The sequence below is a fragment of the Littorina saxatilis genome, linkage group LG4, assembly GCF_037325665.1.
Source record: "Littorina saxatilis isolate snail1 linkage group LG4, US_GU_Lsax_2.0, whole genome shotgun sequence".
Lineage (NCBI taxonomy): Eukaryota > Metazoa > Mollusca > Gastropoda > Littorinimorpha > Littorinidae > Littorina > Littorina saxatilis.
Window position 1 is genome coordinate 10,410,291 of NC_090248.1, and position 114,869 is coordinate 10,525,159.

At 41.3% G+C, this 114,869-nt stretch overlaps 4 protein-coding genes across 4 annotated transcripts in view; 2 read left to right on the forward strand and 2 right to left on the reverse strand.

Moving 5' to 3' along the window:
* The first annotated feature begins 19,618 nt into the window (after positions 1 to 19,618).
* Positions 19,619 to 66,521, forward strand: LOC138964233 (phospholipid-transporting ATPase ABCA3-like). Its single transcript, XM_070336128.1, has 27 exons — positions 19,619 to 20,066; positions 24,167 to 24,391; positions 25,288 to 25,526; positions 32,524 to 32,761; positions 34,960 to 35,133; positions 36,091 to 36,272; positions 37,770 to 37,898; positions 39,370 to 39,490; positions 40,014 to 40,168; positions 44,008 to 44,163; positions 45,346 to 45,556; positions 45,822 to 46,071; positions 48,898 to 49,118; positions 52,518 to 52,776; positions 53,332 to 53,461; positions 53,583 to 53,829; positions 54,666 to 54,856; positions 55,893 to 56,091; positions 58,021 to 58,192; positions 58,342 to 58,360; positions 59,935 to 59,950; positions 60,238 to 60,522; positions 60,782 to 61,023; positions 61,559 to 61,746; positions 63,929 to 64,099; positions 64,562 to 64,817; positions 66,248 to 66,521. Exons 1-27 carry the CDS (start codon positions 19,715 to 19,717, stop codon positions 66,455 to 66,457), a joined length of 5,238 nt encoding a protein of 1,745 aa, XP_070192229.1. The 5' UTR covers positions 19,619 to 19,714; the 3' UTR covers positions 66,458 to 66,521.
* A 3,561-nt stretch (positions 66,522 to 70,082) lies between these two features.
* On the reverse strand, positions 70,083 to 94,042 carry LOC138963944 (uncharacterized). Its single transcript, XM_070335800.1, has 5 exons — positions 93,977 to 94,042; positions 91,812 to 91,928; positions 89,346 to 89,391; positions 88,173 to 88,284; positions 70,083 to 71,793 (listed from the first exon to the last, which is right to left on the reverse strand). The coding sequence occupies exons 2-5, from the start codon at positions 91,870 to 91,872 to the stop codon at positions 71,707 to 71,709; spliced, it is 306 nt and encodes a 101-aa protein (XP_070191901.1). The 5' UTR covers positions 91,873 to 91,928; positions 93,977 to 94,042; the 3' UTR covers positions 70,083 to 71,706.
* A 3,542-nt stretch (positions 94,043 to 97,584) lies between these two features.
* Positions 97,585 to 114,869, reverse strand: part of LOC138963942 (uncharacterized) — a 180,010-nt gene continuing 162,725 nt past the window's right edge. Inside the window, exon 5 of the mRNA XM_070335798.1 lies at positions 97,585 to 97,745. Within this exon, the coding sequence (XP_070191899.1) occupies positions 97,671 to 97,745 (75 nt within the window). The 3' untranslated portion in view covers positions 97,585 to 97,670. The remainder of the gene's footprint in view (positions 97,746 to 114,869) is intronic.
* On the forward strand, positions 100,863 to 114,441 carry LOC138963937 (uncharacterized). The gene is made up of 8 exons (XM_070335795.1): positions 100,863 to 101,172; positions 101,700 to 101,739; positions 104,162 to 104,278; positions 105,014 to 105,145; positions 108,062 to 108,203; positions 108,451 to 108,588; positions 109,072 to 109,217; positions 114,319 to 114,441. The coding sequence occupies exons 3-6, from the start codon at positions 104,170 to 104,172 to the stop codon at positions 108,479 to 108,481; spliced, it is 414 nt and encodes a 137-aa protein (XP_070191896.1). The 5' UTR covers positions 100,863 to 101,172; positions 101,700 to 101,739; positions 104,162 to 104,169; the 3' UTR covers positions 108,482 to 108,588; positions 109,072 to 109,217; positions 114,319 to 114,441.

Sequence of the window (114,869 nt, forward strand, 5' to 3'; positions counted from 1 at the left end):
TCCAGGTTTGATGCATGAAATTCTCAGGAAAAGAAACGGATCGGACAGAGTGAATCTGCCGACAGAGACAGATGCACGCAAACATCTTCCAAGGCATTCAACTTTCTGAAGATTCTGTACACGTTGAGTGTTCTGAATGCACCTATTCAAAACTTGAGTGGTTCAAATGTATCAAAGAAACATTACGATTTATTACAAACAACTTTGCAATAATCGGGGTTTTTTGTTCTTGTTTTCGTCTGCTCCGTGTAAGACTTTTCTTCTTTTTCCAGCTGAAGAGTCCAGACATGGGACGATACTCTTTCGAATTATTGCAACAGTTGTTTTCCCTCCCATCTAAACGCATAGGCCAAGACGCGTTGTCGGTTTCGTTATCGTAAGCGGAACGCGTATAATTCATAGATTATCTTTAAGTTAACCACTACCACTACCACTGTGCACTTAATCTCTCTATTATCTTCAACACAGAGTAGGTTAGTCGAGATTGAAGTATTAACAACTGTTTCGGTATAAAGTTGCTTAGTCGAGTTCATGACATAGTAACATAAGAAAGGGTTAGCCGAGACTTGCGTGTTTTACAACTGCTTCTGTATAGAATTGGTTAGTCGAGACTGGTGATTTCATGACATGTTCAACGTCAAGTGGATTAGTCGACATTTACTTATTAAACAACTGCTTCTGTAAATAATTGTTTAATCGAGACTGATGTGTTCATTAAATCTTCAACATAGAGCGGGTTAGTCGAATCTGAAGTATTTACAACTGCGTACTGTGCAGAGTTATTTAGCCGAGACTGATACATTCATGCAATCATCAACATAGAGTCGGTTAGTTAAGGCGGAAGTATTAACAACTGCTTCTGTAAACGTGTGTTAGTCGAGACTGATGTATTCATGACATCCACAAGTGACATCTTAATATTCAACAAGGGGTGGGTTAGTCGAGACTGATTCATTCATGAAATCTTCAACATAGAGTGGGTTAGTCGAGACTGATTCATTCATGACATCTTCAATATAGAGTGGGTTAGTCGAGACTAAAGTATTTACAACTGCTTCTGTATGCGTTCATTACATCCTATGTATATAAAGAGTGGGGGTAACTCGAGATCTACACTGATATTCCAATAACTGCTTCTGAACAATGTAGATTCGTCTAAACTGATGTATTGATTACTGGTTTTACTTAAGGATATTTCAATGACTACTCTGACAAAGGAAAAACTTTTTTTTTTTAATTGATTGAGTCAATCTGGTGCGTGAGTTCACTGCGAGGAAAAGTGATCACATTTCACTCTCACAAAAACTACAACAATAAAGAAACAAGAGGCGCCGACGGAAACTTCACAAAACCGCTTCCATTTCCTTGTTGAGTTTCAACCCGACATTGTACGAACGGTAAACGCCTGTGAAGAAGACAGATTAATGCATTTTATTCCACTCTGCCTGAGAAAATAGAGTAAGTTAATTACGACACACTTTCACAAAACAATTGTTCTGAAAGTAAGATTATACCCAGTGCTGGGCGTGATCTTGCAGTCAACAATCTACACACACTTTTGTACACAGTGTCGCGAGCGTATTCCACAAGCTCATAAATTGTGCCTCTGTTCAGTGCAAGGTATTTCCCACATCTGTTTTGCAACCTGTCCAAAACTAAAACAGTCCGAGATTGTAAGCTCTAGCTTGAAATTCTTCCTTTATCTACAAACGGTGGCCTGACATCAAAACATTCAACATCCGAGTTCAAGACGCCATCTTGAAGTCAGTCTGGTCAGAAAAAGCCTCTGCAGTTTTCTTTTGTATGTGGAAATGCAGTGAAGGCGTAGAAACCCGCTCCGTCCGTTATCAGATTCAACAGCCAGTTTGTAACTATTGATTGGCTGCAAATCGTGACAAGGGGTGCGTTGCCTAGGCAGAACGCCACAGAACGTTTGCAAACGTTTTCTAGGCAACGCATAGTTTTGTTGTGGCGCTCGCGAACGCTCGCGAACGTTTGCAAGCGCTCGGTACGAGAGAGAGAGAGAGCGAGAGAGAGAGAGCAGAGAGAGAGAGAGAGAGAGAGAGAGAGAGAGCGCGCACACGGGCTATTTACTCCTAAACCTTCACCTTTAATCAACCTTGATTGACTGACAAGAAGACCACAACACGTTTTCACGGAATCGACAAGAAATCCAACTGTCAAATCTGACCACCAAAAAAAAAAAGGAAAGGCCCTGCTTCTCCACGTGGGGTACGAAACTCAAATACACACACCGTGGCACACACACACACACACACACACACACACACACACACACACACACACACACACACACACACACACACACACACACAGATTACCTGAGGGCCAATGCATAGCATCACCCCAAACATGTACTCATGGACTGCAGCTGAGCTGTCAGCGATTGGACTCGTCTACTTTGGTCAGTGTGGGTTGTGAGGGCTGTCTCAATTAAATAGCGTTGTTCGCACGATCGCCCCCACTATGCATGAATTGACTCGGCCGTCAGCGAAGAGACGAGTCCATTTAGTTGAAAGTAGGTAGAGAGGGTAGAATTGAAAACAGTTCGCCGCGAACATAGCGGTGCCTACAACATGAAAACTTTTTCTCTCTTCGCGAACAGGGCGTCCGCTCTAGGCAACGCACCCCAGGACGGCCGTGTCAAACAAACAAATGAACAAACGAACGAACGGCCATTATGTCAATCCATTATGAATATCCTGTCATTATCACCACTCCCCCTTCTTGTTCCATAGCCCCTTGTCGCGTTACACTTCTAAAACCTCGGATGAATAAAAAACGCTCGCGCTGGACCCGAATACTCTTCAGACATTCACACACACACACACACACTCTCTCTCCCTCACTCCTTCTCTCTCTCCCTCTCTCTCTCACACACACACACACACACACACAGAGACACACACACACACACACACACACACACACACTCACACACACACACACACACACACACACACACACACACACACACTACCACATCTCCATTCTAAAACACGTCACGTTCCAAATCAAAAGACGACATTCTATTTTCCTACGTCACTATTCTTGGTTTACGGTACCATTCGGCGGCTTTGCTACGAGTATGGCATAGTCTTGGTTTGCCGAGACCTTGCACCGTTCTATCAGACTGCCTGGCTGGCTGTTGCACCGCGAATTCCTCCCACCGCCAAGTCGTTTTTTTGTGGTTTATTTCACATTTAGGTCCCAGTTAACATTATGAAGTTTTAATACGATCAATCGGACCTATTATCAAGTTAGTGTATCAACTTTTGAACGAACTGCGCCCAGTAGTTTCCCAGCAATAAGCTGTTAAGTCGAGACACACACACAGACACACAGACAGACAATTAAAGTCTGCTGGACCCTTGCACTAGCGTACTCGGGGATAATCTTCTCATCTGAAGTTTTCAACTTTTTAACTCCCACTTGAACTTTTAACCCCTTCCATTGGTAATTGAAAACAGCTCGACTTTATCTTCTGGAAAGCCAACTGCACGAGAACAAAGAAGAACATTATAAAGAAAGGGATCAATACGCGAGTTTATGGATTTACGGTTACACCTTCCAGTATGGGCGTGATTAATATAACATTTAAGTAGACGTGCAATGCCAAGGCACTGCATGCCCCCAGCGAAGGACAAATCTCTCTCTCTCTCTCTCTCTCTCTCTCTCTCTCTCTCTCTCTCTCTCTCTCTCAGTTTCTCTCGCTCTCCCCCATCTCTCGCATTCCCTCTCTCTCCCTCCCCCTCTCTCTCCACCCCCTCCCCCTCTCTTGTTTTCACAAAAGCGTTATACTCACCAGTTCCGACGTAGAGGGAGGAGGTTCGTGAGCTACGCCAGGATAACGACGAACTGCGCGCCGTTAATTCCAAAACGGAGGAACGACTCTCTGAGATGGAGAGGAAAGCTGACGACCTAGAGAATCGATCAAATCGCAACAACTTCATTCTCTACGGCCTAGAGAGGAATGAGGGTGAAACAAGCGAAGACTGTGAAGGTATTCTGCAGGACCTTATCACTGACAAGCTGGAGATGGCAGGTGACATAGTGTTTGACAGGGTCCATCGTCTTAACGGTAAGGCCGACTCCCCTTTGATTGCCCGCTGTGCTTCCTACAAGGTCGACAAGTTGCAGATTTTGAGAGCAAAGCGGAAACTGCATGGGAGTCAGATTTCCATTGGAGATGACTTTTCTCGTCGGGTCAGAGAGATCAGGCGTAATCTTGTGCCTCGTCTGAAGCAAGCCAGAGATGAGCAGAAGAAAGCTACTCTCACTTTTGACCATCTGTATATCGAAGGGAAGAAGTTCACATTTGACTTACAAAAGAACACGGTTATTGAAATGAGATAGGAATTCGGCCGCTCCAATGTTGGGGAGAGACCCAAATCAGTTATTTCTAGTGACAGTATTGTGTCCGAGAAGGAAATTTTGAGAGTGGACGAAAAAAGAAAGACACCGGTGTTATCTGTAGTTTTGGACAACGCGGTGAGCAGGATGTCGGTAAAATGTGACTGTGAAAGCAGTGCGAGTGTGAGTGACACAGTGGGTCAGGGGTCAGATAGGAATCCTAATCTGATAGCAAACCTAGAAATGCGTGTTGTGAATGAAAAAGATAAATTCGAGCACGCCAATGTTAGTAGCTGTAAAGTCACTCGAATTGTGAATAAGCCCTTTTCTTTTTTTTACAGTGGAATGTTAACGGCTTGTACTCCAAATTAACTGACACAGAATTTGTAAATTATGCAGGGAGTTTCGATTTTGTTTGCCTTGTAGAAACGTTTATGGATGAATTCACGTCAATGTTTTTGATGGTTATTCACTTTTTGTTAAACCAGCAGTGAAGTTTACCAAGCAGGGCCGAAGGTCAGGCGGTGTATTGTGCCTAATAAGAAATGAGTTTGCTCCCTTTGTGCGTAAACTTGATGTTGAATGTTCTAACTTCATTGTTTTTGTCCTTGATAAAAGCCTGGGCGGGGATGTAGCTCAGTCGGTAGCGCGCTGGATTTGTATCCAGTTGGCCGCTGTCAGCGTGAGTTCGTCCCCACGTTCGGCGAGAGATTTATTTCTCAGAGTCAACTTTGTGTGCAGACTCTCCTCGGTGTCCGAACACCCCCGTGTGTACACGTAAGCACAAGACCAAGTGCGCACGAAACAGATCCTGTAATCCATGTCAGAGTTCGGTGGGTTATATAAACACGAAAATACCCAGCATGCTTCCTCCGAAAGCGGCGTATGCCTGCCTAAATGGCGGGGTAAAAAACGGTCATACACGTAAAATTCCACTCGTGCAAAAAACACGAGTGTACGTGGGAGTTTCAGCCCACGAACGCAGAAGAAGAAGAAGAAGATAAAAGCCTCTTTGGAATTTCTAAGGATATTTTGTATGTGTGTGCTTATGTTCCGCCCGAGGGCTCGCCGTATTACTCGTGTTTTGATCTGGATAATGGTGTTTCTCTACTAGAAGAATGTTTGACAGTGTTTGTTGGCAGAAGGGGATGTTTATGTCGTGTTGTCGGGTGACCTGAATAGCAGAACAGCCAATAGGTCCCAGCCTGTATTACAAGATCATGATGTTTTTGATTTATTGCACAAAAGTCAGTCAGTTTGCGGGAATCGAAAATCACAAGATCGGACATTGAATAGTTATGGTAAATATTTTTTAAATTATATGCACTGCACTTGGACTGTGTATTCTTAATGGTGTGTGTAATGGAGATTGCAGGGCTGTTTTACCTACATGTCAGAGAGGGGGAGTAGTGTTAATGATTATTTTTTGCTGTCTTATGATTTATTTGCAATTACTCTGTCTTCGAGCGAACTGTTGGTGGCTGGCCGGATTGAGTCAGATTATATGCCAGTTGAATTTCATGTTACGTTCCCATGTGATAATGTTTATCATGATATGCGTGAGAATGCAGACTGCTTTATTGAGAAGTATGTTTGGGATATCAAGAAGGCAGAAACGTATGTGAATTTGATGTGTGCAGATGATATGTGTGCAAGGTTAGAGTCTGCCCAAAATATGATTGAATCTGATATGAATGGAGCTTTGGAATTATTTAACACTTGTGTTAAGGAAAGTGCTGACTGCATGAAGAAAAGAATGTATTTGAAGTCAAATAATCAATCGGATGATTGGTTCGATCAAGAGTGTAGAATAACCCGAAAAAATGTGTGGAGGTTGTTAAGCAGATGTAATCAGCCTGAAGACATTCACGCTCGCAATGTTTCCTGTTTAGCCAGACGGGAATATAAAAACATGTTAGAAAGAAAGAAAAGATTGTATAATGATTTGACATTACAAAAACTTATTGAATATGTTAATGATCAACAAGAATAATTGTGGAATATAATGCATAAATTATCCTCAAAACGAAAACAAATAAAGAACAACATACATACCAGTTGATACCTGGTTTCAGCATTTCAAAGTATTATTGGAAAAAGATGTAATTGAGGCTGAAGAAATTGAATATGAAGACGATGAAGGTATTTTGAATCGTCCTATTTTAAAAGAAGAAGTGTTGATTGCAATGAGAAAGTTAAAACCTCAAAAGTCTGCTGGGCCTGATGGAATAATAGGAGAACTTTGAAAACAGTTTTTTCTCCAGGGATTGACTTTTTGGTACACTTGTTTAATTTTTTGTTTTCCAAGGGTGTATTTCCAGAAAGTTGGACAGAGTCCATTGTTATCCCTTTGTTTAAGAAAGGCGATGTGAATGATCCAAATAATTATCGTGGAATTTCGGTGTGTAATGTTAGTAGCAAGGTCTATAGTACTGTGATTAATAACAGGTTGCAAGAATGGATTGAATGTAATAACAGTACGGGTAAATATCAAGCTGGTTTAAAAAAAAAAGAATCATTCCACTATTGATCATATGTTTACACTGTTGGCCTTTGAATCGTAAGCTGTATGTTGCCTTTATAGATTTTGAGAAGGCGTTTGATTCCATCAACAGAGCTTTGCTCTGGCCAATTCTGTTAAAAATGGTATAAAAGGGAAACTCTTTAGGTGTGTGAAGAGTATGTATGATAATGTAAAAACAAAAGTGAGATGTGGAGTTTACAGATTATATTAATTGTACATTTGGTGTTAAACAGGGCGATGTATGTAGCCCAGCTTTATTTTGTCTCTTTATTAATGAGTTAGCACTTGAGATAATTGAGAATGGAAGACATGGTGCCACATTTACTGATGATTATTTGGAATTGTTTATTCTTTTGTTTGCTGATGATTTATTGTTGTTATCAGAGACTGTTGTGGGTCTACAAACTCAGTTAAATAATTTACGCAGGGCAGTGTCCTCTCTTCATTTAAAGGTAAACATGAGTAAAAGTAACATTATTGTGTTTAGGAAAGGTAGATATTTGAGTGCAAGGGAAAGATGGACATATTATGGGGTTGATATTTTACCTGTTGTAAACGTGTATAAATATTTAGGAATATTGTTTTCAACTCGACTCAGTTTCACTGCTGCCTGTAGCGATCTCTCAAGCCGGGCCAACAATGTTGTGATGTGTATTATACAAAGATTATCTGTGCTTAATAATAATAGTTTGAATGTTTTTTTGAAGTTGTTTGATTCCCAAGTACAACCAATAGTACAGTATGGTGCTGAGATATGGGGACTGGATAAAGCTGCTCTGCAGTGTGAAAAAGTCTATTTATTTGCATTGAAGAAGTTCTTAGGAGTTCGTATGCGAACACCTAATGACCTGGTATATGGCGAGACAAACAGATATCCGATATATTTGAATTCTATTTTAAGATGCGTTAGCTACTGGATGAAATTGTTAAAGATGGAGGCGCACAGACTTCCTCGTAAATCATATAATATGTTGTATAAAATGGATGAGAGTGGTAAAAAGAACTGGGCCTCAAGTGTCCGTTGTAAATTGTATGAGTACGGTTTTGGTTTTGTGTGGTTGAATCAGGGCGTTGTTAATGAAAAAGAGTTTTTGCGTGTTTTTAGGGAAAGGTTGGTCGATTGCAGAAGGCAAGAGTGGGATTATCATATACAAAATAGTGATAGATTTGCTGTTTATCGGACATTTTGTACTGTACATGACATTAAACCCTACCTTTTGTTGAATGTGGATAGACATCTAAAGTTTATTATGACTAGGTCTCGATTCGGTATTTCAGAAATAAATGTGCATGCTAACCGATATAAACAGCATAATGCCGATCAGTTGATGTGTCCCCTATGTAAAGTAAAGCAAGAAGATGAAGTCCATTTTGTTTTGTGTTGTCCATACTTAAACAGATTAAGAGAAAAGTTTATCCCATTTAAATATTATAAAAACCCAAACACTTTTAGACTCAAAATAAGAAAAGATATCGGTGATGAGTTGATTCTTTACTGAAAACAAAAAACAAACATGACGTTTCGGATCATAGATCCTTCGACAGATCAAAAAAAAGTGAAACAAAAAAAAATTGATTCTTCAGTCACCATTACATTCTACTTTTAGACTCAGCTTGCTCCTGGCTTCACCTCAAGAAACTGTTGTTAGAAATGTATCCCTGTATTTGTATAAAGCCTTTAAATTAAGAGATGTTGTAACCTCTTAGTTAAATACCGTGTAATGTATGTTTTAATCTGTAGTGTTGTGCGATTATTATGTTGTACCTTTTTTGCACCTGATGAGTTAAATTATTTGCAACGTTAACCATTTGTTCACACTCCTTCATAAGGGGCTATGACCTATTGAATAAATTGTCTGCGTCTGCGTCTCTCTCTCTCTCTCTCTCTCTCTCTCTCTCTCTCTCTCTCTCTCTCTCTCTCTCTCTCTCTCTCTCTCTCTCTCTCTCTCTCTCTCTCTCTCTCTCTCTCTCTCTCTCTCACACACAAACATATACACACACTCATACACGCAAATACACACCGATACACACACACACACACACACACACACACACACACACACACACACACACACACACACACACACACAAACACACACACACACACACACGCAAACGCACGCACACAAACACCTACATACAACTTATTCGCGCCGATTGTTGCAAGTGATGTTTCGTCATTATCAAATTGTCGTAAAATATGAACCAGATAAAGTGCATAAAAAAAGGAAGACAGATTCGTGGAGGATAGTGCATATTATTTAATCGTGTTCTTGTTTTACCTTTTCATTAACTGTGTTATACAGGGTAGGGGTAAAAGCGAGTCGTGATTGCAGGCGAACATGTCATTTCGACAGGCTACAAAATTCGTAAAAATGCATACTTTTCAACCAGGTAAAGACAGTTGTGGAGGAAATTCATCTCTTAACATGATCATTTAAATTAAATTATTCGCCAAAGCGTAACATAATTACACAAATTAACATAAATCACTTAGACGGTGTTAAAAAGGGTTGTTTGTGAAAAGCTCCTTCAGGCGAACATGTCACTTCGGCACGCTACAACATTCGTACAAATGCATATTTTTCAACCAAGTAAAGACAAATGTGGAGGAAATTCATTTCTCAACATGATCATTTCATTAGAATTATTCGCCAAAGCGTTACATTATCGCAGTTTGGGACAACGATCTTCAAAGTGACAGTGGGCGTCTATTTCTGCACTGCGAAGTGGACCTGCACATCTGGGACTTTGTTTGTTCGTTTGTCTGTTTATTTATTTTTACGAATGTTGTAGCGTGCCGAAGTGACATGTTCGCCTGTAGGAGCTTTTCACAAACAACCCTTTTTAACACCGTCTAAGGGATTTATGTTCATTTGTGTAATTATGTGTAATTATGTTACGCTTTGGTGAATAATTCAATTTAAATGATCATGTTAAGAGATGAATTTCCTCCACAACTGTCTTTACCTGGTTGAAAAGTATGCATTTTTACGAATTTTGTAGCCTGTCGAAATGACATGTTCGCCTGCAATCACGACTCGCTTCACAAGAACACGATTAAATAATATGCACTAATCGCACAGCCAGTAAAATATCCTCCACGAATCTGTCTTCCTTTTTTATGTACCTTATCTGGTTCATGTTTTACGAAAATTTCAAAATGACAAAAAATCACTTGCAACAGAGGGCGCTAATGGGTTGCGTTTCTTTCGCCCAGTACTGTACACACACACACACACACACACACACACACACACACACACACACACACACAAACACACACACGCACGCACGCACGCACGCACGCACACACATACACACGCACACGCACACACACACTGACACACACACACACACACACACACACACACACGTCTCATCCTTGCATATCCATCTCTCTGGCAAACAGTTTGCCATAAACCAAAGCCTATCCAAACATCAGAAAGGCTGTGAAAAGGAAGGGAACTGGTAGATAGGGATGATTATCTAGATCCACCCTGCGACTGAGTCAGAGTACTAGTACTGACGCTGGCTGCACTCACCTGAGAGAAAGAAAGGGGGTGAGGGCAGACAAAGACAGAGAGAGAGAGAGAGAGAGAGAGAGAGAGAGAGAGAGAGAGAGAGAGAGAGAGAGAGAGAGAGAGAGAGAGAGAGAGAAATTGGGTGAGCATAATAATTGTTTAGTGGTGCTGGAATGTATTGTATCCCAAGCCAGGAAATAGTCGCGGTGTATTGTACATAATTATGGCTGTGATCAGGTCGTAAGTCTCGTGTCTATTGTACGTCAGCCCGAGCTCATCTCGGAGCATCTCGGCTTGCCGCAGCGGTCTTGTCGGGGTGCCAGGACTTTCCGTCATGTCAGTCAGGACCAGCACCACGTCGGGAACGCCCGGTCTGTTGCCTCGGTCTGCCCTCAGTACCTCTGTGCGTGCCACCTCAAGATCCCCGTACGTGTTAGTGCCTCTTACGAGAAATGGACACTATTTCATTTTATTGACTTTATTATGCCAATGCTGGAAAACTCGGGTCGCTTCCTTCCAGTGGACAGCTAGGAGCAACAAGAGTCCCGCTGCCCAGGCGTATGCGTGTTTAGGTGTAATCAGCGGTAGCAGGCTAATTGCCCCTTGGACAATTGCCCCGCAACAACTGCCCCCCCGGAGATAATTGTTTCGAACATTGTTTGGGTATGACGTCACAGGTCCAAGACCTCACCTTCCCTGAAGAATGCGATTGTTTGACGCTATGACCAGTTACGTACGTCATACACACTTATTGATGACATTTATTTATTGAGCCCATTTTTGAACTGAAAAAATGTCCTTGAAAATACAAAAATGTCTGACCGAAACGCTGCTGTTTGATACCCGGGCCACACCCATGCTGGGAACGAAATGGCTAAAGAGAACTTGCATTAGAAAAAAAGACATACAACGTACGTCAACGACTTGTTTACTGAAGTAATTACTGGCTGTGGCATACAGGTTCTGGTGCAGAATGAGAAAATCTTGTCACAATTAATAGCCAACAGTTAGAAACTGATTACGCCTTATTTTGTTCCCATACAATTCGCTGCAGGGCACGAACTATAATGTAACAAAATCCGGTGTATTGGGTCCACGAACTGATTAGCCTATTGAAGCACACACCGACTGAGTTGTTTTTGGTGTACAAACCTGGTCACGATTTGCAGCCAATGAGTAGTTAATATAGAAACTGGCTGTTTGATCTGATAACGGATGGAGCTGGTAAGCCTGCACTGCATTTTCACATAAAAAGAAATTGCAGATGCTCTTTCTTACCAGACTGTCATTCAAGATGGCGTCTTGAACTTGGCCGCTCCTGTTAAATGTTTTGATGTCAGGCCACCGTTTGTTGATGAAGGAAGAACTTCAAACTAGAGCTTTCAATCTCGGACTGTTTTAGTTTTGGACAGTTTGCAAAATGCAAAACGGATGTGGGAAATACCTTGCACTGAACAGAGGCACGATTTATGAACTTGTGGGATTAGCTCGTGACACTGTGAACAACAGTGTGTGTAGATTGATGACTGCAAGATCACGCCCGGCACTGTGAACAATAGTGTGTGTAGAGTGATGACTGCAAGATCACGCCCGGCACTGTGAACAATAGTGTGTGTAGATTGATGACTGCAATATCACGCCCGGCACTGGGTATAATCTTACAGTCAGAACAATTGTTTTGCGAAGGTGTGTCGTAACGTACTCTATTTTCTCAGGCATAGTGGGAAAAAATGCATTAATCAGTCTTCTTTTCATGCGTTCACCGTTGATAAAAAATAGTTTTACCCGATTCGATTTAGTGCGCTTGTGTTGGCAACCATACAATTTCACGCCTCTACCTCCTTTTTTTGTTAATCAAAATGTCCTGTTTTGTTGTCCATAATACATGGGACCAGAGAGACATCCGGATTCAAACACGACAAGGAAATTAAAGCGATGTTGTGACGTGTCCAAGGGCGCCGCCTTTGTCTCCTTTGTGTTGTTGTTTTTACGCCGCCGTGCGTGAGTTCACTGCGAAGTAAAATTATCACATTTCACCCCCACAAAAACCACGCCGTTGGAACGGCTGCACTAGGCAAACGCCAGGTCCCCGGCTGCGTGCCATTGCGACCCTAAATCCAAGATGAGTTTTCCCCCAAAATCAGATCTAGCGTCTTTCACAGTCCTTATTTGTCTAAACTAAGTGCTCGAGGCAAAGCGTACGTATTCATTTAAACTTAACTCTACCCATTTTCTTTAGTTTGGGAGTCCTCCACGTGTTTTAGGTTAGTTTTCTTTCCAGTTTGTTGCGCATTCAGTGCAAATTGTCAGTTTGAGACGTAATTAAGAAAAACATCTACGTCAAAAAGTACTTTAAAGAACGGCAGTTTAATCATGTATACAACTCTCCTGTGTTCACTTTCAAGTGAATAACTATCGTTCTGATATCATTTTAAAGTGAAGCTAAAGAAACCTGGTATCGGCACTGCTGTGGATCTCCTATGATCTCAAGGTATCAAGGCACGGGTCATAGCCCTTTGCCGCGACAAGTTTGCCGATACCGGCACTTGTCTTGTCTAGACAGTGACGTCATTCATAGATGACGCCAATCATAAATGACGTTTGTCAAGGGAACTTATGCTTTCAAGTGTTGCTGCTTCCAGTGACAGGAAGGTATAGAGATTGATCATTGTATACACAAGTGACAGGAAGGTATAGAGATTGATCATTGTATACACAAATTACACAAACGTCATCTTGTGAGGGACCAAAAAATATTGAAACTCTCGGATGGTTTTTTTGTGTGGTATCAACCTCCTCCTACGGTCTCGGTTGATACCACAAAAAAAATCATCCTCGAGTTTCAATATTTTTCGGTCCCTCACTCGATGACGTTGTGTAATCTCTATGTATTATTCATTCATATATATACCGAATTTTAGCTCTGGAAGTTCATTGGTTTGAACGCAAGTCATAAATTCATGAATACAATCAGAAATTCGCCGGCTGCGAGCCTGTGTTCTCGTTGGTGACCCGCCAGGGTTTATAAAACAAATACCTTCAAGCCGATTGATTCAGTTTAGATGGCTTTAGAGTGGTGACCTCTTGCACATGTTTTTGGAGTGACCACAATAGTCCAGGCATCTTAGCCACTTTAGTGAAGGGAACGTTGAAGTGACAATGACTAGGTTTAAAATGTCCCTTATCAGAAAGTTCAACCTCAGTCCTTTGATGTTTATTAAACACATTTTCATATAAAGTTGGCGCTTCATATGGAAAAGTGGCTTTGAAATTGACCCTAATCCTTCTTTGGGCTCTGTAAATGTCGTTTGGGGCTATGGTTGTAAAACGGTATCTACTGGTCACCCCAATGTATAAACTGAAAACTCTTTCTGCACCAGAACACGCAGAAAGGATTGTATCTGCCTGATGTCTGATGCTTTTCAAAATCCCCAACCACTAACACCTTCAAAACGGACATTAACTGACACTGTTGTTTTTCCCTATATAATCCTTACTATTTTTCCGAGACGTCGTCCTGTTGTGTATTTAGCTTGCCACAACCTCATACATGGTCCTAAAAGTTAAAGTTGAAGAAAATACTAAAGATAAATGAACAAGCTGACGCAATGTCATTCGCACCGTGGAACATACTAAAGTCTGGTTCCAAATAGGCTCAATTTCCTTCTATTTCTTTGTATTTCTGCCTCGTAGGGGTAGGGGTGTTCAAACCAAAGGCACCTTTAAACCAAAATTCAAATCACACATCTTACAATACTAAGACACTCAGCAGTGAAAGGGTGTCTGCTGGTAAAATATTCCAAACAATCCTAAAAGTACTTCACTACTAAACGTGATTTTAAAAAGAGCCGTTATTTTTCCCTCTATAATCAGTATTGTGTTTTCTGCGAACATGTAGTCTATTTAGATGGTTGTCATGTGCACATGAGTTGCTAAAGCGTTTTCAGTTGGGCATATGTCGAAAAGCAAAGAATTAGCCCTTTGAAAACCATCAGAACTGTCACACAAAAATAACATTTACCTATCTCACCAACTGACCAAACATAGGGCTTTTCCTTATGTATTATGTATTGTCGTGTTTTTTGTAGCATACTTGTGAAAACAGCCACCACTGTTGTAAATGATACTTTAAAGAGCATTATTTCATTTTTACAGTTGAAGGACAACCTGGACTGCCGTATATTACAGCTGTTTTACAATCAGCCAAAATTTTCTTGACAAACGTATGTTAAGAACAACTCCCATAGTGAAATTGAAGGAAAACAAAGTGAAAATCCCCCTGCCATAGAGGAGCTAAAGAATCAACAATAAACGACTGCATGGATAGCTTGATGCACGAATGCATTGCGGACATGTTTGTCTCCAACCAAGAGAAAGTTCCAAAAAATCCCTTTTGTGCTTCTTATTATACAGTGACGTCAAAGACAGCCTTTTCTGCTGTTCATACATTCAGGGGTTATGGTTACACTAAACGACGTAGTTGTAGCCATACTGCCATCCAGATTTATTTTTTCCTTGCGAGCAGTCACAGGGTGTTTGTGCTGTCTGCCAACCGTTAGATGACCCCGCCCAAGTCTGTTAAGGGACCGTTTGACCGTTATAGAACGCGTCTTTTTGATTTTTTGGCACAGTTGGAAACGGTTGATTTTTATCCCTACCATTGTTTCCAAACATTATATAGGAATGTTTTGTGAACAACGGATAATAGCCGCTACTCGCATGTGTAGCAAAAGTGAGCGTACATACTCACCCTGGTCGTCCAGCCGTTGTCCGTTGCCCGTCTTTATCTGTCTGTACTGAACATTACCTTTGGATTTTTCTCGAACGCTATGAAGTGAAGAAACACCAAATGTTGCAAAATGTTGTATGACCCCAAGAGCTCAAAAAAGATACTTGAGAACCTTGACCTTACCTTAAGGTCAAGGTCACAGGGAGAATGAATGTGGTCTAAAAACTGCAAAATTTCACATTGTGCCAGTTTTCTGGAAAACAAATTAAAAACAGCGGGCTTAGTTTTGTATGGTATACAAGAAAAAGAAAGCCTTATCTTCTGATACCATTTTGGTTGACCTCGCTTCAATGTCAAGGTCAGAGGAGCCCTTCAAAGTTGAATTGTAGACATATTTTGATGTGAGCTTGCCCCTTTAACTTTACTATGGACGATATCTCTTACAAACTTAAACACTGAGTGGGGCGTTTGTTAGAATTTCATAGTGAGCCACATCTGGTCACATATCGTTAGGGTCAAGGTCACATTGACCCCTATGAAAAATGTGACCAAGCCGGGTAAAGAAATCCATGTGTCTTGGTAAAAAATCTTAACAAAGCAAAGCCCATGTGACTCTCATGCTTGACCTTTGTCTTAAAGTGACCTTGACCTTCAGGTGACCTTGAAGGTGAAGGTCTAACAACTGAAGCTGGCAAGGACATTGTACACTATTAGAACTGGTTTACAGATTTTTCCTACCAAATTACACATGACCTTTGGCCAAGGTCAAGATCATCAAAGGTCACACATCACAAGGCTATCAATTCAAGACATAGGAAGCATAAACATACTTATTGGCACTTTCTACAAAGAGACATTGTCACTTTTAGTGATTCAATTGCCCGTTTCAGTCACATTTCATAAGGGGAAAAGTGACCTTGACCTTGATGATATGTGACTAAATGTGGCTCAATATCAGTATATAACATGTGCCCCACACAATTATGAAGTTTGAAAGATTTTTTTCATAGTTCAGGGTCAAGGTCACTTCAAAACATGTATACAATTCAACTTTGAAGGACTCCTGTGACCTTGACATTGAAGCGAGGTCAACCAAAATGGTATCAGAAGATAAGGCTTTCTTTTTCTTGTATACCATACAAAACTAAGCCCGCTGTTTTTAATTTGTTTTCCAGAAAACTGGCACAATGTGAAATTTTGCAGTTTTTAGACCACATTCATTCTCCCTGTGACCTTGACCTTAAGGTAAGGTCAAGGTTCTCAAGTATCTTTTTTGAGCTCTTGGGGTCATACAACATTTTGCAACATTTGGTGTTTCTTCACTTCATAGCGTTCGAGAAAAATCCAAAGGTAATGATTTGTACAGACAGATGAAGACGGGCAACGGACAACGGCTGTACGACCAGGGTGAGTATGTACGCTCACTTTTGCTACACATGCGAGTAGCGGCTATTATCCGTTGTTCACAAAACATTCCTATATAATGTTTGGAAACAATGGTAGGGATAAAAATCAACCGTTTCCAAATGTGCTAAAAAATCAAAAAGACGCGTTCTATAACGGTCAAACGGTCCCTTAACAGACTTGGGCGGGGTCGTCTGACGGTTGGCAGACAGCACAAACACCCTGTGACTGCTCGCAAGGAAAAAATAAATCTGGATGGCAGTATGGCTACAACTACGTCGTTTAGTGTAACCATAACCCCTGAATGTATGAACAGCAGAAAAGGCTGTCTTTGACGTCACTGTATAATACGAAGCACAAAAGGGATTTTTTGGAACTTTCTCTTGGTTGGAGACAAACATGTCCGCAATGCATTCGTGCATCAAGCTATCCATGCAGTCGTTTATTGTTGATTCTTTAGCTCCTCTATGGCAGGGGGATTTTCACTTTGTTTTCCTTCAATTTCACTATGGGAGTTGTTCTTAACATACGTTTGTTAAGAAAATTTTGGCTGATTGTAAAACAGCTGTAATATACGGCAGTCCAGGTTGTCCTTCAACTGTAAAAATGAAATAATGCTCTTTAAAGTATCATTTACAACAGTGGTGGCTGTTTTCACAAGTATGCTACAAAAAACACGACAATACATAATACATAAGGAAAAGCCCTATGTTTGGTCAGTTGGTGAGATAGGTAAATGTTATTTTTGTGTGACAGTTCTGATGGTTTTCAAAGGGCTAATTCTTTGCTTTTCGACATATGCCCAACTGAAAACGCTTTAGCAACTCATGTGCACATGACAACCATCTAAATAGACTACATGTTCGCAGAAAACACAATACTGATTATAGAGGGAAAAATAACGGCTCTTTTTAAAAGCACGTTTAGTAGTGAAGTACTTTTAGGATTGTTTGGAATTTTTTACCAGCAGACACCCTTTCACTGCTGAGTGTCTTAGTATTGTAAGATGTGTGATTTGAATTTTGTTTTAAAGGTGCCTTTGGTTTGAACACCCCTACCCCTACGAGGCAGAAATACAAAGAAATAGAAGGAAATTGAGCCTATTTGGAACCAGACTTTAGTATGTTCCCATGGGGGGATTCACGGTGCGAATGACACTGCGTCAGCTTGTTCATTTATCTTTAGTATTTTCTTCAACTTTAACTTTTAGGACCATGTATGAGGTTGTGGCAAGCTAAATACACAACAGGACGACGTCTCGGAAAAATAGTAAGGATTATATAGGGAAAAACAACAGTGTCAGTTAATGTCCGTTTTGAAGGTGTTAGTGGTTGGGGATTTTGAAAAGCATCAGACATCAGGCAGATACAATCCTTTCTGCGTGTTCTGGTGCAGAAAGAGTTTTCAGTTTATACATTGGGGTGACCAGTAGATACCGTTTTACAACCATAGCCCCAAACGACATTTACAGAGCCCAAAGAAGGATTAGGGTCAATTTCAAAGCCACTTTTCCATATGAAGCGCCAACTTTATATGAAAATGTGTTTAATAAACATCAAAGGACTGAGGTTGAACTTTCTGATAAGGGACATTTTAAACCTAGTCATTGTCACTTCAACGTTGTTCTCTAATATGCTTGGACTAGAAAGGACGATGAAGGGGGTAATCTACTCAAAGTGGACAAATAGGCGAGTGTAAAGAGTACAATTGCAGAACAATGAGAAAGAGTAAGCCAAACCAAGTGTTGGCATACACAGCAAATCGATGTTTCAGCGCGCAGAAAAATAACTTGCAACTGACTGTCACTCCAAAAACATGTGCAAGAGGTCACCCCCCCCCCCCCCTGAAGCCATCTAAACTGAGTCAATCTACTTGAAAAGTTTTTTGTGTAAACACTAGTGCGTCGCCGACAAGAACACTGGCTCGCAGCCGACGAATTTCTGATTGTATACATGAATTTATGACTTGCGTTCAGACCAATTAAAGGCACAGTAAGCCTCCCGTAAACCACCAGAGCTCCTTGGGCCTCTACATACAGTGCAAGCATACTTCCATTTGAACGCTCACCGAACGGGAACATCCTGGCTGCTTTCTGTCGAGAGTGAGACATTTTCAAAGAATTTATGTTCGTGGACTATCCGAACGGACAATCAGGCGCCTCGTTATTGGTGCTAGACCTAACTTAAAATCTAATAATAAACTGACAGCTTGTTACACAAACATTCTTAAATCATAAAATAATTCTGTTTTCAACGGGAGGCTGACTGTACCTTTAACGTCCAGAGCTAAAACTCGGTAAATGAATAATAGATGATTTGACCTGTCGTTTGCCTAGTGCAGCCGTTCCTACGGCGTGGTTTTTGTTAAATGAAATGTAATCATTTTACCTCGCAGTAAACTCACGCACTAGGTTGACTTAATCGATTTTTTTTAAATAAGCTTTTCTTGTCGGAACAGTCATTGGCATACCATCTTAGTGTCTTACAGCCAGCAGTCAATACATCCGTTTCGACGAATCATCTTTGTTAAGAAGAAGTTGTTGGTGTACTTCAGTCTAGAGTAACACCCACTCTCTGCGAGGACGTTATGAACGCATACGCTGTTGTAAATTCCTTAGTCTCGACTAGCCCACCCTATGTTGAAGAATGAACGAATCAGTCTCGGCTATACAATTCTTTACAGAAGCAGTTAATACGTAACTGAGTATCGACTAAGCAACTCGAACTCTATTATGAAGATTACATGAACGCATCAGTCTCGACTAACGAACTCTGCACAGAAGCTGTTGTAAAATAAATAAGTCTTGACGTTGAAGAACACCAGTCTCAACTAACCAATTCGCACAGAAGGAGTTGTTAAATAAGTGAGTCTCGACTAACCCACTCTATGTTGTAGATGTCATGAACTCATCGATCTTGACTAACCAACTCTATGTATACAGAAACAGTTATTAAAACTTCAGTCTCCCCACTCTACGTTGAAGATGTTATGAACACATCAGTCTCGGCTAACCAACTCTGTACAGAAACAGTCGTAATATACTTTAGTCTTGACTAACCCACTCCGTGTTGAAGATGTTATAAACCCATCAGTCTCAACTTACCAAGTGTGTGTGCAATACATTTTACACGTCTCGGCGCATCTCCATTAGGCAACACAATGGCTGCCTTTTTGGGACAAGTGAAACTTCTGCTGTGGAAAAACTTTCTGCTTCAGCGGCGGAAGAAATGCGTGTCTGTGTTCGAAATCTTCTTCCCGGTGTTTTTCGCCGTGATTTTCATGTTAATCCGGCTTCGGATCGAACCACAATTCCACCACGACCAGCTGTCCTACCCACCAGAGGATACTTTTGAGATGCAAAATGGGTTCACAACGCCAACAAATGATTTCCCAGTTGATTTGATGACATGTGAGCTAGGTTTTGCCCCCAACCATTCCAGTCTCTTCGTTGTAATGACTAAAGTGGCCAGGCGTATCCACCCGTATGACAAAGCGTGTGGCAACATAACAGGTTGGTATAGCGACCATGAATACCACCACTTTCTTTGTTATCAGTTCTTCATTATGTTTTCATTGTATTGTGTATTTCCTTTTTCTGCGTCGTTGTTATACGACTTACAATTACCATGTGAACACAAAATAACATGAGCATATGCCTTCCAAACACAGGAGAAGAGTCACTGGTTGCATATTACAGTGTTCTATACTACCCGTCATAAAAAAAAAAACTAGGCAGATTCGTATGAGGGCAGATCTTTCTGATGAGGCTGTTGATTGCAAAACCAATTATGTGACCGAAAAGGCCATTCATTTCCTATAGCGCAACCTTATTCAGAAAACGTATTGAGTTTACATGATGTCGTGTCTATACAGTGGAACCTACAATACAGACACCCCCCAAAATCAAATTCTCATAATCAAAGTGCCTGCGTTAAAATCGACAAAAAATCCGAACAACTGTTACTAAACGTGTTCTGCATGTCATTAGACAGAACAATCCAATCTCCACCCAAAACAGTCAGTTTTGTTCACATATTTTGTCTAACATAGACGCTATGGCATGTTGAACGGTGTTGGTGTCAATCCTCTCAGAAGGCATGCAAGGCAGTTTTTGAAGTCATAATTATTTGCGGGAAATGAGACAAAAACCGGTACATTTCAGTAACTCCTGAACGCATTGCCTTCAAACTTTACATGATCTGTGCTAACACCTGTCGTAAACTACACATGGAATCTTAAATCATTGGAGATATCAGTTCTGCTGTTATGCGACATGCCAGAAAGTGTTTTGAAAATAAAGATGTACCTTGTCCGACTGAACAGAAACAAATAAAAATAAGCAGGCATTAAGAAAAATGAAAGCTTCAAATTGCACTGAAATGTAATACATTTTTATCTGTGGCTGTTCACAGTGCACAATAATTCTTGGAAAATGCTCTTGCAAGACTGACAATCAGCATGGTAGCAGTGAGCTTTGCAAGGCGCAGGCCGTCATTTTTGCTCATCGCTCTACACTAATCGTCATAAAAAACTAAACACATACATATTTAGCTGTAGAACTTTGTGATGCAGCCAGTTAATTTAAGATCCAAAACAGGGTCACTGTTGCTTATTTTGATTTTTTTGGTATTTTAGTGTCTGGAAATTTGTTTTTGCGAATTTGATTGTGGCGGGTGTCCTATGTCTTCGGTACACAGCATAAGCACTAATTGATGAAACATAAAACTCTTTGTTTCAAACGGTAGGGGAATAAGTTACCTTTCTGGCAATATACTTGGTTTTACTATAACTGGCCGCATCACACAGTTATACAGCTCATTGTATGTGTTTAGTTTTTTATGACGATTAGTGCAGAAGAGTCACCTTAAAAAATACTTTCGCGTTGAAATCATCACATCACCCATGTCTGATAAAATATGTACATGGAATTTGAGTGTGTGGCGCATCTGTTATTGTTCTTGACGATTACAACAAATTATGTTTTTCCACGAGTCAGCAAAGACCTACCGTCAAGTTAGAACTCTTTCTGTCGAGTCAAATAACAGCAGAACCAATGTCTAAAATGACAAAAAATTGTGTATGTAATTTACGACATGTGTTAGCACGAACCACCGTAAGTATTAAGGCAATGCGTCGAGGAGTTATGTACCGTTCTTTGTCTCAGGAAGCTTAAATATTTTAATGTCAATCAAAGTGTTATGGAACTTGTGTATCGCAGTTTGATTGAAAGCATACTGACTTTTAACATTGTGACATGGTATGGTACCACAAATGTTAAAAACAAAGCTAAACTCCACCGCATTGTTGCGACGGCTAGCAAGCTTGTTGGGCAACCCCAACGACAGCTGACCAGTCTCTACGAAGCTGCCATTAAGCGGAAAGCTCTCAAAATTGTCCGTGATCCGATCCATCCTCTCAACCCCTGTTTCGAAATTCTCCCTTCAGGTAAACGTTATAAGGTCCCTTTCGCACGCAAAAACCAGTTTAAAAAGTCATTCCTGCCTTCTGCAGTCACCATTTTAAATTCTTCTCGCATCACGTAGAGGCTGGTCGGCTGGGAAAAAACAAACAATGTGTACATGTGAAGGTGTGGGAAATATTTGTAATGTGATTACTCGGCTGTGAAACCCAACTCCTGTGATATGAGAGGGTAAATTTACATAGTGCAATATCATATTTGATTGTATCCCTTTTATGTTTTATGTTTTATGTGTGTCGTCCTGTATAATCGTTTACAGGCAGACAGGGTGTGCCGAAGAAAAATTTCCATTTTTATGTAATATTTTAATGGACAATAAAGTGCTGTTATTGTTATTGTTATTGTTATTGTTATACCCACTAAAAACGGCCTCAAAAACCGCCTTTTACGGCTACTCAGAGAAATGACACCTACACCATTCAGCACGCCCTAGTATCATTGTTAGATAAGATATGAACAAAACTGCCTGTTTTTGGATGCAAAATACATTGCTCTTCCTACTGACATGCAGAACATGTTTTGTTTAACAAGTTCTGATTTTTGGTCAATTTTAACGCGGGAACCTTGATTTTGCGAATTTAATGTTGGGTGGGGTCTGTGTTGTAGATCGCACTGTATAGACACTACGTAATGCAATCTGTTTTCTGAATAAGGTAGGGGAAGGAATGGCCTTTTTGGTCATATGATTAGTTTTACAATCAACAACCTCATCAGAAAGATCTGCCATCACACGCATCTTCCTATAATGGAAGGGCGCTGGTTCTGAGCAACGCTTATTTCTCGAGATAGGTGTGACCAGATGACGTCATTTATACTTTCGTTATCGGAGATCTTTCGTATTTCAATCAGTGTCATTTCCCAGTTCTGTGTTCTGCGGTCGTTTAGACTGACTTGACAAGTTGAGAAAACCAATGACACTCTATTCAGTTTTGCGAAGCAATTGAATATGAAAAGAAAAGAAAGCGTGGAGGAGTATGTTTGGGTCCTGCAAGACTTTATGATCAACGATTTCTCCCTTGGAAGTAAATGAAGATGTCTGCTTTTCGTCTGCTTTGAAGGTAGGGAGATTTTACAGCGCACACGGTGAATTGCAAGTCGTATTGGACAAGAATGTTGTTATTCTTCTTTCTTCGAACTACCATATATTTGTTCTTGGCCATATTTTCGACCTGTGCATCGTTATATTATGAGAAAAACATGCTTGAACGCAAATTCGCAAAGTAATTTTGATCATTTGCTCCGGAACTGCAACGTCGATTTGCCAAAACAAAAAATTCTGGCTCAACATGCGGGAACATGCTGGTAGTGTCATATTTTTTAAACGGGTGTGGAAGAACTGCTCATAATTAACATAGCACTCCGGTCCTGTTCTTTGTTTCGTCACACCCAAAACCGTTATTTGTTTTGGGCGACGCAGCATTACTAGTTTTTTTTTTATGACGGGTAGTATAGCTGAGCGAACGTGTAGCCAAGACGTGTACGCGTACGTGTAGATAATGACGTCCCCCTTACAGGTCTCGGAGAATTGTTCTAGATGATGCTTGACCGTAACTCACTTTTCTCCAATGTTCACAATGCAGTCATCCATAGTCCTACACGTTGTTTTGCTCCCTGCAAGACGTGTAGATCTTGGCACACGCGTGACATAAAAATAAGATTTGATGAGTCCTATACTCGTACGCGTTACCGTACACGTGCTGACAAGTTCCACATCTAGATCTGTCTAATATATACAAACAAGCGCAAGGGTGATAACGGGTTTATAATCTAGACATACGAAAACATTACTATATTGTTGTTGTTGCTGTTGTCCGTCGGGTCTTTAAAAACATTACTATATTGTTATTGTTGCTGTTGTCCGTCGGGTTTTTATGGGTTGTGGGTGAGTGACATTTACTTGCAAAACCTCGTACAATTATTGGAGTGGCCAATCACTAGCGAGGGGTCTGCCGGTAACACGTGGAAACACGCACGTGTTTCCTTCACACCCCTCGCTCGTGATTGACCTATCCAATAGTTGCACGAGGTTTTGCACAACCCATTCAAACCCGACGGAATGATTTCCAAAAACCGTCTATAAAGGGCCAAGAATCAATTGATTAAACCTCCTTTGTGCATTTCATGACCCCCAGAACTAAAACCATTCGCAACCGAGGCGGACCTCAAGGCGTACCACAAGATCAACTCTGAGAAAATGAAGATGGCGGTAGTGTTCAGAGGAAGCAACCCCATTCAGGTGAGCTTGAGCCCCGACCTTCACCTTGTCATCCGTCTGGACAGCGAGTACAACGATCAATGGAACACACGGGGCATTCTGCCCGACTTTCAGATGGGGCCAAGGTTACAGTTAGATCCTGGTGAGAAGTGTTTTCTTTCTGGGGGGTTTTCAGTCAAGGATGACAGTGTTGCTGTTTGCTCCTCAGTTGGAGGTGAATAGTCAAATCCTGAAAATAATGATGTCGGGTTTGTATGGATTGTGAACGAGTGAACACCCTTGCTTCTAGTGAGTCTAGCAATGCCCACGTGTTTCCTGTCCACAAAACTGACAAAGGAAACAAACTTGCATCGGGCTCGAATAGCATTAACTGCTGAAGAAACAATCCAAAAACGAAACAAAGAGTTTCTCTGTGCACTTTAAAGGCCGTTGGGTCGATATATTTGTGAATGTATTGTTTTGTCAATAACAAACGTTCAGACAACCTACCTTTCTTCTTTTTTGATGCTGAAGAGACAATACGAATAAACACCATCCAACCAATCCTTTCCACGTGTGTCCGACACACCCACTCAGTAGTGACTGGCCTTTAATGTCACGTGGTAAAGGTACATTTTCCCTCGTGTCATATGTATATAACATCAACAGTTATAAAAGAAACAATTGAAAGTCAGCAGAGACTTTCTTATGAGATTTGTTAAAATCTTTTAGCAGAGCAAAAGAGAGAGCGCCAAGATATCAGAAGTTGTAAACAAAAAATAAAACAATTGAAAGTCAGCAGATACTTTCTTCTGAGATTTGTCAAAATCTCTTTGCAGAGCAAAAGAGAGAGAGAAAAGAGTGTCCCTTCACAGGTGCCAGATCTATTCTACTACATTTTGTTTTGACTTTGAAAGGTACATATGTACATGTTATATATATAAATTAAAAAATTCAAGAAAAAGACAAGCCAAACAAAGAAGTTCAGGTGGCCGCCCAATGTATATATCTATGCGTTCACTTATCTCATTCATCTATCTCATGTTCACCTCCACGCAGATTACCGGGAAGTGGTCAAGCTCCAGATGCTGGTGGGCAGCGCTGTGGTGGAGGAATGGAGCGGTCAGAACGTGAGCGTGAGGTGGCAGACCAACCGTATGCCCTATCCCCCTTACGTCGAGGACGGCATGGCAACATTATTGATGGAGATAATGCCAGCCTTCATTATGCTGTCCTTTATACTGCCCGTCATCCAATACACCAAGGGAATCGTGCACGAGAAGGAGCAAAAACTTAAGGTGAATATGATATAGAGAATACTACTTGGCTTGGAGAGAAAACTTAAGGTGAATATGATATAGAGAATACTACTTGGCTTGGAGAGAAAACTTAAGGTGAATATGATATAGAGAATACTACTTGGCTTGGAGAGAAAACTTAAGGTGAATATGATATAGAGAATACTACTTGGCTTGGAGAGAAAACTTAAGGGGAATATGATATAGAGAATACTACTTGGCTTGGAGAGAAAACTTAAGGTGAATATGATATAGAGAATACTACTTGGCTTGGAGAGAAAACTTAAGGTGAATATGATATAGAGAATACTACTTGGCTTGGAGAGAAAACTTAAGGTGAATATGATATAGAGAATACTACTTGGCTTGGAGAGAAAACTTAAGGTGAATATGATATAGAGAATACTACTTGGCTTGGAGAGAAAACTTAAGGTGAATATGATAAAGAGAATACTACTTGGCTTGGAAAGAAAACTTAAGGTGAATATGATATAGAGAATACTACTTGGCTTGGAGAGAAAACTTAAGGTGAATATGATATAGAGAATACTACTTGGCTTGGAGAGAAAACTTAAGGTGAATATGATATAGAGAATACTACTTGGCTTGGAGAGAAAACTTAAGGTGAATATGATATAGAGAATACTACTTGGCTTGGAGAGAAAACTTAAGGTGAATATGATATAGAGAATACTACTTGGCTTGGAGAGAAAACTTAAGGTGAATATGATATAGAGAATACTACTTGGCTTGGAAAGAAAACTTAAGGTGAATATGATATAGAGAATACTACTTGGCTTGGAGAGAAAACTTAAGGTGAATATGATATAGAGAATACTACTTGGCTTGGAGAGAAAACTTAAGGTGAATATGATATAGAGAATACTACTTGGCTTGGAGAGAAAACTTAAGGTGAATATGATATAGAGAATACTACTTGGCTTGGAAAGAAAACTTAAGGTGAATATGATATAGAGAATACTACTTGGCTTGGAGAGAAAACTTAAGGTGAATATGATATAGAGAATACTACTTGGCTTGGAGAGAAAACTTAAGGTGAATATGATATAGAGAATACTACTTGGCTTGGAGAGAAAACTTAAGGTGAATATGATATAGAGAATACTACTTGGCTTGGAGAGAAAACTTAAGGTGAATATGATATAGAGAATACTACTTGGCTTGGAGAGAAAACTTAAGGTGAATATGATATAGAGAATACTACTTGGCTTGGAAGAAAACTTAAGGTGAATATGATATAGAGAATACTACTTGGCTTGGAGAGAAAACTTAAGGTGAATATGATATAGAGAATACTACTTGGCTTGGAGAGAAAACTTAAGGTGAATATGATATAGAGAATACTACTTGGCTTGGAGAGAAAACTTAAGGTGAATATGATATAGAGAATACTACTTGGCTTGGAGAGAAAACTAAAGGTGAATATGATATAGAGAATACTACTTGGCTTGGAGAGAAAACTAAAGGTGAATATGATATAGAGAATACTACTTGGCTTGGAGAGAAAACTTAAGGTGAATATGATATAGAGAATACTACTTGGCTTGGAAAGAAAACTTAAGGTGAATATGATATAGAGAATACTACTTGGCTTGGAGAGAAAACTTAAGGTGAATATGATATAGAGAATACTACTTGGCTTGGAGAGAAAACTTAAGGTGAATATGATATAGAGAATACTACTTGGCTTGGAGAGAAAACTTAAGGTGAATATGATATAGAGAATACTACTTGGCTTGGAAAGAAAACTTAAGGTGAATATGATATAGAGAATACTACTTGGCTTGGAGAGAAAACTTAAGGTGAATATGATATAGAGAATACTACTTGGCTTGGAGAGAAAACTTAAGGTGAATATGATATAGAGAATACTACTTGGCTTGGAGAGAAAACTTAAGGTGAATATGATATAGAGAATACTACTTGGCTTGGAGAGAAAACTTAAGGTGAATATGATATAGAGAATACTACTTGGCTTGGAGAGAAAACTTAAGGTGAATATGATATAGAGAATACTACTTGGCTTGGAAAGAAAACTTAAGGTGAATATGATATAGAGAATACTACTTGGCTTGGAGAGAAAACTTAAGGTGAATATGATATAGAGAATACTACTTGGCTTGGAGAGAAAACTTAAGGTGAATATGATATAGAGAATACTACTTGGCTTGGAGAGAAAACTTAAGGTGAATATGATATAGAGAATACTACTTGGCTTGGAGAGAAAACTTAAGGTGAATATGATATAGAGAATACTACTTGGCTTGGAGAGAAAACTTAAGGTGAATATGATATAGAGAATACTACTTGGCTTGGAAAGAAAACTTAAGGTGAATATGATATAGAGAATACTACTTGGCTTGGAGAGAAAACTTAAGGTGAATATGATATAGAGAATACTACTTGGCTTGGAGAGAAAACTTAAGGTGAATATGATATAGAGAATACTACTTGGCTTGGAGAGAAAACTTAAGGTGAATATGATATAGAGAATACTACTTGGCTTGGAGAGAAAATTTAAGGTGAATATGATATAGAGAATACTACTTGGCTTGGAGAGAAAAATTAAGGTGAATATGATATAGAGAATACTACTTGGCTTGGAGAGAAAACTTAAGGTGAATATGATATAGAGAATACTACTTGGCTTGGAGAGAAAACTTAAGGTGAATATGATATAGAGAATACTACTTGGCTTGGAGAGAAAACTTAAGGTGATTATGATAATTATAGAGAATACTACTTGGCTTGGAGAGAACACTTAAGATGAATATGATAATTATAGAAAATACTACTTGGCTTGGAGAGAAAACTTAAGGTGAATATGATATAGAGAATACTCCTTGGCTTGGAGAGAAAACGTAAGGTGAATATGATATAGAGAATACTACTTGGCTTGGAGAGAAAACTTAAGGTGAATATGATATAGAGAATACTACTTGGCTTGGAGAGAAAACTTAAGGTGAATATGATATAGAGAATACTACTTGGCTTGGAAAGAAAACTTAAGGTGAATATGATATAGAGAATACTACTTGGCTTGGAGAGAAAACTTAAGGTGAATATGATATAGAGAATACTACTTGGCTTGGAGAGAAAACTTAAGGTGAATATGATATAGAGAATACTACTTGGCTTGGAGAGAAAACTTAAGGTGAATATGATATAGAGAATACTACTTGGCTTGGAGAGAAAACTTAAGGTGAATATGATATAGAGAATACTACTTGGCTTGGAGAGAAAACTTAAGGTGAATATGATATAGAGAATACTACTTGGCTTGGAAAGAAAACTTAAGGTGAATATGATATAGAGAATACTACTTGGCTTGGAGAGAAAACTTAAGGTGAATATGATATAGAGAATACTACTTGGCTTGGAGAGAAAACTAAAGGTGAATATGATATAGAGAATACTACTTGGCTTGGAGAGAAAACTAAAGGTGAATATGATATAGAGAATACTACTTGGCTTGGAGAGAAAATTTAAGGTGAATATGATATAGAGAATACTACTTGGCTTGGAGAGAAAAATTAAGGTGAATATGATATAGAGAATACTACTTGGCTTGGAGAGAAAACTTAAAGTGAATATGATATAGAGAATACTACTTGGCTTGGAGAGAAAACTTAAGGTGAATATGATATAGAGAATACTACTTGGCTTGGAGAGAAAACTTAAGGTGATTATGATAATTATAGAGAATACTACTTGGCTTGGAGAGAACACTTAAGATGAATATGATAATTATAGAAAATACTACTTGGCTTGGAGAGAAAACTTAAGGTGAATATGATATAGAGAATACTCCTTGGCTTGGAGAGAAAACGTAAGGTGAATATGATATAGAGAATACTACTTGGCTTGGAGAGAAAACTTAAGGTGAATATGATAATTATAGAGAATACTACTTGGCTTGGAGAGAAAACTTAAGGTGAATATGATAATTATAGAGAATACTACTTGGCTTGGAGAGAAAACTTAAGGTGAATATGATATAGAGAATACTACTTGGCTTGGAGAGAAAACTTAAGGTGAATATGATATAGAGAATACTACTTGGCTTGGAGAGAAAACTTAAGGTGAATATGATATAGAGAATACTACTTGGCTTGGAGAGAAAACTTAAGGTGAATATGATAATTATAGAGAATACTACTTGGCTGGAGAGAAAACTTAAGGTGAATAGGATAATTATAGAGAATACTACTTGGCTTGGAGAGAAAACTTAAGGTGAATATGATATAGAGAATACTACTTGGCTTGGAGAGAAAACTTAAGGTGAATATGATATAGAGAATACTACTTGGCTTGGAGAGAAAACTTAAGGTGAATATGATATAGAGATGATATAGAGAATACTACTTGGCTTGCTATGTCATGTCAGATAAATTACACGAGGTGTTTTAACAAAAAAATTAAATGCGAGCAAAAGCGAGCGATTCCGGCCTTCATCCTGTTGTCTTTCATCCAATACACAAAGGGCAAGGTGAATAATAAATTGAGAATACTACATGGCTTGCTGTGTCATATTAAATTTACAAGACCTGTGTTTGTTCAATATTGAAATGCGAGCGAAAGCGAGCGATTCGATTCACCAAAGGCATCGTGCATGAGAAGGAGAGAAAACTTAAGGTGAATATGATATAGAGTATACTACTTGGCTTGGAGAGAAAACTTAAGGTGAATATGATATAGAGTATACTACTTGGCTTGGAGAGAAAACTTAAGGTGAATATGATATAGAGTATACTACTTGGCTTGTTACGTATATTATATCCAATTTACATGAGCTTGTTTTTGGTAAATATTGAAATCCGAGCGAAAGCGAGCGATTCGGTACACTGGGGCATCGTGTACAAAAAGGAGAGAAAACTAAAGGTGAATATGATATAGAGAATACTACTTGGCTTGGAGAGAAAACTAAAGGTGAATATGATATAGAGAATACTACTTGGCTTGGAGAGAAAACTAAAGGTGAATATGATATAGAGAATACTACTTGGCTTGTTACGTTATATTATGTCCAATTTACATGATCTTGTTTTTGGTAAATATTGAAATCCGAACGAAAGCGAGCGATTCGGTACACTAGGGCATCGTGTACAAAAAGGAGAGAAAACTAAAGGTGAATATGATATAGAGAATACTACTTGGCTTGTTACGTTATATCAGATTTACACGAGGTGTATTTAAAAAATATTGAAATGCGAGCAAAGGTGAGTGATTCGCTACACCACGAGAAGGAGATAAAACTTAATGTGAATATGATATAAAGTATCCTACATGGCTTGCTGTGTCATGTCAGATTTACACGAGGTGTTTTAAAACAATATTGAAATGCGAGCATAAGTGAGTGATTCCTGTTGGAACCCTATTCCTTCGCCCTGTTGTCCTGCATCCAATACACCAAGGGCAGCGTGTACAAGACCGAGCGAAAACTCAAGGTGAATCATTATGGCCTGGGTTAATTTCATGCATCCAGTGATTTGTTTTGTAATAACTTTAAGGTGAAATCATTATGGCCTTAATCCACAAAAACAAATACACTGCCAACGTTCCACAATTTAGATTTAAAAAAACAAGAAAGATGGCCTAGATTAATTTAATGCATTCGGTGATTTTGTTTTATAACAGATCTAGTCTGTACAAATGATAGACATTGAAAGACTTATCTCCCGGTGTGAGTTGTGCAGCCAAAAACCCTGTTTATTTGAAATGTACACTTGTTGCTCCAATAGGATATAAAGTTGATTTCTCCTTTTGACCAAATTATGACAATATTTCACAGATCGAGACAGTCAGTGTTTCTCCGAGACCGCGACAGTGGTCGAGCTGAACAATGACTGTTTGTGTTGTGTTTTTGTTTTGTTTTGTTTTTTCCTTCTTCTTCCTCTTCTTTTTCTTCTCTCTCATCTCTTCTCTGCCTCTTTGTTTTCTCTCTTTCTCTTTTTCTTCTCTCTTTTCTTTATGTATTTATTTTTTTATTTGTTTTATTCTCTTTTTGCTTGTCCCGACGCTTGTTCCTTCTCCCAGAATGCTCCCACGCCGCCCTGTCCCGGCACTCACTGCAACATCCACCCCTGAACTTCGTTCCACCGCCAGACTTTGTCGAATCAATGAGCCCCCAGTGTTGGTCAGACACCTGGGCACCCTCACTAATTTTACAGACACTCCAGGGAAGGATGTCAGGCCGCTGCGACAGGCTACCCTCGGAAGATGACACTGCACTGCTGCTGAGTCACTTCGACGGTGTTCAGTATTGGTCCTGTTCCTGGCAAGGGACACAGGCACCGCTACCTACTAAGCCCTCTACTTAGGACACTGACTGTTAAGTCGCGGAGCCAGACTGAGTGAGCGTCTCCTCAGAGAGCAGACCGCCACTGCGTCCTTCCGTCGACCCCCCTGGAGCAGGCTTGCAGCGGGATGGCTGGAACAGGAACACCGGGACCAAGGTCACCATGAGAGCCCTGAGCAGGAAGGGTCACAAGAATCGAGACAAGTTTTCATTCGTGAAGTGATCTGTGTGATCCCAGCCTTCCCATTGGAACTTTAGCACTTCCACTCTGGGTAGGAGCCGACCGAAGCTCGACCGAAGCTCGAAAAACCCACGCTCCCCTTATGGGATTCGAACCAGTCCGATGCGCTAACCACTGCGCCACGGGGGCCGGTGTGATGTGTTGTGTTGTGTTGTGTTGGGTTGTGTTGTGTTGTGTTGTGTAGTGTAGTTCATGCTCATTTTACAACAGTGAGTTAAACAAGAATGCCCTATTTCTGCACTTTAGTACTGAAGCGCTTACAAAAAACCCAAAGTGTTGCAGCGAGCAATATCTGGGAAAAACAGAAGTTTGAAAATTAACGTTTGTGAGATAAACGATTTTCATGTAACTGAGCAGTACACTTTAACGTTGTCGGAGGTTTATTTTCGCGCTTACAAAGACAAATAGATTGGTCTTTTCTGATTTGCTATGTACAGGAGTCCATGAAGCTGATGGGACTGCTGCCTTCAGCGCACTGGGCGGCCTGGTTCTTCACCTGCATGATCTTCATGGTCATCACCATGGCAATCTACACGGTCTTTCTGGGGGTGTCTTTCAGTGACAACGGTCCTGCCATAGGAAACAGCGACATCACACTGTTCTTCGTGTTCATGCTTGTCTATGCCGTTGCCATCGTTACCTACTGTTTCATGATGAGCTCCGTGATCCAAAAAGGTCGGTGGATGGGTAGAAAGTTAAAGACCAACATCGCGGCCTCGACAGATTTAGCTCTGTTTTCTCGAGCCTGTAATACGTGTACATCCGGTGTCTAAATTTATTTCTGAGGTCTTCTACTACTACTAATAATAATCAGGGTATTTATAGGGTGCAAATCTTAAAATAGTTCTAAGCGCCTTACAATCTTAAATATAATAATCTTAATAGCAGCAACAATACACAACATAAGCGCCTTAAATCAATCATAAATACAGTAATCTTAGTATAACAGCAACAATATAGCTCAGTTGGTAGCGCGCTGGATTTGTATTCAGTTGGCCGCTGTCAGCGTGAGTTCGATCCCAGGTTCGGCGGAAATTTATTTCACAGAGTCAACTTTGTGTGCAGACTCTCTTCGGTGTCCGAACCTCCCCCCGTGTACACTACATTGGGTGTGCACGTTAAAGATCCCACGATTGACAAAAGGGTCTTTCCTGGCAAAATTGGTTAGGCACAGTTAATAATTGTCTACCTATACCCGTGTGACTTGGAATAATAGGCCGTGAAAGGTAAATATGCGCCGAAATGGCTGCAATCTACTGGCCGTATAAAATTTCATCTCACACGGCATCACTGCAGAGCGCCTAGAACTGTACCCACGGAATATGCGCGATATAAGACTCATTGATTGATTGATTGATTGATTGAACAATACACATTAAAAACAAATAAACTTTAAATAAATGGAAACACAATCACGTACACACCCCCCGCGGGTTAGGGGGAGTCCCATATTGGTTGGGACTAGAAAGAATTTACCCGATGCTACCCAGCATGTCGATCGTAAGAGGCGACTAACGGTTCTGTTTCTTCTCTTCTTTTGTCTTATTTCTGCCTTACCAGTCCTTTCACCTATATTTCCTTCCAAGAAAACTCTCCCTACTATTCCCTGCAGTTTTCCAATTCTTTTCTTGTTGTCTTATTTCTACCTGACTGGATCCATCACCTTTATTTCACTTACCAAAAGTCTTCTTTTCCACATCCTTATTTCTCTGCACCCCGCATGTCGTATGAGGCGACTAACGGATTCTGTTTCTCCTTTTACCCTTGTTAAGTGGTTCTTGTATAGAATATAGTCAATGTTTGTAAAGATTTTAGTCAAGCAGTATGTAAGAAATGTTTAGTCCTTTGTACTGGAAACTTGCATTCTCCCAGTAAGGTCATATATTGTACTACGTTGCAAGCCCCTGGAGCAATTTTTTGATTAGTGCTTTTGTGAACAAGAAACACTTAACAAGTGGCTCTATCCCATCTCCCCCCCCCCCCCTTTCCCCTATCCCATCTCCCCCCTTTCCCTCGTCGCGATATAACCTTCGTGGTTGAAAACGACGTTAAACACCAAATAAAGAAAGAAAATCACGTACACAATACACAATTTAAATGAATCGATCGTTATCAAATGCAGTCTCAGATGTTCGCTACACATAATGATGGGACACTTTTCTACTACTATAGCAAGGCTTGGTCTTCTGGAGACGAATGTTCGGCTTTAAAACTCTGTTTCTGTTGTCTAAGCCTTGCTCACCGTGGCTTTTGCCGACAACAGGTACATTGGAGAGAAACACGCACAATTTCACATAAAAGACAAACACAACCTAACAAACATATTGATCTATAAATGTACGAGTAAACATTCGTGCAAGAGTTCAGGATAGCGCAAATGTGGTGTATTGTTGCCTCTCTTGCGTTAAAAGTATTTCCATCTATCATTCATTGATACAATCCAAAACAAGTTTTAATTGTTGTTTTAATTCAACAAGTTATAATAAGCTGATGGTGGTGATCCTAACGTACTTGCACATGACAATTTCTTCTGGCGAGATGTTAACGCATATATGTCTATTTGAGCCCGAATTCGACTTCGCGAAGACTTTTTAGCTAACATTCAGGGCCAAACCTTTTTGCAGCCAGCTGCGTAAAGTAGACTTTGCAAAGCACAAAGTACAGTGAATGTAACGTTTTGTTTTGCAATAAATTAAACGTTCCAATAACCTACCATTCTTGTTTTTGTGTTCTGAATGTTGGTACTTTAGCAGTCTATATGTTTTGGGGTTTTCCCCCATAATTTGAGATACCAATTCATTTGAGACGTTAAAGCAAGAAACCAAGCAACCAAATAATTATGTTATCTCTCTTATCCCCCCCCCCCCCCCCAGCCAACATCGCTGCGGTGGTGGGCGGTCTGGTGTACTTCGGGCTGTACATTCCCTACATCTTCCTCAACCAACACTACGAGACCACGACGTACAGCGAAAAGATGGCCGTAGGACTGCTCTTCAACTCCGCCATGGCTCTGGGTATGAAGGTCATCGGACTCTACGTCGGAACCGGTGAGTATATATAACGCTTCTGTGAAAACAAGAGAGGGGGGGTAGAGAGAGAGGAGGAGGGAGAGAGAGAGAATGCGAGAGATGGGGGAGAGAGAGAGAAACCGAGAGAGAGAGGGAGAGAGAGAGAGAGAGGGAGGGAGGGAGGGAGGGAGGGAGGGAGGGAGAGAGAGAGAGAGAGAGGGGGGAGAGAGAGAGAGAGAGAGAGAGAGAGAGAGAGAGAGAGAGAGACTGGGCTTAATCTTCAACCCATCCATGGCTCTAGGGATGAAGGTCATCGGTCTCTACGTCGGTACTGGTGAGTAACATTTCTGTGTAGGATGAGGTGTTTTGTTAAGAATAATGTTACTAGTGTATTCGAATGTTAATACTGTTGTAGTGTTTTGTCTGTCTTTTTGTTATATGCTTCACTACTGTAACTTCTCAAGTTGAATTCGATTTGATTTGACGGGCGCTGTGGCGGGGTGTTATTAGACGTCGGCCTCTTAATCGAAAGGTCGAGGGTTCGAATCCCGGCCGCGGCCGCCTGGTGGGTTAAGTGTGGAGATTTTTCCGATCTCCCAGGTCAATTTATGTGCAGACCTGCTAGTGGCTTATCCCCTTTCGTGTGAATACGCAAGCACAAGAACAAGTGCGCACGGAAAAGATCCTGTAATCCATGTCAGAGTTCGGTGGGTTATAGAAACACAAAAATACCCAACATGCTTCCTCCGAAAGCGGCGTATGGCTGCCTAAATGGCGGGGTAAAAACGGTCATACACGTAAAATTCCACTCGTGCAAAAACACGAGTGTACGTGGGAGTTTCAGCCCACGAATGCAGAAGAAGAAGAAGAAGAAGAAGAAGAAGATTTGAATGATTTAGATTCTTTTCTCCCGAATTTTTGCTCTTCAGAAAAGTATCATGTATTGGAATTATGGCTATGACCGATTCATTTTCTTGTCGAATAACGTACTTCCAGGCGAGGGAATCAGTTGGAGCAAAATAGCAGAACCCGCTATTCCTGACGACAACTTTAGCTTCCAGGATGTCCTGATTATGCTGTTGGTAGACTCGGCTATCCACCTTACTGTCACGTGGTACCTGGACAACGTCTGGCCCGGCGAATTTGGTGTACCCAAACCATTTTATTTTCCCTTTACGGTAAGCCAAGAAAACAAAACACTTAATGAGATACGTGCCTCCAATTTAACAAAACATGTATTGCGTCAAAAGCGAAGTGTCATGAGCAGTGCAACATAAGAACACTACATTTCCCTCTCCCCAACCTGTTTCTGTTCAAATAGGCAACACCGACATTCTTTTCTCACCATCAGCTAGAAACCTTGGATTCACCCTTTCATCTGACATGACCCTTAACAAACATATATCTTTAGTCTGTAGAGCAGCTTATTTTGAGCTTCGTAAGATCAGCACCATTCGCCACACACTCTCCTCTCAAACAACTAACACTCTTGTCTGTGCCTTTGTTCTTTCTAAACTTGACTACTGCAACTCTCTTCTCTCTGGCTGTCCTCTGTACCTCCTGCATAAACTACAAAAAGTCCAAAACTTGGCAGCACGCCTCATTCTCAAAGCACGAAAACGAGATCACGCAACACCACTTCTTCACACACTGCACTGGTTACCTATTCAAGCCCGCATTGACTACAAACTGTCTACCCTCTGCTTTAACTTCTTTTCTGGTTCGTCTCCTGCTTACTTCTCTGAACTCCTCACCGTCTATTCTCCAGCAAGACAACTCCGTGCCTCTTCTGACTGTCGCATCCTTACCATTCCACACACCAAAACCAAAACATACGGACAACGCACTTTTACTTTCTGCGCACCCACACAATGGAATTCTCTCCCCTTTCACATCCGCCACTCTCAGTCACCCCAAGCATTCAAACGAGCACCTCTTCAGGAAATACAACCCCTGATTTTGTTTTCTCAGTCCATCAGTAGGCTACATGTAGTGTTATTTGTTGTTTTAGTGATTTTTCACCACCTATTTTATTCATGTTTTTATTACTTAGTTAGTGGAAGAATCTTTTGTAATGTATGTTTGAAGGTGTATGCTTTTAATTAAGCGTTGTTGACTATGAATGTAGATGTAAATGCTTGTATAACTGTGTTTTAATTTTAGTGTTATTTGTTGTTTTAGTGATTTTTCACTACCTATTTTATTCATGTTTTTATTATTTAGTTAGTGGAAGAATCTTTTGTAATGTATCTTTGATGGTGTATGCTTTTAATTAAGCGTTGTTGACTATGAATGTAGATGTAAATGCTTGTATAACTGTGTTTTAATTTTAAATGTGTCAAGCGCAAAGAGCATAATTGTAAAGTTATGATGTTGCGCTATATAAATGCTCATTTATTATTATTATTATTATTATATGGTTCCTGTCGGACCAGCTTGAGACGACCTCATGTGCATGATATGCTAACGTGGGAGTGTTTGGGTTTTGTATGTCATGGGTGGTCTCTTTCACCTATGTAGGATAACAAGAAGTGTGTATATCCGCTTTGAAGTCTCAGGGAATGTTTCGTTTTGTCAATGAGTGAACGTTCCAATAAATGAAACCTAATAGCCGCTTTATACTTAAAGGCGGCTAAATAACCTTCCTTGGTTTTTCATTCTGTATTTATCAACAGAAAAGCTACTGGTGCGGACTGACGCCTCAATACAAGAACACCGGCCTTGCTCTCAATACAGACGACGAGCACTTTGAAAGTGAGCCCCAGGGACTGAAGGCTGGCATCAGTGTAGACAAGCTGAGAAAGGTAGGTTCTCTTCGCTTTTCTGTATCTCTATTTTTTAAACTTTCTGAGCTTGTTTTTAATCCAAACATATCATATCTATATGTTTATGGAATCAGGAACTGACAAAAAATAAGATGAAATTGTTTTAAAATCGATTTCGGAAAGTTAATTTTAAATCATAATTTTCATATTTTTTACTTTCAGAGCTTGTTTTTAATCCGAATATAACATATTTATATGTGTTTGGAATCAAACAATGACGAAGAATAAGATGAAATTGTTTTTGGATCGTTTAATAAAATAATAAAAAAATTTAATTACTATTTTCTGATTTTCAATGACCAAACTCATTAATTAATGTCTAAGCCTACACAGCAAAAATGCAGTACCAAAGTCCGGCCTTCGTCGAAGATTGCTTGGCCAAAATTTCAATCAATTTAATTGAAATATGAGGGTGTGACAGTGCCGCCTCAACTTTTACAAAAAAACAGATATGACGTCATCAAAGACATTAATCAAAAAAAGGAAAAAATATCTGGGGATATCATTCCCAGCAACTCTCATGTAAAGTTTCATGAAAATCGGTTAGTGGGGTTTACTCTGAATCGCTATACACACACATACACACACACACACACACACACACGCATGCACACACACATACACCTAAAGTGTGGATGGTTACCTAAGAGGCGGCACTGGGTGTAGTGCCTTTCTAGTGCACTTGCACTACAACAGCACTGGGTGCAGTACTCGCTCCGGCATCGGAGAATTTTGCACTAAAAAATGCACAAAATTTGACCTATTTCGTCGCCTATAGAGGACGGAAAGAATGTCATTTTGAACATTGTTATGACATTCTTTCCGTCAAAAAAGTCAATTTAACGGTGTCAATTTAACCATAAGGCAACCATCCACACGTGTGGACGGAAAGAATGTCATTTTGAACATTGTTATGACATTCTTTCCGTCAAAAAAGTCAATTTAACGGTGTTAAATGAAGCGACCATCCACACAATTAGGTTGCCATCCAGAGTTTAGGTTGCCATCCACGTGTGGATGGTTGCCTTATGGTGATTTAGGCAACCAAACCTGTGGAAACATGGGTACACACACACACACACACACACACACACACACACACACACACAGACACACACCCACACAGACACACACACGCACGACCCTCGTTTCGATTCCCCATCGATGTTAAAACATTTAGTCAAAACTTGACTAAATGTAAAAAAGAAAGAAAGAAAGAAAGGAAAAAAGAAGAACGAAAGAAAGAGGATAGGAAGCGAGAACGAAAGAAATTGAGACAGACAGGCAGACAGGCAGACAGACCGACAAACATGCTGGCAAGTAGGCAGGCAGACAGACAGATAGAAAGACAGAAGAAGAAATAAATAATTGGCTACATACGCTCGTATAACATATTACAAGAACCCAATAAAAGATATAATATCAGTCAACCTGTCATGTGTCACATTAGGAGTTTGGGAAGAACAAGGTGGCCGTCAACAACGTGTCCCTGAAGATGTACGAAGGGCAGATAACTGTCTTGTTGGGACACAACGGTGCAGGGAAGACAACCACCATGTTCATGCTCACAGGTATACACTTCTACTTTTTCAGCGTTCGTGGGTTGAAACTCCCACGTGCAGTTTTTGTGTATTTTTGTTTGTTTATTTGTTTGTCTGTTTTTGATTTTCGATTCAAATCACTAATGGAGTTATAATGAGAGATTGCCAATAGCTGCACCATGTATCTTGCTCTAAGATATATAATTATTTTGAACTGCTTTTTACTGTGTTATTTGTTGTTTTAGTGATTTTTCACTACCTATTTTATTCATGTTTTTATTATTTAGTTAGTGGAAGAATCTTTTGTAATGTATCTTTGATGGTGTATGCTTTTAATTAAGCGTTGTTGACTATGAATGTAGATGTAAATGCTTGTATAACTGTGTTTTAATTTTAAATGTGTCAAGCGCAAAGAGCATAATTGTAAAGTTATGATGTTGCGCTATATAAATGCTCATTTATTATTATTATTATTATTATTATTATTATTATTATTATTATAAAACAATTATTGTTCATAGAAATTAAATCTTTGACATTTTGAAATTTCAAGGATTCCTTCCACCCTCGTCCGGCACGGCAATCATCAACGGTCTTGACATTCGCAGCGACATGGACACCATTCGACATGACCTTGGCCTTTGTCCTCAACACAACATTCTCTTCGATGCAATGACCGTTGAAGAGCACCTGGACTTCTTCGCAAGGGTCAGCACATGTTTTTTCTTCTTTTTCTTTGGTACTGTCATAACACCTGTTCCTTGTCTGGTGTGCTCTCACACCGCCCCGTCCCAGCATCCACTGCTCCATCCACCTGTGAATTTGGGTCAGCACATAGCTGCATATGATTTTGATCTCTTCGTACTCAACAGTTTTACAAGGTTCAGAGGACGTAAGAAAACAAAACACGTTTCTCTTCACTTTTCCAGCGTGCTCTTGACTTCTTCTCTGTTTGTTTTGCTTGTTTATTTTCTTCGCAGTGCAGAACACGGTCCAGATGTAATAAAGCAATTATCCTACATACGTGTGAAATACCACTCATGTCATAACACTATCGTTCACTCCACAGTTCTTGTGAAGAGGTCGTGTCTGACAGGGACCTGATTTTACACTGCCCGTGATGCCGAGTCACCAAGACAAACGTCATTCTGGGAAGAATTTTAAGAACGTACACGTCACGATATGCTTTCTAGAGTGAAGACGTTTTGCTTTGAGGTCAAAGATTACAAGAGGCTTTCGAAGAGATACAGGTTCCATTTGAAGCGTCTTCAATTCGACTGAGGGACGTTTGCAGCAAAAGACATGCAAGCACAGTATGCAGGATAAACAGAATACTACATGATTCGTTGTCTTTTTCAAATATTGAAAAGCTCGCTTTCGCTCGCAGTTTAATATTTAAGAACACCACTCGTGTAAAACTGGTATCACATAGGAAGCCATGTAATATTCTTTATATCCATCATGAAAAGATACTATATCCCATGACCTCCCTTCTTTGTCTCTGTTACTTCAGTATGGGTATATATATATGTTGTATTTTTATAGCTCAATAAATACATCATGGACTCCAAAAAATATATGATAGTGCAGATTCCGATTTGGGCAAAGGACTACTTTCCTCCCGACCTTTGACCTCGCGCCGAACAATGTGACACATTTGTATGAAGTTCTAAAATCGTATTGCACGGCTCAGAAAACCATATCAGTTGCACGCAAAAATGAATCTCAGAACTGATCTGATGTATGAGATGCAATAAGCAAAAGTTTCTTTCATTATGAAAGCAATGCAGGTCGAAAAAAACGAACATTCAACTTACAAGATAACCAGATGCTAGCGAACCAAAACAAAAACACGAGTACCCTCCCCTTGCATCGTTAGCAGACGACTTTTGAGAATCTGTCGGTAGTGTGTTTTGGTGTGCGCCTTCAGCTATCAAACATCGGCTGTTTCACGTGTTTTGCGAGCAAGTCTACTCTTTTGCCTGGCTCTGCAGTAAGTCCACATATTTTTCCGTAATCCAGTCATATTCCTTCAAAATGCAATCAATCGGCGGTGACAGACGTGTCGGTCGCGTTTTCCTCACACCATACCAGTTTAAGTTCATCCATGCAAACACACTCGCAAAACAGTTTATCACGTAGATACATTTCAAATAGGGAGCAAATGGTTAAATCTAAACCTACATATTTGTTCCCTAAAATTTGCTTCTCTGTCAATAAGCCTAATTACACACGTTCGAGAAAAACAACGTGGAACCGATTCTGAATCGAGTAAGCCAAATGGGTCCCAAACCCGTTTCGCCCGTTCTGCCGACCTGAAACGCAAAACAAAAGAATTGTGCGCTTCAACTAAATTAATTTCTATTCGACTTCATTACTTTCTTGCAACTTATGAACCTTTACTTAAAGCTTTTAAATGGTCTGAAAGTAGTGTTACCGCGTACTTATCGATGCACTCATTCGTTTTATTTTTTCAGCGACGGTCACTTAGTTTAAGGTTGCAAAAGGGCTAAGTCTCGCTGGCAACAGTTTTACCCTGCACAGATCGCAACAGTGCCGCTAGTAGTCTACACTTTGTGTTTGATGGTAGAATGGGATATACAGATTACAACACTCGTGGTTTTTTATATGGCTTGTATTTCAGTCAAGACCCAGCGGGAATATCAATCGAGAGCCACTCGCCAGAGGCTCGTGTCTCCCGATGATATTCATCCGCTGGGTCTTGACTGAAATACAAGCCATATAAAAAACCACTCGTGTTGTAACCTATACGTCCATCACGTGCCGTCGTTCCTTACTCGTCATTAATTTACCATCATGAAGAAGTCATCGACAGGCTGCCGATGAAGAATTTACCAAAACTGGTTTCTTTTGTGTTTTTTACATTTGGTCACATTTTGACTTTATGTTTTAACATAGACGGGGAATCGGAACGAGGGTCATGGTGTGTGTGTGTGTGTGTGTGTGTGTGTGTGTGTGTGTGTGTGTGTGTGTGTGTGTGTAAAGTGATTCTAAGAAAACTACTGGACCAATCTTCATGAAACTTCGCATGAGAGTTTCTGGGTATGATATCCTTAGACCTGGTTATAATTTTTTGAATAGATGTCTTTGATGACGTCACATCCGGATTTTTTTCTGAAATTGAGGCGGCACTGCCATGCCCTAATTTTCCAACCAAATAGAATGAAATTTTGGTAAAGCAATGTTCGACGAAGTTCGGATTATGGTATTGCATTTCAGCGCGAAATCGTAAAAATTAAGTAATTAGTTTGCTCATTTAAAGTTGTAATTAAAATCGAATTTTCAGTAACAGATTAAACAATGAATGCATTGTATTCCTCATCTTCTCCTAAATTCAAAAATATATAGATATGTTATGTTTACTCTAGTAATGTGCTCAGAATTACAGAAATAGGTTCAACACTATACGGTCGCAATCTTCGCGGAGACGAGCGTGACGTCTTGGTCTTCGCGTATGACTAGCCAAGACTGTCTAAATGTAGTTTCGGTGATGATTGGTTTGTGGTGTTGATCTTTTATCCCAGCGAAGCTGGAGGTATCCCGTGAACGCTATACTGTAATCGATTTGAGAAATGTGCATACCGAATAATACATGATAAAGAAGGATTCTTTGTGCCCGAAAATGGGCCACAGTTGGAGATGGAAGTTCACCAAAAATTGGGACCATACTAACAAAAATACGGTGGGTAAAATTGGCGCCCCCATTTTTTGAGCAAACGCCACCCAAGGCCGCTTTGGACGGGTAGAAATTCCGTAGTTTCCAAGTCTATGGATAAAGCTCGCGTAAGAAGAATACGTCACGGTCGAAAGTCTTTGACGTCAATTAATGCATCATGACGTCATGCCTCCCTGTAGTCTTTCTCTCTCGCGCGGTGTGTGTGTTTGTGTTCATTTTGTGCACATGTGTTAGTGTTACTGTTTGTGTGTGTGTGTGTGTGTGTGTGTTCGTGTGTGTGTGTGTGTATTTGTGTGTGTGTGCGCACGCGTGCATGAGTCTGTACTCGTGTGTGTGTGAGTGTGTGTGTGGTGTGTGTGTGTGTGTATTGTGTGTGCGCACGCGTGCATGAGTCTGTACTCGTGTGTGTGTGTGTGGTGTGTGTGTGTGTGTATTTGTGTGTGTGTGTGTGTGTGTGTGTGTGTGTGAGTGCGTGTGAGTGAGTGTGTATATGTGTGCGTGTGTGACTTGGGGTGTGTGTGTGTGTGTGTGTGCGTGTGTGTGTTTGAGAGAGAGAGAGAGAGAGAGAGAGAGAGAGAGAGAGAGAGAGAGAGAGAGAGAGAGAGAGAGAGAGAGAGAGAGAGAGAGAGAGAGGTTTGTCTTTCGCTGGGGTATGCAGTGCCTTGGCGTTGCACATCTACTTAATTTGTGGTGTTGATCTTTTACCTTTAGTTTGATACTGACTGACTAAATGTTTTTATATCGCTTCACGCGACTTGTTCTTTTTGTTGCAAACATTTTGTATCCTTCTCGAGAAAAAAGCTGCCCATTTTTCCTTCGCACATTTCTGAATTTTCTTTTCTTCCAACAGTTGAAGGGCTGCCCTGCGTCACGCGTGAAAGAGGAAGTTGACAAGATCTTGACGGAAGTGGGGTTAGAGTTCAAGAGACATGCGCAGTCACAAACACTGTCAGGAGGACAGAAGCGCAAGTTGTCAGTCGGAATTGCCCTCATCAATGACTCCAAGGTAAGAGATGCTTTGTGAAAAAAGTCAAAGTTTTCTTTTCTTTTCCAAGTCATTTTTCTGTTTTTTGTTGTGGTTTTTTTTCTTTTCTTATTTCGTTCTTTATTGCTTTGAAATATGTTTTACTTTCTTAGCGCAAAATGCATGTACCTAGATAAATAGTTACGATACTCTAGCTTTAGACTAGCCGGGAATGTATAGACCAACTAATTCAAAGATAGCTCTTTTCTTTTGTTTAATAGAATTTGGTGGAATGGAGCCATTCTGATGCTTATTTTAGCTTAGAAATAAAAACAGAACACACTGTTCACTGAAGTGTTCTTTTTTTAACACACTGTTTGTACCAGTTGTGAACTCAGTAGGAAATGCTATATGATTCTACTAGCAAAAGTAGCACACATGGCAACCGGCACGGTTGGCCTAGTGGTAAGGCGTCCGCCTTGTGATCGGGAGGTCGTGGGTTCGAACCCCGGCCGGGTCATACCTAAGACTTTAAGATTGACAATCTAGTGGCTGCTCCGCCTGGCGTCTGGCATTATGGGGTTAGTGCTAGGACTGGTTGGTCCGGTGTCAGAATAATGTGACTGGGTGAGACATGAAGCCTGTGCTGCGACTTCTGTCTTGTGTGTGGCGCACGTTAAATGTCAAAGCAGCACCGCCCTGATATGGCCCTTCGTGGTCGGCTGGGCGTTAAGCAAACAAACAAACAAATGGTAAACATGCACTAGTGTTTACCATGTGTGCTTCTTTTTCAAGCAGAATGATAAAGTTCGTCACACAAGGTTCACAACTGGTAACCAAAAGGTGTGTTCAAAAGAAATGGTTGTGTTGGGTTTTGTTGATTTATCTTCCGTTTTGGATGGTTAAGTTGAACATGTCTGTTTACAGCACAAATGTGATCCTCCACCACGAAATGAGTCGCATGTCACCTCGCGCGGTTCTGCGCTAGGCTAAATATAAGTCCGGGGAGTGTCTGGTTAGTGTGAGGGTCACCTTAGTCACAGGCTTATAACTCAAACAGTGTTCGCTCTTTTCTAAAACGGGTTTCACCACTGAATAGAGCATAAAAAACTCTTTAGGGAAATGTAAAAATATGAAACTCATGTAAAGGTGACATGCGACTCATTTCGTGGTGGAGGGTCACAAATTGGCTCTATTGCACATGTGTTCATCTTGACGTCGCAGGTCGTAATACTTGACGAGCCGACGTCAGGTATGGACCCCGCGTCACGACGTCAGACGTGGGACGTCTTGCAACGTCATCGTGCCGGCCGTACCATGCTGCTGACCACCCACTTCATGGACGAGGCTGACCTGCTGGGTGACCGTATCGCCATCATGGCTGAGGGGGTTGTGCAGTGCTGTGGATCCTCCATGTTTCTCAAGAAACTCTATGGTAAGATAAGCTTATAGTCTTGCCTTTTGGTTTGAGAATAGAACCATTTTATGGGCGAGGCTGACCTGCTGGGTGACCGTATCGCCATCATGGCTGAGGGGGTTGTGCAGTGCTGTGAATCCTCCATGTTTCTCAAGAAACTCTAGGGTAAGATTGGTTTTAAATGCACAGACAGATAAACACTTATGATACAATAAAAATAAGACCTTGGGTGGTCGTTATTGACAAGGTTCGACTGTACCACAAACATTTTCCTTTCTCGCAGGAACTGGCTATCATCTGGTGCTGGTCAAAAAGCAGTCATGTCACGTGGACAAAGTGACGTCAGTCATACAACAGCACATCCCCGCTGCCCGCTTTGAGAGCGAGATCAACACAGAGTTGTCTTACCTGCTACCTGACGACCAGGCGGCGCTGTTCCCTGACCTCTTCAGACAGCTGGAGGCTCACAAAGAGGAGCTGGGCATCGGAGGGTTTGGGACTACCGCTACCACCATGGAAGAGGTGTTCTTGAAGTAAGTGGTTTTGTGTGTGTGTTTTTTTTCCTCTTGTTTTTTTCTTCTTTTTCTTCGTTCATGGGCTTGGACTTCCACGTTCACTCATGTTTGTTTGAATTGTTACGTGTATGACCGTGTTTACCCCGCCATTCTGGCAGCATACGCCGATTTCGGGGGAGGCATGCTGGGTATTTTCGTGTTTCTATAACCCACCGAACTCTGGCATGGATTACAGGATCTTTTCCGTGCGCACTTGAACTTGTGCTTGCGTGTACACACGAAGGGGGTTAAGTCACTTGCAGGTCTGCACATAAGTTGACCTGGGAGATCGGAAAAATCTCCACTCTTAACCCACCAGGCGGCAGCGACCGGGATTCGAACTCACGACCTCCCGATTAGGAGGCTGACATATCTTACCACCACGCCACTGCGCCCGTCGGATCATCTGCTGTGTAGTTTTTTCGGGGGGGGGGTGTGTTGGGCGCTTATTTTGCACGTGCAAAGATGACTTTCTGCGATTCCTATATTTATAAACCTCCTTTACGTAATTTTGTATAGTCAGTAAATATGTTGTTGATATATAATCCTTTACAGACACCTTTTTTTTATTCCATTTTAATTTATCTTATCAATGGACAATACAGTGATTGTTATTGTTATTGCTATTATTGTGTTTTCTCGGGTTTATTTATGTCGGATCATTTGCTGTGTAGTTGTTTTTTTTGGGTGTGTAGGGTGTTCATTTTGCACGTGTGAAGATGCCTTTCGGAGATTTCAATAAACCTCTATGACGTAACATTGTTTAGAGTCAGTGGATATGTTGTTGTTGTTGTTGTTGTTGTTGTTGTTGTTGTTGTTGTTGTTGTTGTTGTTGTTGTTGTTGTTGTTAATGATGATAATGGTAGCAGTGCGATATCGTACTTGCGGCTAAACTTCAGTGGCTTCAGGGACTTTCGCCTCTACGATAACTGTTGCTTTTTATATTTAGTCAAGTTTTGACTAAATATTTTAACATCGAGGGGGAATCGAAACGAGGGTCGTGGTGTATGTGCGTGTGTGCGTGTGTGCGTGTGTGCGTGTGTGTGTGTGTCTGTGTGTGTGTAGAGCGATTCAGACTAAACTACTGGACCGATCTTTATGAAATTTGACATGAGAGTTCCTGGGTATGAAATCCCCATACGTTTTTTTCATTTTTTTGATAAATGTCTTTGATGACGTCATATCCGGCTTTTCGTGAAAGTTGAGGCGGCACTGTCACGCCCTCATTTTTCAACCAAATTGGTTGAAATTTTGGTCAAGTAATCTTTGACGAAGCCCGGACTTCGGTATTGCATTTCAGCTTGGTGGCTTAAAAATTAATTGATGACTTTGGTCATTAAAAATCTGAAAATTGTAAAAAAAAATAAAAATTTATAAAACGATCCAAATTTACGTTTATCTTATTCTCCATTATTTGCTGATTCCAAAAACATATAAATATGTTATATTCGGATTAAAAACAAGCTCTGAAAATTAAATATATAAAAAATATTATCAAAATTAAATTGTCCGAATCAACTTAAAAACACTTTCATCTTATTCCTTGTCGGTTCCTGATTCCAAAAACATATAGATATGATATGTTTGGATTAAAAACACGCTCAGAAAGTTAAAACAAAGAGAGGTACAGAAAAGCGTGCTATCCTTCTTAGCGCAACTACTACCCCGCTCTTCTTGTCAATTTCACTGCCTTTGCCATGAGCGGTGGACTGACGATGCTACGAGTATACGGTCTTGCTGAAAAATGGCAGCTACTTGACTAAATATTGTATTTTCGCCTTACGCGACTTGTTCTTTCTTTTTTTGCTTGAGTGTGAGACGATTTTTCGGTTGTTTGTGTATCTCTTCGCTTATTTCAAATGGTGTGCAAGAAGAAAAACAAGTCGCGTAAGGCGAAAATACAATATTTAGTCAAGTAGCTGCCATTTTTCAGCAAGACCGTATACTCGTAGTATCGTCAGTCCACCGCTCACGGCAAAGGCAGTGAAATTGACAAGAAGAGCGGGGTAGTAGTTGCGCTAAGAAGGATAGCACGCTTTTCTGTACCTCTCTTTGTTTTAACTTTCTGAGCGTGTTTTTAATCCAAACATATCACATCTATATGTTTTTGGAATCAGGAACCGACAAGGAATAAGATGAAAGTGTTTTTAAATTGATTTGGACAATTTAATTTTGATAATAATTTTTATATATTTAATTTTCAGAGCTTGTTTTTAATCCGAATATAACATATTTATATGTTTTTGGAATCAGCAAATGATGGAGAATAAGATAAACGTAAATTTGGATCGTTTTATAAATTTTTATTTTTTTTTACAATTTTCAGATTTTTAATGACCAAACTCATTAATTAATTTTTAAGCCACCAAGCTGAAATGCAATACCGAACCCCGGGCTTCGTCGAAGATTACTTGACCAAAATTTCAACCAATTTGGTTGAAAAATGAGGGCGTGACAGTGCCGCCTCAACTTTCACGAAAAGCCGGATATGACGTCATCAAAGACATTTATCAAAAAAATGAAAAAAACGTATGGGGATATCAATTCCTGGAACTCTCATGTCAAATTTCATAAAGATCGGTCCAGTAGTTTAGTCTGAATCGCTCTACACGCACGCACACACACACACACACACACACACATACACACACACATACACCACGACCCTCGTTTCGATTCCCCCTCGATGTTAAAATATTTAGTCAAAACTTGACTAAATATAAAAACGAAAAACGAGGGGGGGGGGGGGGGTGTAAACGAGAAAGCTGGACCTGCACTGATTCATAAGATAATATGTGACTGCAGGGTCGGAGAAATCTGCGCTACTCCTGACGAAGACAGTAACGAAGAAACACAGCCTTCGAGAGCATCCGTAACAGCACAGTCCGGAGCAAGCAACGGATACGAAAACCTTGCCTTTACGAACGATCCCAGGTCGTACAAGGGTAACGGTGTCGCCGTGACAGACAAGAACGTCAGCCTGAATATTGGCGGCAACTCTGGCTATGTAGCTGCTGACATACTGTGTAAGTTATTTAAAGACATCTGACACCGATTTACCACACAAAAAAAGATTTCACTCATCTTATGCCTGTGGTATTTTCAGAGTGTGTTAATGAAACACGTGTGACAAAATTAGAGAAATCAGCCCGGTAGATATTTCTACACTTTTTGTTACACTTGTTTTATCACACTCTAAAAATATCACAGACGAAATATTGGCAAAGTATTAGCGAAGTGTTTATTTGGGGTCAATCACTGTCGTATGTTTTTAATGTAGAGTTCATAAATGGCTACTTTTTATATTTAGTCAAGTTTTGACTAAATATTTTAACATCGAGGGGGAATCGAAACGAGGGTCGTGGTGTATGTGCGTGCGTGTGTGTGTGTGTGTGTGTGTGTAGAGCGATTCAGACTAAACTACTGGACCGATCTTTATGAAATTTGACATGAGAGTTCCTGGGTATGAAATCCCCGAACGTTTTTTTCATTTTTTTGATAAATGTCTTTGATGACGTCATATCCGGCTTTTCGTGAAAGTTGAGGCGGCACTGTCACGCCCTCATTTTTCAACCAAATTGGTTGAAATTTTGGTCAAGTAATCTTCGACAAAGCCCGGGGTTCGGTATTGCATTTTAGCTTGGTGGCTTAAAAATTAATTAATGACTTTGGTCATTAAAAATCTGAAAATTGTAAAAAAAAATAAAAATTTATAAAACGATCCAAATTTACGTTTATCTTATTCTCCATCATTTGCTGATTCCAAAAACATATAAATATGTTATATTCGGATTAAAAACAAGCTCTGAAAATTAAATATATAAAAATTATTATCAAAATTAAATTGTCCAAATCAATTTTAAAACACTTTCATCTTATTCCTTGTCGGTTCCTGATTCCAAAAACATATACATATGCTTGGATTAAAAACACGCTCAGAAAGTTAAAACAAAGAGAGGTACAGAAAAGCGTGCTATCCTTCTTAGCGCAACTACTACCCCGCTCTTCTTGTCAATTTCACTGCCTTTGTCATGAGCGGTGGACTGACGATGCTACGAGTATACGGTCTTGCTGAAAAATGGCATTGCGTTCACTTTCATTCTGTGAGTTCGACAGCTACTTGACTAAATATTGTATTTTCGCCTTACGCGACTTGTTATGGTATGTATTGTTTCTACGTGAATCCAAAACCAAAGAGACTGCCAAAGTTCCGAAATTCTGAATGAAAAAACAAGAAAGGTACGTTGTTGGAACGTTTGAAATGGACAAAACAATACGTTACAGTCACAAATGTATCGACCCAACGGTCTTTACAGTGCACAGACAAACAATTAGTAACAAGAACTTAGCTTGATCCAATGTTTCGGCCGCTTGTTGGGAAAATCCCAAGTGAATCAAATATCGATATAGGAAGGTCGATATATTTGTGACAGTAACGTATTGTTTTGTCAATAACAAACGTTCCAACAACCTAACTTTCTTGTTTTTGGATTTTGTTTCTACGTAGTTACACAGCTTTCATAAACATTCCCATTGAAAAATTGATAGAAAACATAATAATTTGTCATTTTTGTTATCACTTGTTATTATAATTCATCAAATGTTGAATGGGGACTGGCCAGACAGAATGATACTCAACTGACCAAATTCGTACATATTCTCTCTCTGTCTCTCTTTCTCCCCCTATCTCTCTCTCTCTCTCTTTCTCCCCCTATCTCTCTCTCTCTCTCTCTCTCTCTCTCTCTCTTTCTCTCTCTCTCTCTCTCTCTCTCTTTCTCTCATTATTTACACCAAGGGGACATCGTTATGAAAGATCACCTGTTCTCTTCTCTGATGTTCCTGAAGTACAACGCAAACTGTCAAACACATCAGAACTTCAACCAGCAATCACCACAAACGGTTCCCTGAACAGTTTTCAGCTCACGGCCATCACTCACCACAAAACGTTCCCTGATAGAAACCGCTATACTGTTTACTGCTCAGAACCATGACTTACCACAAAACGTTCCCTGGTAGAAACCGCTATGCTGTTTACTGCTCAGAACCACGACTTACCACAAAACGTTCCCTGGTAGAAACCGCTATGCTGTTTACTGCTCAGAACCATCACCACAAAACGTTCCCTGGTAGAAACCGCGATACTGTTTACTGCTCAGAACCATCACCACAAAACGTTCCCTGGTAGAAACCGCTATGCTGTTTACTGCTCAGAACCATGACTTACCACAAAACGTTCCCTGGTAGAAACCGCTATCAATCAATCAATGAGGCTTATATCGCGCATATTCCGTGGGTACAGTTCTAGGCGCTCTGCAGTGATGCCGTGTGAGATGAAATTTTATACGGCCAGTAGATTGCAGCCATGTCGGCGCATATTTACCTTTCACGGCCTTATTCCAAGTCACACGGGTATGGTAGACAATTATTAACTGTGCCTAAGCAATTTTGCCAGGAAAGACCCTTTTGTCAATCGTGGGATCTTTAACGTGCACACCCAATGTAGTATACACGGGGGGTGGTTCGGACACCGAAGAGAGTCTGCACACAAAGTTGACTCTGTGAAATAAATTTCCGCCGAACCTGGGATCGAACTCACGCTGACAGCGGCCAACTGAATACAAATCCAGCGCGCTACCAACTGAGCTATATCCCCGCCCCAAACCGCTATACTGTTTACTGCTCAGAACCATCACCACAAAACGTTCCCTGGTAGAAACCGCTATGCTGTTTACTGCTCAGAACCATGACTTACCACAAAACGTTCCCTGGTAGAAACCGCTATACTGTTTACTGCTCAGAACCATCACCACAAAACGTTCCCTGGTAGAAACCGCTATGCTGTTTACTGCTCAGAACCATGACTTACCACAAAACGTTCCCTGGTAGAAACCGCTATACTGTTTTCTGCTCAGAACCATCACCACAAAACGTTCCCTGGTAGAAACCGCTATACTGTTTACTGCTCAGAACCATGACTTACCACAAAACGTTCTCTGATAGAAACCGCTTATAAACTGTTTTCTGCCCACGACCACCACTTACCGCAAAACGTTCCCTTCTACCGATCCTCTTATCGTCCGCCAAATCAGATATATTGCTTTTAAAGAGCACGTGTACGTGTATAATCTGTATGTTAGAGGATGAAAGTCGCTTGTTCATTTCAATGCTTGTTATTCTCTCCGGTACCAGGAGAAAGGTTCCATACAAATCTCGCTTACTCTATTACACATGTCGTTTGCATAAAGAGCGATTACTTCCCTTTGATTATTGTGTATTATCTTTGCTAGTTGTGGTCGCTCCATTTATTAGATTGATTGTATGCGGCATTGTTATATGTAATTTTCAGAATAAATTGTTCAAACCAAAACGTTCCCTGTTAGAAACCGCTGTAACTGTTTTCTGCTCACGCTCGATCCACGTCACAGCCTTTAACCACGGGTTCAACAAACTGACCGGGATGTCCCTGCAGCTGTCACGTTTCCGTGCCATGGTGACCAAGAAGATGCTGCACACCTGGCGCAACCGTCTCATCACGCTGCTGCAGATGATCTTACCTGTTGCCTGCGGCGTTGTTGCTCTGGTCGTCGATTCTGATTTTGTTAAACCCGAAGAACAGAACCAACCGCTCAATTTCACACTCAGTCCGTTCGGAAGGACCTACGTTCCGTACTCCAATGGAACAAAGTAAGTATGATCCAAGAAACAAAAGGATTCTATTTCGTTCCGTCACTCCAATCGAACCACGTAAGTATGATCTTAGAAAGAAAAGGATTCTATGTGTTCGTATTGTTCCCAGTTACATGCTGTACAGCACTCAGAATTAGAATTTTCACGAAAGTAATCGATGACGATTGTGTGCATCTGCTTCGCAAACTTTCATTACTTCATAAATTTGGCCTGTGTCAATAATCATAACTAATTGTTCATAATAGTTTGTTCTATTTTAGTTGAACGTTAGGTGTGGTACTGTTTATCATCTTCTGTACTCATTGTCTTCTGTCTCTTTCTGTCGTCTCTCCTTTTCCCGCCGTAGGTCACCTGTGTGGATTGCCCCTGATGGAGGTGCTTCGTTGCTGCCCTACATGCCAACCGGCATAACGGGCAGTAAGAAGTTATCTCCTTTTATTTGCTGACGAAGACCTAAGTGTCGAAACAGGTCCATATTCGTGTCCATTTCTAAATGTCCATGTTTCTGGTGATTATATTTTAATTGTTATTTTGTTATATTTCTTCTCACAGTTCTACGACAGCGAGTGCCGCGGCAGCCAGAGCCTACGCCTTGCAGATCGGAAAAACACAAAGCTTGGAAGACGTCAACCTCGAGTCTGACTGGGCAAACATGAGCGAGTACCTTCTTTCGCGAGCCAAGGTGGGTAACTTGGTCATGTGAATATAGCAGTTAAAATGGGAATTTAGAGCCACTTTAGCTGAAAGGGTGATGGCCGCTAAAGCCACTTCAAATTGTTCACTCTTAATGAATTGTCCTCCAGAACCTCGGAACCAACAACTACAACAAGAAGGTCGTCATAGGCGCCCAGTTCGACTCGGACAACGCCTACAGCCTTCTGGCCAGGGCCTACTACAACGGTCAGCCGTTCCATGCTCTCCCCACCTCAGTGTCCTACCTGCTGGATGGTCTGGCCAGGCACTTTGCTGGACCTGATCATCGCATCTCTACCGGCCTTGACCTCTTTCCCAAGAACCAGGAATTGGAAGTCAGTGTCGAGAAAACGCAGGGTAATGGTGACAGCTTGAATGAAAGGGGGGGGGGGGGGGGTGAGGGGGGAGATTTAACGCGGCACTTGTAATACCCGGAGACGGTATGCAAGAGTCGAGGTTAGAGACTGAAGTCCGTGATAAACTGTACCTGCCATGCAGTTATTCCGAAATATTGCTATTCTGTTAGACACGAGGTGGAATTTAGGGGTTGTGATTAGATAGTCTCACACACCGCTGTTCTGATCATCGGTCCTTATTTCCACGGAAGTTGCTCAATATCCACAGGGCTTGGAAACATGCATACGCGCATGCAGGAAAAAGAAAAACAGAATATTGGGTAGCGTCGTACTGTATGACAGCTCGCTTAATTTCTTCAGTGTCAAAGTAACCTGAATTTCCATGAGGGAGGGCAACGTCGCAGAATCCTTATTCTTCTAGATGATCGTGTTACTTTACACGGCGTTTCGGATCCGCTGCTAATATGAAGCTACTTTAAGGTTGTAGGTTTGACTCACACATCCTAACCTCAACATGAATTTTATTTGTAGCTGTTGTAGCTACCTTAGCTCTAAATGGTTTTTGTCAGATATGTCATCGGGATGATCTTTGCATGGCGTTTCTGGTCCACTGCTAATACGGATCTACTTAAGGATATGACTCGCACATCTTAATCTCAACATGGCTCTTTTTCTTTAACTGTTGCAGCTGCCTTTACCCAGAAGGGCTTTGTCATGTCATTGAGATGATCGTGTCATGGCGTTTCTAGTCCGCTGCAATTACGAAGCTACTTTAGGGTTATAGGCGGACTCGCGCATCACAATCTCAACACGCCTGTTTGTCTTTATGTATTTCAGCTACCATAGTCCAGCAGGGTTTTGTCATCGGCATGATCGTGTCGTTCGGCATGGCTTTCCTGGTCAGCAGCTTCGTCTACCTGGTGGTCAAGGAACGGCAGGTGGGGGCCAAGCACCTGCAGGAGGTCAGCGGGGTGGGACCCATCGTCTTCTGGGGCGCCAACTTTGCCTGGGACTACTGCAACTACCTGGTGAGTGAATGGTCATGGGTGGAGGAGAGGAGGGGGTGCACTGTGTGAACGTCAACTCCCTTCCACCTAAAAAAAAAAGCATAAAAAGAGAGATACAAGTTCTGATTCCGAGGCAATTTCTAAGGTCAGTATGCAAAATTTTGCTTATTCGGATAAAAATAAAATTTCGGAGGGGTGGGGCATGCCCTCGTACCCCCTAGCAGTCTCAGGAGCGCTTCGCCTCCTCGATTTACACTTTTACGTTCTAAGTGCATCCCTCCCGACCCCCAACCCCCTGATGTCAATATGCCAAATTGATTCTGCAAATTACCCACCCTGGACTGTTTTAAAGATGTGGGTTTTGTTGCGTCGTTTATCGTGTCGCATTTAAACAAGTAGTTTTACACAGTCACCCAGGAGTTTAAACGTTGACCTCTCAATGAAAGTAGCAGATGAACTGCAGGAAATGTATTACGACGTGTGCCTTTTTCTGGTGATTGTGTGCAGGTTCAATGCCTTTTTCTCGTGATTGTGATTGTGTACAGATTCCAGGCCTTTTTCGCCTGATTGTGTGCAGGTTCAATGCCTTTTTCTCGTGATTGTGTACAGATTCCAAGCCTTTTTCTCGTGATTGTGTACAGATTCCATGCCTTTTTCTCGTGATTGTGTACAGATTCCAAGCCTTTTTCTGGTGATTGTGTGCAGATTCCAAGCCTTTTTTGCGTGAGTGTGTGCAGATTCCAAGCCTTTTCCTGGTGCTTGTGTGTGGATACCAAGTCTTTTTCTGGTGATTGTGTGCACATACCAAGCCTTTTTCGCGTGAGTGTGTGCAGATTCCAAGTCTTCTTCTGGTGATTGTGTGCAGATTCCAAGTCGTCTTCTGGTGATTGTGTGCAGATTCCAAGTCTTCTTCTGGTGATTGTGTGGAGATTCCAAGTCTTCTTCTGGTGATTGTGTGCCGATTCCAATCCTTTTTCTGGTGATTGTGTGTAGATTCCAAGCCTTTCTCTCGTGCCTGTGTGCAGATTGCAAGGCTGTTTCTCGTGATTGTGTGCAGATTGCAAGCCTGTTTCTCGTGATTGTGTTCGCGGGTTTCAACCCGGAGGCGTACACGGGAGACAGTCGTCTGGGTATCGTGTTGCTGGTGCTGATGCTGTACGGTTGGGCCGTGCTGCCCTTCATGTATCTCTTCTCCTTCCTCTTCTCGCAGGCCCCCACCGCCCTCGTCCTTACCATTATCTACAACGTTCTCAGCGGTTAGTACAAATCCAAAAACAGAATTAAAACATTACCTCTCCGGCATCTTGCATCTATCGACGATTTTCAGATAAGTTCATTATTAATAATTTGTACCATAAGTGTGTGTCTGCCTGTTTACGTAAAAGACGACTGTGTCGACGTACCTGTAAATGTAACGTTTTATTTTGTTGGTAATCTTCAGAAAAGATTGAACTAGTACTTCACTTTAGTTCTCAGCAGTCACGTGACGTGATTATTGCACAGAACATTCACTTTAAACGTTTCAATAACCTACAATTCTTGTTTTTTTGATTCAGCGATAAGTTGTCATAGTTTTCTTGTTGTGTACACTTTGAATAAATAATTTGAATGTTTTGTTTAAGGTTTTCCTAAATTGAACCCGAAAGTGACGTCGTGAAGATTTCAGTGTCAAAGCTTCATGCAGTACGATTCGCGAAGAAGGCTTCATCAAACGCTTACGCATAGACAAAATGAACAATTAGATTAAAATTACGCTTGAGTTTGCCATAACTCTGCTTTTTTGCAAACGTTTTTGCGACTTTCCTTGCTGCTAACTTTCCATTGGGAGGGAGCGACACGACTCTCCCAGCAATGGAATAATTCAGTAATTAAAATGCAAAAAGTAAGAGAAAAATCGGATGCCTGTATCAAAAAGCAAGAATTGTAGGTTATTGGAATGTTTAATTATTGACAAAACAAAACATTACATTTATCAGTACGTAAACCCATTGGTCTTTTAAATTTATAGACAGAAAGACAGACAAACACTTTTGATAAAAATAATGAGATGAAACTTGCCTCCACTGCGTCGACGTACTAAACTTGGCCAAAAAATTATTGCAACAACTTTCGCACGCTAACAAAAACGCTAAAACGCAATCCATTTTAGTTCAACTATATATGCTGGAAAAGGTAATTATGTCCACCGTTGAACGTTCATATCATTTGTCCGATCGGTGGTAATTTGTATAGGCATCCCGTTACAGCCTGTCAAACAAGGTCACCCCTAAAATCGACCTGACAAAAACCATAGCCCCGTGTTTTAAAATCTGCAAAAAATCAGAATGTGCACTTACCAAACACTTCTGACTACCCTTCGAAAGGCCATTCAATTTCCAGTTCAAAGCATTTTGTTTGATGCACCTTACTTCTCTAGTCTTTGTGTATCCTTTTGACAAAACGGAGGCCGGAATCACTCAGTTGAATCGAACTCCGACCAAACACCACGTAATAACTAGGTTAATGTATGCACTCGCGTGAACAAGAAACTGTCGAGCTTCACAGATGTCGTCGTTAGGTAGTTTTGTTTTTTTTTTACTACCATAGGAGGATTTTTGAACTGTAAATGCACTCAGCTGCAACAAAAACGCTAAACGAAGGCTGTGAGCTGCACTGTGCCTTTAATATCAGGCTTTATTGAAAGCTTAATCGCAGACAAAAAGAAACGTTCACAAAGATGTCTACTTTTGAGTTTGAATTTACGCTTGCTGGAATATTCAATTTACTCTGCTTTCTTGCACACTTTTGTTCAATTTCTGTTGCTGTTAGATTTCATTTGGAGGGAGCGACATGAATTTTCCAGCAATGGGATGGATAATCTAAGTAAAGAAAATGTTATTCTTCTGCGTTCCTCGGCTGAAACTCCCACGTACACTCTCGTTTTTCCACGAGTGGGTTTTCACGTACATGACCGTTTTTACACCATTTAGGCAGCCATACGCCGCTTTCGGGGGATGCATGTTTGGTATTTTCGTGTTTTTCTATAACCCACTCTGACATGGTTTACATGATCTTTTCCGTGCGCACTTGGTCTTTGGCTTGCGTGTACACACGAAGGGCGATAAGGCACTAGCATGTCTGCACATACGTTGACCTGGGAGGTCAGAAAAACGAAATGTTGTGACAAAATAATGCCCGTGTTGCAGGCACCGTGACCACCATGATTGTCACCTTCATGACGTCACAAAGGGACCTAAAAGACGTTGGTCATGACATCAGCTGGGTGTTCCTGGTGCTGTCCCCAAACCACTGTTTCGGCATCAGCTTGATGGACATGTACACCAACTACAATCGCTTGGATTTTTGCACCAAACGCGAGTATCTGGAGTCGTGTCATCGTACCCCCGGGCCTTGCTGCAAAGGAATAGGTGAAGGTTTCTTTCGCGTTTGTATGAATAGATTATTGTCGGAAATAACTCTGTCAGGATGGTATTGGTTGTGAAATGGTGAGTAGTGAAACCAGTCAGTAGCGGGGGTGTGTGTCTCGTACACGTGACCAGGGATGTCGTTAGGCGTCGGACATCGGACATAGACCGATTAAGAGGCTCAAATGTCCGATTCACATAGCCGCATGGCGGTCAGATGTCCTATTGTTTTGAGCTGAGCGCTGAGCTAAGAACTCAATTCCTTCGGACAGCGCGATATTCGTTAATGTTCCTTTCAAGATACACATTTTCAAAAAGCGACCAAACACTCGCGTACAGGACCACAGGTGCACTGAAGTTGTGCAGTGCGGATCTTGCGTTTGGGTGACACAGCAAGCGTCATTCTTGAAAATGAAAAAATGAAAAAATTCTGCCGTCCTATTGAAATTTCTGAAAGCGGTCATATGTCCTATTGATGCTGAAGAGCTAGGACATTTGTCCTATAGGTATGAATTTGAAGCAACATCCCTGCACGTGTACAGGAACCACGTGACATGCGTTTGTCTGGGAACAAGGGTACTCACTCTTTCACAACCCATACAAACCTAACAGAGTTATTTCCGGAATTCGTCTTTTTACAGGTGTGGTTAACAAAGACAATTAAGCTGGACCCACATTTAACCGAGTGGCACTTTTAAATTGTTTTTGTTTCGGTGATTTTGTTTTTACATTTAGTCAAGTTTTGACTAAATGTTTTAACATAGAGGGGGGAATCGAGACGAGGGTCGTGGTGTATGTGTATGTGTCTGTCTGTGTGTGTGTGTAGAGCGATTCAGACTAAACTACTGGACCGATCTTTATGAAATTTGACATGAGAGTTTCTGGGTATGATATCCCTGGACGTTTTTTTCATTTTTTCGATAAATACCTTTGATGACGTCATATCCGGCTTTTTGTAAAAGTTGAGGCGGCACTGTCACACCCTCATTTTTCAATTAAATTGATTGAAATTTTGGCAAAGCAATCTTCGATAAAGGCCGGGGTTTGGTATTGCATTTCAGCTTGGTGGCTTAAAAACTAATGAGTGAGTTTGGTCATTAAAAGTCGGAAACTTGTAATTAATTTTATTTTTTATTAAACGGTCTAAAAAAAAATTCATCTTATTTCTTGTCGGTTCCTGATTCCAAAAACATATAGATATGATATGTTTGGATTAAAAACACGCTCAGAAAGTTAAAACAAAGAGAGGCACAGAAAAGCGTGCTATGCAGCACAGCGAAACCACTACCGCGCTAAACAGCAGGCTCGTCAGTTTCACTCCGTTTTGCACAAGCGGCGGACTACGGTCATTGTAAAAAAAATGCAGTGCGTTCAGTTTCATTCTGTGAGTTCCACATCTTGACTAAATGTAGTAATTTCGCCTTACGCGACTTGTTGTTATGTTTCATTCGTCCTTGGAAAGTTATGTCCGGTTTTGCTTTGTTTTGGTGTAAACAATGTTGTTTTGTTTTTTCTTGGATGAATGTTTTGGTTTTATTTGGTGTGTGTGTTGCTTTTTTCTATCATTAAGCGATTCGTCCGTATGTTTCATTCATTTGTTGGTGTGCTCTTTTGCAAAGAAATTGTTTGAAAGTCAGGACGCACAAAAAAGAGAGAAGACTTGGGGAGGGGAGCAGAATATTAAATAATCACTAGAGGTCGCCAAGCTGCTGTAGGCTTTAACTTTTGAAAATTCTTTACCATTTTCAACCACTTAGTCTTACATTCATTTGTTATTTTCTTCATGAACACAACTTTGATGGATATTTCCCATACTTTCCGGTAATGGTGGCAAATTCCGCGCAAATTTAGCCGAGCGATCAACTGGCTTGGTACGTATTGTCACTGTCTGTGTATTTGTTTTGGGACACGACAAATAAACTTTGCGTGCCCTTATAACAAGCTTGACTAAAAACTGGTTACAAAAAACAAACCATCATGTTTGCACTTCGCACACAGGCAAAGGGTGCAGTTCGGGCCCTGCATGTTTGGACTTCAGCGACAATTATTTCAGCTTTGAGTACCCTGGCATCGGTCGCTCCGTGTTCTTCATGGCTCTGCAAGGCTTTGTTTTCATGACCTTGACCCTGCTCATCGAGTTTCACGTGCCACAGCGTCTGGCCTACTTTTGTCGCGGCAAGCGTGGCACGAGCTACAGGGATCTGCGGCTCATCATGAACATGCAGCTGTCCGTACTGAACGGAACGGTGACGGACGACAGCGATGTGGCCGAGGAAAGGAGGCGTATCAACTCCACGGATATCGATGAGCTGTGTAAGTGTTTTTCGTTTTCATTTTTATTTTTACATTTAGTCAATTATGTGTGTGTGTGTGTGTGTATGTGTGCGTGTGTGTGTGTGTGTGTGTGTGTGTGTGTGTGTGTGTGTGTGTGTGTGTGTGTGTGTGTGTGAGAGCAATTCCAGCTAGCTATCTGAAGTAGATTGTGTTGGAATGTATTGCATATGTATTGAATATTCCTAGTGTACAGCATGGTTGAAATAAGACTTGTCTTACGTCTCAGGTAAGACAGACTCCCTGTTGATGGTGAACCTGTACAAACACTACGGCGACCTGGTGGCGGTGGATCACATGTCGGTGGGGGTCAAGCAACAGGAGTGCTTCGGCCTGCTGGGTCAGAACGGGGCGGGCAAGACCACCACCTTTAAGATGCTGACTGGACAGGTCATGGCCAGCTCGGGCAACGCGTACGTCAAAGGACACGACACCAAGAACAACATTAAACAGGTTACACTGAATGTCTTACAAATGTTGGGATTGATGATGATTGATTCAGAGTAAAGTTAATAGTGAGGTTAATGTGAACTAATTTTTTTTAAGGAATTGCGTATAGGAAGACGTGTGTCTATGGTCATTTAGCAAATAATACTTAATTACATTAAGTAGCTTATCATGTTTAGACTAAAAACATACACAGATTTTGTTCTTAAATCATGTGAAGTTGTTGAAATCCGTTCACTTTTTTCCGTGTCTATATCCTATACCTATAAGGTTTTAACTATACCTAAGAATCAAGCAGATTTATACAGTTTAAAATGAGATTTTCAATTTTGTTTTTAAACTTGATGAATCAAACATTTCATAAGAACGTTTTGTGGGTGTATTTTTTGTATTGTTTGCAGGTGAATTCTAACCTTGGTTACTGCCCGCAGTTCGACGCCGTACACAATCAACTATTTCTATTGTTTGCAGGTGAATTCTAACCTTGGTTACTGCCCTCAGTTCGACGCCTTACACGATCAAATATTTCTATTGTGTGTAGGTGCAGTCCAATCTTGGTTACTGCCCGCAGTTCGACGCCTTACACGATCAATTGACCGGTCGAGAGACACTGACCATGTACGCCAGACTGAGAGGCGTGCCAAGCGAGAACATTGACGACGTGGTCAACAGTCTGATCGACATTCTCTTGCTTCACTCGCACGCTGATAAACTGAGTTCAGCTTACAGGTTGGTGGACAGAAATGGTTATCAAAATCAGAATAAAACAAGTCGCGTAAGGCGAAAATACAACATTTAGTCAAGCTCAGTCGAACTCACAGAATGAAACTGAACGCCTTGCATTTTATCCGCAAGACCGTACACTCGTAGCATCGTCTGTCCACCGCTCGTGGCAAAGGCAGTGAAATTAACAATCCAGAAAAGCGCGGTAGCGGTTGCGCTGAGGAGGATAGCACGCTTTTGTATAACTCTATTCTTTTTAACTCTCTGAACGTGTTTTTAATCCAAACATATCATATCTATATGTTTTTGGAATCAGGAACGGACAAGGAATAAGATGAAATTGTTTTTAAATCGATTTTGGTAATTTAATTTTAATCATAATTTTTATATTTTTAATTTTCAGAGCTTGTTTTTAATCCGAATATAACATATTTATATGTTTTGGGAATCCGAAAATGATGCAAGATACGATAAACGTAATTTTGGATCGTTTTATAAAAAAATATATTTAATTACAATTTTCAGATTTTTAATGACCAAAGTCATCTATTAATTTGTAAGCCTTCAAGCTGAAATGCAATACCAAAGTTTGGCCTTCGTCGAAGATTGCTTGGCCAAAATTTCAATCAATTTGATTGAAAAATGAGGGTGTGACAGTGCCGCCTCAACTTTTACAAAATGCCGGATATGACGTCATCAAAGACATTTATCGAAAAAATGAAAAAACCGTATGGGGATATCATACCCAGGAACTCTCATGAAAAATTTCATAAAGATCGGTCTAGTAGTTTACTCTGAATCGCTCCACACACACACACACACACACACACACACACACACACACACACACACACACACACATACACACACACATACACCACGACCCTCGTCTCGAATCCCCCCTCTATGTTAAAACATTTAGTCAAAACTTGACTAAATGTAAAAACCAAGAAAGGTATGTTATTGGAACGTTATATTTATAACAAAACAAAACGTCACGTTCACATTGTGAAGTGTTGGAACGTTGGCAGTCTATTTGTTTTTGGATTTCTGATTATCAAAATCAGAGTTTCGGATTACTTCTTCTGACCTTTTGAAATAGGTGCGTCCCGATTGCCAACAAACTACACCAAAGATCTTCGTGGAACTTTGCATGTGACATCTTCCAGATGATACCCTCACATGCCGCCCCCCCCCCCCCCCCCCCTTTCCTCTTTGTTTTAATAAAGATGTTCATGACGTCATATCCGTCCTTGATAGGCTCCCTGCTTCACATTTTGCTCACAAGCCAACTAGAAGAAGAATGCTTTGCTCTTAATCAATTTATGACGTCATCCAATAGTCGTATTACAGACGGAACTTTTCAGCAGGCGAACGTAGTACAGTTTGGTTCGGTTTTAAAGGCGGAGTGGCTTGAATAGAATAAGAAACAAAAAGTTTGGACCCTAACTAATACCGAGCTGGCCGTGATAAGGCAGAATAAAACAATTCTGTTGTTCACAACCGGAAGTCGCCATTGTTTATGGGGTAGGCAACTCTTCACCAGAGTAGAGTCCCTTTTGTTGTCATTATTTTTTCGTCTGTTCATGTAAGCAGAAGAAAATAAACAAATGAGAACCAATTCAATTCGGCGGTTACTTCCGTGTTCGTAATTAATACCATAGAACTGTACATGTTCGCATTAGTGAATACTTGATCACAGATGTCGAAAGGTGCCTGAACAGACGAGAAATAAACAACAAAAGGGACTTTACTCTGGTCAAGGGTTCACGGGAGTTGCCTGTCCTATAAACGGAGACGACTTCCGGATGTGAACAACAGAAAACAATAACATTTTGCCTTATTACGGCCAGCTCGGTCTAAGTTAGAGTCAAAACTGTTTTTCTTATTCTATTCAAGCCACTCCGTTTATAAAAATAAAACAAAACTGTCCTACTTTCGCCCGCCGAAAAGTTCCTTCTGTAATATGACTATTAGATGACACCATACATTGATTAATCGCAAAGTTTACTTCTAAGCTTTGTGGGCAAAACGCCTGCTTCCACCATAATTAGACGGATTTCGGTCAGCAGAGACTAAGTCTCGGTCAGTTAAAGCTTTTATACATTTTTGATGTGTATAGCCTGACAGATTGACTGAATTTAGTGGCATCGCTTTGTGCGACTTGGGTTGCTTTTCTTTCTGTCAGCGGGGGCACCAAGCGCAAACTGAGCACGGCCATCTCCCTGGTCGGGGACCCAGCCTTCATCCTGTTGGACGAGCCCTCGTCAGGTATGGACCCCGCTGCCAGGCGTCACCTGTGGAACGTCCTGTCACAGGTCAGGGCCAGCGGTAGAACGCTGCTTCTTACTTCTCACAGGTGAGTGTGCTAACGACACACTTTGACACGCTCACACACTCTCTCTCATACACGCACTCTCTCTCATATACACACGCACGCACGCACGCTGGCACGCACGCACGCACCCACACAGACACACACAAGCACACAAACACACAAACACACAGACACATAGATAGACACACACACACACACGCGCGCACACACACACACCGGCACACACACACGTCACACTCTCGCATACACACACGCACACACGCACACACACACACATACACAAACACATACACACACACACAAATACACGCGCGCGCATGCACACGCACGCACGCACGCATACCCGCGCGTATAACAACATATCTTTTATATTTGTATTGCCCATGTTTCTGTTGAATGTATTTTTATTATGTTATTGTTGTTGTTGTTGTTGTTGTTGTTGTTGAAGAATTAAGCCCAACATTGTTGACTATTCCCACGCAGCATGGATGAGTGTGACGCGCTGTGCACGCGGATCGCCATCATGGTCAACGGCAGCATGCTGTGTCTGGGCAGCCCCCAGCACCTCAAGAACAAGTTCGGACAGGGCTACACCCTGGTGGCCAAGATGGACACCTCGGACAACGAAGAGACGGGCGACAATTCCGACAACGTGCAGCAAGAGTTCATCTCCTTTGTCCAGAGTTCCTTCCCCTCTGCTGTAGTGTTCGAAGCCCACCATGGATATGTTCATCTTCAGGTGATTGTTGGAATTTGTTTGTTTGTTTGTTTGTTTGCTTAACGCCCAGTCCACCACGAAGGGTGATATCAGGGCGTTGCTGCTTTGACATTTAACGTGCGCCACACACAAGACAGAAGTCGCAGCACAGACTTCATGTCTCACCCAGCCAGTCACATTATTCTGACACCGGACCAACCAGTCCTAGCCAGGCGGAGCAGCCACTAGATTGCCAATTTTAAAGTCTTAGGTATGACCCGGCCGGGGTTCGAACCCACGACCTCCCGCTCCCCGGGCGGACGCCTTACCACTAGGCCACCGTGTTGCGGTAATGTTGGAATTGTTTTCTTCTTCAAACAAGTTTTTATTCGGGCAGTTTTCATTTTGTCATGCAATGCTCCCCTAAAATGCGCATGTCTGCCTGATCGACAGAGTAAAAACAGTCGTGTAATTAATTACACACGTAAAAACCGAGTCGTTCAAAAACATAAATGCCCAGAACATCAGGGTATAATGCATACGACGGAACAGAACATCAGGGTATAATGCATACGACGGAAAACGACATGTTCAATACAATAGACAAGCAAGACATATACTGCTTAACAAGGGTGTGATATGATACCCGCTTCAGCATGAATGTTCCATGATTCATTTCTGTATTGTGAATAGGCCTATGTTCATCAGATTCAACGTTATATATGTGGAACAGTTAATTTAAGAACATGTTCTGTGTTAGCTTTACTTTATCGATTCTACATTTGTATACACAATTGGCTTGCAGTAAAAAGCAATCAAAACCTTCATCAGTTTTATATATATGTGAACGGTTAGATTACAACTCTGTCGAACCATTTGTCTTAATTGATTTCCTTGCAGGTGCCAGCTGGAGTACCATTGTGTTATTCGCCTACTAATACTTCATCTGTCAGTCTTTCCTGTTGGTGCATGAGTTCTTTGTTCGCTAATGGGTCATCTGTCTGCCCTCGTAGGTGCCAGAGTTTCTTCGTTCACTAATGCGTCATCGGTCTATCCATGAAGGCGTCAGAGTTCTTCGTTTCCCAATCCGTCATCTGTCTTCATTTCCGAATGTGTTCTTTTGCTCAGTAATACGTCATCTGTCTGTCTTTCCCTGCAGGTGTAAGAGTTCTTCGTCTACTAATGCGTTCTTTGCCCACTATTGCGTCATCTGTCTGTCTTACCATGTAGGTGTTAGAGTTCTTCGTTTCCCAATGCGTCATCTGTCTTCGTTTTTGAATGCGTTTTTTGCTCAGCAATACGTACGTCATCTGTCTGTCTTTCCCAGCAGGTGCAAGTGTTGTCCGCCTACCAATGCGTTCTTCGTCCACTAATGCGTCATCTGTCTGTCTTGTCATGCAGGTGCAATAGTTCATCGTCTACCAATGCGTTCTTCGCCCACTAATGCGTTATCTGTCTGTCTCGCCATGCAGGTGCCTGACCCGAACGTGCAGCTGGCAGACGTGTTCACGCTGATGGAGCGAGCTAAGCGCGAGCAGAACGTGCAAGACTACACGGTGCACATGACGACATTGGAGCAGGTGTTCCTCGCTTTCGCCCGTCGTCAGAATCCGCCCAAGGAACACGGGACCACGGGAAGTCTGGCGGCCCTCAAGAAATGCTGCTCTTGCGGAGAGAAATAAAGGAGAGAGAGAGAGAGAGAGAGAGAGAGAGAGAGAGAGAGAGAGAGCGAGAGAGAGAGAGAGAGAGAGACTTTTCTGTTGGTGCCATAGCAACAATAAATGGTGCCATAGCAACAATGAAGAACAGATGGATTGGAGGGAGGGGGTAGGCCGTGGGAGAGGGAAAGGGGGGGTTGGGTGGATGGCAGGGTGAGAACAAGTTGGAAAGAGGAGAGAAAAAGGGGGATTGGTTGGGAGATGCATTGAGGGAAGGGTACGGTTAACATTAGTTGCCAAAGTTGGTTCACAAGATAAAAGGAGGCCTAACTAAATGCCCCTGCTCCCCCAAATTTAACGCACACGCACACACACACACACACACACACGTACACCCATACACGCAATAAGCATCGTGAGTGTTTCAGTGATTATATTTCAGAGTGTTTTAATAGCGCAAAATGCAAGCGGCATTTTTCCTTCTCTGCTTCAGAGGTGATATATCAGGAAGAGGCAGTGTCGTTATGCAAGACGGGCGCGAAATTGTCAGTGGAAAGTTTTTGTGGGACCTGTGTGGGAAGCCCACGAGTCTAACGAAGTTTATCCCATAACCTGCCTCTTTGTCTCTGTTAGCTGAAGAGGTGAATATTCTGCATATTCCATCACAACCATATATGGATATCCCATCACAACCGAGTTTCGATCTCAACTGTCATTGGTCATTGTCTTTGATTTCAGAGTACAATTGAATAATTTATAGAGGTCATCTGCATATTCAGAGTTTACAGATGGACTACTTTTTTCAACATACGACTGAAATATTTTGTGGTGTCAAAGTCAATATCACGTATAGGTACAGGCCTACATGTGTCAATATTGAGAAAATAAAGAATACTTCATACGATACACACATTCTGCATGGATTTAAAGAGCGGAGTCGAGATATTTAGCTGGCTGAAGCGACTGCATGGTCAAAGGCATGTTCAACGAGTATCGCGAGTGGGATCAAGGGACGATACTCCCTAATTTTTACACACACAGCCATCTACACGTGAGAGAGAGAGAGAGAGAGAGAGAGAGAGAGAGAGAGAGAGAGAGAGAGAATCAGAATCAGAATGTTTATTTGCGAAAACTCATATTGTTTATAGCAAAAGGGTGCTGGGGGGTTGGGTAATCGAACGATCCACGAACATCAGTGTACACATTGGTTTCAGTCTGTTACACAAAAACAATGCATCGTGATTCGGTCCGAAGCATCCAACTTGCAATCCAAGTCGGGAAATAACTTTTCCGTTTCGAACACGGTATTGTTCCATATCGATCGCGGTATTGTTCCATATCGATCGCGGTATTGTTCCATATCGATCGCGGTATTGTTCCATATCGATCGCGGTATTGTTCCATATCGATCGCGGTATTGTTCCATATTGATCGCGGTTTGTCACAAACACACATGAAATATGTGTGCCCTGTAGTTTAGCGACAACAGTCAGTCTGGCATGGCACGGAGGTAGCACTGTACCAGTGTAGACACGACATGAAGGTCAGTAGTGAGATGGTCGATTTCTTCTCTAAAGACGTTGCGGTCGACTTGGGGCAGACGCCGGACACACGGGGGCGTTTCCTCCTCTTCTCGGAATGACGTTGTCTGTGCTGTTTCGCAGTCGTATGTCAGGACGTAGTCGTCTCCCCTTGCAAACAGCGTCTTCTTTCCACCTTTTCTTTCGCACACTACTTTTGTGAGAGTGCGGTTCCTCTTTCTGTTTAACAGTTTCTCTCTAAGTCGCACGTTCTTTGAGCAGTGTGAGGCTAAGTCGTAGACATCATCTGGTTCAAACTCACGGTCCGTTGCTGCCAGTTCAGCTGTAGTGGTTCCGTCGTCTGCTGTCTGTGACGTCACAGCACTACACACCAAAGGGTTGACATTCTAACACGTGGTTGAGCTTACAGTGTCACAGTGGGCAGGTGCGTGAGTGACACTGGTTTGCACATCCTGCACGTGCTGGGTAGAAGAAGCACGGCTATTGTTGACAGGGGCCTCTACCGCGGATGACGCTGTGTTCTGTTCCGCTTCAGCTGCTTTGCGTTGCACGAAGTTCTTTCTTCTTGTTTCATCACGCTTTACTTGTGACCTGCTTTTCTTCCTGTAGTGAGCTATGTTGGCTTGGTCTGATGGCGGCCCAGCAAACCTCAAAACAACTGTTGTACTGTCACCTTCCCCCTGGATTTTCCAAGAAGATAGCCCAACTTCGTCCACTAAGTTGATCAGGAACTGTTCCAGGCGATGTGGCAGTCCCGTTTGTGACATTTTTGGTCGGCAATAGTAGCTTAGGAGAAGATACTTATCAAATGTTGCGGAGCTCCGAAATTTGCGTCCTTCTCTGGTGGTAAGGGCAGACCACTCCCGAGAGAGAGAGAGAGAGAGAGAGAGAGAGAGAGAGAGAGAGAGAGAGAGAACAAGAACAAGAACAAGAACAAATCTTTAACTGTCTAAGGCCATAGCCCCTTACAATAGTGGTTAAAATAACAGTTATAAATTATAGTCACGCATAAAATTCAACAAATACATTAAAACCCTGATGACATGTCACTGAACCTGATTTATAAGGGTTCGTCTCTTCTGTAACATGAAGAACACAAATCTGCTGAAGCTGTTCATCACATTATCCTCATTAATTTACTGCCACACAAATACACAAGTTGTTGCAGCGTCTTAGAGTTCGAGATTTTCAAATACTTTGCTCGAAGGTCTTGATAAAAAGGACATAAAAAAACAACATGGTGTTCATCTTCTTTATCAGTTTCTTGTCGTTTGGTTTGGTGCGTACCGAAACTTGTGAGCGTTGATTTCGGATACTCCTGCGCGGAAACGAGTAAGAGCAACTCTAAACTTAATATCTTCGATTAATTCAATGCATTTCTCTTTTTCCAAGCATGTTTTGTAACAATTATAAATGTCGAAACGTTCACTGCATTCTAAAAAGGAGAACCATTCTTGACCAAAAAATCTTGTAAACAACGTCTTTTAAACTCTTGTAAGAAACACTTCTCATTCCCAACACACACTCCCTGTCTCTGTCTCTGTCTCTGTCTCTGTCTCTCTCTCTCTCTCTCTCTCTCTCTCTCTCTCTCTCTCTCTCTCTCTCTCTCTCTCTCTCTCTCTCTCTCTCTCACGGTTCTGTGTAGATGGCTGTCTGTGTAAAAATTAGGGAGTATCGTCCCTTGATCCCACTCGCGATACTCGTTGAACATGCCTTTGACCATGCAGTCGCTTCAGCCAGCTAAATATCTCGACTCCGCTCTTTAAATCCATGCAGAATGTGCGCATCGTATGAAGTATTCTGTATTTTCTCAATATTGACACATGTAGGCCTGTACCTATACGTGATATTGACTTTGACACCACAAAATATTTCAGTCGTATGTTGAAAAAAGTAGTCCATCTGTAAACTCTGAATAAGCAGATGACCTCTATAAATTATTCAATTGTACTCTGAAATCAAAGACAATGACCAACAAGGAACTTAGTCGATAAATATCGACAGGGGGCGGACAAATGGTTTACATGTGAAATGTGTGTATATGGGTGTGGTTCTGAAACAAACAAACCATGTGAACCCCCCCCCCCCCCCCCCCCCCATCCCACCGCTCGCGGGCTGAACGACTTTTCCAGAAGAACACCGCGTGTACATAATACACAATTCGATCGCGTAGCACTGCCAATGCACATTTTCGCAACGAAAACCGTGCTACTGTTTCTTGTGTGTTAAATCTGAAAGCAATATAAGTGAACGAACAATTGAAAACTGATATCACGTTACTAAACTCCCAAAAGTAATAAATTACTTCTGACTGCGGTACACAATACGGCAGTCACCTCTGCGAATGCTGTCGAAGAATCTAACCGAAAGTAAACATTCTGGGAATCTACGCGCATCGGCCTTGACGCAAGTTCAATACTGAGCCAATGAGCGCGCCGCGGCGAAGTTGGCCGCTGTAAGTCTCGCAGCGCTGGCTGGCTGAGCGAGTTGCGTGTCCATCCTAATATTAGGTCCAAGCCGCACCGTAGACCAGATTAGTAGGTGCTTGATTTTGGTATTTTGATTTTACATAACATTAAACCTTTCTTGGGGTTCATGGTCATGGCAACAGCCATAATAATATTATATCATGTATAATATTACATTTCAGCATATTTGAATTACATGTCATCATACCAAACTGTCATACATTTTTATTCCTACATCATTCTGATTGATCACAACCAAACCTACTATCAGTGGACACATCCAAATGTAAGCGCCTGTTCTTGACAACTTTTAATCGACCTAAAAATAGCAACTTGCTGGGCCCTTTGCCGCCAACAGACACTGTTTGGCCTGTAGGTAAAATGTACAATGTATTTTCTGATTTGTGCACAAAAGCTTTTTTGCTTTTTTCTTTTTTTTAACATAACAATGTTTAATGTCACTGTATGTTTAAAAGACCATGGTCATATTTGTAAAAAAAATGTTAAATTAGAAAATAAATAACATTTTGGTTCATGATTTTTCCTACACCTGTGCTAAAAATAAGAAATAAAAATGTCGGGTATATAAGTCACTCAAATACAGTTAGGTATGAATGGCTCGGTTTGAGTTTGTTGCAGTTGACCCTGCACAATGCGACATATCATGTTTTTGTTGAACAATTCACAACTTCCTGTGTTACACAAACTCTGTGATGACCAATTTTGACGTCACCCCTCCCATAGGGTGACGGATTTCACAACTTTCTACAGATGAACAATGTTGCCTTCACCCCTCCCATAGGGTGACGGATGTCACAACTTCCTGTGTACACAAACTGATGACGTATTTCACAACAAAATGGCGCTGCCCATGGTCAACCTCTATAATGACAGTTGAGATCGAAACTCGGTTGTGATGGGATATCCATATGGTTGTGATGGGTTATTCAGAATATTCACCTCCTCAGCTAACAGAGACAAAGAGGCAGGTCATGGGATAAATTGAGTTAGTACATAGAATAAGTTAGCAAGTGATAGAGAACCACCGTGACGTTTGCATTAGGTAAGCCCGTACGCACGTTGTTTTCCCCTTTGTGAGATTCTTCTCAGTGGATTCCCTAAATTGAAAGAAGAAATTGTTGCTCTTGGTTTCGTTTGCATTCTTAAGATTGTTCGTACCTTGTTCTTCGTCTCCATTATAAAGATCTGTCTGTCCTCTCAAAACTTATAAAGCCAAGCGAGTTAAAAGTAATTATGAACATCTTTAAACAAGATTTTTAAAGACTAAGGACATAAACGCCGCGCCGTCCAATGTCTCGGGTTCAATAGCAGTACAGAAAGCAGACCACGTCTGAAAATAAACAATCACGTGGGCAATTAAATACATTTGATTTTTTTTTTATTTTTTTTTTTACATTTGACTTCATTCACTTTATGATCCCATGAATGGGAAATTCGGGTCGCTCCCTCCCAAGTAATGGAAAGCTAGCAGCAACGAGAGTAGCGCTACCCCAGGTGCGTGCGTGTTTAGGTGTAATCAGCCTCCTGTAGGCCCCCTACTGATGGCAGAATGACCGTACCGAGGTCTTTTACGTGGTGAGACGGGGGTGGGACATGGTTAGGCCCGCGCTCACCTATTTAATTTCAGCAGGACAGACGACGCACTGCAGATTATCCCAGCCCGCTATACGTTGCGTAAAAAAACCCCAGGCCAAGACTCGTCATAATCCCCATCGCAGCATCAATAATATGCAGTTTGTTTGTTTGTTTGTTCAGCCGACCACAAAGAGCCATATCAGGGCGGTGCTGCTTTGACATATAACGTGCGCCACACACAAGACAGAAGTCGCAACACAGGCTTCATGTCTCACCCAGTCACATTATTCTGACACCGGACCAACCAGTCCTAGCACTAACCCCATAATGCCAGACGCCAGGCGGAGCAGCCATTAGATTGCCAATTTTAAAGTCTTAGGTATGACCCGGCCGGGGTTCGAACCCACGACCTCCCGATCACGGGGCGGACGCCTTACCACTGGGCCAACCGATATTATGCAGTGCGTCGTTTGTGCCGCTGACTGCGCAGGTACAATTTATTCTGCCCATTACCGTCACTGAGTCTGCACATAAAGTTGACCCGTGTCCGTTCGGGCCAGGATTCGAACCCGTGACGGCCTAGGATCACTAGTCCAGTGCTCTACTCTACCAACTCATAAGATAAATGCCTATGTCAATTTTTGATGTTTTGAGAAAAACGCAAAACACTTTTTTTGCTTTCTGAACTTTTGAATCTGCCCATCACATTTTAGTTTTAAGTTGCAAATGTGACCCTCCACCACGGAATGAGTCGCATGTCACCTTTTCATGATTGTAGAGAAAGGGGGAATGTACGTTCTGGCTCACCGATTCCGACAGACCCTAAATATTAACCCAAAATAGGCTTCTGGACTAAACTTTTACTAAAATGAAACATGCGACAAAATCAGAAAAATACTGCATAAATCCATACAAAAAAATACAGTAAAGTAAGGTTGTTTTGAACCAATGCCGGGTCTGTCGGAATCAGTAACCCAGAACGTACATTCTCCCTTTCTCTTATACAACGCTAAATTTAGTTTCCATTGAAATATTAATCCAATCTGCCCGTCGTAGCCAAGCCACACTACCGTATTGATCTGGTAAAAACAAACAGCCAGCGTGTGTTTTGATCCAAGCCTGTCTTCTATATTCCTCCAATGGCAAGACAAGATTAAATCATGTGATAGTAACCATTCACGTCACTTCCGCCCACCACTGTGTGTTGATAACAACCCGATCTAGTTTGTGTTGTTAGCAACCAGGCAGACCTGTCTCGCCATTTCGTATTGATGTGCTGTTCTGTGAAGACGTGTATGTGTTTCAGTGAAAAAAGTGCTTAATTTAACAAGGTGAATGTCGCAGAATTAGAGAAAGAGCTTCTTGAATCGCAAAATGTTCATCAAGAATTGTTAGATTATTCTAGGCGGTCAACAACTTTAATTCTACCTGACATGGAACAAGCTTGTAATGTCCCACTACCAGCGCCAACACCATCAGAATTTTGGACAGAAGAAGAACAGCATGTACTAGAAGAGAATAGAAAATATTTTGAGCAGATGGCCTTAATAGCAGTTAAGGCTAAAACAGAAGGATTAATGAGACTGCCCAAAAAACCAAAAAGGAAGATAGAAGATTTGTTCAAAGAAAAAGACGGAAAGAAAAAGAGAGTGGAACCAACAACGCCAAGTGATTTACATCACTATCTCGTTTCAAACCAAGCAGATGTTAGCCATGCTATATCCACAGAAGCTTTCACAAATGCTTATTTTGCTCAAGCAGAAAATGAAAAAGATATTGTGGAAAGACTGCAAAAAGGGATGAGAAATCTCAAAAGACAGGACGCACAACAAATCTTAATTTACATTCAGTTTGGACAGTTTTTGATTATGTGCAAACAATGGCAGGAGAAGCAAAGAAAAGAAGGGAGAATGAAAGAAACGTGGGCTGACTGGTTGAAAGCAAAAACTGGCTATTCCGATGTTCATGCGCGTAGACTACGCGCCGTTGCTAGATCGCTTTATGCATTTCCGCGATTTACCACTGTTGGTTTGCCAATCAGTTTTATCATGGGCAAACTTAAACAAATCGAAGAGATGCTCCAGATCGAAGAGTACAGAGAGTACTGGTCAGAAACGCCGCATATTCCTGTCACATCAGAGCTCCAACAGTCCCAGTCTTAGACTTACAGTGCTTGTTTGTGCGCAACAACAGAAGTATCACACTGCACCTGCACTGTTAGACAAGTGTTTAAATATAGTAACGATCATGCATGTACGGTTTCAAAAATAGTAATGACGTGATTCTAAATATAGTAACGATCATGCATGTACGGTTTCAAAAATAGTAATGACGTGATTCTAAATATAGTAACGATCATGCATGTACGGTTTGCTGCGCCTGCCCTGCTTTGGCTGTCTTCTTAATCATCCTGCTTCAACACCCTGCTTCAGCTGTGTTATTGTTTTTGCTTCACCCTGCTTCAACGCCCTACTATAAACTTTTTAGGCTGCCTTCGGGCGGCCGCCGAGTGCACTTTATGCAAATGACTTGTTTATTGAATCAAGCTTTTGATAAGTGTACTTGGTGGCTGCTTTGAAACTCAACAAAGCCTTCTCCCCTTTCACAAACACTCCCCTTTCACAAGCAACGTCCTTTTCCCCGCTGCAGTCAAAACAAAGCTGTCATAGCGGGTTTTCCCGATTGACAAAAATTCTTATTACACACTCAGACTATTTGGAGCCGCGTTTGTTCTCCAGTGCCCAATTGCATAAGAATATTCTGGTGATGAATAAACGCGCTTTGTGTCATTAGCATCTAAAGATTTCTTGTTTACAATAGTTGTGTTGATCTGATGAAGCGCGGAACTGATCTTAGGGTTGTCATGGTGAAACACTCGCTTCTGAAACAGTGCTTCCTTGTAGTTATCATGCGATATGCTCGACTTTACAACCTGTTTGCTTACACCCTTTGCTTTTTTAACCACCCCTTTCTCACTTGCAACACTGTACATCTTTGCACGCAATCCAACATACTCCTTAATTATCTTCCCATTCATTTCATCTTTCATCTTTCCAATAACCTTCTTGTTAACATTTGAGTGCAATGGTGATTCTTTAGGGTAGTCGCAAGTGTCATAAAAAGAATCTGTTCCTTTTACTGCAGGACTTTCAGCTTCTAGATCTTTGTAAATGTCATCCGCTGGAATGTCAAGTAAGAATGAATCTGTGTCTGTGTAAAGTACTCTCGATTTGGGATATCTTGGCTTCAAATAATCATACAAAAACTCAAGCATCAACAGTTTTGACAACTCTAGCACAGTAAAGCCTATGAATACTGGTTTGTCAAGCTTGACTACAAGTTTTTTCATTAAGATACCATACAGCTGTTCATGAAAGTATTTAAAGTCTTGATACTGTGGTTTGGATGTCAGCTTGATGGCCTCATTTTCTCTTGTAACAAGTCTAACATCCTTTCTCTTGTGTGGGTTTTCCATTGTCTTACCAAAGCAACTGTTGTTCATCAGTTTAAAAAAGTCTTTCTCTGATGCATCAACGGCTTTGGTTCTCAGTTCTGTGTTTTTCATGATGTAAGGTTTCATAAACTGTTCTTGATCAAATAAAATTATACGATGAACAGCCTTCAAAATTAATCCATGTCTAATGTAAAACTGTAACAATCTGTAGTGACACACATACTTCTTTTTGTGAAACAGATTGGGCACCAGCTTTGGAGGTTCTCTTGGGTTTACTTTTAACCTCTCAGCCGCTAAAGGATAATCATTATGTAGATCATGAAGTGATAGTGGATAGTCTAAGTCAACTTCTAGTATCCATCCCTTTCGACTGTCTGGGCCTGCTTTTAATATTGTCAGCACAACACATTGTGAAAATGGTCCTGAATAGATCTTAAAGTTCCGAAGTGGAAGCGTCTGACACATTGCCCAACCATACAAATTGTTTGCATCTAGATACATGATGTAATTAGAAGGTTTCATAGGATCAAAGTCGTCCAAGTATTTGTTGTTGGCTTTGCAGTAATTGTGTGAAGCCATACTGATTCCTCCACGTAGTCCATTTTCAATCATCTGAAGTGTAGGTAGATCTGATAGCAAGTCAATCTTTACTCCTGTAAATCTAAGAAATGCATCCCAGCTCATGCCTGGTGCAGATATGTAATGTGAAGGATCTAGATTGTAGTGCTTCATACATGTTCTTCTGTAATTCTCAAATATATCTGCAAGTAAACAAACATCAGCCAACAAATATTGATCATGATAATCACCCATTGTATTACATCCTAATTTATTCCATGCAGTCTTAGCGTGTTCATAGTCTTCGTCACTTATACCTTTACCCTTCAGCCGTGAGAAGTAAGCATCCTTTGGTGGTAACTCATCTTCATCAAACCTCTCCCACGAATCCATGTATTCATATGGATAGACTCCCTTTCTAACTAAGTCACTGTCAAAGTACTTACATGTGATTGGAAAAGCAGTTAGTGATGAAGATAAAGACTCAAGTGTTCCCATCAGATGTTGAGCAGAATCGTAGAAGTATAAACTATTCAGAGTAAAGGCCATGTACTTTTCTGAAGACTGCGCAATGCATCTTGCTTTGTATTCATCAGTTACTGCCTGCATGATCAGATGTGAATCATAACCGCGCAAGTTATGGAAGAAGATTGGAAGCTTCCAAGTCTTAGGATCAAACTTTAATTGTAGATTACATTTGCTGTGTGCTGCTCCTCGGAACTGCCCACTTACATGATCATGATCTCTTACTATTGGATTGTCTATGTTTGGTGTTAGACTTTGTTCGCATATCCAACACTGTGTGGTAGAGTTAAACTGTTCTTGGTCTTCCGGTTTCATAACAATGTCTGAAAGATTCAGTTGTTTGGAGCAGTCATTTCGCACTTGGTTCATTTGCTGTAAGAAGTTCTTTGCTGCATTAGGTCCTCTGTACAATTGCGGTTTAGAATGTTTACCATCTGAACTAACAACAATAAATGCATATGAACAGACTTGATGATTACTTAGAGTTACTGTTTTAGGTAGGTCTTTTGGTAAAGGTCCTTCATATGGCACAATGATAGATTCAAAGTCAGCATAAACAACATAAGGACTTTTCTGTAGTTTGCATACATTCTTAAAATACACTTTGCTGTCTGGCGGTGGTGTTGTTAACTTCACAACCGCATCATCAACGCTCTTACAATGTTGCTTGTGTATAAGTGCTGCATGAATTGATGGAATACGCAAGAGACATCGCCTACAAAAGTCTTGTTTACTATTGTGATTGCTTGTGCTCGCCATCAGTCTACTCATTGTACGAATCAAAGTGTAATGATATTTTACACCATCAGTCATTAGTAACATGTCAACATGGTTAGTATCACAATCACCAATCGTTGGTGAGTTCTTTGATATTCTGACTGGTTTCAGTTCATCTTCCTCATCCCACGTGTAAACATTTACGGTGATGGGTTTGTTTTGCTGTTCAAATTTGTCAATGCTTGTAATGCTGACAGGAAATTCAATACCAGTAAAGTTTAGTTTATTTCTGTATGCATGATAGTTAGACACTCTTTCTGCATTTTTCTTTACACTGTACAGTCTTGCCAGAACACACCACATAAAACATTTGTCATCATCATTCTTTATGTTCAGCACAGCACGTTTTTTGACAAGAGCAGGAGGTAAAGGTATGTAACTTCTACCTCTGATGGGGGCAAATTTACTTAGCTTCAATTCTATTTTTAGAATTTCACCTTCTGACCATCCGGATCCTTTCATCTTTGCATCCTCTGCAGCTTGCTCAAACCGTTTCATCATTTCATCTGCCCAGTTTCCATTCAATTCTGCCATAGAATTAAGTGCTAGTTGTCTGGTTGAAACATGAACTTCTAGCACCTCATCACTGACTGTTTTGTATTTTATTCAACTGACTATCTGCACTTTTACTGGAGGTTCAATCAACAAATTGTTTGGAATTTGTTCAATGGCGTCTTGCACACTGGACTGCACATTTTGAGGATCCGTTACTTGTAATTCAACGGTGTCAAATACTGTCGATAAAGATTCTAATACAGAGTCTTCCATCGCTGTGAGTTTGATTTTATAACTCAAAATAAAAATATAAATTAAAAAAATGAAGTTGCTTCCATTTTTGTTAACACTATAAAATCTGAAATAAAAAATCATTTAACATTTGTACCACGTGGAACTAATTGTAATTCCTCTTTTACAAAGGCTCTTTGCGGTGCTGGTTCTCTCAAGTAATATATAGGTGGATTTGTCTCTACTACTCTCTTGATTTCATGAATGTCAATACTCCAGATTGGATCCGTTGCACGCTTCCTGCTGTCACCCTCAGCTTCACCGGGTGCATATAAATATCTGACTTTCTGATTGAAAGGTAGTAATGCCACTGGTGTTGTTGACTTTGGAGCAACAGGCATTGTTTTCTGTTTGATTGCATCAACTGGTCTTAACCCTGTAGCTTTAAATACCTCCAGATTCATTGCTCTAAGTACTGATGGTAATCTTTTGACCCATTCAGTGTTACGCAATTTACTTTCTGTGTCCAAAAATTCCTGATGGTACTGATATGAAAACAGTTTTTCTGCCAACTGTTTGTTAAAGCTCTCAACAATAGCCTGTGACCTGTGGTTTCCTGGAATACCTCTCTTCACTGTAACATGATGTTTTAACAGAAGCTGGTTTACAGCTCCTTTAAACTCCTTACCATCATCGCACTGAATCATTCTGGGATACTTTAGTGGTCCACGTCTGTAAATTTCTTGCAGGGCAACAGCTGTAGCTATAGCACTTTTCTCTGTCAACGGTTCAGCATCTTTGTATCTTGTTGCAACATCAACTACAGTCAGTGCATACTTATATTTCTTCCTTCTGACTGTGTCATGCGGTAAATACAGCAGGTCTATTTGATGAGTGTCATTCGGTTTAATGTTAACAAAGTGTGGTCGTGTAATTTTTCTTGGTGCAGGTAAATAGATCTGCCAAACTGCCTGCTTTGACAACCATTTCTTTGCTGTATCTTGAGAAACACCTGCTGCGTCACTGAGCTTGTCAATAGCAGTTTTTCCTTTCCAGTATCCTTTTGGGGAATAATATATTTTAGATAACAAAGCATCACTCATGGTTTTTTAAATGACAGAATATTAAGATTTGACAGCACGCGCAATAAAGTAAACAACAGCCATACCAATAACAATGAAAACAATCTCGCCCACCTTCTGCTCTTCTGAAGGCTGATAAAAGTCACCCAGTTTTGGAGGAGCACTTGTCTTCATTTTCTTTCCAGTTACAAGATAGTATTCTTGAATGGCTGCATCAACATTGGCAAAGGTTTTGTTTGCATGTCCTTGCTGCCTGAGTTTATCATTCATAAAGTCTAACTGCGCATTTCGTTTCTTCTCGTATTCATCCTGTGCTTTCGCCAGTTGTTCCATGGCTTTGTTGTGCCTTTCCCTCTCTTCACCATTTTGCAGTTTAGAAAACAAATAGTTGCTGCCAGAAAATGCAAGCGCATTTACAATCGCACCTCCCACCATCATAACCAAGCTAGCCATTTTATTGTCTTACATGTTTATATTTTCTGGAATAATTCCTTGCTTCACCAGGAAGTCTTTTGTTGCAAAGGAAGCTGTCACAACACCAATTAGTTTAGCACCGTCTTCGAAGTCTAACTTTCCCAAGTCGGCTGGTTTCATTCTGAGGAGACTTTTACCCAGCATTGTGTAACCTACACTCAAGCCTCCAATCACTGCAGCGTGATAAACTAGATTAACTATTGTCTTTTCAGAACTCATTTTTATGTTATCAAAATTAAAATATTAAAATTATTCCATATGAAATGAATCCACTGCAGGTACTACTGTGGGCTTTTTTATTGTTTGTACTGCTTTGTTTGTTGGTTTTGGTGTTTCTGATTTTGGTTTTTCTGACACTTTATATTTGCCTTGCCAAAGTTTGTAAAGCAAGTATCCACCTCCTCCAACAACAGCTGCTACAGCTACTTTTCTGTATGATAGAAATGAAGATTTTAATTCTTGATCAGTTTGTGTGACCTTAGTCACTTCAGGAATGTTTGGTGTCTGCTCAACTTCAGACATAATGTTCTGCTTTGCCTTTTGATTTAACTTTTTTTGTCTGTTCCATTCGGCTAGTTTTTTTCCTACTTCTACTCTACCAGGTTTCTTTGTCACTGTGTTCACTTCTGGTATTTTCGTCTGCTCCACTGTCTGCTTCAACTGATCTGTCATCTTTTTTATTCTGAAAATTAATGTGTTTGAAAGTAATTAATCCAGCAACAAATGGTACTAATAAAGCACCAAATCGATAATACAGGCCACAGGCAAGAGATTCGAGGGACTTGGAAACAACAGGGTCATGAGTTAGATCATGTGTTAAGTCTTCCTCCGAGTCGAGAGGTGTAAAATGTCCAAAAATCTTTGTGTACAAACCTATAACAGTCTGTCCAATACTTCTAACCATCTTAGAACCAAGCACTGATTCATACCGTCCATGATACTTTTCTATATCTTCTGAGGAAAGATGTTGTACTTCTTCCACAGTTAACTGCTGCCCAAGGTAGTGTTTTGTTTTTCCACAAACAGCAAGTGAATACAATCTTTCTTTTTTATCAGGTATAGTCCTACTGTCACAGATTTCAATATCTGTAGCAGTCTGCATCAGCAATTCATCACAGTTCATTTTATTTTGATGCAGAATAAAATTAAAATCTAGTAATTAAACTTGAGTAAGAACTTAGGTAGGAACTTAACAAGAACTTAGGTAGGAACTTAAGTAAGAACTTAGGTAGGAACTTAACAAGAACTTAGGTAGGAACTTAAGTAAGAACTTGACAAGAACTTGAGTAAGAACTTGACAAGAACTTGAGTAAGAACTTGACAAGAACTTGAGTAAGAACTTGACAAGAACTTAGCAAGGATTTCTACAAACATACATACTGAACTGGTTGATCAGTTTTTAAAACCAGTTTCGAGTGCTTAGAAGATTTCAGATTATTCTTTATTCTTTCTCTCTCCTGTTTGTTTTCAATGACATCATTTTCTCGAAGACACTCTTCAAAACTGTCACGGTCCTTTGAATAGAACAATGTTATTGTTTTGAGTTGCTCTCTAAAGTCTTTCAGAACTGCATTGTATTTTTGTGTTAATATCCAAACTGATATTAATGCATGTCGTCCACTGAATGCAAGCTTTGCTAGTGCACTTTTCTTTCTAACAATGTCACGTTCTGCTGCACAGTCATCAATAATAAACAGTGTTGGCGTGTTCTGAAAAAGATCGAAATAATGCTCCAAGCAAACATTTAGACGATCAGAAGGATTTACAATAAATATATTTTGATCAGACCATATGAATTTTCTCTCCTTGTATGTTCTGTTATGCTTTATGGTTGGACAGAATATGACTATGTGTTCAAAGTGATTTATGTAAACAGTCTGTAATAAATCCAAAACATATCTTGTTTTGCCGCAACCTGTTGCCCCACAAATCAAAGAACAGTGTGGATCTTTTGGAAGAAAATCTAGATACTTCATTTTAACACGTTCAATAAACAATATCCTGTAATCTGCTTTCAGAGATGTTTAACTGCGCATCTGACACAACAAACACGTAGATCTTAACTGATTTACTACTACTCCCTACTTCCTTTTCAATTTGTATTGTGATTCCTTCTGATCCGTTTTCAATTCGCCTTCCACTTCCATGCAGTTTGTTGTCGTCAGTTGTTCTGAGATCCAGCCATAACGCATATTTATTTGTCAAGAAATCTTCTACGCCAACACCGTGTAAATGTAGATCTTTAGCCACAAGATCAGATGTTGGGTCTTTCAATCTTCCTCCAGTAAAGTACTTTCTTGCTTCATCATAGTGTTGGTATGGCAGCATGCCAGATGCAAATATTTGGTTTGGCTGCCCTTCAATTGTGCAATATACTCTATTGATTAGTGGATTGTAAAACTTTTCTATTTGCCTTTCATATGAATCTTTTGGTTCCTCAAACAACATAAGTATTCCCTTCATTGACCTAGCTGGTGTATTCAAGTTAATGTTCCAGATTGGATCAGCCTGGCTTTTTGAAAGTGTACTGTGATTCAACACTCTTTCATAATAGATAGGCAGCTTAGAACTGTACTGATTTTCTATAAGTCTAGCCAGTTCAGGATGGTTTACAACATCAAACTCTAAAGAAATTCCAGACACCTTATACTTTGCTTCCGGGTCTTGTGAAAGCATAACACGATCATAACTATTGAAAGTCAGGTCGTATGACAGCCTGTCGCGCAATGCTCCTTGATAGAAGGGAGGATGTGAATTTATGAGTTCAAAGTCAAGTGGAATACAAAATTTGTTTCCAAAAGCAACATTGACAGCGTTATCTTTTTTGTTGTCAGCTTTATCTCCGGCTCCTATTCTAACTTTTATCCCATTGTCTGACTGAATCCCTTGAAACACTCTGTTTTTCTTTTCATTGTCAGTTAACCAATTATCTGCATAAACTAAAAATACATCTGCATTATTCAATGACATCACTTCCCGCCCTTCCAGTTTGACAGTAATCTTCCTCACAATTGCTCTTCCTACATTATAAGCCAAAGTCCTATTTTCATCTGAGCCAGATTCTAATTCTAATTTGAATGATAGTCTTACAGTGCCTGGTACAATAACATCGTTCTTACCCAGATTAGGAAACCTAACAGTAAGTATTTCATTCTGATCAATAGTAGAAGGATTATTTGTAACTATAACTGTTTGCCTTATTCCTTTTACCCCGAGAGGTTCTTTCAGCCTTCTGTAAGGATCAAGAACAGAACCGAACGATTGTGCCATCTTTTTTTATTTTCAAAATAAAAAATAAGTTACAAATGGCAGAAGGTGGATTAGAAGATATATTTGAGCCAGCGGACGACATGAGCGAAGCAATCCCTTTGGTTCCCTACCATCATTCACTGCATTATGAGGTGGCACGACATGAACTTCTGGAAGGTAAAGTTAGAGATTTCTACAAAAGTTTAGGAGAAGAACCTGATGTTTTAGATCCAAACCAGTTCAAAATGGAAGCAAATCATTTATATACAACTAGCGATAAAGGAGAAAAAGTCCAACTTACATATAAATCTAATCCTGCTAAGTTTCTATCAAAAGTTTCACTAAAACAAAAACTTACTGCTAATAGACTTAGGCAATTAGATATTGTGCCTAGCACACGGTCATCACCTTCCCATGTTGTTTCCTTACTTCAAAAAGCAGAACTAGGACTACCAACTGCTACTCAAATAGAATCTGTTCCATTGCAAGATCTTAATAAACTTGCAGATGAGGCTGATCAACTTATACAAGAGATAGAGACTTCTTTTTCTGAGGAAACTTCACTGAAGACTCCACATGAACTATTACCTATGAGAGAAATAGAAGCCCTTAATCAATCACTACAAACCATCAGAGGTGAAATAGCAAATAATCTGTCAAAACTAGGTCAGCTGGATGAAGATATAAACAAAGAGAAACAAAAACTTGCTGATGCTGATGATTTGAACCTAGAACAAGAAGTAAAAAACAGAATTTCTAAGCGTTTAAAAGATTTGCAGGAGGAGAAAGCCATAAGGTTAGAAGTTCTAAGTAATAATAGAGAACAACTGAGAACACAGGTCAGCAGAATAAAAAATACAATTCAAAGAATCCTTTACGAAGACACAACTCTTGCTGAAAGAATTAGAACGCTTTTCAGAGAGCAGGGAATCACAATAGCTAGTATACTAACTGCGTTAGGATTTGCAATAAGCACATTAGTGTTAACACTCACAGGTGGCACTGTCACACCTCCACCTCCACCTTCACCTTCATCTCCATCTGATCCGGGATGGGTAAAGAAACAACTCAAACACATTGCAGAACTATTAAAGAAACTAGCAGCAAAAGCTTTGGGTGCACTTCCAGGAATCATTGGTTCAATTGTCAGCTGGCTGTTATCTTTTGCAGGTAAAGTTGTTGGTTTCATGGCTGAACATCTCTGGACTCTAATAGTTTTAATTGCAGGTGTTCTGCTAACGAGAATAAAGCAAAAGTAAGCCTACACCCACTCCACCAATTACTAGAGCAGTCTTCTGCGATTCATGATCATCACTAATACTAACAGCTTGATCATCACTAGTGACAGAATGATCTTCACCTGCAGCGTGATCTTCACTTGTCACGCTTTGTTTCTGTTCATTGTGATATGGCTGTAGCATCGTTCTGATTTCTGAATTCAGTTCTTCACCCTTTCCAAGCGGCTGGGTGTCACTAGCAATAATGATTTCATTGTTATAATTTGTTATTGTTCCAATCTGCAGCTGGAGATCAGAAGGTAACATGTAAAGGCCGTTACCAACAGCAAAGTCAACTTTTGATCTTGCATAACGGAGAGAGTCTTGATACCTTTTGATGCTGGAAGGCAGATCAACTGCAGAGTTTATGACATCTTCTAAATTTGATAACAACTGTTTCTGTGCATCAAACCCTGTGCTTGTTCTCATTATGTTTGATCGTGTCTGTGCCTGCGAGCCTAGCAAGCACCACGCATATGTTCGGATAGATTCATTGATCCTTTCAACACCTGATCCAGTGAAACCTTTGCCGGTGTTTAATATAAAAGTAGTCCATGCATTGTGGTGCTGTTGTTCTATTGATCCTAACTGTACCTGCACATTTGAAGAAAAAGATGTATGACCTGGCCAGTAATCAAAATTATACCTCCTGTGGACACCCCATAAATATAGTGTTCCCATGCCATGGTTTTTGTCTTGCTTTTGCCTAAAGTCGGTCTTAAAATCTATATTGAATTCATTGCAGAGACGCTCATACACTTTCATGTTTATCCTATTGTTGAATGGGTTCCAGCTCTTTTCATGCGGCATTGGTGCCTGAAGTTCAGACAAGATTCTCCTGCACTGATAGTAAACGTGAAATGTGTACACACACTTTGTCAGTAAGTTTGAATTATTCATGTGGTCTGCATAGGACACTCCACATCCTGTGGTTGCACAGAATATTGCAAAGTTTAACTGATTCTGATAGAACTGAATTGGGTGAGAGTTCCACATCTTTGGAACACTATCATTTTTGATTGGGGGATTTAGGTAAGAATGGAATGGGTCAGGCACTTTAACGCGAATGGATTCTGTTTCTGTTACGGCAAAGTCCAACTCATGGAAAGAAATAGTCTTTGGATTGTAATATGGTCCAGTTTTGTATTTAACGTCTTTGTTGAATTTATACTGAATCATTTTTGTTGTTGAATAAAAAATGTTTATCACACTAACAAATGTGAAGACTAGTGTGCCAGTTAAACTTGCAAACCCTATCAACAATCAAAATGGAGGAATGAAAGTTGCACTGCATGAAATTATGTACAAGGTTACTTGGTATAATATCAGTAAAAAAAAAGGCTAACAACTGGGTTAGAATTAATGGTAAAACACATTCTGTAGAAGATGGTTACTATGACTTCTGCACTTTAGAGAAAGAATTGTTTGCTCCAGTAGGTATTACAGCGAGTTTAAATCATGCAAGTCTCATTGCTACTCTTACTATGCCCAAAACTAGAGAAGTAAACATTGAGTTTCCAACCAAACTCCTTGATATGCTTGGAATTACAAAAATATACAAGGGAACACGTCCCATTGACATGGATGTTAACAGTGTACTGTTTGTTCACATGAGAGAGCTTAACACATCCTATAATCTGTTTAATGATCAGCGTTCTGATCTGCTTAGGATTCTTCCACCGAGTGATGCCTCTTTTTGTAAAATGCACGTGCCAACATTTAAGACACTTCAGTTCAAGGACTTGGAGGAAGGGTGTCATGAATTCCTACACATTGATCTGAAAAATCAAAGTGGACAACCAGTTGATTGTTTGTTTAACATTACATTGGAAATAGTTCCATAAAATATTGAGTATTAAAATGTCGAGTGGACCTACAATAGCTTATCCTGTTGCATGTTCAACTATAGAGTTGAAAGATTTAGCAGACGCTATCGACTTTGAGAGCAATGCTGAAGTTGGTGCAGTGTATGCATTCGAGTTTACAGACACTGGTCATTACAAGAGAAAGGAAATCGACGATGAAAAGAAACCAAGATTCCTCAAACTAGGTCAAATCCGTGATGTTAATGTACCTGATCCAATTGTCGATGACACATTCTACATGTGGAAACATCAGAATAAAAAATGGGTACTTAGTCCTGTTATGAAAAAGATTGACTGGGAAATGAAGTTTGAATTTGTGAGTCCATACACTCTTGTTGGAAAAGACGACACATTCCGTAAGTCAATCAATGCTAAACCACTAATTGTTAGCCTTGTTCCTGCGATTAACAGCAGGGGAGAAGTTGCAGTTAAACCTTTCCATAAGAACAACTATCTCATTCACAGAAAACAAAGTGTTGAAAAGGACGCTGACACCATTGTCGATTTTATACCCAAGCTTCCAATAGGGCAGAATGCAACTATGATATTTGATATAGTTGTCAGGAAAAGGGAAGAAACCACAAACACTGTTCTAATGAGAGGAATAAATCTCAACTGGAGACCATTAAATGTTGAAGAAGTCAGAGTATTTATTGCTGTTCAAAAGGATTCTAACACAATAAAAAAACAGACGTCAAACCAAAATGTTGTTGTTAACGCAGATATAAATAATTTAACAGAAATAAGAAGTATTAATCTTACTTATCTTGATTTGATTGCTTTCTACTATACAGATAAGGTGTTAAGCAATGAACAGCTTCAAAGCTTAGCAGAAACACTGGCCAGTGAGAATTAAGATAAATATTTTATATTTTGCATTAAAAAGATGACTAGCAGTGTGAAGCTTTATCGTAATATTGATGAAAGTGCAGCAGAAAGTCAACAATTCAGACTGGCACACATTAGTAATATACAAAAACAACTAGAAGATGAATTAGAAAAATATTCTCGCGCTAGACGTAAGTACTCAACAACTTACAACAGCCTTTCTAATGCCAGCACTGGTTCTACTATCCTTGCATCAGCTGCAGGTGTAACGGGAACAATTCTGTTAGCTACCGGAGTAGGGACTCCAGTTTCTCTAATCCTAGGTGGTGTCGCAGCAGCAGTTGGTGGTTTATCATTTATAGCATCAGCTATAATGAAAAAAATTGTGAAAAAGCTTGAAAAACACGAATCCATTTCCACTCTTGCATCATCAAAATTGTCTAGCCTAAAACTGTCTATCAGTAAAGCACTTGAAGATTCAAAAGTTTCTGACGAAGAATTCAAACAGATACAAACAGACTTTGATGACTACAAAAGTAAGAAAGCAAGTATTCAAACAAAAACACGAGCTGAATATAACAAGCCAATCGATACAGAAGATCTGAAAAAGCAGTTTTTAAAAAAGGGGATTCAAATAGGACGGGAAGAAAAAGTAAAAATAGAATCACTTGTAAAGAGTTAACTATTCGTTTAGACAGTCACATTGCATGTATCAGATATAATTCTAACAGTGAAAGAACATATGAAGTAAAGTTTGTAAATGAGAGAGCGTATTGAGCTTAAGAATGTTGCATAAGAGAAAGGGAGAATGTACGTTCTGGGTTACTGATTCCGACAGACCCGGCATTGGTTCAAAACAACCTTACTTTACTGTATTTTTTTGTGTATGGATTTATGCAGTATTTTTCTGATTTTGTCGCATGTTTCATTTTAGTAAAAGTTTAGTCCAGAAGCCTATTTTGCGTTAATATTTAGGGTCTGTCGGAATCGGTGAGCCAGAACGTACATTCTCCCTTTCTCTATTGTCATATTTTTACAATTCCTTAAAGAGTGTTTTTATTCTCTATCCAGTGGTGAAAACCGTTTTAGAAAAGAGTGAACACTTTTCGAGTTATAAGCCTGTGACTATGGTGACCCTCACACTGTTACTAGACACCCCCCGGACTTATATTATGCCTAGCGCAGAACCGCGTGAGGTGACATGCGACTCATTTCGTGGTGGAGGGTCACAAATTGCCTATCTGTGTGTGAGCGTTGGTATTTTCCTTTTTTTCCGACCATTCATTCAGGTGAACATCGTTATTATCGTGAAGACTCACCGAACTCTTGCAATAAAAACCGGAGCAACATCTGTCCTGATCAAACGTGCACTGATCATTCGTGTCCCCACAGTCCCCCTCAGCGCGTCTGTTCCTCACCAAAGCCAGAAACCTGGAGCATATATATATAGGATGCGTAACAACCATCAACAAGCTTACACACACACACACACACACACACACACACACACACACACACACACACACACACACACACACAGACACACACACAGACACACACACACACACACTCAAGCGCATGCGCGCACGCACGCCCACATACACACACACACACACACACACTGACACACGCACATACCCACACACACACTGACACACGCACGCACACACACACACACACACATACACAAACACGCGCACGCACGCACGCACGCACACACACACACACACACATACACACGCACTTATGCACGCACACAAACATGCACGAACGCACACACACACACACACACACACACACACACTGACACTCGCGCGCACGCACACATTGACACACGCGCGCACACACACACACACACACACACACACAGAGACACACACACAAACACACACATCACACACACACACACACACACACACACACACACACACACACACACACACACACACACACACACAGAGCGTTCGTTTTCTTGACAAAAGAATAAAGTTAGAGCCCCTATACTAGTTATCAGTTATGCTGTTGTGTGACATGCCCCTCAGCCGGACTATACCCTTAAGCAGATTGAAATGCTCTACCGCCTACTGAGCAATCATTATCAAAAACCAAGAAAGGTAGGTTGTTGGAACGTTTTTTTATTGACAAAACAATACGTTACAGTCACAAATATATTCATTCGCTTGGGACTTTCCCAACAAGCGGCCGAAACATTCGATCAAGCAAGGTTCTTGTTACTAATTGTTTGTCTGTACACTTTAAAGACCGTTAGGTCGATATATTTGTGAATGTAACGTATTCTTTTGTCAATAACAAACGTTCCAACAACCTACCTTTCTTGGGTTTTTTTATTTTGAATTTTGGAACGTTGGCAGTCTCTTTGTGTTTGGATTCGAGCAATCATCAATTAGTGCATAAACTCATCCGGTCCCTAGAAGATCTCTAGTTTCTCTGGATACAAATTCCCTAATAGTCGGACTGAGCAAACTACTTACCCGCGCAGATCGGGGTTTGTGAGATGCGTTTCTCTTTTCTCAGGCTCTGAAAAATGGAGAGTGATAAATATCAATATGAACATGTCAAAGTTTCTGATGCGTTTCTCTTTTCTCAGGCTCGGGTAGTGGCTCTGAAAAATGTAGAGTGATAAATATCAATATGAACAAGTGTGTGGTGCGTTTCTGCTTTCTCAGGCTCGGGTAGTGGCTCTGAAAAATGTAGAGTGATCAATATCAATATGAACATGACAAAGTTTGTGGTGCATTTCTCTTTTTTCAGGCTCAGCTAGTGGCTCTGAAAAATGTAGAGTGATAAATATCAATATGAACATTACACAGTTTGGGGTGCGTTTCTCTTTTCTCAGGCTTAGCAGCTAGTGGCTCTGAAAAATGTAGAGTGATAAATATCAATATAAATATGAACAAGTGTGTGGTGCGTTTCTCTTTTCTCAAGCTCAGCTGGTGGCTCTGAAAAATGTAGTGATAAATATCAATATGAACATGAAAACATTGTAGTGCGTACGATTCCTTGCATAGAAAGGAACGTGCCTTTAATGCATTGTTAATTATATACGATACCGATACATGCACAGCCTGGCGGTGACCTTACGATTACTTTTCAAATCTACTGCTGATATGTTGAAATCACTAAGACAAACTTCGTTCTCAAAATTCTGTGTCACTTCCTTGGGAGACACTATGCAGAAGAAGTGACAGAATGTTTACTATACTTCATTATAACATACGTCTTTTGGAACTTTGTTTGGCTTTTGAGGAAAGAAATTCTACTTCAAAACAGCTGCTACAGGGTCAAAAAGAGACGTCTTGCTTTCTTTTATCGATATTGTATCTCTTTATATACTGTTCAAAAAAAGAAACGCATAGCTTGTAATATTTGGTTAATTTAGTTATATGGCTACAAGGATATCCACCAAACTGCAGAAAATGTTTATCTGGTCGTCGACCTTTCGTCCATTGCCACAAGTGAGCTCTGCACGTGACGCATGCGTTATCAGTGGCTACAATGTCAAAATTGCTCATTTGGCATGACCACTCGTCATGCTTCAGTGTAATCTCGTGAAACTCGGGGAATATTGAGCTCTCACCATGTCTTCCAAAACCCATAAAAGCGGATTGTTCGCCACAAAGAAATCAGACGACAATTCAGCGACGAAAGATGGCCCGATTGAGCAGAGAAGACCGCCAAATTGCATTGGGTCGTTTACAAGCAGGCCAAAGTCAAAGTGCAATCGCCAGGCACTTCCACGTGTCCCAGAGCACCATCAGTAGACTGTGGGTCAGGTTTCAAGCCACTGGCTCCGTTGCTGACTTGCCACGAGCGGGAAGACCAAGGGCGACAACTGCTGCTCACGACCGCTTCATACGGCTCCGCCACCTCCGGAATCGTTTCCTGTCGGCCTCATCTTCTGTCCAGGCTCTCCCCGGGCCACACCGATTATCGGACCAGACCGTGCGGAACCGCCTGCATGAAGCTGGTTTGAGAGCTCGCAGACCTCACAGAGGAGCTGTCCTCACCCGCCGCCATCGCCAGAACCGAGTGCAGTGGGGCAACCAGCACCTTCGCTGGACCGTCCGGAATTACTGGAGACACGTGTGGTTCAGCGACGAGTCCTACTTCCTGCTCCAGCGACATGATGGTCGGAGGAGGGTCTACCGGAGAGTAAACGAACGTTACGCGCCTAACTGTGTGGATGAGGCACCCGTTCATGGTGGTGGAGGCGTCATGGTGTGGGGGGCGATCAATACCGCTGGAAGGAGCACCCTGGTGCACGTCCAAGGGCGCATAACTGCCCAGCGATACGTGGAGGAAATTCTGCGCCCACACGCCCTTCCTCTTCTGGCTGACCAGGATGCCATATTCCAGCAGGACAACGCTCGCCCGCACACAGCACGACTCACCACCCAGTTCCTCACCGACCACCATGTCCAGGTGCTTCCCTGGCCATCCATGTCGCCAGACATGAACCCGATAGAACACCTCTGGGATGAATTGGACAGACGTGTGCGCAGGCGAGAAGAAGCGCCGGCAAATCACCGCGATCTATTGCAGGCACTTCAGGAGGAATGGGACACCATCCCACAGCAAGATATCCGGCATCTGATCCAGTCCATGCCCAGAAGGTGCCGGGCAGTTGTTGCTGCTCAAGGCAGTCACACCCCCTACTGACTTGACAGCCTCGGCACCCAATCGTATTGATTGACTGATTGATTTGAAGATGCAAATGAACTGTGTGTGCATTCAACTGTGTCCATACCAAATTTCAAACAAATAATCTAAATATTGGATTTTCTGTTAATTTTTTCGAAAAATAAAACAAATTTGGCAAGTAGCAACTATGCGTTTCTTTTTTTGAACAGTATATATATTATTATACGAAATTCTTGATTAAGCTATGACATAAATATGACCGATTAACATAACCAACCTTCTTTTTGATGCCATACCTGCAAAGACGATGCACATCATGATGAGAATTCCACCAAACACAAGGAACCGCTTCGACATGATGGCCCCTTTTTCGTCTGCCAGTGTACTGATGTAAAAGTAATCTTGGCAAAAAGCTTTCAGGATCAAAACAAAACAAAACAAGAAAGTTTATTTATTGGAGCAGAAATAAAAAAAATAAAATGAATCATGATCTCGCTTGTGTCTTAATTCCGAGCGAGCTTCTGGACTACTTGTCAGATAAGTTTATTTTCTGTAGACTCGTATTTATAAGTGTGTGTCTGTCTGTTCACTTAAAAGACCGCTGGGTCGAAGATCAGGGAACGTAACGTTTTGTTTTGTCATAAGGCCAAAAAAAAAGAGGTCTGTTTACGGTAACATAGGCCAAAAAAATAGGGTCAGTAGGTCGGGATTTTTTTTTTTTTCCAAAAAACCATATTTTTACGTTATTTTGCACACAAAAAAAGATTTTGTTTTTTTTGTTTTTTTGTTTTGTTTTCCCAAATGCCAAAAAAAAGTCTAGGGTCGCGCGAAAAAAATAGGGTCGGTCGGGTTACCGTAAACAGACTATTTTTTTGTTGTTGGCCTAATATAACGTTCCTATAACATACCTTTCTTGTCTTTAAAAAAAAACACACCCGTATTTGGTGGAGCAGTTGATCAAAGACAAAACGCATTATTCACAAATACGTCTGTTTGTTTGTTTGTTTGTTTAACGCCCAGCCGACCACGAAGGGCCATATCAGGGCGGTGCTGCTTTGACATATAACGTGCGCCACACACAGGACAGAAGTCGCAGCACAGGCTTCATGTCTCACCCAGTCACATTATTCTGACACCGGACCAACCAGACCTAGCACTAACCCCATAATGCCAGACGCCAGGAGGAGCAGCCACTAGATTGCCAATTTTAAAGTCTTAGGTATGACCCGGCCGGGGTTCGAACCCACGACCTCCCGATCACAGGGCGGACGCCTTACCACTAGACCAACCGTGCCGGTCACACAAATACGTCGACCTACTGTTCTTTGAAGTGGACTAATGAAGAGAAACTGAACAGTAATGTCAGATCTCAGAATGGCGAGCGTCCATACATTTTAGAAAACGTATAGTAATAAACATTGAATGATTAGGCCTACAAAGGTAAAGCGAGCATTAACAATGACCGAGACTTTCAGTAATTCCTTCGCGTGACGTCTAACCCTCTTACGTCATTATGTGACGTCTTCAAATGTTAAAGTTTCTATCACACACGTCAAACACTTTTGACCGAGACGTAATCTTCTTATGCGAGCTTTATCCATAGACTCGGAAATGTTAAAGTTTCTATCACACACACACACACACGCACGCACGCACAGACAGACAAAAGTTACGAACGCGTGAGCCAAAAACTACCCCCCGCGGGTTAGGGGGAGTCCCATATTGGTTGGGACGAGAAAGAATTTACCCGATGCTCCCCAGCATGTCGTAAGAGGCGACTAACGGATTCTGTTTCTCCTTTTACCCTTGTTAAGTGTTTCTTGTATAGAATATAGTCAATGTTTGTAAAGATTTTAGTCAAGCAGTATGTAAGAAATGCCTTTGTACTGGAAACTTGCATTCTCCCAGTAAGGTCATATATTGTACTACGTTGCAAGCCCCTGGAGCAAATTTATGATTAGTGCTTTTGTGAACAAGAAACAATTGACAAGTGGCTCTATCCCATCTCCCCCCTTCCCCCGTCGCAATATAACCTTCGTGGTTAAAAACGACGTTAAACGTCGAAAGAAAGAAAGAATGTAAAAACTTTTTACGTGAATTCATCGATGCTCTGTGTGGCGTTTTCAATGACCGTGAGAATAAAAAATAAAAAATAATTTGCTCTATAATTATATCTGCCTCTCTTTATCTCTTTATCTCTATCTCTCTCTGTCTGTCTCTTTATCTTTATCTCTCTCTGTTTCTGTTTATCTCTGTCTCTGTTTTGTCGTGCTCCCTTACTCTCTCATTATAAATGAAATATAAGCAATAATCAACTGAATAAAGACACCTAGCTCAAACTACCTTGTCGCAATTAAGTTAAGGCACATTAGTGATTACAAATAAGCACAAACAAACAAACAAACAAACAAAAGCAAAACAAACAAGTATTGAACCATCTTTGAATCACACAACAGCATACCTGTATATTCCAGGGAGACTATTTGGATTGAATCACAGTCCCTTAGAACGGTTCCTAGTTTATACCTTTTGCTTATTTCAGTACAGCTGCCGTTGGACAAACCGGGATTAGGCTGGCGAATCTCTGCAGCTTAAGCAAAGCTTGTCAAATATCCCATCTTAGAACACCAGATGCTGACAAATGGTGATTTTTTTCTCTGCACACATTTCCACGCAAAGACATTCAAATGTCTTTTTAACTTTTACATAAGTTCACAATAACTCAAAGAATTAACTTGAGAAAATAATAATATCAATGGTAGGAGAGAAGGATTTTTCAGTATTTGTTTTAATTCTTGCGTCGTGTCTTAGCTGTCTGAGCTGCAGCTGTCACCCTTGTGCTGTGGTAATGTGTCAGACTTAAGCCTGACCTTCCGTTGAACCTAATCGGGTTATAGTTATCTAGTTTTGACATTTAGTCATATGTTTTGCACAAACATACACACGGACACACTTTGTGAATCAAATTTAACCCTCAGACAACAGTAACATTTCATTGAGCATTTATTATGACGGCTACGATGACTATTACATGAAACGTTGTTAACCCGTGATTTGTAAAAATGTTAAAAAAGTATCGCATTCCACAAAGTAATACATATAGGTTACACATTCTGAGGGAAAATATGCACGATATTCAGGACGAGGTGTGTAAGCTTTCTATCCCATTACTCGGACGTTTTCATTAAAAATAAAAAAACAAGAGGCGAAGCCTTCACGGCTCACGTAAGAAATCGACAAACAGTAACACAAACTCAATCACTCCGTCACACACACACACACACACACACAGTAAGCATAGGTGACACTGTGCAAGAAAGCGATACACTTGATCTAGATCTGAATGGCCGATTTCGAAGAAAAAAATAGTCTCGGCCCGCTCAAAATAACAATGACCGAGACTTTCAGTAATTGCTTCGCGTGACGTCTAACCCTCTTACGTCATAATGTGACGTCTTCAAATGTTGTGACGTCTTCAAATGTTAAAGTTTCTACCACAGACATACATACATACGCACGCACGCACGCCCGCACGCACAGACAGACAAAAGTTAGCATAGCATATGCTACACTTACGTGAGCCAAAAACCACTTTTTGACACAAACTCGGCAAGTGCCGGTTTTCTGCTGGCCAAACCTTCAGCGACCGCAAATCGTGTCATCAAATTCATGTGCCACTGCGAAACGAGTCCCCTTTTGTCTTTTTGGTAAACTCACCATAAAACGTCTGCTTTTGTATTCAGTCATCTATACTGCTTAAGAAAACGAATAACAGTTATTTCTAGAGTGTTGAAATGAAATTTGATACTGTGCAGATACCGGCCGGTTTCAGTCGTCAAGTGACAAATCGGTTGTCCGAGGCATTCGACAAAAAGACTGCGTGTGTGATTTTACAAGCGATGAGGATGATTGCTGAATTTGTGCTTATTCGAGCTGTTGTGCTTCAATGTTCAAATCTGGATTACTTACTTCTTCAATCGTCATTAATTTTAGCTGAGCCTTACTTTGATGTTTGTCGTTCAGTCTTGCCCGAGTTACCGCTACTGTCGTGCAGTAGATCTATAGTTTTAGTCTGCTGGTTTTTTCAATGTAGGTCAAAAATTGTAAATCTCTCTGCATGCATGACCTGAACGACCGTTGTTTACTTTAAAATTGAAAAATAACACACGCAAGATCCGACCTTCTTCACCACCTTTTATTTTAACCGTATCTCTAACTTTGTAAGTGGCAATTTCCATGTTGTTGGTAAACTTTTTCAGTCTGTAGCAGACGATAGATCTGCACCAGACGACAGATGGGACATGACATCCTTGTTCTGTTGAACCAGATTTAGCAATCAATGTTCTAAAAGCGATAGCAAATGAACAAAACTGTAAGCATACTGTTTTAGTTTATTTCTTATTTCGTCGCTCAGGATTTTTTTGTCGGTATTGATCTAAGTGGTTGCCTATGAAGAGTACTAGAGTTCACCCAAGCAGATTATGTGTATTCTTTGTTGGTTTCTTTATTTCTTCAATGTTAAAATGTATGTAGATCGTTAGCTAAACGTGAGTTTGACTTTTATACCGCAGAATATCTTAATCGTTTAGCTGAAGAAAGAAGTCCCCAGTTAGGCCTAAAAAAAAAATAGGTGTGGTTACGGTAACCCGACCTACCCTATTTTTAGGGGCCGATCCTATAACTTTTTATTACATTTGTCAAAAAAAAAAAAAAAGTGCAAAAAACGCAATGAAAGCGAAAGCGCCCGTGTCGCACACTTATTTCCCTGTCAAGTAGGTTTAATTTGTACACATTAGAAAAAAAGTAAAAAAAAAAAAAAGTGATTGCCTACCTACCTACCCTATTTTTTTGGGCTATGTTACCGTAACCACACCTATTATTTTTTTTGGCCTTAACGATAAATATGCAGATGACCTTTATAAATTATTCAGTTGTACTCGGAGATCAAAGACAATGACCAAGTTGATTTCACTCATGAAATATTTCGAGGATGGTTGTTTTCTATGCAATTACCTAAAAAAAAAAATGTATTTTATCTTCTAATCCACATACTCCGCATGAGTGTGTGTATATGTGTGTGTGCGTAAGTGTGTGTGTGTGTGTGTGTACGTGTGTGTGTATGTGCGTGTACGTATGTGTGTATGTGTGTGTTTGGTGTGTGTGTGTGTATGTGCGCGCGCTCGTTTCTATCAATGTATTGGTAATTTAATCGCAAACACAGATGCAGATCCTTTCGCGAGGAGAAATACACTTCCTTTCATAAAACTCTCAAGCCCTTCCCGTCTAACCCACTCGATATAAAACAATAATTTTACGCACATTATGTATAGCGCCTGATTCTGACACGTGCATTCCGATTGGACTCCTTATCTTAGCCTCTTTGACACTAGTGACGCCGCATCACGGGGCATGCAATCCACCCCACTCTAAAAGACGTGTCAACCTCTTTAAAGTGTGTTTGATTAATGTACTTTCTTTGTATCTTCTTAAATTCAGTTCTTTTTTTCCATATTTTTTCGTACTATTTTTGGAAGTTTGCTTTTGTCATTGGTTCTCAGTGAATGGTGATATATACCTTTTTGATTTGCTATTGTCTCAAACAGAGAGACAAAGAGACAGAAAAAAAAATGAGAGAGACAAACACACAATCACCCACACACACACAAACACATGCACGCACGAACACACACACACACACACACACACATGCACGAACGCACGCACGCACGCACGCAAACACATGCACGGGGAGTACTGTTCACAGGACAGTGGGTTGTTATTTAAAGGTTGACATGTTTGGCCGTTACACTCATTTTTCAAAGGAAGGACCATTTTTTCCTTGTCAATCCGACTCGTGATATCGACGGCTACGATGATTATTGCATGAAACGTTCTGTGTTTGACAAGGTGGGTGTTTTTGTGTGTGTTCTTTTATTCGTGACTGCGATTTCAAAGTCTATCGTACTGATACGTGACACACAGACACAGACACAGACACAGACACACACAGACACACACAGACACACACACACACACACACACACACACACACACACACAAGAAGCATCGTGAGTGTTTCAGTGATTATGTTTCAGAGTGTTTCAATAGCGCAAAATGCAAGCGGCATGTTCCCTTCTCTGCTTCAAGGTGATATATCAGGAAGAGGCAGTTTCTGTCTCAGAGTCTCCCATTATATCTTGTTTAATAGCAGAACAGAAACCGGACCACATCTGAAAATAAATAATCATGTGGGCAATTAAATACATTTGATTTATTTTTTTACATTTCATTTCATTCACTTTACGATCCCATAAATGGGAAATTCGGATCGCTCCCTCCCAATTAATGGAAAGCCAGCAGCAACGAGAGAAGCGCTACCCCAGGTGCGTGCGTGTTTAGGTGTAATCAGCCTCCTGTAGGCCCCCTACTGATGGCAGAATGACCGTACCGAGGTCTTTTACGTGGTGAGACGGTGGTGGGACATGGTTAGGCCCGGCGCTCACCTATGTAATTTCAGCAGGAAAGACGACGCACTGCAGATTATCCCGGCCCGCTACACGTTGCGTGAAAAAAAACCAGGCCAAGTACTCGTCATAATCCCAATCGCAGCATCAATAATATGCAGTGCGCCGTCTGTGCCGCTGACTCTGCGAAGGTATATTCTGCCCATTACCGTCAATGAGTCTGCTTATAAAGTTGACCCGTGTTCATTAGGGCCAGGATTCGAACCCGTGACGGCCTAGGATCACTAGTCCAGTGCTCTACTCTACCAACTGTCGTCACGCTCATAAGATAATTGCCTATGTCATTTTTTGATGTTTTGATAAAAAGGCAAAAAAAATTCTTTGGTTTCTGAACAATCTGCCTATCACATTTTAGTTATAAGTTGCAAATTGCCTATCTGGAGCTGTTACCACGGGATGAACGTGAGATAAAGAGCTGACAGCAACATTTTCAATCAGCAAAACTGCATAACAACCCACAAAGAGCTTTTGCATACCGTCACATTATCAAAACAAAGTCTTCCGGTATTCATAAAGAAAAAGTGCCTAACTCAAGAAACGAAATCGGCAGTTTTGCTTATGTTACCGGCGTGGCAATGGTTTCCGTTGGTCTGAGAGTTTATACTCTCTAACACATGATAGATACCCTTCCAGTAGCTTCCCCATGTAGTTTCATTACAGAAATGCCTAACACTGAGATAGGTATTTTTCTTATGAGCGTGACGCTGTGCTACATGGCCCCCGGAGTTCTGATCAAATCTTATCAAGTCATTGCACTGGCGGCGATCAGAAACTGATTGGGGCTCTACAGAGGTCAATTGATCAAGAAAACTGCTCTCCCATTGATATTCATTTAAGGGCACAGTAAGCCTCCCATAAACCATCACAGATACTGTCAGGCTTTTACACACAATACAAACACACTTTCATTTACACGCTCACCGCTTTTGAACATCCTAGGTGCCCTCCGTAAAGAGCGAGCAATTTTCAAAGAATTTATTTTTGCGTGGTTTATCTTACCCCTGAGCCATCGTGAACTCGTGTGATCCAGTTTCTTTTTTTTCACAATGTGGTCGTCAGTTTGTGATTTTAATGCGACTCGCTGTAAGCTTATCTGCAATAGCACGTTATTGTGTACCTCTGAATCTAAACGCAACAAACGGCTGCGATTCACACGAACTAGAGCGGTGACAGTTGACTTAAGAGGAACGGGCGCTAGGCACAACCGTCGTCTGCTACGAGAAAGACGGTTTGCGTGATACGGTTTCCGGGCTTTTCTTTTTTCAAACTTTCAAAACTTCAAATTTTACTGATCTTGTCTTGATCAAAAAAAAGAATTCTTTATGATTTAAGAATGTTTGTGTAACAAGCTGTCAATTTATTATCTAGATTTTAAAAGTTAGTTCTAGCGCCAAAACGAGGCGCCTGATTTGTCGATCAGACGGTCCACGAAAATAAATTCTTTGAAAATTGCTCGCTCTTTACGGAGGGCACCTAGGATGTTTCCGTTTGGTGAGCGTTCAAATGGAAGGGTGTTTGTACTGTGTGTAAAAGCCTGACAATATCTGTGATGGTTTACGGGAGGTTTACTGTGCCTTTAATTTATTAGCACAGTTATAAAATATTGTCGAACCAAACATTACAGGGGTACTTACATTACAGCACAGTAAATGTCCCCTGAACTTTATACGGTCATTTTCGTCAGCTAACCTTCCCAAGATGGCTGCTTAGATAGTACTGCCCGCAGGCTCTGACACTCGTTCCAAAAGTCTCCAATGATTAAAGGCACCGTAAGCCTCCCGTAAACCATCACAGATACTGTCAGGCTTTTACACACAGTACAAACACCCTTCCATTTGAACGCTCACCGAACAGGAACACCCTCGGTGCCCTACGTAAAGAGCTAGCAATTTTCAAAGAATTAATTTTGCGGATTGTCTGTCAGACAATCGGACGGTGCTTTTTTGCGCTTCTGACCTAACTTTTGAAATCTAAATAATAAATTGACAGCTTGTTACACAAACATTCTTAAATCATAAAAGAAATCTTTTTTCATCAAGACAAGATCAGAACAATACGAAGTTTTGAAAGTTTAAAAAAAGATAGCCCGGAAGCAGGGTCACGCAAGGTCGTGGTTCTCGTAGCAGACGACGCTGCCTGGCGCCAGTTCCTCTGAACCGTTAACCGCCACTGCTCTAGTTCGCAGCCGTTTCAATGTTGCATTTCAGATTCAAAGGTACACAATAACGTGCTATTGCAGATAAGCTTACAGAGATTTGCATTGAAATGACAAACTGGCGGCTAAATTGTGAAAAAAGGGAAACTGGATTACACGGGTTCACGATGGCTCAGAGGTAAGATAAACCACACACAAATAAATTCTTTGAAAATTGCTCGCTCTTTACGGAGGGCACCTAGGATGTTCAAAAGCGGTGAGTGTTTAAATGAAATGGTGTTTGTACTGTGTGTAAAAGCCTGACAGTATCTGTGATAGTTTACGGGAGGCTTACTGTGCCTTTAAGCTCAGCGTGCGCGTTTGTGTGTGTGTGTTTGTCTGTGTTTGTGTGTGCGGGTGCGAATTCGTGCGTGCGCGTGATTGTGTGTGTGCATGTATATGTGTGTGTGTGTGTGTGTGTGTGTGTGTGTGTGTGTGTACGTGTGTGTGTGTGTGTGTGTGTATTTGTGTGTGTGTGCATGTGTGTGTGTGTGTGTGCATGTGTGTGTGTGTATGTGTGCGGGTGCGAATGCATGCGTGCACGTGAGTGTGAGTGTGTGTGTGTGTTTGTGTGTGAGTGTGTGTGTGTGTGTGTTTGTGTGTGTGTGTGTGTGTGTGTGTGTGTTCACAACTACATAACTGGGTTCCTTGCATTAACACACAAGCGTCCAACTGGGTTTAAAAAAAAAGTCGGTTCCAAAAATAGGGACCCACTTTTTTTACTACTGTTTCTAGAAGGAAAGTGTCAAATGAAGATTCTCAGAAGTTTTCAAGGCTGGAACCTTTTTGTGCACTTTAGTCAACTTTGTGTGTATATTAGTTCACACACCAAAGCGTGTGAAAAAGTTTCTGAGTTTCCGAAACACACAGCCCAAGGACAGATAACTCTAGTTACTGACGAGTTGCATTTTCAAGATGGCGACGCCTCGTCGATCCAAGGTAAGCGGGAAACTTAATTTTATGATTGTTTCATTATTAGGGAACAGAAACTGTATGTTTTTGTCATTGTTCTTTTTAATTTATTGTGAATAAGTGTTTTTGTGTAGGCTATATTATCTTGGGATGAGGCAGTGACTGATCGAACGGCGGAGATAGTATTGATCTATTTTTCACGCAAGAAAAATGCCTGTACTTTCTTCTTTCATGCTATTTGTGCGTTTAGTGCTGAATTTATGAGTAGGTAACTTGAGGATGGTGATAATAATATGGCATTTCTTAGCTAAGCTTACAGAAAACACGATTTGAAAAGACCGGCTGTCAATCCGATCTCTAATAGACGCAGGCTCAGGCTGTTCTTCTAGTTTCCACCCGCCTTCATCTTTTTGAAGATTCTGTTAGTGTTTAACACAGCACTCGGGGCAACACATAATATTGATAAACATGCACAACAAAATTGAATATTGACAGCATGCGCATGCATGTGTATATCATTGCTGTAAGTGTAATTGTTTGCATTTTATTTGCAGATGATTTCTTCAGCAAGCCATTATGACGGGTAATTCAAAGGTGAGAAGGCTCACGATTAATCAATGTCAGTGCATCCTGGCTGGTCCATGAGAGTGGGAAATCTGTGGGTTGATCTGTAACCAAATCAAACCAATAAATTTCATTTTTGTAGAGCTCCAGCCTGGCATTTAATATTATAAATGATGAGAAAGACTACATGGGTCATTGGGTGAACATTCCATTGTCAGAAATGTGTGATTGGGTTTGTTAATTGTTGGATGCTTAACGCCCAGTCCACAACTATAGGCGACCTCAGGGATGACTCATGATAGGGTTATTAAACGGGAAAATACAGGTGTATGGACATAGGGCGGCAGAAACAAAACACCCTCGCGGGGCCGGAGAATAAAGCGACCCCTGAAAACTAAAAGGGCTTAACCCCCTGTCCACCCTAACCGTTATGACTGCTTAAATGTTATGTCCCTCCGTTCGGTTGTTCATCTGGCTGTCTGTCCGTCTTACTGTCCGTGCACGCCGGAGAAAAATATAACTTTAAAGATGCACAGAGTTGAAGTCTAAATCAACAGTATTTTGATAATTATGTACACTTTATTAATATACTGGTAATGTTTATTTAGTAAAAAAACTTAATTTTGCACAAGATATCGCTGCGTACATATATGACCATTTTTACCTGCCGAAACAAATCACCTTACCTCTTGCTCTCACTGTTCTAGAACTGTGACGTCATTTCACATTTTCAGTACACTCTAGCTTAGTTACACACAGTCAATGTGAAGAAAGTCTCCTTTGACTGCCAAATTTTGCGATTCTGAATGTTGTTCAGTCAGCAGTTGTGAAAATAATAGTGAAATAAAGCAAGACCTGTTGCTGTTCTTCAACTTCAAGAATACCAGTATGAGTTGTATTGCAGTGATGCAAGCAAGGAATTAGTAAACAACCAACTGTATTTAGTGGAGTCTCATCAGGCTTTGGTGTGATCATGAAAACCGAATTCATACTACAGTAGAATCCCCTATTTACGACTTTGGAAAAACCTTGAAAATTAGGTCGTAAAAAAGGGGGGGGGGGGAGTCTTAAAATGGTTGTTTGAGTTTTTGGCCCGGGCGGTCATGAATTTGGTTGCAGTGTACAATGTATGTACTGTTATGTACTGTCAATGTACACACACAAACACACAGTTGCAGTTTACAGTCCTATCTACACACACACACACCCAAACACATTACAGCAGAACAACTTTAACTCAAGTTTCAAAGAAAATTTACTCATGGCGTAATGCTCGCTCCCCGCCGAGTGAAGCACATTTGACATTGTGGCGCAACCAGTAAAATCCGAATGTCCTGCTCGATAGAAAGCATAACGACTTTTCTCCCGAATCATGTTTCTGCTCACAGGAATGTTTCTTCGCCGTGCATCGCTAAACTTGTCTCATACATGATCGTTGAGGTCTTCGTACAGGCACCTTTCTTTGCGTACTTTCGCTTCGCTATCCTTCTCCCCATCTTGATAACACCGAGTCTTTATTCTTGACGATACACAGGATTTGCGTCTTCCCGACTCCTAAGTAAGTCGCCACGGATTGCCATTTCGCTCGATTAGCGATTACTTTATTACCTCTCTACTCAAGAGTTGGCGCTTTTCTCTTTATTTCGCGAATTCAGCTTAGACACGTTTTGATAACATAATCATAGATTCTGTAATAATAATAATAATAATAATAATAACGATTACTTATATAGCGCGTAAACCTCGTGGTGACGAGCCCAGAGCGCTTTACACTTACACAATCATAATACAAACAAGGAAAGAGAACTAAATCCGAATAAATTCAAACATGGCATCTGTGGCATAGGCCTATCACTCACAGTCACATTTATATTTGAAAAAAATTCACCTACTGCCCGTTGAATCATGAATGCACTGTTACGAGAATTAATAAACACTTAAAGCAGATGCCATCAGAATCTGAATGTCTAAACTCTAAAAGAAACATTTACAACAGGGCATGGTTTTCTAGTTTGCTTACTTTTTTTTTATAAAGACTTACAAAGTGCTCGCAATTGTCTCTTTTGGTACACTCTAAGTCATTACGGTAGCCCACCAAGTACTGTTATGATGTCAAGTCTTATGTCAAGCACCAAGTCCAAAATTTCCAGGTGTGCTCATTCACTTTTGATAAATAAAAATAATACAAATTGGCGATGCTCATTTTTGTGAAATTATTTTCAGATTGATATAAAAGCAACTTCATTCTACCTCTGTTAATTTTCCCTTCGTACTACTTCAGTGCATCTTTAGTTTAAAGTGAGGCCACCTCCAAAACTATGTTCATACCTCAACCATGATGTTGGATCTAGGCTGTTTGCATTCTTCAATTTCTTGTCAGCTGAATTTTCCTCTCAGCATTAATATTGACAGTTCTGGCTCTCCACTACTTGAACCTTTTGTTTTTCAACAGGGTGTCACATGGTGCCAAAGAGACCCATGAAACCAGGGTATCCAAAGCGTCGGCAGAGAGGCAAAAGAGGAGGGAAAAGAGGACGTTCGAGTCTTCATACTCATCACTACCTTCTAGGTTAGCCTCATTTTCATTGTCTTTTGCACATGGGATCAGCTCCATGATTAGCTAGGTCTACGTTTCCCAGGTGTATGTTCCTTCAGGTCTCTATTCCTCGAGTCCTTTATTTCCCCCCATTCCCTCTGGTCTCAGTTCCCCAGGTGTATGTTCCCTCCAGGGCCAGGGAACAAAGCCCTGCGGGACATTAACCAGGGGAAACACGGACCTGCTCCCATTGTGTCCTTGGGCTGAAGGCTCACGCTCCTATTTGTGACCAAGTGTAACCATGCTAGCCTTTCACACTTGTAAAAAACTTGGTCTGCATCGTTTTAAGATAAAGCAAGGACTTGGTTTAGATTTTGTTCTGACATGTTAGATAGTGCCTATATTGTTTTGTTTCCATCTGACTATGACTGCCTAAATGTCATCCGTTCATCTGTCCCTCCATCCGGTTGTCCATCGGGCTGTCTGTCCATCTAACTGTCCGTCCGTCTGGCTACATGTCTGGGCACGATGGGGTTGTCTGTCCCTCCATCAGGTTGTCCGTCTGGCTGTCCGTGCACGCCGGGGAAAAATACAACTTTAACGTGAGGTCACCTCCAAAACTAAATATTTCATACCTCAACAGACTGTCCATGATGTTGGAATGACTTGGATCTAGTCTGTTTGCATTCTTGTCAGCTGAATTTTCCTCTCAGCATTAGTATTGACAGTTCTATATCTCCACTACTTGAACCTTTTGTTTTTTAACAGGTTGTCACATAGTGCCAGAGAGGACAATCAAACCAGGGTACTCAAAGCGTCAGCAGAGAGGCATGAGAGCCCAGGACAAAAGAGGCCGTATGAGTTTTCATCCGATTCTTCATACTCACCACCACAATCTAGGTTAGTCTTATCTTCATTGTCTTTTCTGTCCGGGATCACTTACACGATAACCCATGTCCATGTTCCCCAGGTCCATGTTCCTTCAGGTCTATGTTTGCCCAGGTCTGTGCACAGGCGGAAGGTATCGTTCACTGGACCACTACTTTCATAGAAAGACTACAAGGTATGTCACTCAGCTTCAAGTCGTCTGTGTTCTTGGAGTCGCTTCCTGCGGACAATTTTTGTGTTCAAGGCGGTTTGCCTCTTCCAACAGTCTGTGTAAGGTCAAATAAATACAGTTGAATGATTGTTTTAACTACATCATACATGTATCTTTAATTTTCAGCTGCCGTCTGCTGCAAGTTGTTTTTAACCATCATTTTGACGAATTTTCGTTTGCGAACCGCTACCTGTATTTGGGAAGAAATCATGCATCCCGCACCGAATATGCATACGGGTGCTCATTGGTCTAAAACATATGTAAATATTGCAGCGAAGGGAAGCTACCCACGGGAGTTTCACTTTAGGTTTTTGTTAGGTTTTTGGTGAAGAACCGTTTGCCAAATCAAAAATAATCATCGAATATCCGGTTATTAACCAATGAGCGCATCGCACTACCAACTCCTCGGACCTACAACTGTTCAGCTTTCCCACGGGATCTAAGTGATATGCCGGCGACAGACGCGTTTGGTCGCACAAAATACGGTGCAGCGGACAGGCAGCTAAACATAAAAGGTACAGATAGTTAGAACATTCATTTATCCTGGCATTTGTAAAGTTACAAAGAATCTCGACATTGGCAATTATTATTTGCATAATTTTTTTTGAAGTTAGTGGAGCAAGACTCGAAGCTGAGTGTCATACCTTGTAGTCTTTCTATGAAAGTAGTGGTCCAGTGAACGATACCTTCCGCCTGTGGTCTGTGTTCCCTTGGGTCTATGTTCCTTCAGGTATATATGTTTGCCCAGGTCTATGTTTCATAAGCCAGAAACACAGTCGATCAACTGCAGTTGTCCGAGAGAACCACAGTAATCCGACATTATCGGGTTTCACAAACAAAATTTCAGTCGGCCGACTGCGGGTCATCTCACCTGAAGTCGGCCAAACACGGTGATGCTCTCCCCCCAACACTGTGTTCGGCTTACTGCGGTAAACCGAAAATAAATGTAATTATCCGCACAGTCAATGACACAATGACAATGCTCACACTTTGATTATGTTTTCTCTGGCCGATATGAATGCGTGATGTGATGTGTAAAACAATTCCATCTCAAACGGCATAAATAAATCCCTGCGCCTTGAATATATGCGCAATATAAATTGTATAAAATAAAAATTTAAAATTTTTAAAAAATAAATCCCTGCTCTTAGAACTGTACCCACGGAATACGCGCGACATAAGCCTCATACTGATTGACTTTTTTGGATTGTGAGCCAAACCTTGTGATTGTTCTTCGAAATGTATCTATCATGACGCAGTAATCCAGGAGACAAGTCAGGGTTATGTCTTGAAGACGTCACATTATGGCGTACAGGGGTCGACACTAACTTATTTGGCCTGGGGCCACACTGGCCCCAGAAATGGAAATTGCTGGGGCGGAAAAAAAAAATCTGGGGCCCACTCTCAGTATTCACGTGCGGCAATGCATTGTCTGTTTTTCTTCATCGTACTGAAGCCAGGGAAATTCTTTCAACCATTTGACATTGAAATTACGACAGCGCTTCGCGCTTTTGGCTGCATCGGTCTCCTTTTTTCGTTTCTCTCCACCCTGTTCTTCATCTTCATTTCCATGTCTTTTTACACCAGGGATGTGTCGCCACATTTTGCGTTTGGCATTTGAAGGCGATACTTATCTCTCACGCTAAAGAGCGCAATCTGGGAGTTATTTCCCTTACGACATTGTCCTTCGACGATTTGAATGGTTTTTTTTCTTGACTGCGGCATTGATCGTAACGCAAATTTCAGTGACGACTTTGACTGGCGATTTTTAGTGATTGGCTCTGCTGGCATTAGAATTTTCGGTTTGTCATTGTTGGAATTTATCCTGGGGCGGAGTGGGCCCCAAGCTTCGGCAATGTTTGGGGCGGAACACAAAACTCTGGGGCGTTCCGCCCCCCGCCCCCGCTAGTGTCGAACCCTGGCGTAAGAGGGTTAGACGTCACGCGAAGGAATTACTGAAAGTCTCGATCATTGTTATTTTGAGCGGGCCGAGACTAGTTTTTTCTTCCATCGCCATTTCCACGTGCAAATGAGCAAACGGAAGTGGTAATGTTGCTAAATTTAGCCCTCGACTTGGCCATTCGGATTACTGTACAGTTGGTTGACTGCGGTTGTCCGCGGGTGACGGTGATTCGCTCATGAAACGCGCTTTTCGGTGACCCGGCGATCAACCACAGTCGATCGACTGGGCCCCAGGGGCCAGTTTCATAAGATAGCAGTGAACCGACTGACAGTCGATCGACTGCCCAGTCGATCGACTGTGGTTGATCGCCGAGGTCACCGAAAAGCGCGTTTCATAAGAATGAAAACTATTGCACGGAATCAAGTAATTTTTGTTGTCACAAGTTTTCCCCAAACTGGTCTTTGATGTAATGAAAAAGGCAAAGTAGTGACTTCATTAGTTTGCCCAGGTTCCAAAATATAATGAGTCCCCCTCGTATTGCTTTGTTTCTAGCTGACTATGACTGCCTAAATGTCATCCGTTCATCTGTCCCTCCATCAGGTTGTCCGTCTGGCTGTCCGTGCACGCCGGGGAAAAATACAACTTTAACGTGAGGTCACCTCCAAAACTATAATTTATTTCATACCTCAACAGACTGTCCATGATGTTGGAATGACTTGGATCTAGTCTGTTTGCATTCTTGTCAGCAGAATTTTCCTCAACATTAATATTGACAGTTCTATATCTCCACTACTTGAACCTTTTCTTTCAACAGGTTGTCACATAGTGCCAGAGAGGACCATCAAACCAGGGTACCCAAAGCGTCAGCAGAGAGGCGTGAGAGCCGAGGACGAAAGGAGAAAAAAGAGGCCGTTCGAGTCTTCATCCGATTCTTCATACTCACCACCACCATCTAGGTTAGTCTTATCTTCATTGTCTTTTCTGTCCGGGATCACTTACACGATTACCCATGTCCATGTTCCCCAGGTCCATGTTCCCCCAGGTCTATGTTCCTTCAAGTCTATGTTCTCTTAGGTCTATGTTCCTTCAGGTATATGTTTGCCCAGGTCTCTGTTCCCTGAGGTTTATATTTTCCACCATGATTATGTTTTCTCTGGTCTCAGTTCCCTAGTTCTAAATTCCCTGGGTGTATGTTCCCTCCAGGCCCAGGAAACAAAGCCCTGCACAACATTAACCAGGGGAAACAGACCTGCTCCCATAGTGACCTTGGGCTGAAAGCTCACGCTCTTGTTTGTGACCAAGAGTAAACCATGCTTGCCTTTCACACTTGGAGAAAACTGGGTCTGTATCATTTTAAGATAAAGCAAGGACTTGGTTTAGATTTTGTTCTGACATGTTAGATAGTGCCTATATTGCTTTGTTTCCATCTGACTATGACTGCCTACATGTTATCCCTTCATCTGTCCCTCAATTTGATTGTCCGTCTGGCTGTCTGTCCATCTGACTGTCCATCTGACCGTCCGTCTGGCTGGTTGTCCGTCTGCTGTCTGTCTATATGACTGGCTGTCCATTTGTCTGTCTATCTGACGGGTTGTCTGTCCATCTGACTGTCCGTCCGTCTGGCTGTCCCTGCACACCGGGGAAACCTAAAACTTTAATGTGCGGTCACCTCCAAAACCATGTTTCATACTTTAACCAGGCTGTCCATGATGTTGGAATGACTTGGATCTAGTCTGTTTGCATTCTTGTCAGCTGAATTTTCCTCTCAGCATTAATATTGACAGTTCTGGCTCTCCACTACTTGAACCTTTTGTTTTTCAACAGGGTGTCACACAGTGCCAGAGAGGACCATGAAACCAGGATAGCCCAAGGGTCAGCAGAGAGGCATGAAAGCCGAGGTCGAAAGAGGAAGAGAGTAAAGAGGCCGTTCGAGTCTTCACCGATTCTTCATACTCACCACCGCCATCTAGGTTAGCCTTATCTTCATTGTCTGTTTGTGTCTGGATTCAGCTTCATCATTACCCAGGTCTGTGTTTCCCCAGGTCTATGTTTCTCCAGGTCCGTTTCTAAGGTCTGTGTTCCCCCAGGTCTGTGTTTCCCCAGGTCTGTGTTCCCCCAGGTCTGTGTTCCCCCAGGTCTGTTCCTCAGGTCTGTGTTCCCAGACCTGCCTACCCTTACGATTTGGGCGTAACTTACTACGAATGTTAACCCAAACTACGCCACCATGCTTTCCAGAATGAAAGTACGATTTTTAAGAATCCAAAAGTATGATTTTTTGCATCTTATCTCGAAGTAAATCCGATCAGTATAGTTGTTTTCGCAGAGCTTGAGTTTGCGCCTGCGCGAGATCATTTAGGCAATATCCGGTCATTTCCGGTCTGTTCAGCCACAAACAAGATAGACGCTGCCGTTCGCATTACAATGAATTAGCGACGCGTGAAAATCTGAGTCCCCACGAGACAGACGAATCTGACGAGGAAGCTTGTCACAGTGGTGGTAAAAGGATTGCTGTGAGAAAGAAGACAGCCATTCAACAGAAATACAAAGGCAGCTAAATGAAATCGTGGCCATGCCTAGGACCTTAATCAAAAGGACCAAAGCACGTCTTGTGTTCCCTTTGCCACAGTGACTTTTCGTGTGCACACATTGGAAAATATGACTGTGCATAGCACATCGGGACAGATTATCACAAGGATGCAGTACAGAGAGCTCATAGAAACAAAAAGACGTTCAAATTACCTGTTTCTTTATCAGGAAGTTGAGTGATACAGTAACAAAACTGGAGGGAGAAATTATCCGAGCAGAAGACTTAGTGTCAATGTGCAAAATGATTGCCGAATGGAACCTGATTACACTTTCTTCCAACAGATTACTCTTTTTGGCTTGACTCATTACACCTTGTAATTTTGGGGGTAGGCAGGTCTGTGTTCCCCCAGGTCTGTTCCTCAGGTCTGTGTTTCCTCAGGTCTGTGTTCCCCCAAGTCTGTGTTTCCCCAAGTCTGTGTTTCCCCAGGCCTGTTCCTCAAGTCTGTGTTCCCCCAGGTCTGTTCCTCAGGTCTGTGTTCCCCCAGGTCTGTGTTCCCCCAGGTCTGTGTTCCTCGGGTCTGTTCCCCCAGGTCTGTGTTTCCTCAGGTCTGTGTTCCCCCAAGTCTGTGTTCCCCCAGGTCTGTTCCTCAGGTCTGTGTTCTCCCAAGTCTGTGTTCCCCCAGGTTTGTTCCTCAGGTCTGTGTTCCCCCAAGTCTGTGTTTCCCCAGGTCTGTTCCCCCAGGTCTGTTTCCCTATGTCTGTGTTCCCCAAGGTCTGTTTCTCAGGTCTGTGTCCCCCCAGGTCTGTGTTTCCCCAGGTCTGTCTTCTTCTTCTTGTCGTTCGCCAATGCTAAACGTGGAGTCCAGCTCTGGTAATGAAGCTGGTGGTCTTATGAAGAGCCTCCACAGGTCCATGCAGCTTCTCATGAAGGGGCACCGGCCTGGTCCAGATCTCTCTCCTCAGGGGCTGGAGATTCCTGCAGTCCTGCAGGATGTGGGCTGCATCCTGCTCTGCGTCTCCACAGGGACACATGGGGGAGGGCACGGCTCGCAGTTTTTTGTGCAGGTGTTGTTGCATTCTGTTGTGCCCTGTTCTCAGGCGAAAAATGACTACCTGTTCAGGTCTTGACAGTTGGTGGTTGCTGTCGTGCGTTGGGGGGGGGGGGGGGGGGGGGGGTTTAAGCAGAGACTTTATGACGGTTTTCATCTCTGTGGAGCTCACTGGGTTTTCTTCTTGTTCGTCCTCCGCACCCAGTTTGGCCATTTTATCCGCTTGTTCGTTCCCCTCTATCCCGCAGTGTTAGGGGACCCACTGCAATATCAATCAATCAATCAATATGAAGCTTATATAGCGCGTATTCCGTGGGTACAGTTCTAAGCGCTTGTCGAATACAGTCTTCAGACAAGTGATGTTATGAAGTGTCGTTGTAAGCTGAGGCAGTTTGTTGTTGTTGACTGCTTGCAGCACAGACAAGGCATCAGTCAGGAAGACAACTTGGGTGTCGGGATTGACCTTGCTGCTGATGGTATTGGCTGCGTGGATAAGCGCTTCTACCTCTGCTCTGTAGTTGGTGCAATGGAGGCCAGTTGGTATAGCCTCTGCTTGCCACTCTCCACTGGGGTGTTGGATGTAGACACCAGCTCCTCCTCTCTTGACGGCATCTGTGGCGGACCCATCTGTAAAGACCCGCATCCATGCTTCTTGGGGGTATCTTTCGTCGAGCATGGCAAGTGTCACCTGGCTTTCTTCTGCACATCGCTCTGTTCATCTTTTGTTGTGAGATGAGGAACTGTGGTCTGGATGGACACGTTTTCAAGGTTGTTTTTCCAGGGTGGTTCTTCAAGGGAGAAGTGTGATGGGTGAACCAGTTCAGGCATCTTTGCTTGGTGTTCTCTCTTCAGGGCCCGTGTCTCAGTTGCAAAGCTTGATCTCTTTAGCCTGCCAGAAGAGAGCTGCTTTATCCTTGCATTCATTTGGTGGTCTGGAATGCACTGGTACTTGATGTCTTGTACCATCGCTTTGCATTCTCTTCTCTTGCTGAGTGGAGGTATGCCGGTCACCTGTTGCATCTTGTCTATTGGGGTTGTCTTCATAGCGCCTGTGATGATTCTCATCGCTTGATTTTGGACTATCTCTAGGGTTTGAAGGTGCGTCTTGGCTGCTGTCATCCAAGAGCTAGATCCGTACTCAAGGTGAGGTCGTACGGTCCCCTGGTACACTGTCTTGAGGATCTTTTCGTTTGCGCCCCATTGTGATCCTGCCAGTTTCCTCATGATGTTCAGTTTTCTTCTGGCTTTTGCTTCCGCATTCATGATGTGATGTTGCCATGTCATGCGTTTGTCATATGTGACTCCGAGGTAAGTTTGCTGGTCTTCAAACTTCAGTGGCGTGTCACCCAACGTCAGTCTTCCAGGTTGTACTTTGGCGGAGAGTGTGAAGAGAGTAGCTGTTGTCTTGTCTCTGTTGATGGTTACACACCAGTTGTCTGTCCAAGCTGCAACTTTCTCGAGGGCAAGTTAATTGCATCCTGTAGGTCGCAGTTGTTGCATGCTCCTCAGTGCACCAGAGAACAAGGTCATCAGCATACAGTGCTGCATGGACTCTACTGGGCAACTCGGGCATTCAACAGAAATACAAAGGCAGCTAGCTAAATGAAATCGTGGCCATGCCTAGGACCTTAATCAAAAGGACCAAAGCACGTCTTGTGTTCCCTTTGCCACTGTGACTTTTCGTGTGCACACATTGGAAAATATGACTGTGCATAGCCAGGGCCTAGCATTGTAAGCTGTTCGGCTTACTTTACGCCGAAATAACATCTCCAGTACGCGGAACTCGATTTGGTGTACTCCGAAATGCAAAAACCTGTTATTCCCAAACGGTAAACCCAAACAGTCCCAGCTTTCGTTTTGTGCGCTGTTCGGTTCAATTCTCAATCGGTTTGACAGTTTGCTTGAGCACGCACTTCCTGTGGCATCGCGCGACCATGCTTTGTGCCGGTGTTTTGTGGCTCTAGACTTGAAATAATGTCTCGAAGCGACATTGTTGAACGTGGTCAGCCATTCAGTGACAAAGAATCTAGGTATTCCTGGAAGTGGGAATGGCACTTTCAGGCCAAATAACACAAGATTGTCAGTTTTCTTGTTTTCTGTCTGTGTTTTGCTTGTTGGTGAAGGCATAATTTAGTTGCTCAATCTTCTTGGGGGGGGGGGGGGTGGGGTCATTTTAGGTAAAAAAACTCAATTTATTTTTCAAATTTTCTATGAGTTTTTTTCTATTTCACCACTATATATATTTATATTTCTTCTTTTTTTTCCCCCACCAGGGGCCAGACCCCCGCCTTTGTAAGCTGAACTCACTTTTTCCAATGCTAGGCCCTGATAGCACATCGGGACAAATGATCACAAGGATGCAGTACAGAGAGCTCATAGACGTTCAAATTACCTGTTTCTTTATCAGGAAGTTGAGTGATACAGTAACAAAACTGGAAGGAGAAATTATCCGAGCAGAAGACTTAGTGACAATGTGCGAAATGATTGCCGAATGGAACCTGAATACACTTTCTTCCAACAGATTACTCTTTTTGGCTTGACTCATTACACCTTGTAATTTTGGGGGTAGGCAGGTCTGTGTTCCCCCAGGTCTGTTCCTCAGGTCTGTGTTTCCCCAGGTCTGTTCCTCAGGTCTGTGTTCCCCCAAGTCTGTGTTTCCCCAGGTGTGTTCCTCAAGTCTGTGTTCCCCCAGGTCTGTTCCTCAGGTCTGTGTTCCCCCAGGTATGTGTTCCCGCAGGTCTGTGTTTCCCCAAGTCTGTGTTTCCCCAGGTCTGTGTTCTCCCAGGTCTGTTCCTCAGGTCTGTGTTCTCCCAAGTCTGTGTTCCCCCAGGTTTGTTCCTCAGGTCTGTGTTCCCCCAAGTCTGTGTTTCCCCAGGTCTGTTCCCCCAGGTCTGTTTCTCAGGTCTGTGTTCCCCAGGTCTGTTTCCCTATGTCTGTGTTCCACAAGATCTGTTTCTCAGGTCTGTGTTCCCCCAGGTCTGCTCCCCAAGGTATGTGTTCCCCCAGGTCTGTGATCCCCCAGGTCTGTGTTCCCCCAGTTATGTTTCTCAGGTCTGTGTTCCACCAGGTCTGTTCCTCAGGTCTGTGTTTCCCCAGGTCTGTTCCCCAGGTCTGTGTTCCCCCAAGTCTGTGTTCCCCCTGGTGTGTTCTTCAGGTCTGTGTTCCTCCAGGTCTGTTCCTCAGGTTAGTCATCCCCCAGATCTCTGTTCCCTGAGGTCTAATTTCCTCTGTGTCTCTATTTCCCAAGGTCTATATACTAATAAATAATGTTGTGTGTGTGTGTGTGTGTGTTTTTTTTTAATGATTAATGTGTCCATCACCTTCGCAATATACTCTCACTCTCTCTTTCTCTCTCTGTTTTTTCCCTCTATGTCACTCAAACTTTGCTTGCAACAACTGCATTTTTGAATATAATTCTTCCTGTCCAATTGTTGTGAGTAAGATTATGTTGTCTCACACTCTTACCCTAACCTTTGTGGGATGTTGTATTCTGCAGATTCAGGATGCCGATCATCTCTTTGCCAGCCAAAGCAAGTCCTTTCAAGTGACCATTCAAGTGACCATTCAAGTGACCATTCAAGTGTTCAGTTTCCTGCTCTACTCAAAGAGGCACTGTCAGGTGGGGGGGGGGGGGGGGGGGTGGGGGCGGAGATAAATGCAAAAAACATTGTTGTATTTTTTGCCAACAAGTCAATGTAAAAATGTCTACCCACCTTGAATGAGTTCACAAAGAAGAGCCAGAGGTAGCTCAGATTTTGGCAGTGAAAAAAGAAACTTGCTTCGCCGACAAGCTTACCTTGGATCCACGAGTCGTCGCCATCTTGAAACTGCAACTCGTCAGTAACTAGAGTTATCTGTCCTTGGGCTGTGTGTTTCGGCAAGTCGGAAACTTTTTCACACGCTTTGGTGTGTGAACTAATATACACACAAAATTGACGAAAGTGCACAAAAAGGTTCCAGCCTTGAAAACTTCTGAGAACCCTCATTTGACACTTTTCTGCTAGAAACAGTAGTAAACAAAGTGGGTCCCTATTTCATAACCGACTT

Bases quoted from the DNA above. Each gene is read 5' to 3' on its own strand.
- LOC138963944 (XM_070335800.1), bottom strand. From the start codon at position 91,872: ATGTCGAAGCGGTTCCTTGTGTTTGGTGGAATTCTCATCATGATGTGC. The intron at 88,285-89,345 runs GTAAGTAGTTTG...TATATGCTCCAG, and splicing joins ACAAACCCCGATCTGCGCGG to GTTTCTGGCTTTGGTGAGGA. The intron at 71,794-88,172 runs GTGAGTCTTCAC...GTTTATTTTCAG, and splicing joins GTTTTTATTGCAAGAGTTCG to ACGTGGTCTGCTTTCTGTAC.
- LOC138964233 (XM_070336128.1), top strand. From the start codon at position 19,715: ATGGCTGCCTTTTTGGGACAAGTGAAACTTCTGCTGTGGAAAAACTTT. The intron at 36,273-37,769 runs GTAAGCCAAGAA...ATTTATCAACAG, and splicing joins CATTTTATTTTCCCTTTACG to AAAAGCTACTGGTGCGGACT. The intron at 60,523-60,781 runs GTATCAACTCCA...GGTTGAAATAAG, and splicing joins TGTGGCCGAGGAAAGGAGGC to ACTTGTCTTACGTCTCAGGT.
- LOC138963937 (XM_070335795.1), top strand. From the start codon at position 104,170: ATGGTGCCAAAGAGACCCATGAAACCAGGGTATCCAAAGCGTCGGCAG. The intron at 104,279-105,013 runs GTTAGCCTCATT...GTTTTTTAACAG, and splicing joins TACTCATCACTACCTTCTAG to GTTGTCACATAGTGCCAGAG. The intron at 105,146-108,061 runs GTTAGTCTTATC...TTCTTTCAACAG, and splicing joins TACTCACCACCACAATCTAG to GTTGTCACATAGTGCCAGAG.